The sequence below is a fragment of the Vulpes lagopus genome, chromosome X (assembly GCF_018345385.1).
Source record: "Vulpes lagopus strain Blue_001 chromosome X, ASM1834538v1, whole genome shotgun sequence".
In the NCBI taxonomy this organism is placed as follows: Eukaryota; Metazoa; Chordata; class Mammalia; order Carnivora; family Canidae; genus Vulpes; species Vulpes lagopus.
The window spans coordinates 118,887,353-119,030,339 of NC_054848.1; the positions used below are offsets into that span (position 1 = coordinate 118,887,353).

The 142,987-nt window shown below is 47.3% G+C and overlaps 3 protein-coding genes and 1 pseudogene across 10 annotated transcripts; 3 read left to right on the forward strand and 1 right to left on the reverse strand.

Annotated features, from left to right (window-relative positions):
• Window positions 1-20,185: 20,185 nt before the first annotated feature.
• Window positions 20,186-31,130, forward strand: PRRG3 (proline rich and Gla domain 3). Of its 8 annotated transcripts, none has more exons than XM_041742077.1 (5): window positions 21,187-21,242; window positions 23,041-23,202; window positions 24,138-24,176; window positions 25,109-25,269; window positions 25,594-31,130. In XM_041742077.1, exons 3-5 carry the CDS (start codon window positions 24,170-24,172, stop codon window positions 26,119-26,121), a joined length of 696 nt encoding a protein of 231 aa, XP_041598011.1. In that variant the 5' UTR covers window positions 21,187-21,242; window positions 23,041-23,202; window positions 24,138-24,169; the 3' UTR covers window positions 26,122-31,130. The 8 variants fall into 8 exon arrangements, with proteins under 8 accessions (XP_041598017.1, XP_041598012.1, XP_041598016.1 ...); XM_041742079.1 differs by lacking the exon at window positions 21,187-21,242 and adding an exon at window positions 21,458-21,516; XM_041742083.1 differs by lacking the exons at window positions 21,187-21,242; window positions 23,041-23,202 and adding an exon at window positions 20,186-20,204.
• Window positions 20,614-71,364, forward strand: CNGA2 (cyclic nucleotide gated channel subunit alpha 2). The gene is made up of 8 exons (XM_041742075.1): window positions 20,614-20,713; window positions 50,132-50,210; window positions 65,253-65,387; window positions 65,605-65,697; window positions 66,325-66,495; window positions 67,612-67,719; window positions 69,492-69,598; window positions 69,947-71,364. Exons 3-8 carry the CDS (start codon window positions 65,278-65,280, stop codon window positions 71,350-71,352), a joined length of 1,995 nt encoding a protein of 664 aa, XP_041598009.1. The 5' UTR covers window positions 20,614-20,713; window positions 50,132-50,210; window positions 65,253-65,277; the 3' UTR covers window positions 71,353-71,364.
• Window positions 44,729-51,266, forward strand: FATE1 (fetal and adult testis expressed 1). The gene is made up of 5 exons (XM_041742085.1): window positions 44,729-44,834; window positions 45,939-46,066; window positions 49,619-49,725; window positions 50,132-50,210; window positions 50,915-51,266. Exons 1-5 carry the CDS (start codon window positions 44,729-44,731, stop codon window positions 51,044-51,046), a joined length of 552 nt encoding a protein of 183 aa, XP_041598019.1. The 3' UTR covers window positions 51,047-51,266.
• Window positions 71,365-116,152: 44,788 nt separating the features above from the next.
• Window positions 116,153-116,714, reverse strand: LOC121482317 (annotated as a pseudogene).
• Window positions 116,715-142,987: the final 26,273 nt, after the last annotated feature.

Here is a 142,987-nt window from a genome sequence, read left to right on the forward strand (position 1 = left end):
CTTTAACGTCCATCATAAGAGTGAGTCATTGCTGGAATCAGGCAAAGGAACCCCCCCCCCCGAGTCTCCAATGACAAGTGAAAGGGGGCACATGAGGCCCCAGGCCCACGGGAAGATTTTGGCACTCCTCGGGAAACCTGATCTCTATCAGGGTGGTATGGACTGAATGTGTCCCTCTTGCATTCCGATATTGTAGCCCGACCCCACAATGTGATGGTATTCGAAGGTGGGGCCCTTGGCAGGTGCTTGAGTGTAGGTGAGGTCATGAGGGTGGGACTCTCACAATAGAATCAGTGGCCTCGTAAGAGGAGCCACAGAGAGCTTGCTCCCCCTCTTGCCTTGTGTGCACCTAGAGGTGCTATCAGCCCAAAGTAAGATGGTGGCCACCTACAAGCCAAGAGAAGACGTATCAGAATAAAACTTTGATTGCTGGAATCTTCATTTGGGACTTCCATCCTCCAGAGCTGTGAGAAACAAAGAAAGGCCTTTGGTTGGAGCCCCCCATCTGTGGCACTTTGTGATGGCAGCCTGAGCTGACCAAGACACAGGGGCTGTTGGCTTCTTGGCATGTGCCTTGGTAGCCATCGGGAAGGAGCAGCTGAAGGCTCACTTGCAAGAGTCCCTCCTGGGCCCGCGGTGTTGAGCAGGGGCACAACGTTTGCAAGAACCAGCTTTCTTGGGCTGCCCCACAGAGACGGAAACAGGCCAGGGCCAGTCTTGACACCCACCTTGACTCTGGAGAATCAAGAATCAGAATTGGAAGTGGAGACGGGCATCCTGGGGGTGTTGGCGGGAACCCCGTGGCCTCCTGCACTGGCAGCTGCCTCTCTTGTTCAGGAGGCCGCCTTCCCCCTCCTGCCAGATAGTGCAGGAAGGACCCCACATGTCCACACCACGCTGGGGTGGAGAGGCTGCGAGGGAGCGAGAGGCTGCGCTGGCGTGCAGATTGGCCCGGGCTCAGAGGCCGGGAGCTGTCTGGTGGAGCGTGAATGGGTAGCGGGTGGCACTTGGCGCTGCAGGCCCCCTCGGGCTACCGAGTCAGCTGAGCACCGGGCAGGCTCGGGCTTACTGTGGAGCTCCCAGAGCTGCACCTGCTGTTTCCAACAGGAAAAGGATTTTGTCCTGCCTCGTTTCTGCCTGTACACGTCCAGGCAGGCCCTAAGAATGGCACACTCCCGCGAGACCCAGCTGACGCCCTGTTCTGCCCTGGACAAGTCACTTAAGCTCTCTGAGCCTCAGTTTCTCCATCTGAAAAATAGGGGCTGGAAGAGACTTTGGGAAAGGCACCATAAAAGCTGATGACGCTGGAGGCACTTGGTTGGGCTTACTGGTTGGATTCAGGTCTCGAGTGTGCCTGGCTGGGCCAGGACTGGTCTGAGCCCGCCCACCTTACTCAGCCTTCACCACCCCCTGGATTTCAGACAAGGACTGAACTGGGAAGGTCTGCGGTTACCTTACGCTGTGCTTCAGTCAACTCCTTAGCTCTTGGCTCAGCCCCAGGATGAGGTGGCCTGAGGGTCAGAGGGGCAGGCTCTTGCCCAGACACCCCCACAGGAAGAGCTCTAAGGACATCCCATTTTAGGGTGGAACGGGGGCCCCAAATCCCAGAACCAGCGCTCACATGTGTTCTGTGCATTACTGAAGGCAAACCGTGGTGACGGATTCCTCCGCAGCCACTCTGGCAGTTGCAGGCTGTCCCTGCTCCAAGGCGTTCCTGCTTCCCCTGGCCGAGGCCTTGGGCTTGGGCTCTAAGTGGGGCCGGCTGGTACTTACCTTTTGGCTCATTTTCCCGGGCATGAGAGCTAATTGCCCTAGCTCCAGAGGGTGTCCTGCTGGTCGCAGCCAGGGAGAAAGCTGTGTGCTCGCAGGCTTTGCAGGGGGCAGGGCTGGCCAGCGAGGAGGAGGGCAGGACAGCCCAAGGGCGAGGGGTGGCTGGTGTTCCTTCAGCAACAATGGAATCAGAAGCAGGCATGAACTGAGGGGTGAGGCCTCAGGCAGACAGAAGTTCGGGCAAGACTTGAGTCAAGAACACAGGTCCCAGAAGGAGCTTCTATGGCCAGGCCTCAAACTGGAAAGACCGACGGCCGTCCTCGTGCTGTGCTCAACGAAACTGGTCCAGGAGGCTCTGGGGAGTTTGAGCTGTTTCCCCAGCAGCCCAAGGGCCCGCAGATCCAGTGGAAGGTGGACTCCAAAGGCAAAGCAGGTCTTGCTCCCAGGATATCCCCCCACACTCCCACACCCCAGGCTCAGCTGCCTGGGTGGCCCCCAAGAGGCAGTGGCTCTGTGCCTCGGCCCCTGGCCACACTCTCCTCACTGGCTGGCCTACAAGGGCTGCCTGTTTCCAGATTTCCCGGCCTTGCCTGCACCTGTCCTGGGACAGCTGTGGCCTCCTCCCTCACCCCGGCTACCTGCACAGGAGATCCAGCGGCCCCAGGCCCCGGGGGTCCTTCCCACCACACAGCCACCAGCGGTCCCAAGATCCAAAGCGGGCCGCCCCAGCAAAGCTGTCAGGAAGGTGGGCCCTGGCTGAGACCATCGTCACCTTACCACGACCCCGCAAGACTCAATGGGGGCTCAGTGGGGATTTGTTGACCTTTCTAACATCAAGCCATGTTTGCTTGTGTTTCTCTGTGGGTTGGTGGCGGGGGTGGGGGGTTCCGGGGGCTGGAAAAACATGACTGAGGGGCCTCAGGGGCCCACGGATGGCCGAGCTTCTGGACACAGCTGCCACGACCGCCACACCAACTCCTTCCCCGGTGGGCAGCACAGCCTCTCACTGAGCAACATGCAGTGTGGACAGTAACGCAATACTCCACTTACAGACTCAGCAGCTCACTATCATGTGTCTCCTGCAGGGTCACAGATCTGTAACCGTCCCTGCTCCTGAACGCCCCTGATGAAGAGGAAGAGCATTCCCACGGACAGCACGGCCCCGGCTGATGCCCTCCGCAGCATCCCCAGTGTCCCGAGGATTTTGAAGACGATGAGAGTGAAAGAACGTTCTGGGGTATGACTATTGCTCGGCTCTGCCAAAATCACTGGGAAGGGAAGGGTGAGAGAGAAAGACCGTGCAGAGGGGACGAGGGCAGGGTGGGCATGGGAGCTTCGCCCTGCAGCTTCTCTCACCAGGGTGAGGCCCAAACTTGTCTCCAGCTTCAGGACAGAGCCCACCAAATCCCAGCCCCAGCTGTCCACTGGGCGACCACAGCTCCAGTGAAAACCCTCTGCTTTGTAGCTGGGACCCAATTTCATGTTTCACAGGGGATAGTAAATAATTGCGATGCGTAGCTTTCCTGGGTAAGCCAGACGCTGGTGAGTGGTTCTCCATTGCCCATCAAATCAAATCCAAGTTCTCAGCTTGGCAGGGTATGGACCCACTCCTCCTCCACAGCTGCGTGTCCCTCCTCCCGTGCTAAGCCATTGGGTTTGTCACAAGCCCCGGTCTCTGTCGCTATTCCATACACCTGGCACGTCCGTCCCTCCCATCTCTGCGTTTCCAACCCTTGCCCATGATGCAGAGCTCAGCCGGGAAGCTCCGGTGTGTTCCATGCCCCCCTCCGGCCCTGCCTGTGCCTCACTCAGAGCATCTGTGTCTCTGTTCAGCTCCTGCTGCACGTGTGGCATTGCCCCTTGGAGACTGAGCTACAGGGCAGGTCCTGGACGCCCCCATGTCTTGCACACCGAGCCTTTCCTCTACAAATGTCCCAATGAACATCTTTGTACCTGAAGTCCTTAGCAGTCACCTGAAAAGTTGCATTAAAACACCCCAGCTCCTTGCGGAAGGCCATCGGGCGGGAAGTCATCAGGTGGGAAGTCACCTCTCCTTGGTCGCCTTCCCAGAGCTGGGAGGGGCCAGGCGGTCCCCAGGGCCAAAAGTGGCCCATTCCCCCGGCCCCGGGGCCCTAGCAGAGCCTTCCTTCTCTGTTCACCCAACATTTAGCTCAGGTGAATATGCCTGTAAGCTTCTCAGTGTGAACCAGTAAACTTGTAGCCCTTCCTCCGGCTTCTTCCTCAGGGCGGGGCTCAGATGAGGCTGCGCAGAACCTGCCAAGTGCCCTGCAGAGGAGGTACAGTCCTGCGCCCTGACTTGCCACTTTCCCATTGAACCGAAGTGAGGGGAAAGGAGGGTGCTTAGTGTAGGTTGACTTGGCAAGTGTCCCCGGTGGTGGCCCCAATGAACCTCCTGCCAGTGGCTTTGTGGCACGCAAAAGGCAGGGGCCCTGCAGGGCGATGGGGGTGGGAGGAGAGCCGGGGGAGTTGGCAGGAACGACTAAATGCCAAGAGGCCCGAAACTTCCAGAGCCATGGATGTTTCCTGCCCAGATGGAGGCCTTGACCCTGGAGGTCAAAGGGTAATTAACCACACGGTCACCTTGTGGATGAAACAAAACCCACAACCCTGCGGAATCAAAACATGTCAAAGGCACGGAGGCAAAGGTCAACAGACAGGACAGACAAATTGCAGTATTTAGAACCGTGCATTCAAGTGTTTGTGTAATCTATTTAGGGTTCTAGCCCAGCAGCTTGTGGGGAAGGTCGGTGGGAGAGGGGCTGCTGAAAGTTGGGCTGAGATGGCGTGTGACTTCAGCTGAGCACCGGGAGGAGGGGGACCCAGGCAGGAGTGGGGGGCCACCCACTTCAGTGCTGCTCCTGTGTTCTTTCCCCTCAGGGGGCTGCGGTCCATGCCCACCAGTTTCCTTGTGGGATGTGGTGCTGAGGACAGCAAGACATGGAACTCTCAGTTGACATTTCTACCTGCTGTCTGCCACCTGTTCTGGAACTTTGGGCAAATCACTCGAACCCCCTGCGCGTGTGCTGACTCTGGAACATCCGGGGCAAAGATGACAGGCCTGCTCCAGAGCAGAGACTAGAGCCAGGGAACGAATGAATGAAGGAGCGAACAAATGCCAGTCTGGCTCCCCCAACACACCCGGCCTGGTCGTCAGTGCTAATGAAGACACAGAGGCGTGCCTGGTCCCTGAGAGGATCCACATACTGCGGATGCTTCCTACACTCACAGCCCCGCTCCTCTTGGTCCACTCGGGTCCTGGTCCTTTCTGCTCCACTCACAAGCATGCCCAGGACAGTGTCCCCTCTGGGCCCCCTTCAGCCCCACTTCCTCCTTTAATGGCTTTACTTTCCCCCTCCTCAGCCCCCTCGCCCCCACTGCACACTGGACATCTCCCCATGGGTGTCCTTCAGGCACCTCAAGTCTACACAGCAAAAAACAGGCTCTTCACTGACCCCTCTCAGGGACTGGCACCTACCTGCATCCCCTCGGTCACCCAAGCTAGTGGTCAGACATTGGCCTTGACTACTGCCTTTCCCCAGTCTCTCCTCTTGGGCATAATTGTTCCCTCCACTGACACACAGTAAGGGCAGAGGAACTGTGAGTGAATGAGGGAGTGAATGAATAAGCAGATGGCTAGATGGTCTACATGGCACACACCCCCCTCCAGGCTTGGGACACTTAGCTCTGGGGGCCCTCTAGGTTGGGGCCAGCCTGTGAGGTCTATGTCATGGTACCAGCCTCAAGAAAGAGTTTTGATGGCTCTTCAGGGCCAGGACATAGGCTTAGGGTGCCCAAGAACACTTAGAGTGCGTTCTTCTGGTTTCTCAAGGCTGAGGCATTGGACAGAGCCCGGGCATGGACCAGGAGCACAGGACTCGCACAAATGAAGGACGTTTCCCTTATCTGTGTCTTGGGGCTCATGGTTTCATCTGCTCCTGCCTTACGCACCCCCACCAGCCATCTGGTGGTACCAACAGTAGGCTTCAGCTTGATAGGCAGCACCACTCACGCCCATGCCTTAGGGAAGCCTAGAGCCGGCCAAAGGGTCCCTGGAGCTCTGGCCACAGGCCCCCAAACTTTAGGCGGGGCTCCGTCGGACTCATTTCTTGTCGTCTCTTGCCCCCTTGCGTACGGTCGCAGTATTGCAGCCGTCCCGTGGCCTCCCTTGTGGCCTAATCAACTAACATTTCTTGAGCACCTACTCCAGGCCAGACCCTGAGCCCGGCAAAATCCTATTCTCAAGACCTTGGTCCAGTCCTTGGTCAGCTCCCTGGTATCTCTCACTTCTCTCTTCTCCACATGCCTTCAGAGTCACCATCCATCATGTTGTTACTCTTGGCCCTTCTTCCCTTGGCCATAATAGTTGGCAAATCCCCAGCTTTGTGTGAACCCAGCTATTTGTCCTCTGTGTGCCTGCACTTAAGTGTCTCTGTGCTGCTAGGGAGAGTCACCAAGCTGGCAGATCGTGCACTACTATAGATTTATGATCTCTGGCTTCATCCAGGCACACCGCAGGGCTCAGAAGGACTTTCATGTTTTGTGTTTGCCAGTCCCATTCTCAGAACGGTGACTTGCTCTCTCTCAAAGTCCTCATGTCTTCCCGCTTTGCTCCTACTTGCCTCATCTGTATTTGATTTAGAAATTGGAAGAGATGGAATGGAAATTCCCTCATCATCCCATCACCAAGCCTCTTAGCCTCTCTTCCTCTATACTCAACTGTCCTCCTTTCATCAAGCTGAAATGGTGGAAGCATCTCTTCTCCTTTCTATGGCCGATGCCTTCTCTGCATTCTGAATGCCATTCCCTCCCACAGGCCCCTCTCCCTAGCATCACCGGGTTCCCCCTCTCTACTTGACCAGTTTCATCACCTTGCAGACATGCTGTAATATTTCCTGTCTTGAACAAAACTCATTCCCGGACTCCCCACATCCCTCCCCAGCAAGTACCACATTTCCTTCCTCCTTTTCCAAGCACTTGTCTGAAGGTACTGTCTCCACTTCCTCTCTCTCCCTCATGTAGTCATCAGCATGCTCAGATCCAGCATCAGCTCCTGCCCCTGAAATAGCTCTTACCAGGGTTGCTATGAGCTCCGTGTTGTCAAGGTCACTCTGTACTTCTCTGCCCTTGGCAGTACTGATCCCTGGACAACCCCTTCTGTCTGGTAACACTCCCTTCTCTACGATGCTATGGCACCTCTCTTCCATGGCCCCCATCTCCTACCCCACTGGTAGCTCCTTCTCACTCTCCTTTGCTGGCTCTTCCTCCTGACTTCTAAACTCCGGATGGCACAGAATTTGGATCTTGGATTTTACTCTATCTCCTTCCATGCCCTAGGTGATCACATCCAGCCCATAGCTTTAAGTCACACACACACACACACACACACACACACACACACACCACCTTCCTTTACTGAACCAGACTCATAAGCAACTGCCCACTTTATACCTCAAAACTTAGATACCTTATTGGCATTTGAAATTCAATATGCCCCAAACAAAACCTTTGAGATCCCAAAGCCTGCCTCATAGTCTTTCCTCTTTCAGTCCATGGGACCCTCATTCTTCTAACTCTTCAAGCCAGAAATATGGAGTATGGACTGAACTGCATCCCCCAAAGATTTGTATGGTGAAACCCTAACCCCCAGTACTTCAGAATGTAAACTTATTTGGATATAGGGTCATTGCCCATGTTATTAGCCATGATGAGGCCATACTGGAATAGGGAAAGCCCCTGACCCAGGAAAACTGGTATCCTTGGAAAAATGGAAATTTGAACACAGGTCTACACACGAGGATAGTCCCGTGTGAACATAAAGGCAGGGGTTGGGGTGATGCTTCTATACTTCAAGGCATGCCAAATATTTTTCAGCAAACTACTATAGAAGATGGGGGAGAAAATTCTCTCTCACAGCCTCAGAAGAAAACAATCATGTCAACATCTTGATCTCATACTTCGAGCTTCCAGAATTGAGACAATACATTTCTCTTGTATAAGCCACTGTTGTGGACTGAATTATATCCCCCCAAAATTCGTGTGTTGGAGACCTAAACCCCAATGTGACTGTATTTGCTTTTGAGGAAGCAGTTAGGATTAAATGAAGCCAGAAGGGTGGGGACTTAGTCCAATAGGACTGGTGTCTTTATTAGAAGAGGAACACCAGAGACTCCTCTCTTGCTGTGCACACACAGAGGAACGGCCACGTGAGGACACAGTGAAAAGGCAGCCATCTGCAAGTCAGGAGGAAGGCCCTCGCCAAGAAGCACATCTGAAGCACTTGAGCTGGGACTGGTAGCTTCTAGGGCTGCAAGAAAATGGATGTCTGTTGTTGAAGCCCGGCTCCACTCTGCACTCTTTTGTTAGGGCAGCCCCAGTGGACTGATACAGCCTCCCGGTTTGTGACAACAATGGGGCCAACCAATGCACTCGGGCTCACTCTGGACTACTTCTTTCTCCTAAACCGTTTGCATCCACCCAACATGCCTATCTCGTTGGCTCTACGTCCAAAACTGATCTGGAATCCATCCACTGCTCTTGGCCCCGGAAGTTCCCACCAGCATCTCCCACACTATGTAACACTTTTGCTTTCTAAGCAGCCAGTTACAGAATTTGCAAATAATGATACATTTTTCAGTGTTTTCCAATATGTATGCCCCTTATTTCTTGTCCTAATCTTAGTATGTTGTTTTACCTAAAATCCCCTCCCTTGTTATAAACTCTCATAACAATACAAATCATCTCAACTTCTCATATCCAATTTTGTTGAAGAAATAAGTAAGTAAATAGACTTACCCATATGGAACGCCAACAATATAGGTTCTGCTCACCTCTGAACTCTATTGCAAAGTGGAGGCAGAGATTGATTCCCCACTCTCTCCGGAGTCCAGGGCAGAGGGTGGGCAATTGTTAGATGCATGTTGAGAGCAAGAAGAAAGAAATGGAGGTGCTGTAAGGGAAGCAAGCAGTGGTTTGTTGAGGAATGTCAGCCCAGGCTTCTACTGGCTCTCAGCTCCCAATGGATGTCACCAGTTGCAGAAGGTTGAGAATAGGGCTAGGGTGGACATTACGTGAAAGCGGCATAACCCCACCTCATTCCATGAGCTTCCACCCCTTTGAGGCTTCTAGATTTATGTTTTGCTCTAACTACGAAGCCATTAAAAAAAAAGTAAAAAAGAAATGTATGAGATATCTTTGTGATCCATGAGTGGATGGAGATTTCTATGTTAAAAAACGTGGAAAGAATTGCAAAGGAGAAACAAAATAACAGATTTATCTACACTAAAATAATAGATGTTTGTTTGCCAAGAAGATGAGAGACAGTAAAAGGCAAGCAAGAGCTTAAATATGTGCTATACATCAGTGTACCTAGTGTGCGCAGAACATATGTGAATCAATAAGAAATCCCCTAAGATTGCAGCAGAAAAATAAGAGCATAGACAATTCACAGAAAAGGAAAATAGTGACTGAGTGTGTGAAAAAATAAATATGATAAAATATAATCCAAAAGGACGAAATATATGAATAATTTCTACCAAAAAATTTGCTTGTAATGCTTCTTGCTGCGAAGGGCAAGCTGAAATGAACACCTTTGTGCACTGCAATTTGTGACAATTTTGTACACCTCAGGTCTTCAGAGTCAACCCCTTTCAAGGTTCATATTCTTTAACAAGGAATTTTATTGCTAGGGAACCACAATTCTACTTTTTTTATTTTTTATTTATTATTTTTTTTCACAATTCTACTTTTAAGAAGTTCTCATGCACATGAGGACATGGTGAAAGCAGAGGCTGAGTAGAATCTATCTGTAATCCATATCGCCCTTGATTTACAGGAAGAATAAGTGGTTATTTATTGAATTGAATTAAGCTGAAAAATGAATAGACGTCTAAAAGGACAAGATTACCCCATATTAGCTGCTTCCTACTCACTCAAAGCTTCACCCAAACGTAGCTACTAGAGATGCCTCCCCCAACTAATTCAAGCACAGGTGAACCAGAAACCCCAGCCCCAATCCCAAACACATAACTGCTGCTCGGTAATCTTGGTCACTTGCTGGCCTTCCTGCTTATGTTGAGAAGAAGAGGAAGTAGAAGAAGCACAATTATTAATTATTTTTTCATTCACAGCGTCATTTACAAAGGCGAAAAATAGCAATGACCTAAGCCTCCCATTACCTGAGCAATTGTCGGGTATATTTTGAAACCTCCATGCAATGAAACTATATGCGTTAAAAAAAAATACTGCAAATAAACAAAAATTGTTTGATCACACTCAAACTCTATTCCTGATTAAAATAACAAAAAGAGGGATCCCTGGGTGGCTCAGCGGTTTAGCGCCTGCCTTTGGCCCAGGGCGTGATCCTGGAGTCCTGGGATCAAGCCCCACATCCGGCTCCCTGCATGGAGCCTGCTTCTCCCTCTGCCTGTGTCTCTGCCTCTCTCTCTCTCTCTCTCTGTCTCTCATGAATGAATAAATAAAATATTTTTTAAAAAATAAAAAGTAGTGAACTAGGAACAAAGAAGTTCTTCCTCAACAAGTACATTAACTGTATCTGAGACAATGGTAGACGAAGCATTGGTATGCATCCTGAGTGGCTGGAGGCATTGCCATGCAAGCCAAGGACAGGACATTGCAGTAGTAGCAGAACGAGGAACAAATGGCATGCATATTAGAAAAAGAGAAGACACATTTATCATTATTTGCAAATTCTATGATCGCCTCGTTTTAAAACTAAGAAACTCAGAAACATTTTTAGCAAGGCAGATGAATGCAAGATGATTTTACAAAACTCAGCACCTTTCTCATAAGCCAACAATAGCCCAACAGAAAAAATGATTCCACTCACAACTGCAAGGAATATATGTATGTTATGTAATATATGTTAATATATGATATATGCCAAGTATAGTAGAATACTTATAATATATAACATATAACATTATGTATTATATATGTTATATATATATTTTATACATAAAATGTTTAAAAATATGCAGAACCTAAAAAAAAAGTAGACCTTTCTGAGGAACGTCACGCAAGATTTAGGTAAATAAAGAGAAATATCAAGACCTTGGGGTTTTTTATTTGTCTGTCTGTTTTTCAGTAAGCTCTCCACCCAGAGGCTTGAGCTCCTGACCCTGAGACCAAGAGTCACAGGATCTACCGACTGAGCCAGCCAGGGGCCCTGACAAATCAAGAAAGAGCGTGACTGAAAAATTCTTTGTACTGTAAAGAAATCAGTTTTCCCCCAAATTCAATCCATAAATGTAAGGCAATTACAAGCAAGATGGTGATGGCATTATTTCTCATTTGTAACTTTATGCGATGATTCTACAGTTTAGAGAGCGGAGTAAATAAGCAAGAATGGAATTGAGGGGGAAAAGAAATAGAAATGATGGGGGGCGGGCAAGGGAGGAGAGGGTGCCTGACCCGCCACATGTTGCCAGAACATTCGAGCTACCCTGGCTTAAGACGTTGAATGGACTAGACTGGAAACAGAGCCAAGGATACAGAAGACAGACATGGTTGGATTGGTGTTGTCTTCGGCTCCGGACTTGCTTTAAGACATGAATGTTTGGCGAGGTGGGGGGAGGAGCACTGGGGGGAGGACTCTCAAAGGCTCTGGAAATAGTTCGTATGAAACAAGTGCAGGATGGGGGACAGTTAATGGATCCCATAGAGACCCTACCCTCTGAGTCCGGCCTTCTCTCCCACGCTGCTGCAGAAATGACGGTGTCCCGCAGATATTAAACCAAAAAATACAGCTAATCCTTAGTTTAAGTCTTAAGCCAAATTCCATTGTGGACAGATTATACATGTACCTGCTGGCTCGCCTGAGGGCCTCAGGCGCTAAAGGGTCTGCCTTCAGCTCAGGTCATGACCCCCGGGGTCCCGGGATCGAATCCCCGCATCGGGCTCCTCGGGGAGTCTGCTTCTCCCTCTCCCCATGCTCATGCACTCTCTCTCAAATAAATCAATAAAATCCTTAAAAACATTTCTATGTTAACTAACAAAAACATCAAAACGCACAGTGAAAACCATAAATGTTTTAAATGCTGGGGATGGAGAAAATGGTGCAATGGCACAAGGGTGGGCACCGGCGAGGCCGGGACAGCATGGTGTACAGTGGGAAACAGGAAGCAGGAGAGAATTCGGAAATGAGGAGGTGTTGGTTCACACGTCTGTGTGTTGCTGTGACAGGGACACCAGCTGGAGAAATCACAGACCTCATGGGCGGGGGGGAGCTCAAAATTCCTTTGTGTGTGCGTGAGACAAAATATCAGAGGGCTAGGCCCCAAATACTAATGTGATTCTCACCAGGTAGTGGGATCAGGGGTGATTTTAACTTTCCTTTTTATGTATGTGTGTTTTGTCTTGACATTTTAATAATGCGCAGAGAAAAAGGGAATAAAAAAGTCTTTACATCGTCTGAAGTAAATGATGTGAAATCGGATTTGTGGAGTGAGAAACAGGAAGGCAATATATACAGATTGTAATCGTGACTTTCCTGGCTGGTGGGATGTCTAAAATTGCCACCACAACGGGAGCATATTACTCTTTTATGAACAGAATCGGGAGGAAAAAAAAAAAAGTACAATTCCTGACCTGTGTGGTGGGAAAGGAGATTAGAAAAGGAGGAAGGAGTCCAGAGTGCAATCAGGTGGAGGAGGCGGGCAGGCTGCAAGGGAACCTGAATGAATCAGAAAGATGGGGAGAAGGTGCTCTGAAGGAAAGCACCCCGCGGCTGGGAAGTGACTGGAAGTGGGGAGCAGGGCGGACTGGTCTCTTCTGATCTCTTCTGCAGCTCCTCCACCCCGGGCTCCCCTCCTCAGGTGCCAAGTTACACAAGGGTCAGGGGCCAGGCAACACATGACCATGGTGCTCTTCAGCAAGGCACTGGTATAGTTGACACTGTCCCCAAAAGGTGGGTGGAAAGTTCCCTCCGTCCCTGGAACCAGGGAAGTGGCTGAGAAACTGCCTCCTTGTTGGCACCAGACATAAAGGCAGATGAGGAAGGGTCTTGTGACGGCTCCTCACGGGACTAACCATCTTTCAATGGTCCTGGGAGGATCACAGGGCATTCGACCGAGACTTGAGTCAGGCTGCCGTTGAGCCTTGCCTACCTGGCCTATGTGGAGATGTGCGCGGTCACCGGAATGCCCTGGCTGAGTCCTTCCCTGGCACTCCCTGTCCCTCGGAGGGGCCAAACACACGCCTGCCTCAGGGCCTTTGCTTGTGCTGTTCCTGGTTTCCAGAATACCCTCCTACCTGGTCAGCTATCTCTATTACCTGCCGCAAGTGCTGCTCAAATCTTAATTCTTAGTGAGTTCTCTCTTAACCAGCCAATTGAAAACTGCAATCCCCCATCCCCTAGCCCTTCCCCTCATCCCACCTTCTGCTTTATTTTTCTCCCTAGGCTTGTCATCTGACACGCTAAGAGGAGCCTTTTGGTTTCCATTTGGTTCACATTTCAGCCTCCGAAATCAAGATGACTCTCATTTACAGTGCAGGCCAGGCCAGCACCAATCCAAAGTGTCAACATCAAAACTTGCAGCGGGAGTGTCAGCATTCGAGAAGAAATCCCGGAGATGATAGGGAATCACTTCTTGAACTTCTAGGAACCAACGGCCACGGACGCAGGGTGGAGGGTGGCGCCGAGGTGGTAAATCCAATGTGATCAGCTACATTCCCTAAGCGGGAGTGTGAAGTGGGCAAGCCTCCGGGAATTCCAAACCCTGATTTAGGACCTGCAGGCTTAAAGAAAATTCTTTAAAGAAAGGCGTCCTCCCCAACACTCCTGGTGGCACAGACGATGCTGCTGCCATCTACAAAGCTTGGTCAAAAAATGATTCGGGAGGACTGGCCTCATTTACTTCCACCGATTTACTTAGCTTTGTGGTTTCCTTTTTAGGCAAGCACCAGTGAGATCTAGGATAAAAATCAATGTCCAAGGAAGTCTAAAAGAGCTCTTTCAATAAGGACAAAATAAAAATTATATGTGATAGGGAAGTGTTGTATCATGGCTTAATTGGAAGCATGGCTTAATTGCGAGGTCATGCAATTGATGCCATCTTAGAGTTGATGAAACGTGATTTACATCAGGCTTAGTTATTAATGTGTTGTCTGTCTTCCCTCGCTGCACCGTCCCGGCCGACCAGGCCTTCGGCTGACTCGGTTCGCTGCTGGGACCCCCGGCCTCTAGAACATACCCGTGCAGAGTGAGTGCTCAATGAGTATTTGTGATGCACTTTGAACAGACAGGATCCCAGGCAGAGTGAACAACAAGTGCAAACATCCCGAGGTGGGGGACGTGTGTGTGGTGCTCCCGGAGTAGCAAGGGGGGCACTGTGGCTGGAGCGGGCTGATAGAAGAAGCTCGGTGCCTCTGCCCAGCACAGCTGTCATCGGATCTCTCACGGCTCTCACCAGCATCCTCTCTCCCTTAAGTGTCTGCTCCCAGAGACCAGAGGCTGGTGGCTGGTACCTCTCTGCCGCTTGGTGAACATTCCCATCAGGGGGTGGCTCCAGTAGGCTCAGTTCTCTTCTGAAAACTGGCATGGTTCCAGCTCCCCACCCCCCAAACATTAGGGCCAGGGAGAAGGGATGTATTTGGACTTCAGTGAGGAGCCCTCAAGCATGGTTGATGGTGTAATAGTGGGATCTGGAGAGACCTGGCACAGGAAAGGAATGCACCTGGTGGGTGGGGGGCATGGGGTCAGGGTGGTGGCTACAGTGTCCACTGTGTCCAGGAGGTGGCAGTAGGAAAAATGAAATGCACCGGGGCTGAGGTTGCTTGTCTGCTTAAGCATCTTTTTCCAGAGTAGGGGAGTAGGGTGTGCGTGTGTGTCCATTGGGACAGAAGGGATGTGGGGCTGTGATGGGACACCTCATGGCCGCTCAGACCCGTCTTTGGATTCACAGTTCTGTACAGCAAAATCTTTGAGAAATTCCGGTCTAGAGGCAGATGGCCAAAGAGACGATGACTGCCCAGGGAAAAGGAGAGGATCCCACTGCCAGGGCAGAGGTGCCAGGGACCTTTAAGCCACTGAGGGAACTTTTTCTTCCTCTTTAGGGAAAGACTAGCCTCCAATCTTGGGCGTTTCCTCAGCTGTCCTCAAACTCCTGGGATCCTGAACCCTCAGACCCTGTGTCCCCAAGGAACATGCTGAGCCGCAAGAAGGGGGATGCTGAAAGGCCGTCCGACACCAGCCAGGAAGGCAGAAGCTGCTCAGACATAGTCAGAGCCAGAGCAGGAGCTGGGAGGGAAGTAAGAGAGGAGGAATCCAGGAACAGATGGAGTCGGGGTCCGGGTAGGGATGAAGTGGGGAGAGATTCTGTGTTAGGAGAGACGGGCAGGGCTGGGAGAGCTTTACGGAGGAAGGAAGCCTCTGGGCAACATGAAGCTTAGGGAGCAGATGAAGTTTGATGATACAGCTCAGTTGAGGGCTGAGGAACACATGAGGATCAGGAACGTCGCTGGGGGCTGATCCGGAGGCCAAGCCCAAGGAGGCGGGGAGGGGAGGGTTGGCATAGGGAGACTGCAAGGGCATGGATGAAGCTACACATTGTCACCATGAGCTGGCCTAGGCTGAGCAGCCCACAGACTGGGAGGCTCCAGGCATGGGTCAGAATAAGGATGACCTGGTCCCCCCAGCCCCCTTCGCAGCTTTGGTTTCCTCCATTGTACCTCTACCAACTGCCTTCCTAGGTATCCTCTGTGTTTTCTAGCTTATTGTCTCTCTTCACCAACCAGAAGGGAAGCAGGGTAGACATTGGTCTGTTTGATTCACCTTTATGTCATGAGCACCAGGCATAGCGCCCGACATATAGTAGGTGCTCAATTAAATGTTCAGGAGCAAGGCTCAGGGGAGATATGGGGGATGGGGACAGAGGGTGTGGCACTTGCTAGGGTGCCAGCTCAGTGGTGGGGTGGCCTGCCACCGGGACCCTTCAACCAACAATCCTACCATTTTTTCCCACCGCCCTACACCAAATTCTGACTCTATCCTTACTTATCTCCTTACCCATTACTCCATGACCAGTCATCATCACTGCTTCCTAGAACCACGCAAAGCTCCTGTGTCCCTCCGCCATTTCTTTGTACTCATGTAGGGAGACTCAACCGTGATATAATCCAACCTTCCACCGACTTGGGGTCTGCACCCCTGAGATTGAATGTGCCTGGTGAAAACCTTGGAGGCATGTAAGTATTTTCACTTTAAATTGACGGCTGCTCAACCTCAAGTGGGCCCTCAATACAGCCTAGCGGTCCTGCTGCATTTCCACAGAGAGTCCAGCCTTTGCATCTCCCAGAAACTCTTAAGCCTTTTCCCCTGAAAGCACTTCTCTCCCACCCTCATTCCCAGCTAGTGGCCTGGCTTCTTGTTTCGCTGAGAAAAGACAAAGCACCGGAAGACAAGTGCTCCAAGCTCCGCCGTGACCTCTCCTATCTCCCTGCACCTGTGCATCTGTCTCCTGCATCGTCCACTTTTTCCTTCCTAACTGGCTTATTGGCGCACAAACATGTTGTTCCTGTGCTGTAATTTCTCCCACATTAAAACAATACTTTTATCTTGTTCCCTCGTGTTCCTACTAACCAGCACTTTCCAATTTCTCTTTTCTGACTCTTGACGGGAAGCACTCTGATCCACCTGTAGGCCCCCGCGTCTCCGTGGAAACTGCTCAGGAAGGCTACCAGTGAGCCCTCCATTGCTAAACACAGTGGTCACTTCTTTGTCCTCTTAGTCATCCAGTTGGTAGGATTTGAAGAAGCGGCCAATCCCTCCTTCTTGATCCACTTTCCTTGCACCCCGCTGCTCATTCTGTCCTGGACTTGTGTCTTTCTGCTGTAGCTCGATACGAATCTGTCATCAGAACCTACCCAGAATCTGCCTACCTCTCACTGCCTTTGCCACATCACCTGGTGTGAACCACCAGTGTCTCTCACCTGGATTATTTCAAGAACCCCAAAATAGTATCCCTGCTTCCAGTCTTTTCTCTGTTTAATATGTTCTCGGGGGCAGCCCAATTGATCGCTTGGATGAGAATAGATGTCAGATCACAGTACCCCTCAATGTCTCTCCACATCACTTTCATAGCCAAAGTCCTCGCAATTGGGCTGCAAGGCCTCGCATGATCTCTCACCACCCTCTGTTGTGGCCTCTCTGGCCTCATCCCCACCGTCCTCCTCTCTCAGTCCCTCCACTGCAACACACCAGCCTGCTGGGTGCTCCCAGGGTGTGTCAGGCGTGCACCTGATTCCAGGGCTCTGGCATGTGTGGATCCCACAGCATGGAACAGTATGGCCCCTCAGATCCTTTGGATCTTGGCTCAAATGCCATCTCCTCAGTGAAGTCTTCCCTGACTACTGTATCTAAAGACTCCACACTCAAAGTCGCTTCTCTGTTTCATTCTTCTCCACAGCAGTAGTCATCACCCAACATCCTGTATCTTTGACTTCTTTGTCTTTTTCGTCTGAACTTCATGAGGGTAGGAGCTTTTGTTTGTTTTATTGGCTTCTGTAATCCCAGGTCCTAGAATACTACCCGGCACACAATAGCACTGAGTAAATACTTGGTGTCTTAGTTTGCTCAGCCTGCCCTGACAAAGTACCACAGCCCGGCTTAAGCAACAGAAATCTATTTTCTCAGGATTCTGGAGGCCTGAAGTGTGGGATCAAAGTGTCATCAGAATTGGTTTATTCAGAGATCTCTCTCCTTCTACCTGTGTCGTCACATGCTTTTTCCTGTGTGCTTGTGCCCCGATCTCCTCTTCTCATATGAGCAGCAGACAGATTGGAGTGGGTCCCACCTTAATAACCTCATTTTAACTTAATGACCACTGTAAAGACCCTGTCTCCAAATATAGTCACATTCTGAAGTAAGGGGATTAGGACTTCAACATGTAGATTGTGTGGGGAGGCACAGTTCAGCCCATGATACTTGATTAATTGGTTAATCCATGTGCAAAGATGAGTTGAGGCTCTTATGGGGTAAGGATCAGTGTTTAAGCTCAGGGACAGGATGAGTCTTGGTGAGGCTATAAAGGGAAGGGAGGCAGTAGAGTTCATAGAAGGATTCAATTCTGGGATGGATGACAGTCGGATAGGGATTGAGGTGCCAAGAGTGAATGAGGCCAGAAGAGGGTACTTGTCTCAGCCAAAGGATGAGACACAAGGATGGTGTTAGGGAGAGGCCATGTGACAGAAGATAATGGAATCAGTGCAGTTGAGAGGTGAGGAAAGGAGAGACTGGCCAAGGCTTGCAGAGGGGAAGAGGGGAGGAATCAGAGGAGCAGTGGGGTGGTTGAGAAGCTGGAGTAGGTTTGAGGATGTTGAGAATGTCACCAGTGGGTGAGATTGCCCGCATACTTTCTGGGGCCTGGGGCAAAATGCAAATACAGGTCTCTTGTTCAAAAAGTATTAAGAACTGAGAATTTCAAGACGGAGACAGCAGAGTCTTAAACCAAGTGTAGGGTACACAGCCATAAAGCTGGTCCTGCCCAATAGGATATGGATCAGGAATGGAGATAGGTTAGAAGTTAGGACAAGGTTGGGTAAAAACAGTCTTTTCTCTTCAATGTGCTGGAAATTTTTATTGAAACATGGTCTGCCTTTTGCCATCTTTTATTATTATTAGCAACTGTACTGTACCCTTTTTGGAGGTAGTTCCTCCCACAATCCTTAGTGCCCTACCTATGTGATTTTGATGTGTGCTGAGGTGTGGTTGTTGTCACCAGCACCGCTTGGTAGCAAGTAGAAGGGTGCATGTTGGGTGGGATGGAAATGGAGGAGAGTGAAGACTTGCAGGGAGACTGGAGCATCTCTCTAGGATTTCGATACTGAGGGTCTGGACTGCACTGTTAGTCTGTGGGAGGAGCAATTTGCTTGGAAAATAAAGTCCCTTGAGTGCACCAATCTGCTGGGTGCCCAGCCCCGGCGTAAGCCAAGAGGCCAAACCTTTCCCACCCTGGTGCACAGCAGGGGCTGTTCAGGCCATATCTCAAAGCAACTCCTGGTCCCTGGGAGTGCTTGGGGCCCTCCTGAGGGGACTTAGGAAGTCTTCTTTGGAGAAAGCCAAAGTCTGGAGGAAGCCCAGACTCAGGATCCCCATGGGGAGGAAGCAGGGCCCAGAGCTTCTGGTGGTGTTGGGGACACCTTGGTGGTAAGTTGAAGATGGACCGTGGCTCCAGCTCCTCACTTCAACTGGGCCTCTCCTACCTCGGCTCTGCAAGCATCCGGCGGGCGCTGTGGATGAGGCCCTGTGTGGGATGTGAGGGACATATGAAGAGGTCCCTGGCCCCCGAGATAGAGGAGGCGGGTGCACGGCTCAAGTGAGCGACCAAAGGGACAGAATGCAGCTGGATGGGGGCACACTCGATGTGACTTTGATGTGACCCTGCCGTTTGCTCTCTTCACTGGCTTTGAGGGAGCTATTATCGTCATCATTTTCCTTTGACAGATGAGGAAACTGAGATGCAGAGAGGTTAAGTCACTTGCTCAGGATCGCAGGTGATGCGTGGTTTTGTCAGGAGTTGGAGCTCCTGCGCTGCTGCTGCCGAGGGGCCGCTGCTCACCATTCCCACCCTGGGCATCTGCAGAGAGTGCTAAGAACCCAGCCGTCAGCGTGGGCAGGGGCGGAGACTCCCGAGACCTGAGGACAGATGTCATCTGAGCTATGCGGGAAGAATGAATGTGAGTGAGCCGAGGCTGCTGGTGGGAGGAAAGGCATTCTGGGCAGGGAGGGAGCTAGTAGCTTAGGTGGGGGTGCTGGGAGGCGTGTGAAAGCCACCGACCCTGGCCTCACACGCAGAGAGTTGTGTGAAGTCGCCTGTGGACATGGTTAAGATCAGGAAGGGAAGCTGGGGGTGGGACTAGGAGACCCAGGAAGTAAGTTTCAGGAGAGGTCCAAAGCGCTTCTCCCAGCAGCCCGGCCCACACCCTCTCCCCCAGAACGGAGGGGGCCTCTAAAGCCTACACAGCCCTTTTGGGTCTCAAAGGACCCCCGTTCTTATCCCCGGGGTGATCTTGATTCCCTTCTGTGCAAGCCTTCTCCGCAGGCGGGGGGATGTGGGCCTCTTGCCTTCATGAAGGAGGGCAGAGGGCTGTCCTGGGCAAAGGGGGCTCTGAGTACAGGTGCAAAGCGCCCTTGGGAGCCGGGTTGGGAGAGGAGAGAAGGGCAGGGACAGGGTCAGGCAGGGGGGCTGCTCAGCCTTCCCCCTATTTTCCGATCGTGGAGGCAGGACGTTGGAATCTCTCTGCCTGGGATGGGGGTGGGGATAGTTCCGGGTGTACCTTCTCTGGATCATCCTGCCGGAAACCCCAAAATAGGGAAAGGGGTGGGAAAGGCGCCCACTTCAGTTGCCAGGAGGGCTCCAGAGGTGCAGAGAACAAACGGAACCCTGAAAACTCAGCAGGTGCCCTGGACCTCCCCGGGGAAGCTTGGGCAGACCCAGATCCCGAGCTCCCCCCGCAAAGGGTCCCCCCTTAGCAGTCCGCCGCGTCGCGTGCTTCTCCTGGGACCAGTGTCCTCTACCAGCGCCTGGTCCTGTCATGCCGAACCTCCCCCAGCGCGGCCTCCTGTGCCCCCTCCCCGCCCCCCCCCCCCCGCGCTCCCCTTCCTCTCCCCTTTCTGCGCCTTCAGACTTTCCCAAGCCCATTTCCTCCTTTATTTCGTTGCAGCCCCGCGAGGGAGGCAGGCTTCTCCCCATTTACCAGATTTGACCGGTGGGGAGCCTGCCGTCCCGGGGCGGGGAGGGGGGGGCGGTAAGTGAAGGAGCCAAGGTCACCCAGTCATTGGCGGAACGCAGCCTCCACCCAGCCCTTCCGCGGGCCCGCTGGAGCCCTGCGAGGTGGGCCCGGGGTGCTGGCCCGAGCCCCTTCTTTCCTCGGCCGGCTCTCGGGGGCGGGCTGGCCACAATGACAGGTGAGCCTGGGTCGGGGACAGGTGGGGGAGGGTGCGCTGCGCGGGGCCCGGGCGCGTGGGCCTTGGGCGCGGCCGCCCCAGCTCGCCTTGGCGCCCGGGCTTCCGAGGGCCGGGGCCCGGGGGCACCACGGGGCCCGCGCCTTCGGCTGGGGGGTCCCCGGCGCGCCCCGCGCCCGCCGCCCAGGCCCCGCCCCCCGGCAGCACGGGCGGGGGCAGGGGCGGCGCCGGCGGAGCGGGGCGCGGGCGCGCGGTGCTGGGTGCGCGCCGCCGCCCCTCCGGCCCAGCTCGCCGGCCGCCCGCCCTCCCCCTCGGCCCGCTCTCCTCGCCCCCTGCCCTCTGGCGTCCTCGGCCCGGCGGCCCGGCGCGCGGTGCGGCGCGACGATCGCGGCCTGGCGAGCGGGGCCCGGGGGTCGTGGCGCTCGAGGGTGGCGCGCGAGGCGCGGGGCGCGAGGCCAGACTTGGCGCAGCGGGGCGTGGGGGGCGGGCAGCGGCGGAGTCCCCAGAGGACAGCAGGGCAGGGGGGTCCGAGGTAACGGGCAGGGCCCGGGCGCCCGGCTGCGAGGGGCGGGAGCTCCAGGCGCACCTCGGCCCCGGCCTCGGCCGGGCGGGCTTCGGGGGGGCCCCGGGGCGGCGGGCGGGCGGCGGGCGGGGAGGGCGGGCGGGCGGAGACGGCTGGGCCGGGCCGGGGGCTTGGCCGACGGGGAGCAGGTGGGCGGGGACAGGGCCCTGCTGGCAGAGGCGCCGCAGCGAGGTGGCGGGCTGCGTGCGCAAGCAGGGCGGCCGCCTCCTGGGCCCAGAGAACGGTGAGGCCGTTGGGGTTGGGCGCCCCGGCCCCGAGGGCATGGTTCGGAGTACAGGGCCCCTGAGCTGGGCGCGGGGCACTGCTGGGCGGGGGTCCGGAGGCCCGGCCGGGCCAAGGCGTTGGGGGTCCCGAGCAGCCCCAGGAGAAGAGTGTGCCCGGGGCCAGAGGCTGGCGCTCCTGGGCAGGGCGCAGCTGGCGGGCGACGGTGGGCAAGGACGGGCACGTTAAGGGCTGGCATGAGTGGAAGGGGACCAGGAGGGCCCAGAGTTGGAGTTGGAGCATAATTTGGGAGTTTCATGTCACTGGGTGGGTTGATGAGTCATGAGCTTTGGCGATCACAGAAGCCTTTCCTGGCGACAGCTAGTTCTGAGTGAGGGGAATGAAAAGGGCTACAATTGGGAGAAGTGGTTTGCAGGCCACATCTTGGGACACCTGGTGCTCTGATGGCCTCCCGTCTCCATGCGAGGGATTTGGGGAGCGACGTTTCAGCCTGCTGTGATTTGGCTGCCTCAGCCCAGGCTGGGGTTAAGGAAGGTCTTTGTGGCGGCCAGTCCCTGCCTTCCTTCCTCTCCAGGCCCTCAGGATTCAGCTGTGTTCCTGGGGGGAGTGGGTTAAAAATTCCTTGGGCCTACAATCAGCCTTACAGTATCCACCAGGGGTAGGAGGGACATCATGTATATGCGTGACTGCAGCAGCATTCTCTGTCTGGAGCCCTCACGCTTCCTCACTGTTGCCATAGCAACGCCCTATTGATGGTGTATTTATAGGGGAAGAAGCAGGCGCTAAATTTTGGGGAAGGAGGGGGAGGCGGCCTCTTAGCAGCAGCAGCAGCAGCAGCAGCAGCAGTAATGGTGGCTGCAGAATGGTTAATGGAGTGGGCCATTCCCTGTGAGCTGGGTTTGTTTTTTTGGGGGGAGGACTTCCTGCCTTTTTTGAACCTTAAAAATAAACTAATAACTTCGGCAAGTGTCAGGAGAGCACCCATTCGTGGCTATGATAGGTGTGGGTGTGCATGCACCCAAGTCAGGTGTGTTTGGGACAAGAGGTGGCTGTGTGTAAGCTGTTATGTAATTTTAACACGTAAAAATGAACAGAACCGACCCGGCAGTTCTCTTCGATAAGCAACGCAATGTGTGGCTTTGCATCTTCACTCGCTAGGGCAGCCTTTACTCAATCTTTGCAAACCGTGACACAACAGCTCCATTTTTAATTCAGTCAAACCCTTGCTGTTAGGCGTGCCACACCCACACCCTCACCACGTGACTGGCATTGGCCCTCAGGGAACCCCAGAGACCAGTCAGAGGCAGAATCTTGAGATAAAGAGTCCGTCTTCACTCCTTCCACACCGAGGGCCAACTCTTCTTACCATGGTAGACCAATCTGGGGGACGGAGTCACTCCCCGAGTTTTGGGTGGGATCGTCCTGGGGTTCAAGAGACAAAGTCCCCCTTGACGTGGGGTTTCTTGTGGACAGGGGATAGATTTGCTGTTTTTCCTTTAGCTTTGATTTTATTTACCACTTATAGCCTACGTGTTTGCCGATCGGATTGGAAGGTATATTTGAAATACACACAAGGCCCTGCACCTGTGAATAGAAAAGCGTGTGCCGCGCTGCCAAGGAGGAGCATAGGTGCTTCACCAGCTGGGCTTCACGGTCAGCGTTAACACTGAGCTTCCTGGCAGCCCAGGTGAAAAGGGTAGCGCGACGGGTTGCACGTTCCCGTGTCTTGCGTCCAGGTAGTCATAAACCCCCAGCTTCTGCTTGGGGAGGGAGCAGTGGGGTGATGGCTCCCAGGTGCGGACAGCTCGGGCAGTGCTCTGGAATCCGTGCGCGTGCGCATGCGCGGGAGCACTGGCCCTGGTTTATATAGTGGCTGGAGAATTCCTGAGCAGGAGCGGGGCTTTGGGACATTGCAGGCAACCCTTGCGTTGAGTTAAGCCTCTCAGTTCCGATCACGCCGGTCACTATCTTCATGCCCCACTGCAGTGGTCTTTGATGCCATGAGAGGAGAGGGAGCTAGTTGCAGGAGACCCTCGGTACCCTGTCCAGTGCAGACAGACACAGTGGGTCACCCGGGGTTGGGCCATGACTTCTGAGATGCTTGTCGCCCTGTTCAGCGCTGCCAGCACCTGCTTCTTCAACACGGGCCACCTGTTTTCAAGGAACATACTTGTCATTAGAGGTTTCTGGGACTCGCCATTGTGAGCAAAATGAGTCCCTAAGAGTGGGTCCTGTCTCTGTCACTGTTGGCGTGCTTGACCTCACCTAATTCTCCATCCCTTGGAGGTCCTTTCTGACTCAAAAGTGCAAAGACTTGTTGAGGGAAGTGAGGAAGGAGGAAACTTGGCCTGTAGGAGGGATTCCCCCCTCTTTCTTTTAAAGGTCATCTACACTCTCAGACTCTGGTCATGGGGGGAAGAGTCAGAAGGAACGTTAGCTTTGGGTCTGCTGGGCCTCAGGGAGCTTGGGGGAGGACAGGAGGCTGTGAGTGGCACAGGGGTGACATGAGCTTTGACCTTTGACCAGGCCAGCGGGGGTGGGAGTCACATCCCAGGGCCGAGGGGGTGCCCTGTAGGCTTTGAGGAGTGACCTCACTGTAACTCTGCTTTTCTCCTCGGCCAGGCAAGTGAAACGCTGGAGCTGAGGGAGCAGCCATGGCAGGTGAGTTTGCCAGGGCCCGGGCCAAGGGGTGAGTGGCCGTGCCCAGGGACTCACAGGAAAGGTGCATGCTCACCTCTCAAGTCCTGTCCAGCCTGCCCGTCCCCAGGGTGTCCCTGATGCCCCTGTCTCATTGGTGGGTCGCAGCTTTCCCCTCTCAGCTCTGGATCCGTCCTCGAGTGTGTGCCCACTTGTAGATGTGCGCCTGCCCAGGCCTGTATGAGAGAAACTAATACGACAGGCCTACTTTTTGGTAATGGGTGCCTGCTTTTTGGGAAAGCCCTGCCTGCCTGGGCAGTGCAAGGGGCTGGTGGACAGGATACTAGCTCAGGTTTACAGAGCATGTAGCTGAGACCATGCGGGGCAGCTTGACTAGGCCTGGGTCCCTCCCTTGGGAATAAGTAGATATGGCCAGCACTCAGTGACACTTTTGGAGGACGCATCTGTGCCCAGTCTCCTGGGGCTTCCTTTCTCCTCATAGATCCCTGTGACCCTCTTCCCCGGGGCGCTCTCAGATTTGTATGTGCCCAGTACCCTGATCTAGCCCAGACTGGACTGGTAGTAGGTTGTCTGGGTCTGGGCAATTGGTGACGTCGCAGATGGCCATTCGGGCAGAGGGATGAGGCGCCGCCCTGGTAGAGTCCTATGGGGTGATTTGCGGTTGGTCCCATTTTCCTCTGTACTACCCGGGGCCCCACACTCCTGCGTCTGCTCGGGTCCGTGGTGTTCTAAGCAGGTGCATCGTGGCATCGTAGAAGGTCAGCCAGCCCTTCGATCCCGGGTGCAGAGGCGCAGCCGTATCCGGGGTGGCGCGGCGCCTGCCGGCTTTGTCCTGCTTCCCTTCCTCCCTGTGCTTCCCTGTCCGGGCTGAGTCGGGGCTGAAGGAGCCCCAGGGCCCTTGCCCATGCCAGGCCTCAGTACGGCTCTCTCCTCAGTGTTCCTGGAGGCCAAGAATGCCCATTCGGTCCTGAAACGGTTCCCCCGCGCCAATGAGTTCCTGGAGGAGCTGCGCCAGGGCACCATCGAGCGAGAGTGCATGGAGGAGGTCTGCAGCTACGAGGAGGTCAAGGAGGTGTTCGAGGACAAAGAGAAAACGGCATGTGCTGCCCCAGGGCGGCTTTGTGGGAGCAGGGGAGCCTGGGACCCGTCACAAGGCGTGCAGGCAAGGCCGCCCAGTCTGTGGCAGGGGCACCAGGGCCATCGAAGGACGTGGCCTTAGCGCCCCAGCCGCCCGATTCTGGGGGCCTCGTCACTTGGGAGCACCCTCCTTTGTCCTGGCAGCTGTCGGTGGTAGGCCAGCTGGGGGGCGGGGGGCGGCCACAGGCCCCGCCGAACGTGCCAGGCCTGCCGGAGGTCTCGGGGCCCCAGCTGGGCCGTGAGGTCGTGCGTGCAGGTGCAAGCGGCCCCCTTTCTTTTGTAGATGGAGTTCTGGAAGGGGTACCCGAACGCCGTCTACTCGGTCCGAGATCCGGCCCAAAGCTCAGATGCCATGTACGTGGTGGTGCCCCTTCTGGGGGTGGCGCTCCTGATCGTCATCGCCCTGTTCATCATCTGGAGGTGCCAGCTGCAGAAAGCCACCCGTCACCACCCGTCGTACGCGCAGAACCGGTACCTCGCCAGTCGCGCCGGGCACAGCCTGCCCCGGGTCATGGTGTACCGGGGCACTGTGCATAGCCAGGGGGAGTCCTCTGGGCATCGTGAGGCGGGGGGCAACCCGCAGGTGGTGCTGGGGCCCAGTCGCGGGGGCAGAGCCACGGTCCGCCTCGAGAGCACCCTCTACCTCCCTGAGCTCTCTCTCTCCAGGCTGTCCAGTGCCACTCCTCCCCCGTCCTACGAGGAGGTGACCGCGCCTCAGGAGAGCAGCAGTGAGGAGGCGAGTGTCTCTTACAGCGACCCACCCCCAAAGTATGAGGAGATAGTGGCCACCAACCCCGGCTCGGACAAGTAGTAGGACTTCTGTCCTGTCCGGAGTGAAAGCCTCTTTTCAGGGGTCTCCTATTTTCTTTTTAACTTTTTAAAGACTGTGCCACCACAAAACAGCCTTAGCCTCCTGTTGCCAAATAATTTCCTAACCGTGGATTTGTAGGAAGTCAGCTGTCAGAGACAGGTGGGAGGGGGGTAGGGAACACACATGCGTCAAAGCCCCTGGGGGGAGCCACAGGCCAGAGAGCCCAGCTCTCCCAGAAGCCCCCATGCTCCCGCCATCCTGTCCTCCCATCAGGAACTGGCTTCTCTTATGCCAAAGGTATTAGCCCATTGAGTGGATTGCGGCCCGAATGTGCGTAGGCTCAGGCCCCGGGGCCGTGCGGCGGGCTGGAGACCTGTGTGTGTCTGGGAGCCTAGGCCACAGGTTGAGGGAGAGAAGCTAGGCGATCAGCAGTCCCTTTTCCTCCCCGTCTTCTGCTTTCCGTCCTCGCTTAACATTTTGAGGACGGGGACAAGGACTGAACAACAACCACAATAAAGAGTAATAATGAGTAAATAAGCGACCAACACAATAAAGCAAAACAATACAACCTGGGCCATTCATAGGGGACCGAGGGACATCAGATCTGTGATACTCCCCTGCCCCGACACCCACCTCCACACACGCTCCTGACCAGATTAAAAGGAATATCTGGAGCCAGCTGGAAGGAGGATGGGGTGTGTGAAGGTTGAGGGGCACGGGGCTGGCTGGCAGATTGAGTGAGAGGCCTGTGCGAACTTTGCCATCCTGGAAGCTAGCTCTGGTTCTAGTGTGCTTGGCCTTCTGAAGACCTTGGCTTTCTAGATGTGTACCGGCTGTGCTAAAGCCACTACCCACTGGCCTGAGCCCAATCGTAGCTCTGGGAACACTAATGCTGGTGACCCTGCCTGGGGAGCCCCTGGCCTCTGAGTGCTCAGGGCTACAGCCTGGGCCAGAGCGCTGGAGTTCTGTCCTACTGAGGCTGATAGTACCCTGGGATGACAAAACCCATGAACTTGGCCTCCTCAGCTTTGAACTTTGAGGATACTTCCCTTTTCGTGAGCAGGTGCATTGAGTTGAACTTGAACTTCAGTTGGCTGATTTCTCCTTAATAATGGTGCTCACCTGGGGAAAAGATCCCAAAGTGTCCCTTTCTAGAACTTCCTTGGCAGGGGAGGTGGGGAAGCCCGTGACCTGGGGTTGAAGACCCCTTCGGGGTTTCCTGTGTTACGGCCAGGTGCTGGTCCATTTTTAGTGACCCCTCTCTGCGGCCCAGGAGCTGTCCACCTCTGCATTTCAGGGAGGTTTTGGACAGCAGCGGGGCAGGAGTGACCTGCCCTTGAACTGACCGTGACCACGTAAAAGACTCTCGACACCGCTTCCCCCTAGCCCTGCATGTCCGTCCTCCTGGCCTCGGAGCCAAATCACTTTTTCTCTGTGGTGCTTAAAATAATGTAGCAAATCTTTGTGGGGTCCATTAGAGTGCACAGCCAGGGTCTATTGGCAACCACAGCAGTTCAAAACCCACTGACAAGACAAGCTTCTCTCCGTCCAAACAGCTCTCCAAGGCAGGCATTGGGCCTCGTCCTTTGACCGCAGCCCTGCCTCGAGGCCGCGGGTGACTTCTGGAGGCCCCTCCCATCCTGAACACTTGCCCTGGGACACACTTCAAGTTTAGGAGACTTGTATTCTTATCCCACTGAGGCCACCGACTTTGACAGCTTGACCCGGTGGCTGGGTTTTTCCATCCTCCCCCCACCTCCCGGCCCCAAGGGAGGCTGACTGAGCTAATAATGCCTGTGCAGTTCCTGAAGCATCAGGGAGCTAGTGCAGTTTGCCCTTAGGAAGATGCTTCTGGAAATGTGTAGCTTACAGGAGACCCGTCTCCTGGGGGCCTTCACATGACTCTGATGTTGAGTCTCGACTTGGAGAGTCAGTGTCCTGCCGGGTGATGCTTTCTGTTCTCTCGTCTGTCCTTCCATGAGAGCTCCCTGATGCCACAGGTGCCAACCAGGTGCATCCCACCTTCCCTTCCTTCCTCTTCTCCCTCTGGACCTCTAACATGACACTCCTGCCCTTCTTCACAAAGGGATTTTTGGCCTAGAAGGGCCCTGCTCTTTCCATGACGGAGGCTGCGGTCTCTCCTATTTGGCCTGTGGTGGAGGACCCGGGGGCAGCCCGAGGCCTGTGAGCCACCTGGGAGCCCGGGAGAAGACCCTGACCCCCCCGCCCCCCCGCCCCGTGTGTCTCTTCCCCACTGAGAAGAGAGCCGGGCGCAGGCCCCGCTGACCAGAGCCAAAGGGAGCATGCCAAGGAAGGCCTGCTGCATTTGGCATCCGCGGAGCCCTGCCCTGCCAAGCCGGGTGGAGCCGGGAGGGAGCGGGAGGCAGGAGCCTGGCCTGCGGGAGGGCAGCACATGCTGCGTCCTTGGGCGCCAGGCCGGCGAGTGCGGGCCTGCAGGGAGAGCTCGAGAGCAGCTCCTGGGGCCCTGAGTGCTCCCGCTAAGGTGCTCCGCGGGATTCTAACAGGTGGGCTTGCCACCGTGGTCTCTGGGACGGTTTTTTGCAGTCTATTGTAGAAAACAAAGTCTATAGTACACAAGGGTCATAACTCCTCACGGTGCACACTCGGCTTTTACGAATGCTCTGTATATACCTTTTCAAACTGTGTCTTTGTATGGACGTTGGTTTGATACAACGCTAAATCTGTAGTAGCTACATTTTTGTTGTATTGGGACCTGTGTGCGTGTGTGCGCGCGCTCGCGTGCGCCTGTGCATGCGTGCCTGTACACGTGTGCACGTTGCCTTTTCTCATATGCTTATCTGAAACAATAGCCGGTGTGTGGCTATATTTGTACCAGGAGGGTTCCGGTCTGAAGGGAGGAATGTCACCTCCTGGGGCTGGACAGCCTTTTGACGGGACCCTGAGGGAGGAAAGCTGAGATTGGCTGTCCAAGCCCCGCAGAGTCACCACCTTCTGCCCCCACTTCACAAAAATTTTTAGGAGAAGACTAAGCAGCTCCACCCTGTGGGCCTCTGCCCTGTGGGGACCCCCCCCCACGCCCTTCTGGCACCGTGTCCCCCACCTCTGCCCGTGTTCTGCGGGTCTCAACAGCTGAAGGAGATCTGAGCACTCCTGGGCCTTTTTCTTTTTCCTTTTCCTTTTGCGGTGGAACCAATGTGTGACTCTTGCCTTTGGAAATGGTGGGGCTAGTTGTTCAGATATTTTTCATGAAGACAAAAAAAAAACAAAGAGAAAAGGCTTTAAAACACTTTTTAAGACTTTTTAAAACGAGAATCGCAAACCTGTCCCTCCACGCTGCTCCCCATCGCCTGGGGTTCTTCAAAATGAAAGCACAAGAGAAAGAGTGAAGCGCACAGGTGCCCAGCAACACCAAGCAGGCTGACCTGGAGGCCCGGAGCCTCCTCTTCCGCTTGTGAATCCCACTGCCATTAGTACGAATTCCTTAGGGTGCTTGGAAAAACAGGAATCTGCCCGGTGGGTTGGATGTTGCCTTTCTGGTGGCCTGAATATGAGGAATTCAGGACAGGAAAGTGTCTTTTTTTGTTAAGGAGTTTGAACCAGATGGTTCCTCTCTGGCTGCGGGTTGATCTTTTGACAACCGAATGGCATCCCTTGAGAAGAAGGAAAAAACAACACTGCCTCTAGATTGTTCTTTTGTCTGGGGAAAGGGGTGGGGAGGGGGGCTCTTTTTCACCTACGCCCTGTGTTTCTTGGAGTGTGCCTGTGTGCTGTGTCTTGCACGTGCCCTCACGTTCAAGGCTGAGCTGGAGAGCCGGGCAGCAAAGCTTTCCAGCTTGACGAGTAACGAAGCTCCATTTCAGGATTGTGCCGATTCAGAGACAAGCACATCCTCCCCACCGAACTCTGCTCCTACTAATCAGTATAATTAGCTAATTTCAAAGTACTGTAATCAGACTGCCTGCAACCATGGTAAAAGCCTATTAATTTGAAGCCCACTAATTCAGAACTTATAGACAAATCACAACTTATCTTATTAAATTATCTTAATTCACGGTATCTGCGATTCTTGCTCCGTAGAAAGGTTTGACATAGTCTTCGCGATGTTAGTCGATGTTCAGGGTCCTATGTGTAAGAGGGATCTAGTTAAAATGAGCACTTTTTTTTTTTCAAATAAAAGGCTCAAGATATCAGGGATCCCTTCACCGTGCCTTCAGCTTTGGGGTTCAGCAATTCTCGTGTGTGAGGCTCTTTGTGCGTAGGATGGTCTCTTGGTCTCTCTCCATCGCGGGAAGGGTGGGTGCTGTAGCTTTTCGTTCTCGTAGCCTGCAATTTAAAGTAACGTAGCTGTGTATCTTGCTAAATATTCTGTGAAGCTGATGTTTTGCTATCAGACTGGCCACTCCCATCATTCGCCCCCAAATATTGAACGTAGGGAGCTTTTCCTTTCACAGGCTGTGGGCGGCGAGTCTCTCTCTAGCAAGAATTTCTCTGACAAGGATATCCAAACAGCACACCCCCTCGGGCTCATTGCCTCAACAGTTGTTCTACTGTACTGAGACATCTGACCGTTGCACAGTGCCTGCCCCTCCCCCGCCCCCAGCCTGAGCATTAACACAGATATTCAAGATTGAAACAAATCCCACAGCTGCTTTTGCCTCCCTATCTGTCTCCCCTTCCGGATGCCACTTTCCCAGGCCTGAACACACCTGCTATTTCACTCTGTGATTGTGAATTTGTGACAGTGGAAACCCTGATATGTGCAACTGAGCTTCTAGACATGATTACTGTGAAATGGATTCATTTTGGTACCACTTTAAACTGTGCTTGTATTCATGTGTTGACCCATGTCAGCTGGGAAATCTGTACATTCAGTAGTATGTCAGGATTTCACTGGAGCCTGGGAGCAACCAACCCTCTTGCTTCTGATTCTTTCTCTCTCTATCTTTTTATAATTGTTGAGTTTAGCTGTTCGACTTTGTCTCTTTCTGTACAAGAAGATAATTAATAATAATAAAGAGCACATGGCATTCACTTGTGTCCTGTCCTCATCACTCTCGGATCCCTGCTGACTCCAGAACTTTCACTGGGGCATGGATGGTTGTGGGCCAAACGTGTGGGGTTTTTCCCCCCAAAGTCAGGCTGTAGATAAGGAAACAGCCCAAACCAGTTTAGAAGCAGGAAGCAGAGATGTCCTGGGTCCTAAAAGATTGTCCTTATGTGTAAGATGATCTCCTGACCCATCCTCCTGGGACGGGTTAGTAAAGTCTGTCACAAATCAAGTTAGCAACTTCCCTGTCACCTGATCCCTGGCTACTAACAGGGTTGTCTCTCTTGCTAAAAGGATACCTTGCTTGGTTTCAGGGCTGGGGGAGGGGTGGGAGGGAGAAAGTTTTCTGTGTCCCATGAAGGTAGGACTTAATACTCAGGCTTTGCCCTGGCTCTGCTTGCCCAATTCAGAGAATGGCAAGACTCAGAGACTGTTCAGAGGGCAAGGATGCCCTCGCTTCCCCTTGATGGAAGCATAGTCTCAGCCCCCAGTACTCCCAGCTGTTGGTGTGGGGTGAGATATGGCCATGGGACATTGCTGGTGCAAGTTGGACCAATCCCCAGTAACGAAAATAATCCACCCTCAAATAGGAAAAGCCATGGCAGTGAAGAGAAAATGACCATGAAATGTAGGGCCTCCTTCGAGGATTGAATGTGGAGGCCAAATGCCAGAATGACAGAGAGGGGCCTTGGGTTCCATTCCTATCCCGGACTGGCTTGTCGAGTGATGCCAACCTTCTGGGGATGTGGAGAAGTCAAATGAATACTTTTCAAGCGGACTCCAGGGCACAGATGGGGTCACATTCTGAACATAGCCAGCACTTTAGGCTCTTTTTGTCAGGAACAAGCATTCTAGGCAGTGACGTAGAGTCCCAGGCTAGCCCATGTGAGGAAGCTAACACATGAGGGAGTTCCCGGGCTTCCAAAGTCCCTGTTCAGGCCCCATCCAAGGGACTGGGCCTCCCTTTCTTGTTTGCCTGCTGTACCACAGCACTACACGTTCTGGGCCAAGGCACTGGGATTGCTTATGGATGGTGAGGGCAAGTCAAGGCAGGGACTTAAAGGAGTGATGGTAGGGAAGGGGCCAGAGATTGCTTCCTGGGTGTGACTTGGGACCCCTTTTGTCATCCTTTCCCCAAGCCTCCATCCCATACTACCGCCAAACCCTTCGAGCAGCTGGTCCGAGACTGCACCTAGCAAAGGGATGGAGGGATCGTCGGAAGGATCCGTGAGTTGTGCTTGGAAATGATCATAGCCAGCATTTATTGAGCACTTGGAGTATGCCAGGCCTTATGGACACGATAACTGAGACAGTCCTCCCGAGAGACCTGTGAGAGCTGAGGGAAGGAAGGCCAGGGAGGTATGCCATTTGGCCAAGGTCTCACGAGCAGGAAGTGCTGCCCTCATCACGGGAACTCACATTTGCCCTGATTGCCCCACCCCGGCCACTCAGATGACACTGTTGGTCTTTTTGGGAGATCACTTTGCTTTTGGTTTCCTGTGGCCTGTCCAACCTGCCAGAGTCCCCACACCTCCTCCTGCCCAACTGGTAATTCCATAAGGGCAGGGACCGTGTAAAACATTTTTCTCCTCACTTCTTCCTCAGAACTCAGCACAGTGGCTCACAGTCAGTGTTCAATGAAATAAGACGTGTCGATTGATTCTTTTGTCCAATTAAGACCCAGGGGTCACATGTCCGTTAGCTCGGGTGGCCATAACAAAGTACCACAGCCTGGATGGCTTAAATGATGGAAATGTATTCTCTTAGGATCCTAGAGGTTGGGGCTCTGAGAGCCAGACGTTGGCAGGATCGGTTTCTTCTGAGGCCTTTCCCTTTGGCTTGTAGACCACTCTTTTCTGCCTGTGACCTCACATGGTCTCCCCTATGTGTGTGTCGGTGTCCTAATCTCCTCTTGATCTCATTTAACCTCAGTTACCTCTTTAAAGATCCTATCTCCCAATACCGTCATATGCTGAGGTTTTGGAGGTCAGGACTTCAACATAAGAATTTGGGGGTGAGAGTTGGGCAGGAAACACAATTCAGGCTATAACATTCTATTTGTAGCAGGGAGAGTCTTTGCTGCTCCTTATCCCAACCCTGGGCACGTCACACATGTGCTGGAAAAGCTTGGGGGTGGACATCAGGACTTCTCTGAGAGGCCAGTAAAGACAGGGGCACCTTGTCAGCCTCAAACCAGGCCTCCTAGAGCAGTTTCTTCCTTGCCACAAACGGACAGGTCTGGGACAATTGCCAAAGGTCCCGACAGGCCAGGTGGGATTGGGAGAGAAGTGGGCTTCAGAATAGTTTTCCCAGGGTCCCTCTGGGGAGAGTGATGTGAGAACCCAAAGCCTGAAGAATAGACAAAATGTTTGTGACCACTCACATTTTGTTTATAGGAAAAATATGTTGTTTTTAGGAATCACAAGACTAGCAGCTCCAATAACAGTGACGTTCAGCAATTTCTCCGAGGAACTTACACTGCGTGATGGATTCAGTGTCACCAGGCTTTATGTGCTACAAAATAGAGGCCGGCTATCGTTTCATATCAGATTGGATACACTAAATCGCAGCAGTGCACTGAGTAGACCAGTCACTCCCAGAACTCCTGAATCCTGGGGCTGATAAGGGCGTAGGGGGGTAGGTGCTGACAGAGCATGGTGTTCTACAAGCTTCAGGCCAGGCCATGGAGGTCTGGAAGGGAGTATAGCAACATCCTAGGTCCTATCTTTCTGGAACTCTGGGACTAGTTTTGTGGGGAAAGCATTAGATAAGCCACAGCAATGACGTGTGTTGCAGTTTCTGCCAGGGAAAGTCTGGGGGGCTGGGGCTGCGGGCTGCCAGAGAAAGCCTTCCTAAGGAAGCCATGCCCAACCTAAGGATTGAAGGATGAGTAGGAATCAGTCAGGCAAAGGGCATGGAAGACAATTATCAGACAGAGGAATGCCACGTGAAGGGGTCTGGAGTCCAACAAGGCTGTCAAGTTTTTAAGGAAACAGAAGACGCCAGGGTAGCATAAGGGGAAATTTTTGAGGGAGATGAGCCTGGAGAGGCTGAGGGAAGGCTCCCATGCAGGGCCCCGAGGCTACACTCAGGGCTATAGTCTTTACTCTGCAGTGAGAATGGGAAGGCACTGAGGAGTGCTTTGAGGAGCAAGAGGACATGGCCAGGCCTGTTATATTTATTTATTTATTTATTTATTTATTTATTTATTTAAATTTATTTTTTATTGGTGTTCAATTTGCCAACATATAGCATAACACCCAGTGATCCTCCCATCAAGTGCCCCTCTCAGTGCCCGTCACCCAGTCACCCCCACCCCCCGCCCTCCTCCCCTTCCACCACCCCTAGTTCGTTTCCCAGAGTTAGGAGTCTTTCATGTTCTGTCTCCCTTTCTGATATTTCCCACTCATTTTTTCTCCTTTCCTGCTTTATTCCCTTTCACTATTTTTTATAGTCCCCAAATGAATGAGACCATATAATGTTTGTCCTTCTCCAATTGACTTATTTCACTCAGCATAAAGATGAATGGATAAAGAAGCTGTGGTCTATGTATACAATGGAATATTCCTCAGCCATTAGAAACGACAAATACCCACCATTTGCTTCGACGTGGATGGAACTGGAGGGTATTGTGCTGAGTGTTATATTTAAAACAGTCTGCCTGCTTTGTGGGTAATGGGCTGAAGGGGTCACAACAAGATCCAAGAGATAAGGTACGAGGCTATGCCGTCATCCAAGCAAGAGGTGGTGATGGCACTGGCTAGGGTAGTGACAGAGGAGACAGAGAGAAGTAGACTACTGAGAAGCTTTTTGCTCAAACACTGAATAATATATTGAGGATATTGTATCAGGGTTCTCCAGAGACACAGAACCAGTAGGAGTCGTATATGCCACTTGGGTTTTATGAAAGACCTGCATTAGCACCTGTTTTCGCTAACTGAAAGAAGCCAGCAGAAGATTTTTGCTTTTATAAAAATAGGCCAAAAGCAACAGTAGCATCCATCGCCCAACATTTGTCTTGGAGTGACCTGGTCCATGGGCTGTGTGCACCCGGAGCAGCAGGAGCCACACCACCAGGCTCTTTCCTCACCAGCTGCACTTGGTGCCTCAGTATCCAGCTGCCACAGCTTTGAACTGTGTCTGTGAGCATCTGTGCTTTATCTGTTTTAAAAAGTTTTTACTGAAATTCCATGGTTAACATACAGTGTCATATTAGTTTCAGGTGGACAATGCAGTGAGTCAACACTTCTATATGTCACCCCATGCTCATCACAACATGTGAGCTCCTTTTGCTCTATTTGAGCCCTTAATGGATTGGGTGATGTTCATTCACACTGGGGAGGGCCATCTGCTCACTGAGTCCATTGATTCAAATGTTGATATCATACAGAAATGTCCTCACAGACACACCCAGAAACAAGGCTTAATCTGGGCACCCCATGGTCCAGTCAAGGTGACACGTAAAATTTACTATCACAGGTGGGATGGGACTATGCATAGTGACTGATTGGTTGGGATGGGTAGGGAGGAGTCCCAGATGACTCTGAGGCTTAGAGGCTCAGATTGAGGCATAGGACCATTCAATGGGAAGGGTCATAGCAGAAGAAGAGTAGGTCGGGGGAGCATGCGAAGTGTGTGGTGTGGAGTGTGTCTGAGGGGACTAAGGCGGGAGGACTAGGGTCAAGTTACCATAAAGATGATAAACACACCCAAAGCTATTTGTACAATTACACTGAATGAAATTCTTTGCTAATGAGGAAAGAATCCAACATAAGCAATTGAAAAAAAAATGCTGCATAGTTAAGTCTTTCTCACATCCCATCACCCTGACATTTTTGTATTTGTCACTCTTCCATGTTTATAGACCCTTGTGATTATATTGGACACATCGGTAATCCAAGACAAACTTCCTATTTTTACCAGCAGATTAGCAAACTGGATCCCATCTTCAACCTTTGCCATGAAAACTGATATATTCCCAGTATCTGGAGATTAAGACATTGACATCTTTCGGGGGGGGGGGGTATTATTCTGCTTACCGGAATTCTATTCACTTTATCATCTAAAAAAGATTATACAAAAAGGATGATAAATGAAGTCTTGGGTGTGAACCCATGAGCCAGAAAAGAGGCCAGAGGCAGGGGGAAAAACCATGGGGGTGCAGAGTCCTGGAAACCAAGAGGAGAGAATGTTTCCAGAAGGAGAAAGGACAATGATGTGAAATGCTTCCAAGAAGTCAAGTAAGATGAAGAGTGGAGTGGGCTCATTGGATGGAGCCGGGAGGTCAGTGGTGGCTTTGGCCTGGTGCAGTTTCAATTGAGTTGCGGATGAGAAAGGCAGACTAGAATGAGGAGATGAATGTCTGGGAGGTAAAGGAGCAGAGACAGTGTGCATGCACAGTGGGGGTGACACTTTCAAGGAGTTGAGAAAGGACAGTAGCATAAGTAAGTAGGACAAGATACTAAGGGAAGACAGTTTTTTTTTTCCCCTTTTTAAAATTTTCAGGTCATCTCATTTATTTATTTATTTTTAAAGAAATATTAATTTACCTATTCATGAGAGAACAGAGAGAGGCAGAGACACAGGCAGAGGGAGAAGCAGGCTCTGTGCAGGGAGCCCGACGTGGGACTCTAGCCCCGGACTCCAGGATCACGCCCTCAGCTGAAGGCTCAACCACTGAGCCACCCAGGGATCCCAGGTCATCTTAACTCAACAACTATCTAATGAGCTCCTACCATGAGTCAGGTCTTGTGCCAAGTGCATGGGAGACAGAGTGGTGAGTGAGGCTGACAAGGTCTCTGCCCTAATGGAACCAAAATCCCCATGCTGGGAAAGAAGTGATGATATTTCCTTGTTGAAGAGAATTATCTTCAAGGGGGAGAAATTGAAGGCCTTGGAGAGCGCAGAGCTGGGTTACTGATAGAGCCGGAGATGAGCCCAAGTACAGGGGGCCACCAACCTTGCTAGCAGCACTGCAGCTCATCTATTGTAACGAGCAAGGAGGAGGCTTTGTGGCCTCTGAGAGAATCCCAGCAGCTGGGCTTCAAGCACTAACTCTAGTAGGAGCTCAGTGTTTCACATGCCATGCCTCCTGACCCGCCTTTTCCCAACAGAACCACCAGGGCACGTTGCTACTAAGTGAGGAGCTAGGCCTCCAACCCTAAGGGCTTGTGGGGAGGGGACAGCTGGACTTCAGAGACTGGGCTCTGATCCACCGCTGTCTTGGGAGAGTGAAGGGCAGGGCAAGGGGGGACGGGGCTGGAGGAGGCTTGCTGGGGCTCTCCTGAGCCAGTCCCCCCCTGGGTCCTTCTCCTCTTCTCCGAGGACCCCAGGTCACCTGTCTGAAGCCACTGGTTTGCGTCTAAGCCCTGCCACCGAATTGCTAAGTGAACTGGGCCCAGGTTGTGCATCTAAAATGGGGGATAGGGGATCCCTGGGTGGCTCAGTGGTTTGGCTCCTGCCTTCGGCCCAGGGCGCGGATCCTGGTGACCCGGGATCGAGTCCCACGTCGGGCTCCCGGCATGGAGCCTGCTTCTCCCTCCCCACCCCCACCCGTCTATCATAAATAAATAAATAAATAAATAAATAAATAAATAAATAAATAAATCTTTAAAAAATAAAATAAAATGGGGGATAAACAGGAAAAGTATCTACTTGTCTACAACTTCTCAGGCCTGTCTTTCTCACCTTGGGTTTTTCCTCTCTTCCACCTTGTTCTCTGGCTTATAAGAGCTGCCGTTGCTTGTGCTTTTGAGCTGGTTGGTCAGTGTCTGAGACTTTGCACCACTTTTTTCCACCTCTTCATTATTGTTGGCCATTTTCCTTTGGCTTCTGATTCTCCTGAATTGTACATACACGTCACGTCTCAGTCATTGGACATGGAAACAATTGAGAGCAGATGCATCTCAATCTGGGGAGTCACCCCGCAAGCAAGAAGGCTGCGGGTTCTGTGAGGTCACCTTACTGACACCGTTGCCTCTAGCTAGGATCAGGAAGGAAGGCCTTTCCCACCCACTCCAAGGATTCCTTGCACATGGGGCAAAAAGTGAGTGGCAAGCAGACAACTAAATCCCTCTCGGTTTCCAAATCTGCTGCCAGCTTTTGGGGCAAGGGATTCTCAGGCCAGTGGAGAGAAGACATGAACAACAGAGACAGCAGCCGGCTCCCCCAGGAGGCAGAAGGCAAACTTCCCAGTGTTTGCTCTTCAGGGCTGCTCTGTCCCACGTCCACGTGCACACAGGGCAGTCCTGAGTTCCCCACCAGGCGCCTAGCTAGCAACACTTCCCTTTAGTTCTCCTGTGGGGGCTGCCCCAGGGGCTGCAGGGAGAGCCATGGCTGCTGAGACATAAGCTTGTCAGTCTGGGCTGCGGCTGTGTCAGTGTCTTTACCCCACTTCTGCTGGGGCTGCTCCCTCCAGGGTGGACCAGTTTGGGAGGTGGGGTGTGTGACCAGCATTTCCAGCCAGTCCAAGCCACCTCAGGAAGCAGTGAGCTGTCCTGGAGGTGTGTAGGCAGAGGCTGTCGGTCTTGGGGACAAGAGTCAGTCTCTTGCCCTTAGGTTGACAAAGCTCAAGAGAGTACCCACGACCCTTCCAGGAAGGCAGAGTGTAGCTGGATTCAGGGCAGGACTGCCAAAAAAATGAGCCCCTGTTACCGTCCCTCAGACCCATGGGCTTTCTGCCTGCCTGTCTACTTGTTCTTGTCTGCCCTCTAAGCATGAGTTCCACGAAGACAGGAAACTTGTCCCTGGTCTCAGGGCTTGGCACCGAGTCAGTCAGGCTCTCCCTGCAGTCATACTGAATGAGAGGAGCCCACATTTGGAAACTGAGGAGCTCCCTATAACCTCCTGCTGGTAGCCCTGTCTCTGCGGGGGGAGGGGATGAGTCTGAAGGGTTGCCCCCACATGCTCCTGCCACTTATTTCCCTCTCTCTGCTTATGAAGTGGCTCAAGTTTAAGCATCTGTCCTTCCTGTCTCTTTAAGGAACGGAGGGACAGCTGCAAGGCTGCACTAGTTCCCCTTCCCCTTCCCTTCTGGTTGGGGAGGCCCTGGGGCTCCAGGGATGACATCAGTGCCAGCTGCTTCCAGGAGCAGGAAGGAGAATTGTTTATAGGTTCATAAGTTTCATTAACAAGTGGAGAGGAAACTCCCAGATGCCTGGGATCTGAGTTTGCAGCCCCAATCAGGTTACTCACTTGGCCTGAAACTGGGCTCTGAGCAGAGCTGGGATGTCATGGACCATTGCGCCCATTGGCTTCGAATGGTCTCTTCCCTAGAACCCGGATATGAGAAAGAGGATAAAAGCAGAGCTGCTCTGTGTGAAGAGAGGCTGGAGCCTGCCCTGAAGCCCAAGTAGCCTCAACATACCTCCCTGCAACAGTAAAACATAGTTTAAAACTGGGTTTTGCTCAATCTTCCATGTGAAGATGGGAAACAGATGCTCAGAGCTTGGGAAACAACTTGCCTAAGTTGCCCCGGTGTCACTCCCAGGTGTGCTGATCCTGGGCCTGGGTTCCTGTCACCCTCTACTGCTACTTGCCAGGGAGGTGGGAGCAGGCAGTGCACAGCACTGCCGGGCCCCATGCTTGTCAGGAATCTGAGTCCAGCATATGGCTGGCTGAACAGCTGGAAAAGGCCAGTGGTTGGAAGGCATTGGCGGAGGCCTGCGCTCCAGCAGGCAGAGGGACAGACAGACATAAGACAAAGGCAGGCAGACAGGCAGGCAGCAGCCCGAGTTAGACACCTGCTCTGTGGGGGGGCTGGATGCCCTCTAGATTTCAGCACAAAGGAGGATGCAATTAACTGGATTTGTTTGGCCCCCAGTGGAGGCTCTGTGCTCATGATCACCTTTAGGGAAAAAGATGATATGTTTTCTTTGGAGACGTTTAGCTTGAAGGGAGGGGGAGCTTTCATCCCCATGTTTTTCTGTTAATAAAACCACTCTTATTTTAATAAGGATCCAAGCCCTCCAGCAGACAGTTCACGGGAAAGAAATACAGAAAATCAATAAACATATTAAAAATTGCTCAGGTTTATTCATAATTAAAGCAATAAAGTTAAGGCAACAATAAGATAGATAGCATTTTCTACCCATCATACCGATGCCTTTTAGAAAGTCTCATAATATCTCCTGCTGATAAGGCTCTGAAGAAAACAGAACTTTCTTCCACTTGGTGGGGTCCCACCTGCTGCAGTCTCTTAGGAGGGGCATGGAGATTATCGGTCAATATTAGCAAAAATCGTCAACATGCACACCCTAGAACCCCACAATTCCACTTCTAGGCACCCGCCCTACAAAAATATTTACATGTGTGTGCAAAGAGGCATGTCCAGGAACGCTCACTGCATCTTGTTTATAAAAGTGAAAAACTTTAGACACCTAAAATGTCCACAAGCAGGTCAATAAACAGGGGCACAGCTGTGCAGCAAAAGCTGTGTTTCAAAGACGTGAGGGAGATTTGTTCTGACATGCAAGATCCCCAAGGCACGCTGTGCACTTAAAAAAGCAACTTGCGTATTTCTCAATAAAACTGGGGGGAAATTCCACAAAACCCTTTTAAGAAAAGTGATAGACAAGAACCCCCTGTCCTTCCCTTCATGTAAATGTGTACATGTAAGGTCACACACTTCTATGCATTTTTCTTTTTACCTTTTATAAGGGTTTCCCTAATATGTGTCAGGTACTTGGAAAAAAAAAAGAAAAGAAAAAAACAACCAACCAAAACCAACAGTCAACTGCGGAACGGCACGTACCTCAAATGTATGATCTCATTTGTGTAGAGCACTGCAAACGTATACACACGTCTCGGCCAGATGTTCTCTGGGCCCCTCCTTCCTCTTTCCAGAGGCATCTGTCTAATCTCCAGGGTGAAAAGAGCTTTGTGTTTTTTGGCCCTCTTCTTTGGGAGCCTTCCACTGGGGTCTAGGTCTCTGTAGCCCCCCACCTTCACTGAGCATGAGCCATTTTCTTGGGCGCCAGAAGGCTCAGCCCTGTCCCCTGTGCTCTAGGGATTTTCCAGGCCTCGGGCCCCCAAGGTTGTCACACTAGGCAGTGGAGGCTTCCCAGCCAAGCTGTAAGGTGGGGATTGTTAGCTCCATCGTCCAGTGCAGAGACAGAGGCCCAAAAAAAGGAAAGACTTGATCAAGGCCAAATCGTGAGATCGTGATTAGAATGGGCAGAGCACAGGGGCTGCCAGAGATAAAATAAAGGATACACAGTCAATTGTGAATATCAGATAAACCGTGAGAATACATCTTCAGTGTAAATTTGTCTCAAACGTTGCACAGAGTGTACTCACACTAGGAACTTACTTGTCCTGGGACCCGTGGGTGGCTCAGTGGTTGAGCACCTGCCTTTGGCCCAGGGCGTGATCCTGGGGTCCTGGGATTGAGTCCCGCATCGGGGCCCTTCTGCAGGGAGCCTGCTTCACCCTCTGCCTGTGTCTCTGCCTCTCTGTCTCTGTGTCTCTCATGAATAAATAAATACAACCTTAAAAAAAAAAGAAACTTACTTGTCCTTTATCTGAAATTCAAATTTAGTTGGCGGTTTGTATTTGTATTTGCTCAGTCTGGCAGCCCTAGCCAGCAGAAGCCTATGGTTCCTGCTTCCCAGGCTCCTGGGTCCCCCAAAAGCACACTTCTCTGCTCTTAAGATGGCCTTCCAGAAAGCTCGGATTTCATTGCAGCTGCTCCACTGGATCTGGGAAGGGCTTCCTCAGGGCCTTCAGGAATGCAGGCAGGTCCTGGGTCTGCTGGGCTCCAGATTAGTCCCAGTGCTGGACAGGTGGGGCCAGGGAGGGGGCCAGGCAGTCCAGACCATGTCACCCTCTCTAGGCAAGTTGCAGCCCTTCCCTTTCTCTCTCACACTTTCCTTCCTCCCTCCTCTTTCCCTGCTTCCTCCTCTTCCTCCCTCCTCTTCCTGGCCCCAGCTGAGCTTGGTTCCTTTTGCAAATCACCTCCTCTTCCCCCAGGGACTCTGGAGCTATTCCCTAGAGCCCAGGGTTCACCTCTGGTGATTGTATCAGTCAGGGTTCTCTAGAGAAAAGAAACCGGCAGGACTTATGTCTGTACATGTATGTATGTGCAAATGCCTATGTGTGTGTATACAGAGATTTATTTTGAGGAATTGGCTCCTGCCATTATGGGGCTTGCAAGGGCAAAATCTGCAGGGCAGGCCTGCACATTGGAATCTGAGGCAGGGAGAGATGCTGCAGTCTTTAAAAAAAATTGTTTTTTTTTTTTTTAAAGTTTGAGCATAGTCCACAGACAATGTTACATTAGTTTCAGGTGTACAATATAGTGATTCAACAAGTTTGTACATTATGCTGTGCTCAGTACAATTGTAGCTGACACCTGTCACCATACAATGTTATTTTAATATCACTGACTCCGTGTTCCTGCCGTGCTTTTTACTCCCATGATTTATTCCTTCCATATCTCCCACTCCCCTGGACCTATTTTGCCCATCCCCTACCCCCCTTGTCTCTGGAAATCAGCAGTTTGTTCTTTGTATTTATAGGTCTGAATGTGCTTTTTGTTTGTTGTTTTCGACTCCACATATGAGTGGAATCATATGGTATTTGTCTTTCTCTGTCTGACTTATTTCACTTGGCATAATACCCACTAGGTCCATCTACATTGTCACAAACAGCGTGATTTCATCTTTTTTAATGTTTGCACAATATTCCACTGTATGTGTATATGTCATGTCTTCCTCATTCGATATCCAATATTCCTATTGATGGACACTTAGGTCACTCTGTATCGGGGCTGTTGTAAATAATGCTGCCATAAAAATAGGGGTGCATATATCTTTTCACATTAGTGTTTTCATTTTCTTTTTTTTATTGTTGTTTTGTTTCATTTTCTTTTTTTAAGATTCTTTAAAATGTATTTATTTACTCATGAGAGGCACAGAGAGAGAGAGAGGCAGAGACACAGGCAGAGGGAGAAGCAGGCTCCATGCAGGGAGCCCGACGTGGGACTCCATCCCGGGTCTCCAGGATCACACTTTGGGCTGAAGGTGGCGCTAAACCGTTGAGCCACCGGGGCTGCCCTTTGTTTCATTTTCTTTGGGTAAATACCCAGTAGTGGGATTATTGTTTTATACAGTATTTCTATTTTTAATTTTTTGAGGAAACTCAATTCTATTTTCCATAGTGGCTGCACCAATTTGCATTCCCACCAACCGTGCGTGAGGGTTCCTTTTTGTTCCCACCTCCTCACCAACACTTGTTTCTTGTATTGTTGGTTTTAGCCATTCTCACAGGGGTGAGGTGATACCTCATGGTGGTTTTGATTTGCATTTCCCCGATGATGAGTGATGCTGAGCATCTTTTCACATGTCTGTTGGCCATCTGTATGTCTTCTTTGGAAATATGTCTATTCAGGTCCTCTGCCCCTTCTTAAATTGGATTTTTTGTTTTTCTAGTGCTGAGAGTTGTATCAGTTCTTTATATATTTTGCATTTTAACCCCTTCTCAGATACATCATTTGCCCATATCTTTTCCCATTCACTAGGTTGCCTTTCTGTTTTGTTGACGGGTTCCTTTACTGTGCCAAAGCTTTGTATTCTGATTTAGTCCCAGGAGTTTTTGTTTGCTTTTGTTTCCCGATGTTGCATTCTTGAGCAAAATTTCTTCTTCGCTGGGAAACCTCAGTCTTTGCTCTTCAGGCCTTTCAACTCATTAAATGAGGCCTATCCGCATTATCAAGGATTAGTAATGTCTTTTACTTAAAGTCCACAGAGTGCAAATGTCAACCAAAGCTCCAAAATAACTTCATAGCAACACCTAGACTAGTGTTTGATGGAATAACTGGGAACTATAGGCTACCCAACGAACAGATAAACTTGACCCTCGCGGTGGTCTAATCATTAGGGAAGCTGAGGGAGAATTTGGACTTAGACCAGGGACTGCAGGGCCTGCCTGGGGACAGTGGGCCCTCCAGTGGCTACAAGTAGATCCCTTCTTTCCTGTGCTTTCCTCCTTTGATTCTCATGGTTCCTGCTCAGACTGACCCAAGGCATTAAAAGGCCATCTCCCCTGGGAACTCTACATTGGGGGGAAACAGGATGTGCTCTGTAGAGGATGCCTCCTGAGGGGAGCTGTGGCCTGAAATACTTGCCAGAGCTGTGCTTGCAGAAGCCACAACAAGTTTGGGATCTAACCCTGTTCTGGCTACTGACTGGCTTTGGGGTCCTGTGCCAGTATCTACTTCTCTTTAGAAATGATGGAGAGTGGATCCCACTGGCCCCTCAATGGGGCCAAATCATGTGACCCGAGAGCCAGGGTAGTTCTCACAGGCAAAGTTTCTGAGATAAGTATCAGAAACTCCTCCTCCTAAGTTGCTTACAGAGTACCAGGGGAGAAGACTGTGAACCAAGTCAATAAGATACAACAGGAACACAAGGTGCTGGGTCCAAGGCCTGAGTCTTGTGGAAGAGTGTGGCTCCACCCCCATGGCCAGATATATCTTCCTCTAGCTCCTGCCCCTGGAAGAGCAGACTTTCCAAGAGTCTGTTCTGTGCCCAGCTTCCTGTGTATCCTTGGCTATAGCTTAATAGTTAAGCGCTAGCTGTGATGGCAGGAGGCCCTCCTACTATCAAGGAGGAGATGGGAACATCCATCGCTGAAGAGCTGGTTCCTGGAAGCTATGGGAAAAGCCAGGAGCACCTGGTGATAGCAGGTGAGGAGCCCCTGTAATGTCCCTTTCCTTTGGGTGTCTGCACCCAGTCACATGTGTTGGAGAAGGTGTGTTCATGGCTGGGAAGAGTCATATATATGCAAGTATGTGTGGCTTTGTGTGTGTCTGTGCCTTGGTGTGCGTATACCTGTATTTGTGCCTTGATGAACAGGAAGCTGGGGGGAAAGGTATTGATGATGTGAGCATTTTGAAGCCTGTGAGAGAGTAGGATGGGATCCACATGTGTGGTCCTTATCTCCCCCAGTCCAAGCTACCACTGTGTTTATGGCAAAGTATCCAGAGCACTCAATTTATAAGATCAATCAGACTAATTCTCTCTCCTTTTTTTTTTTTTTCTCTCTTTTCTTTTTTTTTTCTCTCTTTTTTTTCTTTTTTTTTCTTTTTTTTTTCTTTTTTTTCTCTCTCCTTTTTAATGCCTTTTCCTCCTTTAGAGTAAAATCCAAACTCCTTTCCTTGATCTACAAGAGCCAGCCAACGCCACCTCCTCAATATATTTCATGCTGTGGTATGATGACCCACAGCACACTGCATTTATACTTGTCCTCATAATACCCGAAGGCTGATTCTTCCTGATAGCCTTTGTGTTGACTGTTACCTCTGCCTGGGATGCTGTTTTCCTAGATTTTCCATGGCTGCCATAATTTTTGTCTTGCAGGTCTCTGCCTCACAGGTGTTTCTGGCTTTTCTAGAAGTAGCCCTTCCTTCCACCATGTTGCCCTGTTCTTATCATTTTGGGATAGTGTATCTCTTGATCTGAGTTAACACTGATAGATTATACCCATTTTGCCCCCTCACTTCAGCTAAGCACACATAGACAGTTGATTACTAGATTGCTGAGATCTTGTGTCTTGGTCATTGCTCTCCCTCCAGTAACCTAGCCGAGTTTGGCCCTCAAGAAATACTTACTAAACTTTTAAACAAATGAACAGACTGAGGCTTGGGATCTGCCAGGGGACAACAGTGAATGAATATTGAATGACTCCTAAGAAGTTTGGGTACCTTATCCTCTTTCTGGTGTGTCCTGTGTCCAGGAAGCCTTGGTATAGCCTCTATGGGTGTTTCTGGGGCCTCTCTTCTTTTGCCTAGAAATGATGGAGCATGGATCCCAGTCTGTGGGTGCTTCTCAGCGGCGACAGAAGGCGGATCCAAAGGCTGCTGGCTCTGCTGCAGGTCAATCGGGTTGGAATATGACTGGCAACCGGAGCAAGAAAGCGGTACTGTATGGAGTCCTTGGCATGCAGTGGCTAGGCTGGGGTTGGGACAACAGACTATAGGGGCTCCAGCCTCATGACGGTAGGTTGAGCAGAGCCAGATGTTGACTTGGGGGCAAAGGAAAAAGCTTTTGTGTACCAGTGAGGCAATGAAGGCAGGGATGTCCTTTGAGAGGTCACGGCCATCCTTTGGTAGGCTGGGAGCTCAACCTTGGGTTTCCAGAACACTGGATTCACATATTCCTTGGGGACTACATATACACTTTATTCTGCAAAACTTTATTGTGTGTGAAATGACACTTTCTTTTATGAATAAATAATTCTATATGTATATTTCCTTCCTATATTTATATTATATATATTATCTATATAAATTATAACTATATAAATTATTTAATTATCAACTAAATAATCAGCCTGGAATCATGAGAATCATTGATGAATAAAAGGAAGGAGGATAGGAAAGAAAGGATCTGTCTGCAGCCATTGGAGGCTCCACTGTCCCCATGCAGGTCCTACAGTCCCTGGTCTAAGTCCAAATTCTCCCTCAGCTTCTCTAATGATTAGACCACTATGAGGGTCAAGTTTACCTGTTTGTTGGGTAGCCTGTAGTTCCCAGTTATTCCATCAAACACTAGTCTAGGTGTTGCCATGAAGGCATTTTGGAATTTTATTTTATTTTATTTTTTAAAAGATTTATTTATTTATTTATTTATTTATTTATTTATTTATTTATGATAGAGAAAGAGAGAGGCAGAGATACAGGAGGAGGGAGAAGCAGCTCCATGCTGGGAGCCCGACGCGGGACTTGATCCTGGGACTCCAGGATCGCGCCCTGGGCCAAAGGCAGGCGCTAAACTGCTGAGCCACCCAGGGATCCCCATCATTTTGGAATTTTAGTTAGCATCTACACTCTGTGGACTTTAAGTGAAAGACATTAGTAATCCTTGATACTGTAGATGGACCTCATCTACTCTGTTAAATAGAAATATACATACATAAAACAATATGATTCTCAGGTCTGGGAAAAGATTAAGACAAGTTAGGTTCCTATGTTCCCTGGCTGTTAGGAAATCCAATCAATTGAATCTGACCATTATGTAGCCAATCCTTTAAAGTACATTTAATGTGGGTTAAGGAAAGCTCTGGAAAACTGGCAGGTACACTGTAACAAAGGATACTGGGAAAAGGCGGTCATTTTGGAGAGGAGGGAGACCTGAGTGTTCTAGGGAATCCCGCGAGATCTCTCACTGTGTAGCCAATCCTTTAGGTTACATTCACTGCTAAGTGAGGAGAAGCTTTGGAAACATGGTTGCTATACTGTTGCAAAAGTTGCTGGAAAAAGAGAACCCAGTTGGAGAGGAGAGGGACCTGACTGTTGAAGGGAATCATCTGAGTTTCAAGTTCTGTATCCAATGTGTTCCACACTTTCACTGTGAGGGAGGGAAAGCTTTAGAAAAATGGTTGTTATACTGTTGCAAATGTTACTGGGAAAAGGCACCTCGGTTGCACAGGAAGGGAGACGCAGTGTTCTTGGAAATCATCTGAGTCTCATTGTTCTGTAGCTAATCCTTTAAGCTACATTCACTCTGGGTGAGGGAATGTTCTAGAAAAAAAATGGCAGCCATATTGTTGCAAAGAGTACTGGGAAAAGGTAGCCATGTTGGAGGAAGGATGACTCGACTATTCTAGGGAATCAGTTGAGTCAGGTAGTTCTGTAGCAGATTCTGTTAGCCAGAGTCACCATGGTTGTTACACTGTTGCAGAAGCTAGTGGGGAAAGTCAACAAGATTGGAGATTCCGGAGGCTTGGCTGTTCCAGGGAATGAGATATGATAAACGCCTAAGTGATTCCACTGCCAATGAATAAAGAGAAAAAGAGCTCCCAGAGAGCTCTTGGGAATGGAAATAAGCCAGAAATACTGAATTGGTTTCCCGTCTCCAATGGCAGAAGTGAAATCAGGTTGCTCCAGCAGGTCAGGCTCCAGCAAGCCACCCATGCCCATGAGATTGAGGCAGAATGGGATGAGGGGGGGCAGTGGGGAGATATAATATCTGGATTAATTACAGTTACCTTTTAGGACCACAGGAATACTTTAAAAAGAAACAGCCGATATATTGATATGTATTATATATTAAATATATTATATATGTAAATATATTGAATTTAGAAATTAGACATTTAGAAATAAGAAATTTACCAATTCTATTTATTATTGACTTTTGAGCACCCCCCTCCCAAATGGAACTATCACCACCTTTGACAGAATCACAGCATGAAAGGCCAAAAATTCATGATAGTGTTTTGCTGATTTGGGTGTTGAGGAAGTAGTGTGACTTGAAAAGTAAATGAAAATAAAAATAACACTATTTGAAGGAGTAAGCAGAAGCTAGGAGTTAATGAAGTTCATCGATTTTCTTAATCTCCATCAAAGTGCTAGTTATAAAATTCTTATATATTATTATGCATATAATTCTAAATTCACAACCATTCCTGGCTTTATTTATTTTATTTTATTTTATTTTATTTTTAAAAGATTTTATTTTTCTATTCATGAGAGACACAGAGAGAGAGCGAGGCAGAGATACAGGCAGAAGCCGCCTCCATGCAGAGAGCCTGACATGGGACTCGATCCCATGTCTCCAGGATCCCAGGTCTCCAGGATCACACCCTGGGCTGATGGCAGTGGCACTAAACCTCTGAGCCACCCTGGCTGCCCCCATTCCTGGCTTTAAATGACTGCTCTGCGACTTACCTGTTGTGTGACTTGGACAAGTAACACGACCTCTCTGTGTCTCAGTTTTCCAATCTTTCAAAATGAGATGATAGTGATACCTATTTTGAGGGGTTGTGATGAGGATTTAATGGTTTGATGTGGGTTAGGGCTTAGAGAATGGCATGTGGCATGAGTGAAACCAAATAGCTTGTGACATTTTTCTTCTTGCATTGGAAGCCCAGAGCTGAGATTTGAACCCAGGTGGGTCTGGCACGTTCTGTTCCTCTAGCCCACACTAGTTCCTCAAGGCATGAGATACCCTAGCCCCAGAGCTGTGGGCCAGACCCATCCACTCCAGATACGGATAAAAATGATAGCTGCTGAGACGGCTGTGCTCACTTAGAGACTCAGAGACTCAGAGAGTCTCCCAGTGGCCAGAGTTCTATCCTGAGCTCCAACACTTACTGTGTGTCCTTGGAAAGTCCAGTCGTTTGCCAAGCCTCAATTTACTCAGCTCTAAAACTGAGTTTTTCTATTCTCCTCTCTGACTCAGCTGATGTCTGCATGTGACAGCATTGGCAGAGAACAGGGATCCTTCCTTCCCCATCGTTTGGATGCCTAGAAGCTACTGAGGACGATGGTGTGGGTGGAGTGGTGACAGTTGGACAACTTGTGGGATTCCCAGGCTCTTCTAGTGGTCTGAAGCTGCCAGTCCCTGATTCCAGAGGATCAGTTACCCCATGACTCCTGATAGGGTACATCATTGGTCCTGGCCAGTGTGAGGCAGCTGCTCAGCTGAGACCGAGTAGGCTACTTTTACTGACCATTCCTTTCTTTAGGGGCCCCAGCTACCATTACCCAGAATGTTGAGAGAACCAGGCCACGGTGATGCCCATTCCCAGGAGCATCCTCATGGCTTCCAAAACATGAGGTTCCATTATGAGCGGTAAGAAAGATCCCAGGGCCCCTGCAGGAGGAAAGCTGGAGCTCTTTGGGCAGAAACCAGAGTGGATCAGATGGGCTAGCAAGCAGACTGACCGGGAAGGTGTTGTGAACAGCTGGCCGTGCTTGGAATTCTGGGGCTCTGTTGCCCCCTCTCCATCACTCATGAAACTCCTGGCCTCTTACCCATTTGCGGACTCTGAGTACCCTGAGCCTGGGCTAGGATGGCTTCCAGCCCTCAGCTCCCAGGGCCTACTTACCTGGGAAGTGAAGGACTCAGGAAGACAGAGTCATTGTCTACAAAAGCCCCTGACTTTACCTGCTTGCCCTCATGGCCTTCCTATGCTCCCTGCCATGCCTGGCCAGGGACCACCAGCACCTCTGACCCTCCGTCTTTTCTTCTTTCCCAGCAACCCAGAGACTGATATGATGACAGAGATTGGCCTAGAAGAGCTCAATGGACTGGAGATGGAAGTCATGAAAAGGCAGGTAAGTATCTCCCATGCCATGGACCCACTGTGAGGGTGGAAGGGGCAGGTGGGCCTCAGCAGCAACCAGACCACCCCCTTTGAAGTCATCTTAGCCTCTGGCAGTAGAGGTGAAGTCAAGCTCCCCTCCTTTCCCTCCCTGTCCTCGGAGCTCTAGTGTCCTATCTTGATGGCAGCATCAGCTCTGTGTCTCTCCCTGAGATGTGTGAGGAGGGAATGGGAGAAGCCAAAAGGAGGATGAAGAGGCAACAGAAAAGGGTAGAAGTCTGTGCAGAGAGAATGTTGCTAAGAGGTCTGGGGGAGGTGTTGTCTTCCTAGGGACAGAGGACAGCAGGCCTGGAGGCACATCTGCCCTGGTGGCCCTGTTCAGCCTCTGGGTGTCACCCATCCTGGAGCCCTCACTCTGGAGGTGCTGGCTGCTCCCCAGGACTGCAATGCCCTCTCCCGACTCCCCAGGCACAGCTGGGACAAGCTGGCTTCCTCCACACAACTGGGGTTTGGAACCCCAACCAGGGGCCTAGGCCGCTGCACCTGCAAACACAGGCGACCCGGCCCTCGGGCCCACCCCAGGCCCTGGTTTCAGAGGCTCTGCTTGCTTCTCACCCAGAGGGCAGCAAAGCCCCTTCCTGTACTAAGTTCGTACTTTCCCCAGGGGTGAGCCATGGGCTCCCCCGTCACTCACTCACCAGCCCCTCGGCCCTACAGCTGCAGGTGATCACCAGCCGCCTGCGAGCCCTGGAGAACCAGGGCGCCACCTGGCGCCACAGGGAAGCTCTGTTCTTCACCGTGCTGGTGTCGGCCTGCATTGCCAACCTGTGGCTGTGGATGCGCCAGTGATGCCTCCAGCGCCGGAGCCCGTTTCTCCTTCCTCTTGCCTTTCCCCCCTGCCCCACTCTTGCTTGTGCTCCTTCCATCTCCCAGCAGCCCTTAGCAGCGTCAGAGCCATTGCCCACCTCTCCCCCGCTGGCCTGGGGAGGCCTGTGCTGCCGGGAGGTCAGAAAAGGGCGGCGTCCTGCTGGTCCATCAGTGCTCCATGATCACCATCTGAGAGCTGAACCCCGCCAATGTGCCCTCGGTGTCCCTTCGGCTCCATCGTCTGTGGCAGGGCCCTGGCTGCGCCTTCCCAGTTTTCTTCCACTTTGTGTACGGGGCTCTACACGCAGAACATGCTCAATAAACACTTACTGATAGCAGCAAACCCTGGTGGCTGAGCTTCTTTCATCTGGGATTAATGTAGGGACAGCCCCTGTGGATAGTCACTGTTGCAGGGACTGGACTGATGCCCCACCCCAGGGGTCCTGGTTCCCCCCCCCCCAAGATCCCCTGCCCAGGCAGGGAGCCTTCTGAGGGGCAGGGCTTGGCAAGGTCCTTCCTGTTGGGCTCACGCCCATGAGTGCTCGTGGGGAAGCTATTCTTCCGCAGTGTGTCCGGACCAGGCGCTGCAAGGACTCAATCAGAGGAAACTTGGAGTGCACCAGGAGCCTTTCCGTTTGCTCAGGACGAAACTGAATCCTTGAGAGGAAGAGCATGGCCCTGGGTCATCCAGCAAGCCTGGGGCAGGGCTAGGTCTGGAATGAGTTCTCCTGTGTTCCAGCCTAGGCCCTGCCTGTCTCATACAGACTGACTGAGGGCAACGCCCTGACTCAGCTCTAGAGGCAAATGGGAGGCCACATGGAGGGGCTTTGCCCCTCTCCCCCATGTCCACAGCCCCCATGAAGCTAACTTCACACAGGGCGGATTGCTGGTAGGGCGCTGGGACTTGGGCTGAACAAATGGGAGTGTCACTGTTTGGGGCCTGATCCCAGATGCGCTGGGCTGCAGGAGATCTTGGGAAGAGCTGTTGCCCCTTTGCCTGGCGCCAAGCAATAAATACATGTCTCTTGGGGGGGCAGGGACCCAGAAAATTCTCATTGGCTTTAGTGGCTAACTGGACCTTCCCCAATCCCCCAAATCTGTCCAGCTTCTTCATCTATAAATGTAACAGAGTATGTTAGTCATTAGATATAAAATCAACATGACTGTGTGTGTGAGAGAGAGAGATAGAGAGAGAGATATAGAGACAGAGGCAGAGAGACAGAGATAGAGACAATGGGAAGAGATGTGAGAGAGACAGTGGGAGAGGGATGGAAGGGAGGAGGGAAGGAGAGAGAGAGACTGGAGCTGTGGGCCTGCTTTGCTCCTGCCCCATCCTCTGATACTCAGTGGCCCCCACACAATGAGGGGGTTCTTCTACTCTTGACTCTGGGAGGCCGCCTGTCAGCCCTGTGGGATGCCATGTATGTGGCCACGGGGTCTGGGCCCTGGTGAAAGTGGAGACAAGAACACTTAATTAAGATAGCTGAGAGCTTCCCCCTCTGGTCCTAGAGTAGAGAAGGTAATGGAGTGCCAGAGGAAGGCCCCCTGGGGAATGGGGAGAGGGCGGCCTCCAGACACAAGTGCTTCTAGTTGGGAAAGGCCAAGAGGCCTGGAGATGCCCTGGAGCCTCCCTGTCCACTCCAAATGGACCCTGCTGCCCAGGAATCATCCAAGGGCTAAAAGGAAGGCTTGGTAACGTCCTTGTAGGCCACCCCATCCCTCCCCACAGCCTCAGGGCAGACCAGGGCCCAAGGTGCAGGGACTTATCAAGGGGAACAGCCACAAGTCCAAAGTCCCCGCTGCCTTTGAGGATGTGGAAGGAGGCCAGCCGAGCCGAGTAGAGAGGCCTGGATTTAAGGATGCCAGGAAGCCTGCCCTTGAGTGGCTCTCTGAAAGCTGCCCCTCTCTTCTGTTCCAGCTGGCTGTGCCAGAAGGCTCAAAGAGAAGTCTGTTGAGGGTCAGAGCAAGACCTGCCCTCTGGGACATGGGTGTGCATGTGTGTGAGAGCAGACACGGACATGTTTGCAGAAAAAGTCTGGCTGAATATATGTTGCGAAACAAAGGTTCACCCTTGGGAGCAATTTAGCCGAGATGCAAACAAACACCGCGGCAGCCCCCTGGAGAGATGTCTCCTGGGCTAGGTGAGCTAAGGTGGAGCACTTGCATAGACCCTGGCTCCCCTCCACACCTCACCGTGTGGTGTGACTACTGTTGCTAGCCTTGCCTGCTCCATCTACAGAGGCCTCCAGAAGGGAACTGGAGCTAGAGCTGCCCCATGCTGGACTCCAGGATGGCCTGGGAGGCAGGCAGTGGGCTCCTCCGCAGAGTTCTGGGAGGGGCCCTATTGTGGGGGCTGGCACCCCCTGCCAGGCCTTCTGGCGACAATCTGAACAATTGCACGAGTCCTGCTTGGTAATATCCTCCTGAGAAAGGCAAACCTTACAGGTGGACCTAACAAAGCCCCTTGTCCCACAGTGTTAAGCCTCACTATAGAACTAACTCCCACGATCAGCTTGCTATGCACCCCCGAGAACTCTCACGGTCACATATGTGACACAGCCAGCAGTGACCTCCTGCTGTTGTGCAGATGTGTCTACTTGTTTGAGTCCTGGGCTTCATGCATGAGATCTCACGTGAGCTGCCCCATACAACCCACTGAGAGATGGGCCAGTTTCCTAGCTGTGTGTGCGGGTGACTATAGCAGCTATAAGCCTCTGATCATGCCAGTCCCACTAGGCTGGCACTGAGACCCCCGCCAGCCCCGGCAATTGCTGAAACTCCATATCCTGGTTCTTCTGTCTCAGGTTGGCTTCCCAGCAGCTGGGGAAGCCTGGCAGAGGAAGGTGGGCATGTGGAGAGAGGGATGTGAGGTGCACAGAGGGGACTTGGTTGTACTTGGCCTCTTGAAAAGGAGCTAATGATCTGTCACCCGATGGTTCTTGTCGTCTTCCACTTCTCCAACCATGGCCCCTCTTAGATTTCTCCCTGGCTTGCATTCTGGGAGGTAGGCTGGCCAGGACTGTGGCCAAGGCGGGAGGCAGGTGCATGGGGGCAGTGAGCTCGCAGCTTTGAGTCCCCAGACACAAAGCCCTGAGTGATGCATGTTCCATGTAAGGGAGGGCTCCTCAGGGAGCTTGGGAGGGGCTGGCTCGTGGATCTGGGCAGACAAGCAGCTTACACAGCCAGGCAGCCCAGCATCCAGCCCTCACCTTCTTGCAGTCTGACCTGTACAGGGCCCATAGTGAGAGGGTCACGCATCCAGCCAGCAGGCACGGCAGCTTCTCCAGTGGGCAGATGTCCCCTGGGGCCAGGGTCCTGAGCTTGCTGCAGCCGTAGGCATGAGCTCCTCTGGGCCCCTGCCAGCTTCCCATGCTGGTGTCAGGTGGGGTGGGGCAGCTCTCTGACTGGGAGGCTGCCAGCTGTGTGGGGGAATCAGGGACCCTGCTGGCCTGGGAACAGGAATACCAGGAAGTCACTGCTGGCTTCAGGTGCTGATGAACCCCCAAGGGCTTATCTCTGGTTGGAAGCTTCACAGACGGACCAACGGATGCTAACTGTGGCCAGGGGACACCCTGCCTCTGAAGCCATCTGATTGGTGAGGAAAGGGGCTGGCATTGGGTTGAAGCAGCCGCTGATCAAGGGTTGGCACCTTCTTGTAACCAGGGCTGGTGGCCTCCATGGGGTAGGAGCCGGAGCCCATGAAAGTGTGCAGGTCCTAGAGTGTGTCGTGACAGGGCTTTCATGTGACTGGTCTTTCCCAGCTGAGGGAAAGTGACTGTGTGGGGAACCATTGTCCCTTGTCAAAGAAGCTGAATCAAATCCTGGGGCTCCAGAAGTATGGAGGCACTGAGTGCCATGCTAGGATTGGCCCAAGGCAGCTGTCTTTGTTCTCTTCTAGGAGAGTGGCAGGGAGAGTGGCTGAGGAAGACTTGGAATAGAGGGGCTGAAGGGCTGCTTGGCCGGACAGGCTTTGGTGGGAGGGAAGGAAAAGCCTGTGGGCCTTACCACCTGCCCCTGCCTCCTCCACTGCCTGCCTGACCCAGGGCATTTCTGGGCATCCCAGTCTCAGAGCATGGAATGTGCCATTCGGAGCTCCATGGCTCTCTGCATATGAGAAGTGATGGAGGTAGGGGTGGGGGTTATGTAATGCTTCTTCCAGAAACCCTACTGGGATTGCAGTCTTTGTTTTTGGCCCTTCAAATGCACCCTGGCTTCTTTTGAAGAGCCTTGAGGGAGAATGACCAGGGCAGGTCTCTCAGGTTTTGAGAACCAGCCCCTCTGCCACTTGGGCAAAAGCATCTGCGACGAAGTTTTGGACCTTTTGACTGAGGGAAGATTCCACATTCAGGCCTGGGGCAGGGATAGACTCTCCATTTTGGCCCTTCAGCTGATCTTGATGCCAGTCCAGAAAGTGTCACCTTCATCCGTGTTGGCCTGTGGCCGTAAGAAGCAGCTAATGTTGGGGTGGCCTGGTCTTTAGATTTCCTGCCAGTGTCCTGGTCCTGCAGTTGGCAGAGTGTGAGCAGCATCCTCAGAACTGCCAGGGCCAGACATAGCCACACTCCACCAGGCTCCAAAGTGAGATGGCCCCACAAGACATGAGGCTGCAAAGGTGGGTCTGGTGAGATCCAGAAGGGATTTGAATGCCCCAAAGCAGAGTTTGGTATTTCTCATGTAGATGGTTCCTCCATCCATTCAATAAGTACCTGACACTGTCCTTAATTCTGGCACTTAGCAGGGAATAAGGCCTACTCGGTCCTTGCTCACATGGATGTGACTGACCATTTTATGAGAGAGACACAGTAAACTAATGTAAGGACATGGTAAGTTTACAATACAAAGAAAGTGGGGAATAGTGAACCGAAATGAGGTGTAGATATGGGAAACTGCAAGTTCAGGAAATCCATTTGTTTACTAATTCGTTCATTCATTCACTTCCCAAATACATATGTGCTTATCACTGGGCTAGGGTCCTGGGGTTAATGACGAAACAAAACAGACAAATTCCTGCTCTGGTGAAGTTTATTTCTAACGTGAGGGCATTTGTCCATGTGTTTTAGAAGCGGGAGTGACAGACAGACCCAGGTATTGACTTACTAAACTCACCCTGATGGTGCGGAAGGTAGAGAAGAGGTAGGCTTGGGAGTCTGGAGGTGAATAAGTAAAGAGTCAGAGAGTTCTGGCAGGGTTGAGGCCAGACCCGGGGAAGCAGCAGTCAGGCTGGAGAAAGAAGAAGGTATTGGAGAAAGATTTCAGCAGTAGAACCAACAGGCTTTGCAGATGGGGTGGTGGGTACCAAGGATGATTCCTAGGTTTCTGGACTGAGCACGCGTGGGGAGAGGTGTGACTTTCTTAAGATAAGGCATTGTGGAGGTAAAAGCCAGGGCTAGGGTCAGAAGGTCATTTCAGATTGGGACATGTTGAGTCCAGGGCTCAGCATGTCTGCACCCAGAGATAGAGTTGGCCTGTGGGCACCTAGAAATGTAGAGCACAGGAGGGGCTTCTCAGTGAGGACAACAGGGTTTGGGGATATGGGATTGGCTACTGTCTCTAGGGTCCAGCCTATCCTAGGAGAGGCCTCCTTGGCCTGGAGTATGGACTCAGTGTGGCTGATGTCAGATATATTGCCCCACTCGCATAGTTCTCTGTAAAGAAATAAAGTCTATCTTGGTAAAAGAAGCCCAACCATGGCAAGCTTCCTTCTTTCTTTCTTTCTTTCTTTCTTTCTTTCTTTCTTTCTTTCTTTCTTTCTTTCTTTCTTTCTTTCTTTCTTTCTTCTTTCTTTCTTTTCTTCTTTCTTTCTTTACCATGGCAAGTTTCTGATGTCATGGTGTCCACACAAGAGGCTGCAGCCCATTGTCAAATGAACGGCCAGCTCTACTGACCTGCCAGACCTTTTGTACAAAGCCCTGCTTCCTGTGCATCCTTCTGGAGATTTTATTTATTCAACAAATAGTTCTTAAGCATCTGTTTCATTAAAGTGGCAGGCTAGAACCTCACCTCTGGATGGCTGGCCAGAACCAAAGGTGGATCACTTTTTGGAGCAAGACTGCTTAGGTGTGAATCCACGCTGTGGGAATAACAATAGCATCAGACTTGTCAGGTTGTTGTGAGGATTAAATGGATTAACCCAGGGCAAGTACTTAGCACATGGTAGCTGCTTAATGAATTAGAAACTGTCCCTGCACTCCCAGGTTCTGGCTTCTTCTTGGCTCTCCTTGTCACTGACTGCTTGCTCACCTTACCTCCCTGCTTTCCTGCTTGCTTGCCCCTACTGTCCTGCCACCTGTGATGTACATGATCCCCATTACCTGTTGGTACCATTCTCTGCCTGCAGCCCAGGACCTTCTCTGCTGTAATGGCTGGATTTGAATATCTGGGGCGCTAAGCGTCCGGCGGAGACTTGGAATCTGCCTCTCTAGGCTGTCAGTTATGGAAGATTTCCCTTCCCAAGTCATAGGAGAAAAAAATCTGGCTAGTCTTAACTTGAATCTGAGGCCAGGATGGCCTGGATGATAAAAGACATTGGGATACCCGGTGACCTGGAAGGATTCACTGGAGGAAATCTCTCTACTAGCAGTTCCCTCTTCTAAGCTCTGTCTTCTGAGATTTCTCAGAATCACCACAGTCTAGCCTTTATGTCTTCTCCTCCCTCCCTCCATCCCTTTTTTCCTTCCATCAGCATGTGTGGAGTGCTTTCCAGGAACCAGCTGTGGTGCGGCATGGGTATGCAGTGCATAACAATGCAGAACCTGATGTATGCCCTCAGGCAGTACAGGATCTAGTTGGGGGGGCCGCTGGCAAAAAGAGTGGCGTAGTCGGGACTCGGGCTTCACTGTAGGACTTTGGGAACTTGGCAGGAAGCTGGGCACAAGGACAATGAGCCTGGACATGCTCTTCAGGGAGAAGCTTGAGTGCCAAGGCACCTCAAAGGCCAGAAGCCGAAGGCTTGCAGTCTCAGTCAGTCACAAATGTCTGTCTAAGGGCTGATGGTGGTGGTGGATTCAGTGTGATTTGGGATGAGGTGAACTGCCCCTGTCCAAGGGTAGCCAGAAAGTAATGTTCAGTTGGAAGTTGGAAGGAAAGTCTGAAGCTCAGCAGAGGGATTTTCATTATTATTTCATTATCATTGGACATTTGATTTCATCCTTACCCTTGTGACTGTACATCATGTGTCTTGTCTTTCTGGCTACTTTTAGGGTTTTCCTATTATCAATATATTTGGGGAATTTAATTATAATATGCCCTGGTGTAGTTTTCTTTTTTTTTTCCTTAAAAGAAGTTTTTATTTAAATTCCAGTTAGTTAACGTAGTGTAATCTTAGTTTCAGATATACAATACAGTGTTCGACACATCCATATAACACCCAGGGCTCATCACAGCACATGTAGTCCTTTTTTTGGTATATATTTTTTTAATTGGAGTTCGATTAGCCAACATATAGAATAACTTGGTGTAGTTTTCTTCATGTTTCCTGTGCTTAGCTCATTGAGCTTCTTGTATCTGTGGCCTTATAATTTTTGTCAAACTTGGAAAAATTTTGGCTATTATTTTTTCAAATATTTTTTTATCTCCCCCCCCTCCTTTGGGAACTTCACCAACACCTATGTTAAGCCACTTGAAGTTGTTCCATAGCTCTTTGATGCTTTGCTCTTTCTTTTTCTGATTCTCTTTTCTCTTTGTAATATTAACTGTTTTAATACCCTTGTCTGGTAATTTGTGTCAGTTCTGGGTTTGTTTTGATTGATAGATCATTTGCTCTTCATTGCACAGACATTATTTATATGCTTGGTAATTTTGGAGTGGATGCCACACATCGTGAAGTTTACCTTGTTGGGTGCTAAATACTTATTTTTTATTCTTAAAAATATTTTTGGGTCTTGCCCTGGGATGAAGTTAACTTATTTGGAGAGAGTTTGATTTTTTTGAGTCTTGCTTTTCAGACTTTTTCAGCAGGACCAGAACAGTGTTCAGTCGAGGAACAAATTATTCCCCACTATAGTAACAGGATCCTCCTGGATACATCACCAGATAGTCCATGAATTACTAGGCTTTCCAGTGTAGTTGGTGGCATCAGACACTCTTCCATGCCCTGTGTTAGGGTTGGGAAGTGTAACCCTGGTTTTTTGGAATGGTTCTTTCCCCAGCCTTGGATAACTTCGTTCCTCATAGGTATGTGTTGATAAATGCTCAGCTGACAACTTGAAAGGGACTCCGCAGATCTCCAGAATTCTCTCTCTGTGCAGCTTTCTCTTCCCCCGTACTCTATTCTGCAAACTCTAGCTGCCTTGCTCTCCTTGGATTCTCATGTTTGTCTTCTCAATCCAGGTAATCTATCAGGCTCCACCTGGATTTCCTCTCTCTGTGCCATGGCCCGGCATCTCTCATAAAAGTAATCTGGGGCAATTGTAGAGATCACCTCATTTGTTTCCTGACTCTTAGGGGTCACTGCCATTGTTGCCTAATGTCTTTAAAGCTGCTGTTTCGTGTATTTTGCTGAACTTGGGTTGTTTCATTCTGGAGGGTATATCCAGTCCCTGATAATCCATCTTGTCCAGAAGCAGAAGTCTCATATAGTCCTTTAAAATGACCAATTTAGGAGCACCTGGGTAGCTCAGTTGTTAAGTGTCTGCCTTTGGCCCAGATCATGATCCTGGGGTCTTGGAATTGAGCCCCGTGTCAGGTTCCCAGCTCAGTGTAGAATCTGCTTCTCCCTCTCCTCCCTGTTTATGGTCTCCTCCACGCTTGTTCTCTCTCTCTCTCTCTCTCTCTCTCTCTCTCTCTCTTTCTCTCAAATAAACAGATAAAATCTTTAAAATGACCTATTCTATATAGTAGTGGCCTAAGCTAAGTAATGGATGTAGTGGGGATCCCTGGGTGGCTCAGCGGTTTAGCCCCTGCCTTCGGCCCAGGGCATGATCCTGGAGACCCGGGATGGAGTCCCACATTGGGCTCCCTGCATGGAGCCTGCTTCTCCCTCTGCCTGTGTCTCTGCCTCTCTCTCTCTCTCTCTCTCTCTCTCTCTCTCTCTGTGTCTCTCATGAATAAATAAATAATATCTTTTTTTTAAAAAAAGTAATGGATGTTGAAAGAGAGGGAGTAATGGACTGGAGAAAGTGCAAGTACCGTCCATTGACTATTCGTTCAAAACTTATTGAGCACGTATTATATGTCAGGCACTGAGATAAGATGGTAGTTCGGACTAAGATATTAATGGTACAAATAGTGAGAAATGACTGGATACAGGGTATGTTTTGAAGGTAGAGTCCTTGTGACTTGCACAGGTAGAATGTGCGGATATAATAGAAGACAGAAGTCAAGGATGATTCTGAGGTTTTTTGACTTGAATAACTGGGACAATAGCATTGTCTTTATTGAGATGCAGGTGAGTACCGGAGGATAAGGCTTGGAGAGGAAGATCAAGAGCTCAGTTTTGGACATATTCAGTCTGAGATGCCTATTCAACATTCAAGTGGTAATATCCGAGAGGCAAACTGGAGTTTTGGAGAGAGGCTGAGCTGTTGTTATAAATTTGCAAGTCATCATCATACAGATGTGTTTAAAGCCACAAGACTGGATGAGGAAATGATGAAGAGAACTATAAGGAATCCATCCAAAGACTGAGTTCAGGAAACTCCAAAGTTTGGAGTTAGGAAAGAGGAAGAAGCTTTTTCAGAAGACACTAAGAAGTGGCCAGTGAGAAAGGAGGAGAGGAGAGGGTAGACAAGCTGTGTCAAATGCTTCTGAGAAACAGAACAGGCATGAATCGAGAAGTGACTCTGAGGATGAATTGTGCTCCTATCGTCTCTTTTATTCTGGGAGCAACACTGAGGTCAAAGGTTTGGCCAGAAACATCTCTTTGACCTCAGCAGTTAGCACAGACCTGATGCACAGCGGGTGCTTTGGGAACGTGCATGGGCTAGATGAATGAATAAAGGAGTACCAGGCAACAATGAGCATTTGAATGAGACACAAACTGGAAGTTAGTAGTTCTGGCTTCTTCTCTTGGCTGTATGTCTAACTTGTCCCTTCTGTCCCTGGTCTTAGCATCTCTTAAATAATTGTCCTCAGAATGCGCTCAACCAGGGTCCAAGAGACTCCTTGGACCAGGGCTGGTTGTTCTATAAAAGTCTTGGGTCTGTTGTTCAACTTGTGGGTGAGAAGGAAAGAGATCCAGAAGTATATCGTGACTGATGTCAGGCTTTTTACAGAATCATTATGTCTTACTCTGTTTGAAAGCCTCCCTTCTTGAGGGTTCCACGTTCTATCTAGGACCTAGCCCATTTCTCTCGTCTTTGCCAATTACATGTTCTCCTGTCTTCTTTGCCTAGCCTAGTCCTGCCCTCACACGTGCTCAGTTTCCCCCATGCATCTCTGCAAGCAGCTATTTCAAACCTTTAGACCTCCTCCAAAGTCTGTGTCTACTGTTGCCTGGTGCCTCTGAAGGTGAAACTTGGTGTCATTTCACTGAGAATTCTGGGGTTTTATATGAGTGAGCCCCTTCAGCTGTTTCTCACTGTATCCCTATCCCCATCTAAACTGTCACCTCCTTCCCTCCTGGCCTATGTTCTTGATAAATCTCCTCTTACTCCTCTGGTGCCTAGGCCCACTCATTACATCCATCTTTCATGAGCTCCTGTCTTAACTGAAGTTGGATGGATGCGCAGATATTTTCATTATCTGTTGAATCCCTCCTCAGAATTTTTATACCTGCTTTATTATCTCCTTTCAGTAAAAGAATAACAGAAAAACACAACGAAACTCTTGCAACCCCACATTCTTCGGTTTCCATTCTATCTCTCTCCTTTCTCTCTCAGTCAAGCTCCTGGAAAGAGTTAGACATATTCATAGCTTTTTTTTCTTCACCTCCTACTACTCATTATGAAACCCTGTAAAACATGCTGTCTTTTACCATCACTCCTTGAGGATGCTCTTTTTTAAAAAAAAAAATTGGAAGTATAGTTGATATACAATGTTATATTAGTTTCAGGTGTGCATAATAGTGATTCAACTTCTCTGTATATTAGGCTGTGCTTACTGCGAGTGTAGCTACCGTCTGTCACCATGCAATGCCATTACAATAACATTGACTATATCCCCCACACTGTACTGTTTTCATCCTTTTTGCTTTGTTTTCATCCTTGTTACTTATTCATTCTGCAACTGAAAGCCTGTATCTCTCACCCTCTTTCACCCATTTTGCCTAACCCATTTTGCCTATTTTCCCACCAACAAACAAGCAGCAGAATCAAACCTGTAAATACAGAGAAAAAACTACTGGCTGCTAGATGGGAGGGGGGCAGGAGACTGCTTTTGATAAGGCCACCAATTTCCTTCACTTGTTCGGCTCCATGTGGCCTTTGCAGATCCTCAGGATGCTCCCCTCAGCCTCCTTTTCTGGTCATCCACTCTGAGAGCTTTAACCCCCAGCAAACCCTCTAGTCCAGAGTCTGCTGCAGCATGTATGGAGAGCAACAGTGAAGGCTTGAGAGCAGACCAGGGCCTTGGGAATAGAGGGCAGTACATGGACAGATCTTTGACACTTTTGGGGGGGGGACAACTGACTGAGGACAGAGGTTGTCTGGATATGATGATTGGAGGAAACCAAGAGTTATGGTTGACATCCAGGTTTCTGATTTGGACGACGGGTATAGGGTAGTCCCCCTTTAAGAGATGGGTAACTTGGAGAGGTCAATTTGTAGGTAAAGGTGTCAAGTTTAGTTTTAGCTATGTTGCATTTGAGGTACCTCAAAGGAGATGTCTACCAGGCTGCTGGAGATACGGGTGAGTGGCTTGGGAGAGATGCCTGGTTGGGGACCTTAATTTGGGACATGATGGTACTAGAAGCCTTAGGACTAGATGCAGATGAGAACCACTGGCATAGCTCCCTGCACTGCCAGGAGATAGCTGCCTGCCTTTGCTCCCTGGCAAGCAGCATGAGGGGGTGGGTCTTATGAACTGGAATGTGTGTGGCAGGGCAGTTGCTGGGCAACCAGACTGAAGGAAGGTCCTGTTCCTAGCAGAGAAGGAGTAGGAATAATAGGAGACAAATCTTTCTTGGTGCTAGAAACTTAGAGAGGACACAAATGTTGCCATGTGCCCCCAAAGCTATCCGTCTGTGGGCTGAGAGCCACTGCCATTAGGGATGATTAGAAAAGAAGGAAGAGATCCAAGTGGTGGCACACAGGGCCTGCATTGGATCTCTATCAGTGAGGCTGTCCCAAGTCCTCTGTCTGGTATTTGCATGCTTCCTGGGTTGCCTCGGCCTCCTGTGCTCACACCCCACTCTGGGTCCACTCTCCTCACACCAGTGTCCCTTCCATCCCTGCAATGGACTTAACCTTTATTGCTCTACCTGTACTCCTGCTATCCATTCACTGAACAGTGCTCCATTGAGGCCAACTCTGATCAGTGTGAGTGGTACCAGCTTTGTTTGCATTGCCTGGAACTTTCTGTCTCCATGGTCTGCTGTCTCTAGGGTCCAAGCAGAGACTGAGAGATGCTGGTTCCTATCCCTCAGGTGTCCTCATTAGCATCCCAGTGCCATAGTCCCACAGAGAGCACCGGGCGAGCAGCTCTGAGGTTGCTTGTTATTACCACTCACCGCAGAGCTTGGTGTGCCTGCCATCACCATGGTGACAGCTTTGGAATCTGGAATTAGTGGATGGAGAGGGGATGAGGTAGTGGGGACTGGGGCAGGATTTCAGCAGTAGGGGTTATAGGCAACCTGAAGGGGTGTGCTTACCACTTCTGATTGAATCTGGTGGGTCATGCTGACCAGACCGAGCAGGGAAGAGCTGCTCTGAATCTCTCTTGCTCCAGCCTCTCTGAACCCATGGCAAGAAACAATGCAGAATGAATGTAATCTCCTGTCTTTCTTCAGGATTTTTCCCTCTCAGACTGCTCCTTCGTAGTCTATTTTGTGGACACATCCTCCTATGCTCATATTTAAACTTTGGGGTTCTCCAGAGCTCTGACCTGGTCCCTTAGTCTGTATTTTCTTTTTGTGCAATTCCACCCATTTGCTCTCCAGTGCTCCCCATCCATCTCTGAGTCCCGTCCTTTCTCCTCCTGGATAGTTCTCCACTCTGCCCATTTGTCTCCGGCTCCTTTGGCACCATCTTCTTCAGTCTTCTCCCTACCACTTTGCCTCTTACCTTGCTTTAATCCAGTCTCTACATAGCAGCCAGAGGATCTTTTTAGAATATAACACTGTTCTAGCCATGCTCCTTCTCAGCTTTTCCAAGGCTTGCTGTAGCCAAAGGAGAGAGTCCTGACTGGTACCACTGCCTTTGGAGCCCATGGGAGTGTTCCCTTCTCTACCTCTCACTCCCTGTCCCAGCCATGGGCTCATTTTTGTTCCTCAGCTTGTGCAACATTACTTAGGGGGTACTGGAGAGAATGTGACTGGAGCTGAAAGGAAGGAGCCCCAGAGACATTACCCCTGGTTGAAGAAGACAATGAGAGATGAACTCTCACCTAAGAGCATGAGTTCTGAGGTGATCTCAGGTCAGGAGAACCAGAACCAGAGAGCTGGGAGTGAGGGGTGGGGTAGCAGCTGCTTTGGGCCAAGGAGATACATCTCCTTCCATAAGGCAAGATTTTGGGGGCAGTTGTTGGTTTGGAGGTGCTCAGCAGCCTAAGTATGTTCCAGACATTTGCAAAGACAGGGCACCAGAAGATGTCTTAGACATTAAAAAAAAAAAGATTATTTATTTATTTATTTATTTATTTATTTATTTATTTATTTAAGAGGGAGGCAGGGAAAGAGAGAGCATACACAAGCAGAAGGGGCAGGGAGAGGGAGAAGGAATCTCAAGCAGACTCTGTGCTGAGCATGGAGCCCAACATGGCGCTCTGTCTCAAGACCTTGAGGTCACAACCTGAGCCAAAACTAGGAGTTGGATGCTCAACTAACTGCCCACCCAGGCACCCCATCTCAGACAGTTTTTTTTACCTGTTCTGTTTTGTTTTAGCTTTGATAGTTTATATGTCAAAAATACACTGGGGTAAAAGAAAAATAAACACATTTTGCAATTTAGTGCTATTTGTGCCATCGCAGTACCCAGGAATGCTGGGGTTTCCCAGGTGAGCCCTGGTTCTGTTCTCACTGCTCATCTGTACCTCCTCTGCCTTATCTGGTGTCCAAGATCCTCTGTGACTTTTTTCTTCACCATCTCCCTGGCAGGTGAGGAACCGGTTGTACATGGAGGATGACAGAAAAATCCAATGGTGTGAAGAGTTCCCCAGCCAATAACCACAACCACCATGCACCTCCTGCCATCAAGGCCAATGGCAAAGATGACCCCAGGACCAGCAGCAGGTGAGTCTGTTGAGGCTGGGTCTTTTCAGGGATGGCCTGGAGGCTTCTAATTTTTTCCAGCTCTGCCTCATTGTCAGAGTAAACAATCCTTTGGCTTAAGGAAATCCTCTAAAGAGGGAGTATTGGATTTCTAGGCACCTCCCAGCAGAGAAAAGTGCTGATAGGAGACAAGGTATGTCCAGAGTAACCCTTGTCAGCTCTGTTCCTTCCTCTACAGGCCACAGTCTGCCGCTGATGATGACACCTCCTCAGAACTTCAGAGGCTGGCGGAGATGGATGCCCCCCAGCGGGGAAGGGGTGGCTTCCACAGGTAGGTTCCACCATTGCTCTCATGCTACCTGCTTCTGCCTATGGGACCTGTCAGAATGGCTACCATAATTCCCCTTCTGTCAGTCCCATTGAGCCTTTCTGCTAAGACCCATGGGAAATACTTTTCTCCTGAGGTGGCTCCTGTGAGCTGGGAGTGGTCAGTGGAGCATTCCCTTCAGACTTGTCTGTCTCAGCATTGGGAGAGGGAGGAGGAATCCTCCCCAGCAAATGGGTCTAAGAAGAGGGTCCTGAGGTGCGCAGCCCAGAGTCATAGGCTCCATAGGGAAATCAGGAAGCCTGGGCCAATCTTCCTCTTGACTTGTCCTCCATTATCTTGCCCTGGAGACTACCTATTTGTTCTTCACCATCAACTGAGATGGCACCTCATACAAGAAGTCTTCCCAGAACAACTCCTTGCCTCTCAGGCTGCATTTAGTCATACCCAAACCCCAGCCTCCTGTCCTTAGTGCTGGTCCACATCCCAACTCTTAGCATGGGAAGCATCATGGACTGGCCTGTTTCCAAGGTCCCTTCTCCATCTCCCTCACTAAGTGGTGAGCTTTTGGGCCCACATCCTTTCTGAATAGCATGATTCTTCTCTCTGGCCCATGCTCTCTCTCATTTCTAGGATTGTCCGCCTGGTGGCGGTCATCAGGGAGTGGGCCAACAAGAATTTCCGTGAGGAGGAAGCTCGACCTGACTCGTTCCTGGAGCGTTTCCGTGGGCCCGAGCTCCAGACTGTGACAACGCAGCAAGGGGATGGCAAAGGCGACAAGGACGGCGAGGGCAAGGGCACCAAGTATAGTTGTCCAGCTTGTAGGACTAGAAGGGCTTTCATGCATGCGACTGTAGGGCTTCGTGGGGTTTCTTATGCCACTGCCAGGGGAAGACTGAAATCTATAGCAAGTCCTGCCATGGCAAGGAAAAGGGTTGACAGGGGAGACCTGCTATGGTTTTAATTCTAGTATGTTTCCACTGTCCCTGTTCACAGACTTTCCAACTTCCAGGAACCAATTGCCATGGGAGCTCTTGGTGGCTTTTCTTCCTTTAGCTGTCCCTTGCCAGATGTCCTCTTACTGCTTATGAAGGAAACAGCAAGGGCACACAAATGTTTGCCAGCCTCAGTCTCAATTCCAACAGGCAATAAATGCAGAGGAGGGTGCAATTAGGGAGTGCTGCTGAGAGTATGCCCACACCAGTGCCAATGTGGGTACAGAGGTGGGCCTTTAAAGAGGCCATATGGGGGGCTGGCTGGCTGGGGAAGGCCTGGGAACAACTGAGCAGGAGGGAGTGGGGGAGGGCCAAGAAGGTAGAGCTGGAAGCTCTGTTCTTTGAGGAATGAGTTGGCGACTGGGGATGTCTGGCCAAGCCGACATTCCCCACTTCTGGCCGGTGGAGGAAAAGAGCTTTTGCCAAGACAGGATGCAGCATCTGGGAAAGCAATTTGGGAGCTGGAGGCCAGGGACCAAACAGGGAGGGTGGGGTGGGCAGGAAGCACGTGGCACTCACTTTTCTGGAGTTCCTCTCTCTTCCCAGGAGGGATATGGGAACAGGCCCTGAGTGCTCATTACCATCCTGTGGAAGTACCTCCCCAGGCCCTGAAGCCTACTTCAGTGAAAAGACTGCCCCTTGCCATGTCCTGCCCTCTGAGCGAGGGGTCTCAGGAAGGCATGGGGACCAATGGGCTTGTGTGGGGTTAAAGTAGGAAGATGGGTGACCCTGGCCCATCTGAGCTCTACTCAGATGCCCAGTACCAAGTTGTGTCTCCCTGAAAATGGGGCCCTGAGCAAACCTGGTCCTTACCCTGCACATCCTCTTAAGCATTAATTTTTAAAGGACTCCTGGCCTCTGGGAACTGGGGTGCTGCCACAGTGAGGACCTAATCCTCAAGCCTGCCCTCTGTCTGTCTCCTCAGAAAGAAATTTGAACTATTTGTCTTGGATCCAGCTGGGGACTGGTACTACCGCTGGCTATTTGTCATTGCCATGCTTGTTCTCTACAACTGGTGCCTGCTGGTGGCCAGGTGAGCAGAGAGGGATCTGGGAAGGGGTGGCCAAAGCAGCACACAGGCTTTGGGGTTAAGAGTGTACCAGTCCCAGCTGTGGACACAGAGCTCATCTCAACCCAGTTTTCTTTCTGGATCCCCTGCTTGCCAATGGCACCTCCCTCTGCCCTGCTAACCCCCAATGCCCCCTCCCAATTTAATATGCTACCAAAGCTTCATGTATGTCCTTCCTGGTATCTGTTCCTACTTCTCCATCCATACCAATACTGGCCTGGGTAAGGCCACCCTCCTCTCTCCCTGGGACAACTACAATAGTCTTGCACCCATTTCTTGCAGGCACTCTTGCCCCCTCCAATGCATCCTTCACACTTGCAACTAGTACAGTTAGTAGAAACTGGGATTTGATTACGTCAGTTTCTCCTAATAAATCCTTCAATGCCTCCCCCCCACCCCCATTGCTCACAGGATGAAATTGAAGCCCTCAGAGTAACTGTTAAGGCCGTTTGGACCTGGCCTTCTCTCTAGTTCCACCTTTTGGACATACCCTCAGCTCCAGCAATCACTACTCTTGAATCATAACATTCTATTTCCTCAAGAGAAGATTTTCTTTCCCCATTTTTAGCCTATGGAGGTTCTTCTTACAGTTTCAGTTCCAAAGCCACTCTCACAGGTAGCTTTCTTTGACATCATTTCCCACCCCACCCTATCCCCCACTTTATTTATTTAGCAAGGGTTTGACTGAGCATCCATTGGGTGCCAGGCTCTGTGCTATGTGCTGGCGATGATGTGGTGAACAAGACACACATGGCCTCTGCTCTCTTGGAGCTCTCAGGCTAGTGAGAGTCACTGATAGTAAACATGAACAAAAAAAATGCCCAAGGGACTTGAAGCAGGGAGCTACTAGAGGAAGTCAGTCAGTGTAGTCCTCTCTAAGGAGGTGACATCCTAGCTGAGACCTGAATGGTGAGAGGGAATCAGTTATTTAGATGCCTGAACCTGGTGAAAAGAACATTCTGGGAAGGAGGAACATATGCCAAGACCCTGTCTCAGGATGGCTTAGTTGGCTGGAGGACTTGAAGTGAACATCAGGCAGGCATAGTACTGTTCTGTAGGCTTGGTGCACCAGGGGCTTGGCTCTTACTTGAAATGTGACCAAGTAGTAAGAATAAACCGCTCTTCCCTTTGACTCGTACACTCACTGGGTCATCATTGTGCATTCTATCTCCTATTCTGCTCCCTCTCTGGGTCTGTACCCATTCAGTCATCAAGTCTTGTCAATTCTTCCTAAAACTCCTGCAGCCTCTAACCTCTCCATTCCTACTGCCTCTAGGCTAAGCCCAGCTACTGTCTTCTCTCTCACCTGGATTGGCCAGTGCTCTGTGTTGAATTCTCAATAGGTGTGTGTTGAAGAGATGGGCATGGAGGCTATTCAGCTGTATATTATAGTTCATACTTCCAGTGACTAATTTTTGGCTCAACTCACCCCTGTCAAAAATCCTGGTGCTCTGGGGCAGGGCATGGGACATATACAGTAATGACTAAGAGGTGGTCTCCATCTTCTTGGTACTCATAGTCCAGTGGATAAGAGACAAGTAATGGTCAGTGTGGATGTCTATTTAAGGAGGTATATGTTGCTTGTTAATAAGTTTCTTCATGACACCAGACTGACTGTGACTTGTCAGTGTCCCTAGTAGCTATCTCAAGCCCTGTGCTCAGTGGGCACTCAGTTTGAGGCCTCCAGAGGGCCTTGGCTGGCTTTGAGAGAGAAGCCCAGTCCTGTCTTCCTGCAGAGCCTGCTTCAGTGACCTACAGAAAGGCTACTACCTAGTGTGGCTGGTGCTGGACTACTTCTCAGATGTGGTGTATATCATGGACCTCTTCATTCGATTGCGCACAGGTAAGTGAGCAAGTGGGATGCATAGACAGGAGCATGACCCATCAGTCCAAACTCCTGAATCCACATTTTTAGGAAGATTTCTTGACACAGCGTTAAACTCAACTGCCTGGCTGGGACTTGGGTTGGTGTTTGCTCTTCTTTGAACCTCACAGTCCCTGTGTGCTTAGTGAGGTTCAAGCCTAGGGGTCATGTGTTAGGGTCCTTCAGGCCAGCTCTGCCTTGTGAGTTTCCTATAACTCTCCTTGGGTAGGAGGGCTGAGTGTGCAGTTTGTCCCTTGCTGAGCATTAGCTTATTTAGAGGGACAGGCCTGAGGGCAGTACTGATATACTGGTTTGCATCTCTACTAGGTTTTCTGGAGCAGGGGCTGCTGGTCAAAGATTCTAAGAAGTTGCGGGACAACTATATCCACACACTGCAGTTCAAGCTGGACGTGGCTTCTATCATTCCCACAGACTTGATCTATTTTGCTGTGGGCATCCACAGACCTGAGCTGCGCTTCAACCGCCTGCTACACTTTGCCCGCATGTTTGAATTCTTTGATCGCACTGAGACACGCACCAGCTACCCTAACATATTCCGAATCAGCAACCTGGTCCTCTACATCTTGGTCATCATCCACTGGAATGCCTGCATCTACTATGCCATCTCCAAGTCCATTGGCTTTGGCGTTGACACCTGGGTTTATCCCAACATCACTGACCCTGAGTATGGCTACCTGGCTAGAGAATACATCTACTGCCTTTACTGGTCTACCCTGACACTCACCACCATTGGAGAGACACCACCCCCTGTAAAGGATGAGGAGTACTTATTTGTCATCTTTGACTTCCTGATTGGTGTCCTCATCTTTGCCACCATTGTGGGAAACGTGGGCTCCATGATCTCCAACATGAATGCCACTCGGGCTGAATTCCAGGCCAAGATTGATGCTGTCAAACATTACATGCAGTTCCGAAAGGTCAGTAAAGAGATGGAAGCCAAGGTAATTAAGTGGTTTGACTACTTGTGGACCAATAAGAAGAGTGTGGATGAGCGGGAAGTTCTCAAGAACTTGCCAGCCAAGCTGAGGGCTGAGATAGCCATCAATGTCCATCTGTCCACACTCAAAAAAGTGCGCATCTTCCAGGATTGTGAGGCTGGCCTGCTGGTGGAGCTGGTATTGAAGCTTCGTCCTCAGGTCTTCAGTCCTGGTGATTACATTTGCCGCAAGGGGGATATTGGCAAGGAGATGTACATAATCAAGGAGGGCAAATTGGCAGTGGTGGCTGATGATGGTGTTACTCAATATGCCCTGCTTTCGGCTGGGAGTTGCTTTGGAGAGATCAGTATCCTTAACATTAAGGGCAGCAAAATGGGCAATCGACGCACAGCCAACATCCGTAGCCTTGGTTACTCAGATCTCTTTTGCTTGTCCAAGGATGATCTTATGGAAGCCGTGACTGAGTACCCTGATGCCAAGAAGGTCTTGGAGGAGAGGGGCCGGGAGATCCTGATGAAGGAGGGGTTGCTGGATGAGACTGAGGTGGCAGCCAGCATGGACATAGATGTGCAAGAGAAGCTAGAGCAGCTGGAGACCAACATGGAGACCTTGTACACTCGCTTTGGCCGCCTGCTGGCTGAATACACGGGAGCCCAGCAAAAGCTCAAGCAGCGCATTACGGTTCTGGAAACCAAGATGAAGCAGAACAATGAGGATGATTACCTGTCAGATGGGATTACCAGCCCCGAGCCAGCTGTTGCTGATAAGCCATGAAGGTTTGGGTTCAACTGCCCTCCCAGCCTTGGGAACTAGAAGAGCTGTGCAGGTGTCCATATTACCTCTTGAATTCTCCCTGAAGCCTCTCTGTCTTAGGTTTTTGGCTCAATCATCTAGGAGCCCTCCTCCAAGTCCAGCTAACAGCCAAGCTTATGCACAGTGCAGACCATGTTGGCTCAGCTTCCAGGAGCTTTAGCCTGTCCAAGTCTGAGGAAGGAAGAGAAGAGCAGCTGAGTTATCTTCAAGGGGTCTTTCTTGGGGCTGGGAGCCTGGGAAATGATCTACTCTGAAGAAGCCCATCTGCAGGACACTGTGCACCCTACTGTGGATCTGCCCTTTCTCCAGGCTCTTTCACACATAGCTGCTTCCCACTCGGTTCTGGCCCCTGCTTTTTGGATATGTGATCTGAATATCCCTATTTCCCTGCACATGTATGTAGTTCAATAAATGGCTGCAGACAGTTAGCATAGGTACCGAGTGTCTGTCTCCCAAGGCAGGAAAAGGAGGGTGGCAAGTAGGACGGTGATCACTCACGGCTGCCTCTCCATCAGGTACTCCAAGTCTTGCTTTGTTCATCCATCTGAATGTTGCCAGCCAGAAGTGAGGTCTCTGCAGGCTTCTCTGGACTAGGGAGAGATTATTCTCTTGGTTCCTTGTCCATTCCAGTGCAGGGAGTGAGGAACAAGGAAATGCTACCTGGAGAAGGAGGTGGGTGGGAGCTCTGGCCATCACTCCTCTATACAGAGCATTACTGAAGAAGCCCTGAGGCTGGCAGTGGGTGGGAGACTCTTTAAGTTCACATCTGCAGTAGAGGCACCTACAAGTTAATAAATTCATTTGAACTAGTTGTGATTATTGTTCCACTACGCTATTCCCATTCTTTCCCTTTCTCTCCTCTTTTATCCTCTTATCCAGGACTCACTCTGCCTGGAACACCTCTGCTATCTTCTGCTGCCTGCCATAGCCCCACTGGTCCTTTAGGACTCATCTCAAAAACTACCTTCTTGGATAAGGCTCTCGTTAGGCAGTCAATCACCCCCCCACCCCCAGACTCCCACAGCACTTGCAAGTCTATGTTCTGGCTCATATCATGCTGTGTGGTTGGTTTTGACAGAACTGGTTTCCCCCTCCATACTGTGGGCTCTTGGAGGGCAGGCCCAACATACCTTCCCTCACTGCTTTGTCTGCTGTCTTGGGGACATGCGTGGCCCAGAGGAGGCTTTCAAAAAAATGCTGGGGCAATAAGCAGACACATCAAGATGCCTATGTTTCTATTTGCCAAGAGCTGGGTCTTTAAAGAAACACTGGCTACATCTGGGGATTTGCAGGAGATCTTCTGGAAGAGCAGATATTTGAGTAGGTACCATCAGATGATTAGGAACCCAAAGGACAAGTGCTAATTAGTAGTCGAGAAGTTCTAGGTGCAGACTCAGATGCTTTTGTGCACACCACTTATTACTATCTGCCTATTTATCATCCATCTCTCTAGGTCTCTATTAATCACAGTACAATATACATCAAATTTACTATCTTAACTATTTTTTAAGATTTTATTTATTTATTCATGAGAGACACACAGAGAGAGGCAGAGACATAGGCAGAGAGAGAGCAGGCTCCCTGTGGGGAGCCTGATGTGGGACTCCATCCCAGGACCATGGGATCACACCCTGAGCCAGCCAGGAATCCCTCATCCTCTTTTAAGCGTACAGTTTTGTAGGGTCAGGTACATTCACATTGTTGTGAAACAAATTTCCAGCATTTTTTAATCTTCCCAAACTGAAACTCTACTCCCATTAAACAACACCTCCTCATTTTCCCTCCCTGCTAGCACCTGGCAACCACCACTCTAATTTCTGTTTCTATGACTTGACTATTTTAGATACCTCATATAGGCGGAATTCTACCCTATTTATTCTTTTGTGATAAGCTTATTTCACTCATGCCCTTAAAGTTCATCTATGTGTCAGAATACCCTTCCTTTCTAAGGCTGAATAATGCTCCATTGTATGGATAGACCACATTTTGTTTATCCATTCATCCACCGATGGACACTTGGGTTATTTTCATCTTCTGGCTACTGTGAATCATGCCACTATGCACATGAATACACAAATATCTGCTCAAGTTCTTGCTTTTGCTTCTTTTGAGGATATACCCAGAAGTGGAATTGCTGCATCATATAGTAAATCTATTTTTAATTTTTTGAGCATCCATCATAATATCCCTTATAGCAACTGCACGATTTTACATTCCCACTAACAGTGCACTAGGAGTATAACTTCTATACATCTTCACCAAAACTTGTTTCCTGGTTTTTTGTTTTGTTTTGTTTTGTTTTGTTTTTGTTTTTGTTTTTTGTTTTTTTTACAGTTTCCATCCTAATGGGTGTGGGTGGAACCTTATCGTAGTCTTAATATTTATTTCCCTGGTAAACGGTCATGTGCTTGTTGGCCATTTATTTATTTATTTTTTTGAGAAATGGCTATTTAGTCCTTTGCACTGTTTAAATCATATTGTTTGTTTTTTTCATACCGAGTTGTAGGAGTTCTTTACATATTCTGGGTATTAGCCCATATCAGATATTTCAGATATATGATTTGTAATTCCTTCCCCCTTTCCATAGGTTTCTTTTTCACTGTTCATTGTGTCCTTTGAAACACAGAAGTTTTTAATTTTGATGTAGTCCAATTTTCCTGGATGTAGGTGTTACCGCTGATCTTCTTTGGAACTCATTCTAGCCAGACGTCTTTTACAATTGATGTAATTTCTTGGCCTCTTCTCTACCTTACAGTAACAAGTCCTAACCAGGGACAGACTCACTTGGAGGGATCTGTAACATTACCCATGCTTAGACCTGATCCCTGAGAATGGCAGCAGTAGGGAGGCAGGATTCATGATGGAACAGTATTCTGTGTATGCTCTCCCTTTGAATTCTGGGCTGGAAGAAAAGGCTCTAAGTCCCTTCACTTCATTAGAAGCTGAGCCACCAGGAGGTGGGGTCCTTGAGGACACAACCATTTGCTTGCCCAGATGCTCATTGCGAAGGCTACACCAAGGAGCTCAGCTTTGTTCTGTGCTGGAACCCAGAATAGATATTAATTTTGTTGCCCTGGAATGGCACTGGGCCCAGAAGCAGCAGATCACTGCATTGAAAAATATTTCATTGGTTTTAGCAAGAAATCTGTAGCCTTTTCTCCTGGAGCCTGGTTCACCCTTGGTCCAAGCCTCCGTGGGTACCTGATTTCCAGCTCACATCAACCTAGCAGACATCGAATCTTGGACCTAGTTTTCCCCAGTGCAAGCAGGTGACTCATCTGGGTCATGTGGGGAGCTCCCTGGAATGAGATGCAGGATTCAGGGCTCTGTTATGTACCCACCCTCTCCCCAGACATCTTCGAGTCTAATCACTCATGACCTTTTGTGGTGCCTTGAGTGTCTATGTTCTCTTAGGCTTCTAGGACTTCTCATGCTGTCCCTTTTGCCTGGATCACTCTTTTCTGCTTTTTTTTTTCCCTCTGAGACTCAGTTCAGGGGCCCCCTTCTCTGAGGCCTTGCCACAGCCTTCTTCTACATGAGACTGTCTTGCACACTGGACTGTGAGTGTGTTTAGCAATTGGTCTCTTCTCATCTAAACACAGTTTGTTCTTTGAGAAAAAGATGAAAGGGTTACCAAAAGAATATCCATGCAGCCTGGGGTGTGTGAGTATGTGAATGTGTGTGTGCGCGCGCACACACACACACACACACACACACACACACGCCTGTGTGGACACTTGTGTCGATGTGGTGTGGATGCCTCTGTGAGCACCTGGATATCAGCCTAGGCAGACAGTGTCTCTTTGCCCCTCCCAGTCCCCTCCTTGATTGCTTTCTGCAAGAGCATGACTCTCTCCTGCCTGTTGCTGGTCACCGCCCCCGCTTCTCTCCCGTAACTGGCTGTAATATAAGAACTGAAATACATTTTCCATTATGTGTTGTATTTATTCAGCATAGTCTGATGTTCCCTGCTCTTAATTTTGAAATATTAGAATTGGAGTGTTTTGTATTTTCCTCTGAAAATACCCACCTAAGGTAAATTGCCCCATTTGTATATGGCTACCAGTGTGCTTTTCTTTGCATTGGGGACCTTCTATGGAAAACAAAAGCCCCTACTCCTACCCACCACTCTCCTTCCCCTTTTGGTCTGACTCTTGGTGGTTTCAGCCTGGCTTGCAAACTGCTGCCCCCACTTAAGCCCATCCTGTCCCTTAGTTTTGAGCCTAAAGCTAATCTGACCCTTTCCCCTTCCCTTGAAAGGAGGCCAAGGTAGAGGGCCCCCCACTTCTGCATAGCCTGGAAGGGAGCTCAGAAGCCCCCCCAGTGCAAAGAGTCAGAGAACCTAACCACCAGAGGGCGCATGGACCTAAGAAAAGGGTGGTGGGCTCTGCTCTGTGAAACCCCCTACCAAGCTGAGGGCTCAGTAGGGTTCCCTACCGCAATCGGGAGGCTGCCCTCAGGCCCTCTCTGAGCTTCAGGACCAGGTCTTCTTCTCTGAATGCCCCACTGCAATTCCTTCAAATACCCTTGAAGGATCCTAGGCATCAAAGCCAATGGCTGAATTAAAATCTGTATATGCCAGGTGCCCAGACTTTGCTAAGGGTTGGGTAAGGAGGAAATGTCAGGATTGAACTTCAATAAGACCTAGTAACTATGTTTGTCATATGAATTTTAATGTGTATCAAGGAAAAAAATACTAGTAGTCTATGAAACCCTTGATGTCATGAATATTATTGCTTAGCATGGAGTTAAAGAAAAAAATGAACTTATTTAAGGTTGATTTAAAGAAAATGATTATATGAATAATTGTTCCAATGGCTCATGAAGGGAGTGGCCAGATAATGGTGGATATCCAAATGCCTACCTGACAACACTAAGGCATTTCAAAATCAACACTATCATAACTCACCTTTTGATTGCTTTTCTTCCAAATCAGGTCCTTACCATCTTCTCCATATGAGTAATGGCTTAACCTACCCTTCCAGTTGCTTAGGCCAAACCATCGGAGTCATCCTAGACTCACCTCTTTCCTTCATCCAGTATATCCAACCAGCCAGGAAATACTCTCTGCTTAATTCTCAAAGTAAAGTCAGGATCCATGAACCTCTCCCACTTCTGCTGGTCCCACCCTGGTCCAGGCCCCCATAAGCTTTCTTCTAGGTGCCTACAGTTGCCTTCAGATTAGTGTCTTTGTTTCTACCTTATCTCCCTGAAATCCTTTCCATTTCCCTACTTAAAACCTCCCAGTGCTTTCCCAATATTCCTATAATAAGATCCTAACTCATGACTGGTATCCAGGTCTTGTCTGCTATAGGCCCAGGCTATGTCTCTGACCTTGCCTGCTCTTTCACTTCTGCTTTTCTCTTCCAGAAGCCCTCCAGTCTTCTTTTAATTCCTCCTACACTCCCACCAAGCTTATTCTTGTCTTGGTGGCCTTGCACTTACTGTCCTCTGCCTTGATCCCTCTTCCTCTAGACCTTGTCATGACTTGTTCTTTGTCATCAGGGCTCTGAAGGGGCCCTCACAGAAATCCACCTCAAAACAACAACCACCTCTTCTGTGTGGTATTCACAGTGCCTTCCCCATAGCTGAGGCTACTTGGGGTTGGAAGTGTGGATAGGGACTAGGTCCCTATACGGCCCTACTGAAGGCAGAGCTCTACAAGCTCAACAGGGAGCTGGGGTAGGCTGGTATGGGATGCCATCTGGTTCTAGCATGAGGAATGACTTGCCACACTGACTATGGGTTCTGTTGCAGGTCACCTTCCCCTGGCATGGAATGAGCTGCCAAATACTAAGTAATTTTGCTTTTCTCCAAGGCAGACATTTCCCTGGAAGGACAATCCAGCTTTGATTTAAGACCTGACACCAAGCCAGCTACAGCTGGCACCATTTGGGAGGGTGATGAAGATGCATTTCTAGCTAAAAGGCTTGCTAAACATAGGTCCAAAGGGGCTTGGTGTTGTGTCTTGGACCAAGGCCATATCTGTGTAGGATTTGATAGGGTTCTACAGATCCTACCAATCCCCTACAGTGTAGGATATGATAGGCCCTTATTTGCTAGAGATTTGGAAATTTCTTCCCTTGGAAACCTGGGGCATAGCACAATGGGAGAGTTGGGGAAGAAGGCATTAAATCCTTATTTCTAATCAAGCCATTCTTTCTTGGCTCCCCCAGACTTGGTGACACCCTGCTTTTTCCCACAACTTTTTACCTACTAGTACTTATAGGACTCAAACTGGGCAATACTCTAAGAGGGTCTGAGCAAGCTGCTATTTTGTTCTCTATATACAGATTTGTCCCTGAGAACCTGATATTTGCTTAGGAGTTTGGAGGATGCAGAAGAGCTGTCTGGGCAAGCAGGATGGCATGCCAGGTCCAAGGATCCAATTGGTCACAGATGCTGAAGACCAAGGCCAAGGGCCCCAGTCTGTGGCTAGAGTGAAGCACGAACCTGCTGCTCTCTTGAGCTCCACAGACCCTGAAAATTAACTTGGCTTAGCTGGCTGGACTTGGATGGGTTTCTTTTCCTTTTGGGCTCAATTTCCCACTTATTTTAAAGGAAGAGTTTTTCAGGACCCTTTGAAGCCTTTCTGTGGAAGGGGGGGGATGAGTTTTGTCTTATAACTCATATCCTTGTGTCACTCAAGTTTGTGTAACTGCTAACTTCCAGGCAGACCTTCAGAGTTGCCAGTTCCTATGGATCAATGTCTTTAATTAGAATACGTTTTCTTGTTTCTTCTTTATTGGATTGAGTAAGAAAATTAAATTGGGCAATTTGTTGTTAGGTTATTTAAATGCCAACTCAGTTACATAATCTGGGCTTGTGCCACATCTAAGTCCTTCCAACTTCTTCCCGGAGTAGTGGAATCAGAGGCCAGCTGGAGGAATGGGTATCCCTGGAATTTGTAGGTTAATCCTCTGGATCTTGAGGGTCTGAGTTCCTGAGGCATAGCCTCACTCTCTTTGCCAGTCTAAGAGGAAAAGGTAGGTGGTTTAGAGAGGCTTCAGGACTAGTGTCGAGTGGGAGCATGGTAAGATGATAGTGATCAGAAGTTCCTAGCACTGTCCATGAACAAAGATCTGCCTTGAATTTGCAGCCTGTTTTCTTATCTATATAATGAGTAAGGTCTCTGGATACCCTTCTGTTCCGGCTTTTTGAAGAACTCTGGCTCTAGGAGGTGGGGCCTGTCCAGTGCTGAAGTGTGGAGAAGCCTTTGGGACCCAGGTCTTGGAGGCCAGGTGAAGATGAGTGAGTAGGCTGCTGGTGGAGATGAGCAGCAGCCTGGGCCAGGGTCTGGAAGGGGCTGGCTGGCCAGGCTGTCTCAGGTTCAAGAACGCTCGCTCAGTTGCTGTTCCACCTCTGGCCGCAGAGCATGGTGGGGGCGCTCTCGCGCCACGAGTGGAGCTTAACCTGTACTTTCCAAGCCCTTGCCCATCCTACACGCAGGGCCCCTTTTGCAGGACCTGGACCCCAGGGAACTGCCCCCCCCAAGACTCCCAGGCTAGAGTGGGTTTGGGCCAGGTGAGAAGTGCAGCCGCGGGCACAGAGCATGGCAGGAGGAAGTTCTTCAGGGGCCTCCCTAGGCCTCCCCATCCCCTCCACATAGGATCCCCTCCCACCCCATTCCACCCCCACCCCCCGCCCCCGCGTCTCACTGACACTGACCACGACTGCCAGCAGGACAGTGTCACGTGCAGGACTACTGTTGGCAACCCCTTCTCTTTCTTGCCCAATGAAAGGCAGGGGAGGTGTAGCTGGGGGGCATTTCCTTCTGGGACCTGCTAGGATCGCTGATGGGGCTGCAGCCACTAGGGCACTTTCTTGGATCCTGAGGCCCCAGGAGTGAACAGGCAAGTCTGTAGACAGGCTGCCCAAACCTGTTGAATTCAAGAAGGCATTGACAAGATGTGACAGGCGTACAGGGACAATGGCTGGAGGGCTCTATCAGGGGCTGGGGACAGGCGCTGGGGGCACTGGGCTTGGTAAATAACATTAAAAAGGCGACAACCTGAGCAGGCAAATTGGGAATGCAGACAGGGATCCGTGACTGCGCTGGCTGTCTGCCTGTGAGTCACCTCTGCAGATCGATTTCATCGCTGAGCACTTGGATATGCAATGTGCTTGGAAAGACAGGCTGAGCTGGAGTCTTCCTTTTAAACACTGAAACAATTTGGGAGAGTGCCACGCTGGCCCAGGAATGCTTCCTCAGGTGGGGCCCAGAAGCCATGGCCCTAGTCTCTTCCCCTCCTTGGCCCCTCTTCTACAAAGGCTGAGACTAGTTCCCTAGGCTTCAAGTTGAAATTGGCCTTTCTCAAAGGCCGATTTGGCGGTCTCCAGAGATCCCCTGGGCCCTGCTTGATCAAGTTAACCTTTCGTAGCTCAATCTCTTTGTTGTCATTCAGTACCTGGCACAGAGAAGATGCCAAAAAATGTTTCTTGAAAGAATGAGGGAACCAGTGTGTCTATATTTTAACATGTATGGATTTGTCTGTGTTTCCTAATACACCTATAGAAGAAAAGAGTAGCCCTTTAGGAAACAAGTGTGTACCCAGTGTGTCCGTAGTACGGCAGTGGTTTCTGGAAATAAACCAATGTGGGCCAGGGGGTAGGTGGGGAAACAGAGTCTAGGAAAGAGGAAATCTGCCTGCAAAGAGTGCCAGGAATGCCACTCATTTTGCAGGCATGGTCATGCTCTTCCCTTTCTATTCTGATCTTATAGAACAGGAAATAGTTTTCCTTGGCCCAAAGACAATGCAGAGCGAGCTAGTGACTGTGTCCAAATGTGCTGAAAGCTAGTTGTGTCTGCTGTGGGACAGCTTCAGAAAGATCCCATGGTGTGAGGGATTCAAAGACGGGTTACTATGGGCAAGTGACCTGGAAGCTGCCCCTGAGGCCCACCCAAAGTCCAAGTGAGCAGCCCCCAACTGAGTAATTATGGGCCCAAATCTTAAGTTTCTGGTGGGTTGTTTATCCAAGTGCAGAGATAACATCACAGACAGATGGAGTAAGCACTGAAACACTGACAGGTGACATTTGAGGATTTTGAGTTGGAGCTTGCTGAAACTTGATTTTTGTCTATTTTCCAATCTTGCTTTCTATTGAATCATTTGTGAATGGCACAGAAATCCTATCCATTAGTTCATGTTTGCCTGTTATTTTAAGAGTATATTTTTCACAGCCGATGACTGTTACTAGATCTGTACCATGCCACCTTAAATTTGGGAAGACCTAGTACTTTGGAATAGTGGCCCTGCAAATCCACAAATTTGAGCTGGAGGTAGCTTTTACCCTGCTACACAAAGGAGTGGAGGTGCTAGCTAGCAGCCTTCTGGGCTGTGAGGCATTGCTACACAAGCAGCTGGGTGCTGCCTGGCTTCCATCGTGAGCTTGGACCTGGACCTGGAGCTGGGTCCGGACCTCCACCTGTCTCACTGGGGTGAGGTAAGGCTGTGACTAGTTCTGAGCAGAGGAAGAAGGTTGGAAGGAAGGAAGAAAGGAAGGAAGGAAGGAAGGAAGGAAGGAAGGAAGGAAGGAAGGAGAGAGGGAAGGAAGGAGAGAGGGAAGGAAGGAGACTTCTGGGCCCCTATCATGGTGAGTCATGGCCAGGGAGTGATGACAGCTGGAAAAGCTTAGCTACCTCTTAAATGAGGCCAGCACCCAAAATTCAGAGCTTAGTGGTCAGCTCTGCAGGGTGGCAGGGCTCACCGAGGGGAGGCTGGCACACGTGTCTCTCATGGAGTGGAAAGAATCAGCGGGTCATGCAGGTATGCTGGCTTGACCCTGTTGGGGAAATGCCTCAGTGTCTTCTGGGAGCCTGGCCAGCAGCCCACTGTCACATTCCCTTTGAAATGAGTCTTCACGTGCGTTGCTGGTCTTTTCTCTCATCCAGGTCACAAGTGCCATCTGAAATGGTCCTCTCCTGCCTTTAAGCCTTTTTTTGGTTGCCTTTCTCTGGCTCTTTACTGTTTCCATCTTCCCTCACCCTCCTTCCTTCCCCGGCTGCCCTCCCAGCCCCCTTGTTCTCTTTCTCCTTCCTCCTCTCCTGTTTCTTCCTCAATAGCTCCCTTCCTTTGCCTTTCCTCCCCTCCTGTCTCCTTCTCCTCCTCTTTTCCCACCTCCTGCCTCTTCCTCTCCCTCCTTCACCCCTCAGAATCATTTCCCTCATCTGCTGTCCTTTCAGTCCATCTCTGCCCTCCTCTCCTACCCCACCCTGCCCTCTGTTTCCTCTGTCTTCTCTAGATGGCATTTTTCCCACTACCATCCAGCCCTCACTTCTCACAGCTCTTCCCTGTAACCAACCCTCTTCATCTCCCTCTCTCCCTCAACCTGCCTCCCCAGCCCCTTCTAATTACCCCTTTCCTTTTCAGCCTCCCTCTGCCCATTTCTTTGAGCCCTAGCCTGTCCGGTCCCTCCACCTCTCCCTGTATCTGAGGCTCTGGAACTGGTGAAGATTGTGCCTCAGTGGACTTTGTGCTGAGCCTAAGGACCTGGACCCCAACCCCTAACCCCAGTGCCATTCCTCCAGCCATCCTAAACCGTGCCTCATGCAGCAAGGACTCAGAAAAAGAGCAAGGCAGGGGAAACAGGCATGCTGGGGCAGAGTCCCAGCTCTGAGTCAACATGCCAAATGGGACTGCTGATGGCTGCCTGGACAACAATGAAGGGTGGGGGTCTGTGAAGCCTCCTGGACTTTAGTGAGCTCCTGGTCAGTGTGCCATCACTGGGAGTTGTTTCTGATGGGTACCCCTAGCAATGAGCTACCTGTGAGGGAGTAAAGTCATGGGCAGATCTCCCGTAGAATGATCCTTTTGTCTTCTTGGTACTCCCTTGGCTGGATGGCTCTCCATCTCAGCCTTTGTCCAGAGGGTTTGGCCATCCTTGCCCATCACCTGCCCATTCAGCTGCTCGTTGCCCCTGCCTGTGACTCTCCACCCCAAGGCTCAAGTCCTGGCTTGTCGTATTCTCTGCCTCTGCCCAATTTACTGCCCTGTCCCTCTGCTCCCAGCCTGCTGTGGAGTAGCCATCGAAAGGTCCTTGGGAAGCCACTGGGGCTGCTCATCATAAAGGAGGCAGTATAGGGCGAGGAGAGTTCCTGACAGTGACACCACCAACAGCACAACCTGATCATCGGCTCTGCATCAGGGCAGGAAAAGCCATCAGTCCTCTCCAGTCACATTCCCAGCCAAATGAGGATTTTGCCCTTCACAGAGACAGCCCACCATGCCCAGGGGGGCTCCTGGAGATGCCATATATATATATCAGCTATCTGTGCAATTCTGTTCTAGTAACAAGCCCTGCCAGAGAATAGCAGCAATGGCATCCTGGGGACTTAGAGAGTACCCCAGGGAGCAGGGGTGTGGATGCCTGCACAAACACTGTCTCAGGAGACACCAAGGGCCAACTAGGGCACTACATTCATACAGCCCAAAAACTGGGGCCAGAAGCAATGCTAGGGTGACATCAGGCCTCAGGGTCCCTAGATTAAACAAAGGAATAGACTAAATGGCTGTTCAACTGTGGTGATATTGGCCTATCAAGGCCCATTTTGCTCCAAGCACATGTGGTTCCATTTAAGCCTCTCATTTACTTGACAAGCTGGGTTTACCCATTTTGCACATACAAGAACCACAGCATAAGAAATTTAAGTGATTGGCTACAGATGTGCAGTGAGTAAGTGGAAGAGTCAGGTCTTTTGACTCCATGTGCTTTGATTCCTTCTTGACATTCAGTCCTTGGCCTAAATGTCACCATGTTTGGCCACCCAGTCTAAAGTGGCCATTCAGCTACTCTTTTGTCATACCACCTCATATTTTTCATTTTCTGGCTTGTACTGCTCACTCATATTGCCCTTCTTGATCTCTTTCTTTGTTAAATCTCTCTCTCTCTCTCTCTCTCCCTTCCCACCCCCATCTCTTTTCACTTACTAGGCTGCCAACTTTGTGAGTGTAAGATTACGTATGACTTGATTCCCTTTGTACCCCCTAAGGCTGGGCACTGTGCTTGGCACCCAGCAGCAGCTTAATGAATATTTACTGTAAAGCCCAGGGGAAGCAGTGACTCATCCTGTCTGGGAGAAATGAGGAAGATATTGAAGGATGAGTAGGAGTTTTCAAGGCAGAAGTATAGGACAGGAAATTCCTAGTAAGGGAGACAGCATGTGCAAAGTCTAGGATAGGAAAAAGGCCTGATGTGTTCATAAGAACAGGGAAACGCTTTAGCTAAAGGGTGAGGTGTAGGAGAAGACAATAGATAAAGCAGGGAAAACTGCTAGGGGCCTAATCATGGAGACCCTTGAAAGCCAGGTGGAAGCATTTGTATTTGCAATGTTTGAAAGCAGGGGAGACACATATTCAAATCTTTCTTTAAAAATTTTAAAAAATTTTGATTCAATTTGCCAACATATAGCATCCCATCAATCGCCCTCCTTAGTGCCCGTCACACATTCATCTTTTCTTTAAGATTTTATTTATTTATTCATGAGAGACACACAGAGAGGGGCAGAGACACAGGCTGAGGGAGAAGCAGGCTCCACGCAGGGAGCCCGATGTGGGACTCGATTCAGGGTCTCCAGGATCAGGCCCTGGGCTGAAGGCAGTGCTAAACTGCTGAGTTACCCAGGCTGCCCTCATCTTTGTTTAAATGCTGTTTCTCTGCTGGACAACAGTAACATTGATGGAGAGGCAGAGAGGAGGCAGCAATCTCCCTATTGAAAGAGGAGTCTAAGTCAAGGGCTTCCTCAGACAGAAAGGTACGTGTGGGCTGCTCAGGGTGATCTGGCTTGTAATGGAACAAAAGGCACAAGCATTGGAATTTTAGCATTACCAGCTCTAGCATTGACCTTTCCTGACCAAAGGTGCTGAGTTTGAACACCAAGACTCAGGGGAGGGCTGCTTTCCTAAGCATCTGGAGACCCAGTGGAGACCCATCGGGAGTACCAGTCAGGTAACTACATGGGCCTCCAAGCAGAGAAATAGCTGCCCAAAGCCCCTCTAAAGAGGAAATGTCCTGATGCCTCCCATCAGCTTGTCTTGCAGCATGGAAGTGTCCTACCCCTGCCAGAGTTGGCTACTCTGAAGACATTTCCATGTAGGGTGAAGATTAAGGCCCCTGGGCATACAGTGTGATGCATAAATGAGAACCTGCACACATACATGGTATAGGCCTGGGGCTGTGGGACAAAGCAACCTTTGCTTGAGAAGCCATCCTGTGTCTGAGTGATGGACTCTAAACTCTGGCCCCAACCCACCTCCCTGCACTGCACAACTCTCAGTTGTTTTAATTTGACATCAGGAGGGATGACCAAATTTTTGGCAAGCCCTGGGAAAGAGGGGAAGGATTGTGATATTGCTTCCTCAAAGTCCCAAGTCTCTAAAATGGAAATTGGCTGCCATGTCAGGAAGGAATAAGGGAGAGAAAATTGCCTTGTGAGCAATTTGGCTTGGTCATAAATATCCCCAACAATCCCTCACACTAGCATAGCGCTTTGTCAGGCGCTGAGCTCTTTCCCATACATCAACCCACTAGATCCTCACCATGCATCTGTGAGGTAGCTAGGTCCAGGATTAGGTACCCGGGGAGGCATAGGCCAGGGCACTGCTATCTATGCCATTTTTGCACAGGGCCAGACCCAGGCGCAAGACATCCTTGTGCTGTAGTAGGGAACCTGGCCTCAAGGGCCTGTGGGCAAGGAGACAGGGTTGTGATGAGAAAAGGCTGCAGCACAGGCTGCATTCCAAGGAGCCCTGAGTGGTCAGCTCCTCTTTCCTTCTCGTCTTTTTCTTTTTGGTTGTATTGAGATAAAAATTACATAACATAAAATTCATAATTTTAACCATTTTAAAGGGTACAATTCAACAGCATTTAGTATATTCACAATGTTGTGCAACCATTACCCCTTTCTAATTCCAGAACTTTTTTTTTTATCACCCCAAGAGGGAAGTTCTTACCCAGTGAGCAGCTACTCCTATTCCCCTTCTCCTCATTTTTCCCTTTAAAAGACTAAAACTTACTTGTGGACCTCAGGTGCTTAGTTGAATTAAATCCACCCCTCATTTCAGGGCTGGCTATGAAAATCACTGACAAGGTATACAAGGCCCCTTTCTTGTTTTGTTTTCCCTCCTTTATTCCAGATCCCCACATCCTTTCCCCCTTCCATGGGCACCCACTCTAATGCATTTGAGATGAGTCTCTGAATATGTATGTGTTCTTGTAAAATATAGTGTTGTTTTGTGTATGTGTTCTTAATTTGCATAAATGTTATTGTGCTATAAATCTTATTCTGTTTCTTATTTTAAAATAAAATCAGTGCTATAATTTTGAGATCAGTCCATGCTGCACATACATCTAGTTACTTCAAACTGCTTCTTAGTTTTCTATTTAAACTATCCACTTTCCTGGAGATGGAAAATGTCTCATCCCCAGTTCCATGCAGTGCCACAGTGGCTATCCTTGTACATGTCCTGATGGGACTTGCTTTGGGATAGGCACCCAGATGTGGGCTCAGTGGTTCATAAAGTACAGGTGTACAGAGTGTTACTAAGCCCTGCTGGTTTGCTCTCCAAAACAGCAGAGGAGTTTACACTCTACCAGGAGGGGCATGAAAGCTCCAGTTTCACTTAGTCCTTGCTGACAGTTGGTGTTTTTTAACTTTCTAATATTTGCCAAACTGATAGAGGCCAAGTTTCGTACTGTTTTGATTTGCATATCCTTGATTATTAGTGAGCTTGGGCATTTTTTCACATGTTTATTGGCCATTATGTAAATTGCCTACTCAAATTTTTTATCTGTTTGTTATTGTTGTTCCTGTCTTCTTGCTGAACAATGCCTTCTTCTTGGTTTGGTTTTACACATCACAAATATATTTACCACTCAGTTATTTATCTTTTTCCCCAATGTGATCATCTCATGAGCAGAAATCCTTGGTTTTGATTAGTTGAATTTATCAACTCATATGGGTTGAAGGTTGTATTTTAGGTCTGATCCTTGCCTTCTCAAAGGCTAAAGGGATTTCTCTTACATTTTCTTCCAATAGCTTTATGCTTTAATCTTTCCTTTTTTTTTGCTTTAATCTTTCATATGTGGGTTTTTAATCCATCAGAAATCAATTTTCATATGTTGTGTGAGGTGGATATCTAGCCAGTTTTGTGGTTTCCTATAGCAGTATGTATTGTTGTTTTTAAAACTGCCATGACTTTGTACTACATCTTACTATCTAATAGGACAAGTCTTCCTCTTTGCTCTTCTCCTATGCAAATTGACTTGCCTATTTTAAGGCCTCTATTCTTTCATTGTTAAAGCCGGTGAGGAAGGCAGCCCAATTTTGTGGATGAGGATGCTCAGGCTCAGAGAAAGGTAGGGATTCCCAGACATGTACAGTGAGTTATTTGGGGTGGTGGGACTTAAATTCATGCTTCCTGAGCACCTGTTCTTGGCTCTTGTCACCATACTATGCTAACACACAGCATTCAAAGAAAATAGCCAACTCCAAAGCACAAATACTTGGGAGCACCACTCTCCATCCAGATGAACAAGTTAAAGGGACAGCATGGCCATAATTGCTTTGAAGAGGCAAAAGCTGAAGAGGCATTTCAACAGAGGTCATCAAGCATAGTTGGGAGGCTATAGTCAATGCAAAGGAGGGTTTGGGGAAACAATAGAAGTAGTTTTGGAGTCAGATGAAGGGGACATTGTTGGGGTGGATATGGAAGCAGTTAGATGTGTCAACGAATCAAGTCCTCTCACACTCTAGCAGGCAAGCAGGGAGCATTGGTCAGGAGAAAGGAGAGAAAACATGGTGGCACCGGTAACTGCAGTACAGAAGCCAGCAGTAGTCCTTGCAGACAGAGATGGTGTACACAGCAGGGATTCCTGAGACATCCTGAAAATGGGCTAGGAGTCTAAATAAGGACTCAACCTGAGCAGCAGATCAGCAGAAAGACTTGATACAGGCACCTTATGACCATAAACACTGCTTCAGTTGAGTCTTGCAGGGATCCAGCTGCCAATCAGCACTCTGAGTAGACAATTTTTCAAGATCAGAGCCAATATCTCAGAATAGGTGCCTTCCTTAGCCTTGAAGTGAGCAAGGAGTGATTGTATGGCCATAGGAAGGTAGAGATTGTGCATGTGTTTAGAGAATAGATCATTCTACACCATTGGTTCACTGGTTCCTCCTGACTTAGGAGTCACCTTGGGAATGAGTTAAAAGCACAAATGTCAGTCCCTTCCCTGTTGACTTATCCTCAGGTGGGGAACCAGAAGAGTAAAGTGTTTTTCACACTACCTGGGATAGAAGGACTAGTTTTTCAATCTCCATTTTGCTACAATTGATTCTTTTATAAAATTCAAAATCACACACTTCTGTGTTGAAGATTACACAGTTCTCTTTCAGTACCCAAAGACCAATGTAGCTAAGGTGCTTGTCCAGTCTTTTTCATTGAGGGGGCCCAGGCCTTCCCATTCTTCACTATATGTGATAAATAAAGCATACATTGATTTGGAAAAGACCTTCCCTGGCTCCAAGGGGACTCTTGTGGTCTCCAAAGTGGAGTTCCCAAACCAGAAGCCTACCTTCTTTGGCAACACACCAGGAATTGTCCAGCGGGTGGAAGGGCCTTCAGGTGGGTCTGACTGTAGAGTAACAGCTATAAAAGGCCCCCTATGGCAGACCAAGAGAAAACCACTGGGAAGCTGAGGGCAAAGGTGTCATGGTGACCTTTCCCTTAGGCCAGCTCATCCACCTTCTACAACTTCAGTGATAACCTCTGTACGTGTGACTGCTCAAACTCCAGCTCCAGCCCAGAACTATCCTCTGAGCGCCTGAGCCATAGTTCCAATCACCTATAATATGAACAGCAGCTAACCTAGTACTTAGGAGTCCAGACTCATGGGCCCAACTGCCTGGTTTAAATCTTTGGTTCCTCAGTGACCAGCTGTGAAATTATTTAATCTCTGGGACTCAGTTACTTCATTTAAAAATGAAAATCATCATCATCTACTTTATTGGGTTTGGGGAAGAGTGAGGTAATACATGTAAAATATAGGGGAAGGAGCCTGGAACACAGAATTACCTCTACTACACTGAAGACCTGTTAGTTAATATTACCATGTTCCATTCTAATTGGTATAAAGCAAAATTTAAGACCTTCTCCAAGCTTTTTCTCCTTTCCTGTATTTCCACTCAATAAATGTCTCTACTGTCCATACCCCTTTCACTTTCCAATGTATGTTATGTTACATCAACTCTAACTTTTAAATATCTCTTTTCCCCATATTTGCTGTACCATCTTGGTCCCAGTTACCACCATATCTTGCCTGGATGACTTCAATGGTCTCCTAAATCATCTCCATGCCTTTGTTCTTATCTACTTTCTCGAAGTCTACTCTCCACGCAGCAGCCAGGAGAATGCTTACAAATCTTGTGACTACTGTTCAGAACTTTCCAGTAACTTTCCATTTCATGAAGAATAAAATCCAAACTCATTCCTCTGCCCTGCAAGCCCTGCCTAAACTGGTTCTGCTCACATCCCTGACCTTATATTCTGCCATTCTAGATACACTGATTTCTTGGCTCTTCCTGAAACACAGATGAACATCCTACCTCAAGGCCCTTGCACATATTTATCTCTTTAGCTCTAACCTACTTGATTCACCTCCCCCATATTACACCTCTCCATGGCTCCCTATTGCCCTCCAAACAAAAATGAAACTCTTCAGCCTGGAGGACAAGGTCAGGTGTGCTATATCCGGGCTATCATCTCCATCTTCACCATTCAACATGTCTTGCATATATCTTCTATTTATGCTTCAGCTCATATACTGCTTCTATAAAGAAGACATCTCCGACTTCCTATGCTAGATCAAGTACTCCATTACATGTTCTCATTGCATCCTGGATCCCTCCTTCATAGCTGTTAGCCCAGATATCATCATACCTTCATTGGTGTGCTTATCTTATTAATATTTGTCTCTTTCACCAAAGCCAAAAGCTTCAGAAGGGCAGAGACTTTATCTGACTTGTTCAAAATTGTGCTTCTAGTAGCTAGAAGAGTATCTAGTACATTGTAGATGCTCAATAAAGAGTTGTTAAATTGCTGAACCATTGAGGCAACTTTTGGGCTTAGAAGATGAATAGGCTTTTTTTTTTTTTTTAAATTTACAGGAGATTGTCAGTTGAGAGGTATAGAAGGAGGAAAAGGAATTCTAGGTAAGAAAACATCATGGGCAAAGGCATAAAGCCATGGAAATGGAGGGTGGATTGAGAGAAAAGTAGAAGTCTTGGGGTGGTTGAATAAGAAGATATATGCAAGACATGTTGAATGGTGAAGATGGAGATGATAGCCCGGATATAGCACACCTGACCTTGTCCTCCAGGCTGAAGAGTTTCATTTTTGTTTGGAGGGCAATAGGGAGCCATGGAGAGGTGTAATATGGGGGAGGATATCCCCAAATGAAGGTTCTGCCTCCTTCAAGTGGTTCCAAGCATCTCTCACTATAAGCCACCTCCAAAGGCCCAGGGTGCATTTTTGCAAGCCAGATTTGGCCCAAGGAGTCCCAGCAGTTACCCTTCTTTCTTACCTTACATTTTCCCAAGCCTAGGAGCACTTTTATTTTTTGGTATTGAGAATAGTGTGTGCTAAATCCTCAATATCAGATATTCTATTAACAACCATTGTTCAAAGTTAGACAACCGGGGGCAAGGGACACAGCTACAAGTTTGAAGGGAAAATGCTCTTGTTCCTGGGAGGGATTACTATAACCTCCAGATTTTAGGGCCTGGGAGATGGATCTAAGGCCAGAGAGAAGAGAGACAGAATGAGAAAGAGACAGAAAAAAGAGAAATAAAGAGACACAATCTGAGAACAAGTGAAAGAGAGAGAGAGAGAGAGAGAGAGAGAGAGAGAGAGAGAGAGAGAAGACAGAAACAGAGAGCTAGAGAGACACAATCAATAGCCATGATGGGCTAGGCCTAGGAGTCAGAGAGAGATGATACCAATGAGAAAGGGCCAGAGGCCCAGCAGGATGCACAAATATATATAACTGGTGAGCTGGTTTGCTCAGCTTCTGAGAAATAACTTATTTCTTCCAGTGAAAGAGATGTGTATAAATTTTAGAGTTAGAAGTCAAAAAAAAAAAAAAAAAAGAACTACTCCAAATATCAAATGGGACAGATGAAAAACTTATTGGTTGGTTAAGATGTGTACTGGCAAAATATTTATATTCAATGCTTTTTTCTTCCTTTCAATCCCAATCTGTGAAAAGTATTCATGAAAATATGTACACAGGCTTCTCACCCTCAGACAAGAGCTCAAAATAACTAATGGATGTCTAGGCACTCTGCTAAGGGTTTTATCCCCAACTTGCCTCGTGGTCTAGCCCCAGTCTTAGTGTCTGAGGGGCTCCTTATGGATTCCACTTAACGTTAGTCATTGTGTAAGCCATCGCAGCCTGTGTCTTTAGGGGAGGGGAGAAGGGCCACTGCTGTGGCATCCAGGGATTTCTCTTGACATTGGTTATGTGAGAGCTGGGTGGCATTCAGTGACAAATGGAAAAAAAAGAATGATGCTTTCTGAATTTCCACTGCTGTACTAGAGAAGGGACTGTGGGGTGTCATGTCTCTGCTTTTATTTTCAGTGTCAATTAGAAGGAAACGTCAAGTATTCTCATGAAGGAAAAAAAAATGATACTGTCCATTGTCCCCTTCAGCAAAGAGAAGCTGAAGCCTCGTATGGAGGACAAGGTCTGGACTGCATGGGGGCAGAGCTTCATTCTGTTCTGCTACACTGGTAGCTTTAGGCAAACCCTTCCCCTCTCTGGGCTTTTGTCTTGCCTCTCCAATGAAAAAAAGGGGCAAGTGATCACTTCCATTTGTGACATTCTAGGAATCTCAGTATTTTAAGCCACTTAACCAGGATTCTCATGACCTTCTCAGAAATATGAGTTGAACGTTCATAGCACTGGGGTGACTCACAACCACCTGAACAATTACATTGTTCATTGAGAGCTGGGGTTCAACATTGAAGAGAGATCAAATGTGACATGTCCCAGAACTCTGTTCTTAATCTTCTCCAGTCCCAAATTTAAAGACATAGAAGGTACATTTGCCAAATTAATCAAATTTATATAAGGCTTGGAGATGAAAATGTAGTTATTGCTCATTGTAGCATCTTGGCCCAATTCAACAAGATGACTCTTTAAAGGATCACATAGAAAGCCATCATTTTTAAAAAGATTTATTTAAGAGAGAGAGAGAGAGAGAGAGAGAGAGAGAGAGAGAGAGAGAATGAGCAGGAAGGGCAGAGGTAGAGGGAGAGAGAGGAAGAATCTCAAGCAGACTCTGTGCCAAATGTAGAGCCCCGTGTGGGGCTTGATCTCTTGACCCTGAGATCAGTATCTGAGCTGCACCCAAGAATCAGACGCTTAAACTGATGAAGCCACCCAGATGCCCTAAAAGTCATCATGTTTTAAAAACAAATTTTGTGTGCCTGATAAATATCTCTGGCTCTGAAGGAACCCAGAAGAAAAATACCTAGTTTCATTGACCACAAAACTCAGCAGGGCCCAGAGTGTCATGTGGCTAGAGAACAAGCTGCTATGGTAGTTGGTTGCACTGTCCAGGAAAGGGGAAGTGGTAACTCCTCATTGAGCAGACCATGTCTAGACTCTTGAGCTTAGTTCGGGGCCTGCAGCTGAATAGATTTGGGGACAACCTGCTGTGTGAAAAAGAAAACTACCAGTATGGGTAAAGGGGAAAAATAAGTGGAAGGACTATTCAGCATGGAAAGAAGCAGATTCCTGGGAGAACACAGTCACCCTCTTGCAGTCCTAAAAGTTTGTCCTGGGGAGGAGACAGCAAGCTTGCCACCTCTAAGCCCTAGAAGGAAATCCTAACACGAGCCATTAGGCTGCAAATTAGAGGAAGTAGTTGGATGTCAAAGGACTCACAGCCTGAAAAGTCTTATTCTTATAGTCCTGGTCACTCATTTGTTCATCATTCATTCATTCAACAATACTCTCCTGACAAAAGAACCAAAAAAGATTCAGATCCTGTTAACAAAGAGCATCTAGACCAGCAAGAAGACCCCTGAGTCACATATTAGTGAGAACTGTGCTGAAGATAGAGAAGCCTTCATACTGTCCTTTGTGGAGATGGACGCCACATGTTGGCAGGAGAGCAAGCCCAACCTGAGATGGGGCAGAAAGCTCCATAGGAGCCATGCTCAACGCTGTGCCTGGGACTGAGGCATGACCTTAGCATCATTGGTATCGATGTTTGCAGCATTTCCCTCTTGCTAATGGCCAGAACCTCAGTGGCATTCCGTGGCACCATAGGCAGTAGAGACACCAGAGAACTCCGCCTTAAGGATGTGTGACTCACCAAGGGTGAGAATAGCCAGATAGCAATGATGCAAAAAACTTGGAGATAAACTTGCCCATTAGTATGGAAAAGAACGAGGCCCCAAGGGGCTCCAGAATTCTGAATCTATCCCTTCTCTTTCAGAGCAGCAAGAATTTTAGAGACAGCCTGGAGCACCTTATGAAGCAGGAAAGTCATGGTGGGCCCCTAGGGACAGAACTGTCAAGCCACAGCATGAGCTTCTGCACTCTTTGGAAATTCACTGGCAAATTCATCTACTGTGGTGAGGAGGTGGATTTGGTTACCAGGGGTGCTGTAGGAATGCACAAGTGTGGAGTCTGTTTGTCAGTTTCCTTCCCCACAGGGCTCCCAGCTGCTTCCTTCCACTGGTCTTGGGTAGAGCCAGCCAAAGCGCCTTACCTCATATTTTGCAACCATAACACTGCCTAGCAAGCCAAGGCTGCAAGCCCTGTCTTGTGTCTCTTTGGGCCAAAGACTCCAATTTTGCCTAGGAATAACAAAAGAATTATGGGTGTTTGCTATTCTAGAGCCACTAGCTAGCCAGGGCATCAACAAGCTTCCCTGGCATCCTTCCATCTGAGCTGACCTGTGGGACTGATGAACCACAGGTGAGCTTGGGCACAATGCCACAGATGTAAAACTGATCACTCGATTCTGGGCTTCCTGTACAAGGTTGCCCTGGTTAGATTGTCTGCCACTGGCTGCTGTAAGGTGACTTGGCATTTCTACCCCTGCTACAGAAGCTATTTATCAGCATGATAGATATTTAATCTGCAGCCAGAGGTGCAAGCACAGTGACAGTTGTAGATAAAGGCAGGGGGAGACTTGCAGTCCACATTGACAAGGCTGGCTTTATCATGGCCAGATAGATAATGAAGGGAGGTGATAAAGAATGTGCCTTTATGATCACCATGGAAGGCTCATGCTACTCCACAGTTATGCAGCATGCTGTGAGCATTTAAAAAGAAGGTAAGTAGCAAACAGCAAAGGGACTGGGCAGCGCGTCAAGCTGGGGACAGGGCTCAGTACCTTCTAGAACTGACAGAAGTTCCCCACCTCCCCCATTGAACATAGTAAGCAGGGCCACATGCAGCCCTTCATTCTTACTACTGCTATTATTATCACCACCACCACCATGACCAGGGCATTCTCTGGGCTCCTTATGTCCACCAGTTCATGCTGGGGTTTGCAGGGTCTTCTTAAAAGATTCCAAATCTCCTATTGAAAGAGGAAGAGAGACTGACAAGTGAAGGTTCGAAGGTTGTAACTCATATTTCTTTCATTTTTAAAGAATTATTTATTTATTCATGAGAGACACACAGATTGAGAGGCAGAAAAGTAGGCAGAGGGAGAAGCAGGCTCCTTGCAGGGAGCCTGATTTGGGACTTGATCCTGGATCCTAAGATCACTCCCTGAGCTGTAGACAGATGCTCAACCCCTGAGCCACCCAGGCGTGCCAATAACTGGTATTTCTTGGGGTTAATTGGGCCAAAATAAACTGTGCAGTGGATGGGACATAGGGCCAATCAGGTTCTGTCTCTCACAACAGGCATGGGAAATAGACACAGCTGCTTCTGGAAGGTCAGAGTTCTAATATAGGACACATGTTTAAAGTTTCAGAAGATAGCTGAGAGGGGCAACAGCCTTTAGATGATGAACTCAAATGTTTCTTCTTAGACAAAAGGAAAGGCAAAGGAGCAACGAACCATGGCAAATACCTACTAGCTGAAAAGGGCTCTCAAGGTTGTGAAAGCCATCCCCCAAGTTATTCAACGAGCCACCAAATGTCTGTCCATCTGAACTGAGACCATGTATTGGCAGGTTGCTTAGGAATATAAGTTGATGAAAAATTTCTGGAAGGCCTCTAGCCTACCAGAGGCAATCCTGTGGGACGTTCTCTTCAAGCCTGTCTATACCATTTGCTTAGTGGATAACAGCGAGAAGTTGGTGAATGGGGACCTAGCTTTCTTTACCCATTTGCATTTAGAAATCTGTCTCTTTTTAGAAACATCAAGTCTGATAAATATTTATATTTGCCTGTTTAAGTCAGTAATAATGCTTCTGGACTAAGTGACTTCCAATTCCAGTCCAGCCCTGAAGTTCTCTTATATTTTGTGATAATAAAGTATTATAGGTAAATGAAAACGCAGGCTCCATTTTTTTATATCTAGTTAATGATGTTTGGGCAAAGCCAAGGTGTTTGGACCATGAGGCATTCCATAAGCACAGCTATGGCCTCAAAGTATGTTTAAATTGGGACAAAGTCCTGGGCAATGCCCGGATGTTTCTGATATGCCCATTGTGTACATTTAAGTCTTGACAGGGAGAGTTAAGAGCTTGACTGGCACCTCTCTCAAGGGCTGACCACTCAGCAGGCTTGGGGAGGTGCTTGTTAAATAGGTGAATGAATGTCCAGATTCTTATCCCCAAACATCTTTCCTAGGAAGTTTGACTTTCTCTCAACGTCTGCACTCCCATCTGCCAGCTTATCCCACATTACTGTGCAACTTGGGAGAATAAGGCTGGTGGAGATGGCAGGATAACCTCAACTCTGTCTAGGTCATAATTTCACTCTTTTTATGGTTTTTCCTTTTGTTTTTGAGTTGTTTTCTTGTTGGGGCTTCTGCTCTTTCTTTCTCATTCTGGCTTCTTTGAATCCTTTACCCTCAAATATGTGCCATGCTTGCAGTTGGTGGAGTCCTTAGGTTCATGGCTCTAGCCCTCCTTTATTCCATTGACCTCCCTCTCAGCTTGGCTCATAAGGCCAGACCTTCTCTGAGATCTTACACCTGGATTTGCAACAGCTGGCTCCATCCCCTGCTCATCTCCCAATATCCATCGTCTACTATCCAGACTTGTGGACACCTTGTGCTTGGAACCCATCTTGGACCCAGCTTTCAACTGAAGGAATTCCAGGAATCTAAGTGTCTGGCCCCAGTTGCATCTCCCACTACACTTCTCACAATCTCAACTCTCCAGAGTCTGTCTCTCAAGTGCAGCTCGTGTCCTCCAGACTTTCTGTCTTTTTGACTGCCTTTCCTTCCACATCGCCTGCCATCTTCCAAATATGCTAACAGAATTTCCACTTTTAAATCTCAGCTTACATAACAATCTCTCCCTGAAGATTTCCTTACTCTTTAATGGATTCAAAGAATCCTTAAGTTGGAAGAAATTTCTGAACTCACCTCATCCAATACCCCATTATACAAATGGGAAAACCAAAGCTCAGGGAAGGTCAAGCCATGCCCAATACCACAGAGCATGTCAGTAGCTTAGCGAGGGCTCAAATGCCACTCTTGTAACATTTACATTGCTTCATTCTGCTCCCTCCTCCTCACCTGGCTGTCAGTTGTCACTAAGAAGTAGAAATAAAGCAAACACACAGAAACTTTCACTGCTCAGAAAGATTAGAGGAAATATTGGAAGAAAACATTTCAAAATCTTAACTGTGGCTATCTTTGGGTGGGTGGAATGTGGATGACATTTTCTACTTATTTCTCTTATTGGGAATGTTTCACATATTCTTTTGTGAACATAACCTGCTGGTAAAATCAAGAGAGTCAAAACATGCAAAGATGGAGGAGGGGGGTGTGGAGGAGGAGGAAAAGAAAGGTCTTGCAAAGCCAGTGTGGAGTGTGGGAGCATTTTGGAGAGTCCAGTGTTTCCTTAGCAGGCTCTGCACATCCCTCATGGGTGGAGAAGGCAAGCCAGCTCTCCTTTAGATTAAGAAGCATACAGCTTCCACATCAACTGCAGCCCCAGCCCTGGCCCCAGCCCGAGCTGTGTCCCAGGGGGGAGGCTTCCCGTCCAAGAATTACTGATCTCCTGACCCATATCTGCAGCTGTGACTTCACACTTCATAGGTTTCCTGAGTTACTGGGCTCCCTTGCAAACACTCCCTTGCAAATAGGGCCATGATCTATTTCAGTGCCAGGTTCTAGGGTGTGGGCAGTGGGGTGAGTGTGATAGACAGGAATCAGAGGCCATTGCTGGCCCAGAAGGGCTCTCAGTTAAGTGAAGGAGACAGATGTGCATACAAATAAGGCAAAGGCAGGATGGAAGGAGCTTTGCCAGCCCACCCCAGATGCCTGGGGGATGACATCAAGCACCCCTATGAAACACAGCTGTCTGCATGGGACAGTATCATAGCAGCTGCTTTTATGTCTACTAGAAATGGCTCAGCTCCTGCCTGCTGAGCCTGGTGTGGCCAGGGTGGGTCAATACAGAAATATTTAGCCCTTTGCTAGAAAATGCAGGCACTCTGAAACTGCGACATCATCTCTTGAGCCTTCTATCTGCATCAACAGGGGTGAAGAGGACTCATGTCTGGAACAGGCAGGAGTTCTATGAACAGCCTCTGCATAAAAAGCCCAAGTAAACAAGCCGAGTGGCCTTCAGCAGTGTGATGAGTCCTGACACAGTGGGCCATTGTCCTGTTTTAACTCTTGTGATCATTTCCTTCTTTTCCAGTGTGCCCATTTCTCCTCCAGCTCTCTGCTTAGATGGATGTGGCTGTCACGAAGCTGTATTCACATATCTTTCCTCCCTTCTTCTCTCTTCTTGCTTCCACAGAGGCCCTTATAGCCCTGTCACCTCCCTCCTCACACCCCAGGGATGAAGCCCATTAGCAGCCTGGTGGCTGAGTGGGGGAAGGTACACACATATGCTTTCCAGTACAGGATATTTGGAAAGTAGGACTACCAGGACAGCAGCTCTGGGCAACCAGGAAGTGAAGCTGAAGGACTGACGAGTGGCTGCAGTCTGATTTCCTGAGTTGTTAGAACTCTCCAGCCCAGGGGGCCACTTATCAGAACAAATGGATTTTCCCAGTGTGATTGAACTCTACACTGAGTGATCAAAGGGAGTGGGGGAAAACCAGGAATCTCTACAGCAGGTGCAGGGAATTCAAAGGAGATGGCATTGGATTTTGCCCAAAGCTTTACAGGGGAGCAAGGATTGGAGCTGATCCGTGGAAAATGCCCAGGTTTTCCAGAATGTGAAAGGGCTGTGTGAGCAAATGTCTCTGGGGACAAGATCTCCCATTTGCATCAAATGCCAAATGTGGTGTAGGAGGAGCATCACAGGGCCCAGAATAGCTCGGGTTCCATTGGGTTGAGATTTATAGCCTCTGCGCTGGGCCTTATGGGAAAGCTGGGGTGCTCCACATGGCACCACCCTTACAGTAGCTGTGGTTCAAGGATGTGCAGTGTGGAAGAAGAGGGTCTGTACTTAGGCCCCCCTAGACATTGTCTTCATTCTCTGATATCTTTGGCTAGCATGCTTGATGGTGTAAGTGATGATGAGTTCTGATTTTTTCATGTGAGTTACATGAGCTTGTCAGCTACAGGGCATGAAAGACAATATTTATTGTGTTGGTGCTGAGCCAGAGTGATGGGTGTGTTTTCTGCTGCTGGAAATATGCCTTCCACTTCATTTTGGGCTAATTACAGGCCTCAGAAACATGCAGACTGAGCCAACTTGCACACCTCAGGGTAGAAGTCTTTCTTCATAAGGCACTATGCCACATTCCACACATCACCCATTTGCACACCCACTATCAAAGAAGGATGAGAGGACCCCAGCTTCCTGAGGGTTCTCAAAGGCCTCGATTGAGCTGGGAGATATGGGAACATGAAGCAGGGATTTCTGAAGTCATTCTTGTTTTTAGAGTTGTGGGAAGTGGGAAGAAGGGGGAGAGAAAGAGAAATGACTTGTTTTTCACTAGGGATGAAGCATAGGAATCATATTTTAGATCAATGCTTCTGTTATAGGCTAAATTATGTACCTCTAATATTCATATGTTGAGGTCCTTACATCTAGTACCTCGGAATGTGACTATATTTAGAGATACAATCTTGAAAGAGGTGATTAGATTAAAATGGGGTTGTTAGGGTGGGCCTTAATCCAATCTTATTTGTGTCATTATAGGAAGAAGCAATTAGGACACAAATACACACAGAAGGAAGACCATGTGAAGACTCAGGGCCATCTATAAGCCAAGGAGATAGGCCTGGAACAGATCCTTCCCTTATGGCCCTCAGAAGGGACCATCCCTACTGACACCTTGATCTTGGACTTCTAGCCTCCAGAACTGAGAGACAATACATTCCTTTTTAAAAGACCATCCAGCCTGTGGTACTTCGTTACAGCAGTCTGAACAAAGTGATACATCTTTTCTAGTGTTAGGAAGCATAAAAATTACACCACAGATGACAAAGCTGAAGATTCATGAGCTCACCCCCAGATGCTGTGACTTGGTGAACCTGGGTTGGGGCCTACCAATTATGCTTGCTTAAGCATAGCAAATGCTATGGTATGAAACATGTGGTCCCTGGGTCACACTTTGAGACCTGGGACCAAGATATTGGACTTAGACTCAAAAGTACTGGACTTGAATCACAGCTCCAAAGCCTAGTCACTCTGTGGTCTTGGCCCAGTGAAGTTGCTTTCTGGGCCTTAGTTTCCTCCCCTGTAGAATGCAGTTAACACTTCCTTTCATGCCTAACCCACAGGGATTCCAATAAGTATGTATGTGAAGGGCAAATTTCTGGTTTCCTATCAGAGGTGATGTTTTAGCCCAGGCTGCCATAATAAAATACCATAGACTGGGCAGCTTAAACAATAGACATTTATTTTCTCACTTCTGGAGACTGGAAGTCTGAGATCAAGGTGCCAGCATTGGTTGGGTTCTGGTGAGAGCTCTCTTTTCAATATGTAGATGGCCACCTTATCTTTGTGTCCTCACATAGGAGACAAAGAGGGAGGAGGAGGGAAAGAGGGAGAGGGGGAGAGAGGGAAAGGGGGAGAAGGGAGGAGGGAGAAAGGGAGAGAGAGAGGGAGAGAGAGAGAGAAAGAGAAAGAACTCTTTGGTGTTTCTTCTTATAAGAGTACTAATCCCATTACAGCAGCTCTACCCTTGTGACCTCTCCTGATCCTAAGTATCTCCCTAAGGCCCCGCCTCCAAATGCCATCACATTGAGGGGTTAAGACTTCAACATAGGAATTTTTTGGAGGATACAATTCAGTCCATTGTAGGTGGCAGTGGTATTGATGAGCTTGCAAGTCCAATTCGGACACTATATATGACTCCCCAGATCTCTGAGACTCAGGGCCTGCATTACAAGTGACTGCACTGTGAAATCAATCTTGAGGCTTTGCTCCCTCTTTGACTCTTCATTGAGATTGTTCAACGTTTTTGAGCAGAGGGGCTTTTGTGGCCTGGTAGCCTCAGGATAGGGGATATGGAGATAAGAGTAGGTAAGTAGCCAGGGGACCATTAGATCTTCCTCCTATGGACAGGCCAAACTACTAAAACTCTTCTATATGTAACTCAAAGGTGTGGGGTCTCCTTGGACCACCCCTGCTCTGGCACTATGTGTCAGTAGAAAACAATCTCAGCAAATTGATCAGATCTTAAAAAGGAGAAATCCAACTGCAAATGTGTTGACAATTAATGTGGCATTTCACTGAAGCCTTCATGATAGGCAGGAGAGAGACCATGTGTCACAAAACAACATTAATTAAATAGTCTCTAAACATCCTAGCTTTTTTTCCCCTGAAAAATCTATTTTCTGTAGTGGCTGCCTCATTCCTCCTGTCTTTTTCCCAACCCTATTCTCCTCAACCCTTCTAGACGCTCAAGCCAGAGTCCATCTCAAGTCTAGGCACAGAGTAAGTTCTCAGCCACAGACTACTGCATGTCTGGGAAAATCTAGGGTCTCTGCCTGCCAGTCTTGCTTCATGGGCTATATTCCCATCTCCTACTCACAAGCTCAACTGGCCATGGGAGTGGTATGTAAATACAGAGCTCTTCATTGTGGTCTTTTTCATAGTGGAAGCTATTTCTATGCCTCAAGATTCAATATATTAGCTCCTGTCTGAAGCCAGCTCATTTCTATCTCCTACTTTTGCTATACTTTGAGCATTCACCCACCCAGTATACCTCTATCTCAGAATTCATGGGGTGGCCTGGGTCAGGGGAAATTTAGCCAATTTTTCATTTTACAGATAGGAGAGTTTTGGCCCCAGAATAGGAGGGAACTTACCCAAGGCTCCACAACAAGGTAAGCAGATAATTACTGTGAAGATGGTGGCTGGTATAATCCAGAGTTTCATAGTCACTTTAGAGGTCCAAAGGTGGGGGGAGGGGCAAGATGGCGGCAGAGTAGGGTCTCCAGGTCACCTGGTCCTCAACAAATTACCTAGAAAACCATCCAAACATCCTGAAAATCTACGAATTCGGCCTGAGATTTAAAGAGAGACCAGCTGGAATGCTACAGGGAGAAGAGTTCGCGCCTCTATCAAGGTAGGAAGACGGGGAAAAAGAAATAAAGGAACAAAAGGCCTCCAAGGGGGAGGGGCCCCGAGGAGCCGGGCTGAGGCCGGGGCGAGTGTCCCCAGGACAGGAGAGCCCCGTCCCGGAGGAGCAGGAGCTGCACCAACCTTCCCCGCGGAAAGGCCTCCCGGGGACTTGGAGCAGGATCCCCAGAAAGGCGGGGATGCCCTCGGGCTCCCTGGGACAGTAACAGAGGAACTGCGCCCCGGAGAGTGCCCCGAGCTCCCTAAGGGCTGCAGCGCTCGGCGGGACCCGGAGCAGCTCGGAGGGGCTCGGGCGGCGGCTCCGCGGAGGGGGCTGCGGGGCTCCGGGAACAGCTCAGCGGCGGCGGCTCGGGCGGAGGAAGAAGCTCCGCGGAGGGGGCTGCGCGGCTCCGGGAACAGCTCAGCGGCGGCGGCTCGCGCAGAGGAAGAAGCTCCGCGCGGAGGGGGCTGCGCGGCTCCGGGAACAGCTCAGAGAGGCTCGGGCGGCGGCTCCGCGGAGGGGGCTGCACCACCGGGAGCGCGAATCCAACAGCGCAGGCCCCGGAGCACAGGGCGCCGGAACACAGCCCAGGATCCGGCCTCCCCCGGGACAGGCAGAGGCCGGGAGGGCCCAGGACAGCAAGGACGCTCCTGCCTGGAACTGAGCAGATCAGCGGCCCCGCCCCGGAGCCCCCAGGCCCTGCAGAAGGAGAGCCCCGGAGCTACTGCGGGGGCTGACTCCAGGGTCCCAGAGCTGCCCCCGCCACTGTGGCTTCCTCCCGGGGCCTCACGGGGTAAACACCCCCACTGAGCCCTGCACCAGGCAGGGGCAGAGCAGCTCCCCCAAGTGCTAACACCTGAGAATCAGCACAGCAGGCCCCTCCCCCAGAAGACCAGCGACACGGACCAGTTCCAAGGGAAGTCAAGGGACTTAAAGTATACAGAATCGGAAGATACTCCCCCGTGTTTTTGTTTGTTTTGTTTTGTTTTTTTTGTTTTTGTTTTTGTTTTGTTTTGTTTTGTGCTTTTTTTTCTGTCTCTTTCTTCTTGATTTCTGATTGCTTCCCCCACCCCACCCCTTTTTTTCTTTTTTCTCCTTTCTTTCTTTTTCTTTCTTTTTCTTCTCTTTTTCCCCTATTTTTTTCTTCTTTCTCTTTTTTCTTTTTCTCTTTTCTTTCCTTCTCTCTCTTTTTCTCCTTTTCCCAATACAACTTGTTTTTGGCCACTCTGCACTGAGCAAAATGACTAGAAGGAAAACCTCACCTCAAAAAAAAGAATCAGAAACAGCCCACTCTCCCACAGAGTTACAAAATATGGATTACAATTCAATGTCAGAAAGCCAATTCAGAAGCACTATTTTACAGCTACTGGTGGCTCTAGAAAAAAACCATAAAGGACTCAAGAGACTTCATGACTGCAGAATTTAGATCCAATCAGGCAGAAATTAAAAATCAATTAAATGAGATGCAATCCAAGCTAGAAGTCCTAACGACGAGGGTTAACGAGGTGGAAGAACGAGTGAGTGACATAGAAGACAAGTTGATGGCAAAGAGGGAAACTGAGGAAAAAAGAGACAAGCAATTAAAAGATCATGAGGATAGATTAAGGGAAATAAATGACAGCCTGAGGAAGAAAAACCTACGTTTAATTGGGGTTCCTGAGGGCGCGGAAAGGGACAGAGGGCCAGAATATGTATTTGAACAAATCCTAGCTGAAAACTTTCCTAACCTGGGAAGGGAAACAGGCATTCAGATCCAGGAAATAGAGAGATCCCCCCCTAAAATCAACAAAAACCGTTCAACACCTCGACATTTAATAGTGAAGCTTGCAAATTCCAAAGATAAGGAGAAGATCCTTAAATCAGCAAGAGAAAAAAAGTCCCTGACTTTTATGGGGAGGAATATTAGGGTAACAGCAGACCTCTCCACAGAGACCTGGCAGGCCAGAAAGGGCTGGCAGGATATATTCAGGGTCCTAAATGAGAAGAACATGCAACCAAGAATACTTTACCCAGCAAGGCTTTCATTCAAAATGGAAGGAGAGATAAAGAGCTTCCAAGACAGGCAGGAACTGAAAGAATATGTAACCTCCAAACCAGCTCTGCAAGAAATTTTAAGGGGGACTCTTAAAATTCCCCTTTAAGAAGAAGTTCAGTGGAACAATCCATAAAAACAAGGACTGAATAGATATGATGACACTAAACTCATATCTATCAATAGTAACTCTGAACGTGAATGGGCTTAATGACCCCATCAAAAGGCGCAGGGTTTCAGACTGGATAAAAAAGCAGGACCCATCTATTTGCTGTCTACAAGAGACTCATTTTAGACAGAAGGACACCTACAACCTGAAAATAAAAGGTTGGAGAACCATTTACCATTCAAATGGTCCTCAAAAGAAAGCAGGGGTTGCCATCTTTATATCAGATAAATTAAAATTTACCCCAAAGACTATAGTGAGAGATGAAGAGGGACACTATCTCATACTCAAAGGATCTATCCAACAAGAGGACTTAACAATCCTCAATATATATGCCCCAAATGTGGGAGCCGCCAAATATTTAAACCAATTAATAACCAAACTCAAGAAATACCTTGATAATAATACACTTATACTTGGTGACTTCAATCTAGCTCTTTCTACCCTGGATAGGTCTTCTAAGCACAACATCTCAAAAGAAACGAGAGCTTTAAATGATAAACTGGACCAGATGGATTTCACAGATACCTACAGAACTTTACATCCAAACTCAACTGAATACACATTCTTCTCAAGTGCACATGGAACTTTCTCCAGAATAGACCACATACTGGGTCACAAATCGGGTCTGAACCGATACCAAAAGGTCGGGATAGTCCCCTGTATATTCTCAGACCATAATGCCTTGAAATTAGAACTTAATCACAACAAGAAGTATGGAAGGACCACAAACACGTGGAGGTTAAGGACCATCCTCCTAAAAGATGAAAAGGTCAACCAGGAAATTAAGGAAGAATTAAAAAGATTCATGGAAACTAATGAGAATGAAGATACAACCGTTCAAAATCTTTGGGATGCAGCAAAAGCAGTCCTGAGGGGGAAATACATCGCAATACAAGCATCCATTCAAAAACTGGAAAGATCTCAAATTCAAAAGCTCACCTTACACATAAAGGAACTAGAGAAAAAGCAACAAATAGACCCCACCCCCAGCAGAAGAAGACAGTTAATTAAAATTCGAGCAGAACTCAATGATATCGAGACCAAAAGAACTGTGGAACAGATCAACAGAACCAGGAGTTGGTTCTTTGAAAGAATTAATAAGATAGATAAACCATTAGCCAACCTTATTAAAAAGAAGAGAGAGAAGAATCAAATTAATAAAATCATGAATGAGAAAGGAGAGATCACTACCAACACCAAGGAAATACAAACGATTTTAAAAACATATTATGAACAGCTGTACGCCAATAAATTAGGAAATCTAGAAGAAATGGATGCATTCCTGGAAAGCCACAAACTACCAAAACTGGAGCAGGAAGAAATAGAAAACCTGAACAGGCCAATAACCAGGGAGGAAATTGAAGCAGTCATCAAAAACCTCCCAAGACACAAGAGTCCAGGGCCAGATGGCTTCCCAGGGGAATTCTATCAAACGTTTAAAGAAGAAATCATACCTATTCTACTAAAGCTGTTTGGAAAGATAGAAAGAGATGGAGTACTTCCAAATTCGTTCTACGAGGCCAGCATCACCTTAATTCCGAAACCAGACAAAGACCCCACCAAAAAGGAGAATTACAGACCAATATCCCTGATGAACATGGATGCAAAAATTCTCAACAAGATACTAGCCAATAGGATCCAACAACACATTAAGAAAATTATTCACCATGACCAAGTAGGATTTATCCCTGGGACACAAGGCTGGTTCAACACTCGTAAAACCATCAATGTGATTCATCATATCAGCAAGAGAAAAACCAAGAACCATATGATACTCTCATTAGATGCAGAGAAAGCATTTGACAAAATACAGCATCCATTCCTGATCAAAACCCTTCAGAGTGTTGGGATAGAGGGAACTTTCCTCGACATCTTAAAAGCCATCTACGAAAAGCCCACAGCAAATATCATTCTCAATGGGGAAGCACTGGGAGCCTTTCCCCTAAGATCAGGAACAAGACAGGGATGTCCACTCTCACCACTGCTGTTCAACATAGTTCTGGAAGTCCTCGCCTCAGCAATCAGACAACAAAAAGACATTAAAGGCATTCAAATTGGCAAAGAAGAAGTCAAACTCTCCCTCTTCGCCGATGACATGATACTCTACATAGAAAACCCAAAAGCCTCCACCCCCAGATTGCTAGAACTCATACAGCAATTTGGTAGCGTGGCAGGATACAAAATCAATGCCCAGAAATCAATGGCATTTCTATACACTAACAATGAGACTGAAGAAAGAGAAATTAAGGAGTCAATCCCATTTACAATTGCACCCAAAAGCATAAGATACCTAGGAATAAACCTAACCAAAGAGGTAAAAGATCTATACCCTAAAAACTATAGAACACTTCTGAAAGAAATTGAGGAAGACACAAAGAGATGGAAAAATATTCCATGCTCATGGATTGGCAGAATTAATATTGTAAAAATGTCAATGTTACCCAGGGCAATTTATACGTTTAATGCAATCCCTATCAAAATACCATGGACTTTCTTCAGAGAGTTAGAACAAATTATTTTAAGATTTGTGTGGAATCAGAAAAGACCCCGAATAGCCAGGGGAATTTTAAAAAAGAAAACCATAGCTGGGGGCATCACAATGCCAGATTTCAGGTTGTACTACAAAGCTGTGGTCATCAAGACAGTGTGGTACTGGCACAAAAACAGACACACAGATCAATGGAACAGAATAGAGAACCCGGAAGTGGACCCTGAAATGTACGGTCATCTAATATTCGATAAAGGAGGAAAGACTATCCATTGGAAGAAAGACAGTCTCTTCAATAAATGGTGCTGGGAAAATTGGACATCCACATGTAGAAGAATGAAACTGGACCACTCTCTTTCACCATACACAAAGATAAACTCAAAATGGATGAGAGATCTAAATGTGAGACAAGAGTCCATCAAAATCTTAGAGGAGAACACAGGCAACACCCTTTTTGAACTCGGCCACAGTAACTTCTTGCAAGATACATCCACAAAGGCAAAAGAAGCAAAAGCAAAAATGAACTATTGGGACTTCATCAAGATAAGAAGCTTTTGCACAGCAAAGGATACAGTCAATAAAACTAAAAGACAACCTACAGAATGGGAGAAGATATTTGCAAATGACATATCAGATAAAGGGCTAGTTTCCAAAATCTATAAAGAACTTATTAAACTCAACACCAAAGAAACAAACAATCCAATCATGAAATGGGCAGAAGACATGAAGAGAAATCTCACAGAGGATGACATGGACATGGCCAACAAGCACATGAGAAAATGCTCTGCATCACTTGCCAACAGGGAAATACAAATCAAAACCACAATGAGATACCACCTCACACCAGTGAGAATGGGGAAAATTAACAAGGCAGGAAACAACAAATGTTGGAGAGGATGCGGAGAAAAGGGAACCCTCTTACACTGTTGGTGGGAATGTGAACTGGTGCAGCCACTCTGGAAAACTGTGTGGAGGTTCCTCAAAGAGTTAAAAATAGACCTGCCCTACGACCCAGCAATTGCACTGTTGGGGATTTACCCCAAAGATTCAGATGCAATGAAACGTCGGGACACCTGCACCCCGATGTTTCTATCAGCAATGTCCACAATAGCCAAACTGTGGAAGGAGCCTCGGTGTCCATCGAAAGTTGAATGGATAAAGAAGATGTGGTTTATGTATACAATGGAATATTACTCAGCAATTAGAAACGACAAATACCCACCATTTGCTTCAACGTGGATGGAACTGGAGGGTATTATGCTGAGTGAAATAAGTCAATCGGAGAAGGACAAACAGTGTATGTTCTCATTCATTTGGGGAATATGAATAATAGTGAAAGGGAATATAAAGGAAGGGAAAAGAAATGTTGGGAAATATCAGGAAGGGAGACAGAACATAAAGACTCCTAACTCTGGGAAACGAACTAGGGGTGGTGGAAGGGGAGGAGGGCGGGTGCTGGAGGGGAATGGGTGACGGGCACTGAGGTGGACACTTGATGGGATGAGCACTGGGTGTTTTTCTGTATGTTGGTAAATTGAACACCAATAAAAATTAATTAAAAAAAAAAAAGAGGTCCAAAGGTGTTAGGCAGGAGCAGTTAATCTCCCTGCAGACCCACCTTCTAACCTGGGGGACTAGGAACTGGTATGTCTGGAGCACCCTCTGGAAACAACTGAATTTTCCAATGTGTAAGTAGATCAGGCCCCTTCTGATCCATCAGGTTTCCAGTGGGTCTGGATGACTAGCATTCATTCCAGCCTTCCTAACAAATCCCACCTCCCCTTTCCCCCTTTGCTATGTCCCCCCTTATACCATTTCTGGTATTTGCCTAATTTGGCCTGGCTCCTTCCCTGTTCCTACCTCTGGTTATTTTTCCATCAAATGTTGTGAGGCAAAGCGAAATCTGGGAAGAAAGAGATGGACATGGCAGGGACGTTTCCATTGCTGAGGTAGCAGGAGAATGAAAGGGGTTTGTTTTGCTGCGGATGTGGGCTTGGTAAGGGAGTTCTGGTTTCCTTAACTGAAGCCATTTTCAAACTCTTAGTTTCCCTCTAATGAACGTCTGGCAGTGCTGTGGAATGGAAAAAAGCATGGGTTTAGGAGTCTGGAAAGATGGATTAAGGTTCTGGATTGGCTTCTAGCTCTGAAAGTGGCCTTGGGTATGACCCAGTCCCTGTATGGGTCTCTTTCTTATCTTCCTGGTGGAGAGAGTCAGACAGAGCTCCTGCACAAACTAGGATTGGCAAGCAATAAGAGATAAGAGAGGTAGCATCCAGCCCTGTGCCTTACACACAAAAGTCATACCTGTTTGGGGACCAGTTGCCAATCTGCCAGGCCAGGCTCTTCTAGACTGTGATCAGGAGACAAGAAGAAGGGAACCTCAGGCATTTCTTCCTGGAGGAATCTTAGGAAGAAGTTGCCCAGTTGGTACATTTCTAGTACAATGACATTGAGGTGGCATTGGTATGGTAAAAATAGGCAGAAATCCTGGGGCTTTTTAGGGACACCAGGTGCCAAGGCTAGAGTGACTATGGGAAGAGAGACCCTGCCTCTTGGCTCCCCATTCCATGTATCTTCTTGCTTGCAGATGGACCTCTTTAGCTTAGTGGGAAGGGGAGGGATTGTCACAGCAAGTATCTCACTCTCTACTTCTATAGCGATGTAGCAGCAGGTCTGCCAGGAGGCCTCTGAGGAAGTCCATAGCCCTTCACTGAGCTTTCAGAGAACATTCTTGTTAAAGCCACTGTTACCTTTCCCTCCGTAACTGGTCTCTCTGTGTTATGGACTGCATGTTTTGTCCTTCCAAAATTCCTCTGTTAAAACCCTAACCCTCAATGTGATCACTCCTTTGGGGAGTGATTAGGGGATAAAGGTGGAGACCTCATGATAGGGTCAGTGCCCTTACAAGAAGAGACAAGAGAGAACTTGCCTCCTCTTTCTCTGCTCTCAACCATATGTGGACACAGCAAGATGTGGCTAAATGTAAACCAGAAAGAGGGCCTTCACCAAAAACTTAACTGTGCTGGCACCATGATCTAGGACTTTCCAGCCTCCAGAACTGTGAGAAATAAATGTCTGTTGTTTGAGCACTCAGTCTATGTTATTTTGTGACAGCAGATAAGCAGACTAAGACACTCTTGCCTTGCCTCTCAATCTTTTCTTTGCTCAGCAACTAGAGTATCTTTTTTCCCACCTTTATTTTTTTTATGTTTATTTTTTTTATTGGAGTTCAATTTGCCAGCATATAGTATAACACCCAGTGCTCATCCCGCCAAGTGCCCCCCTCAGTGCCCATCACCCAGTCACCCCATCCCCCTGCCCACCTCCCCTTCCACTACCCCTTGTTCATTTCCCAGAGTTAGGAGTCTCTTTATTGAGGTATTATTGACATATAAAAATGTCCATATTTTATGTATATAACTTTAGTGGCTTTGGAGCTGACACTGAAACTCTCACTACAGTCTGTACCATAAACACATCCATTACTACCAAAAGTTTCCTACTGCATTATTTGTTTATGTATGGTGATAAGAATGCTTAATATAAAATTTGCCCTCTTAGAAAATTAAGTATACAATACAGTATTGTTAGTTATAGGCACTATGCTGAATAATAGATCTCTAGGTCTTATTCATCTTGTATAACTGAAACTACCTTTTGATAAATAACGCTGCTGCCCCCAGCCCCTGGAAATCACCATTCTACTCTGTAATCCTACGAATTTGACTATTTTATTCCCCAAATAAGTGGCATCATGTAGTATTTGCTCTTCTGCGTCTAGTTTATTTCATGTAGTACAATATCCTCCAGGGTCATCCATGTTGCAAATGGCAGAATTTTCTTCTTGTTAAAGGCTGAATAATATCCATAATATATACGTATACACCACATTTTCTTTATCCATTCATCTGTCAGTGGACATTGAAGGTTGCTTTTCTGTTTTGCTATTTGAACAATGCTACAGTGAATTTGAGAGTGCAGCTAACTCTTTGAGATCCTGATTTCAATTCCTTTGATATACCTAGAAGTGGAATTGTTGTATCACGTGGTAGTTCTATTTTTATTTTTTTGAGGGGCCTCCATGCTGTTTTCCATGGCGGCTGCATCAATTTATATTTCCATCAAAGTGTGCATCCTCACCAACAATTGTTTCTCTATATCCTCACCAATAGTTGTCTTCTATTATTTTTTTTGATAATAGACATCCAGATAGATATGAGGTGATATCTCACTGCAGTTTTGATTTGCATTTCTCTGATGATTAGTGGCGTTAAGTACTTTTTCATGTGTCTGTTGATCATTTGTATATATTTTTTGGAGAATAAACAAATTCAGTAAAGTTGTAGGATATAAAATCAAAGTGCAAAAATCTGTTGTTTCTATACACTAACAATGAACCATCTGAAAAGGAAATCAAGAAAACATTCCCATTTATATTAACATCAAAAACAGTAAAATACGTGGGAATAAACTTGAAAGGAAGTGAAAGACTTGTATGCCTTAAACTACAAAACATTGATGAAAGAATTTAAAAAACACATAAATAAATGGAAAGACACTAATCCATGTTTATGGATTGAAAGAATTAATTTTGCTAAAATATTCATACTACCCAGAATGATATCCAGATTCAATATAATTTCTATCAAAATCCCAATGGCATTTTTTTAAAGAAATAGAAAAAATCCTAAAACTCATATAGAACCACAAGAGATCATGAATAGTCAAAGCAATTTTATTTTATTTTATTTTTTTAAAAAGATTTATTTATTTATTCATGAGAGACACAGAGAGAGAGAGGCAGAGACACAGGCAGAGGGAGAAGCAGGCTCCATGCAGGGAGCCCGATGTGGGACTTGATCCTGGATCCCGGGATCATGGCCGGAGCCGAAGGCAGGTGCCCAACCACTGAGTTACCCAGGCAACCCAGTCAAAGCAATTTTAAATAAGAACAACAGAGCTGGAGGCATCACACTTCCTGAATTCAAATGTTGCAAAGCTATAGTAATCAAAACAGCGAGGTTCTGGAATAAAGACAGACATATAGACTAATATAATAGAAAAGAAAAGAAAAGCCCAGAAATAAACCCTTGTATACATGGTCAAGTGACTTTCCTTTATTGAAGTATAACTAACATGCAGTGTTATATTAGTTTCAGGTGTACAGTATAATGATCACAGTTCTATATATTTTTAGTGCTCATCAAGACAAGTGCACTCTTAATCCCCTTCACCTAATCATTCCTCCCTCTACCCAATCCCCTCTGGCAACCACCGGTTTGTTCTGTATAGTTAAGAGTCTGGTTTTTTTGTTTGTTTGTCTTTTTTTTCTTAGTTTGTTCATTTGTTTTGTTTCTTAAATATGACATATGAGTGAGATCATATGGTATTTGTGTTTATCTGGATAACTGATTTCACTTTACATGTTACTTTCTAGCTCTAACTATGTAATTGAAAATGGCAAGGTTTCATCCTTTTTTATGGCTGAGTAATATTCTGGTGAGTGTGTGCGTAGTCAGGTGATTTTTGACAAGGGTGTCAAGAATACACAATGGGGAAAAGATAGTCTAATAATAAATGCTATTGGGGAAACTGGAGAACTATGTGCAAAAGAATAAGACTGGACTCTGACATCATACATAAAAATCAACTCACAATGGATTAAAGACTTGAAACTGTAAAACTCTTAGAAGAAAGCATAGGGAAAAAGCTTATTGACATTGGCCTTGGCAATGGTTATTGACTATAACACCAAAGCATGGGCAATAAAAGCAAAAATAGACAAGTAGGATCACATCAAACTAAATGCTGTATCACAAAGGAGACAATCAAAATGAAAAGGTAACCTACCGAGTGGGAGAAAATATTTGCAAATCATATATCTGATATAGAGTGATTTAAAAATGCAAATCACTTTACTATCCTGCTTTTAATACCTTCTATGGTTGCTTCCTGCAGACAGAATAAAATTCACCCTTTTTATTCTGACCTCCAGGGCCCTGAGTTACCTAGCCTCATCTACTACTCCAACCTCATTTCGTGCCACTCTCTTGTCATTACCCATATGCCAACCCCATGGGCCTTTCCCCTTTTTTTTTTCCCTTAAACAGATCAAACTCAGTATAATAGTATAGGGCTTTGGGGCTTACTTTTCTACTTGCTCGAAAAGCTCTACCTCTCAGGTCACTATGTGACTGACTCCTTGTTAATTACTCTCAACTCAAATGTTATTTCTTCAGAGAGACCTTCTCTGAACTAGCCAACCTAAAGTAGCTACTCATTGCCTTGAGCTTTCTTCCTTATGGCTCATCAGTCTGAGTTATCTCTGTATGTATATTCGTTTACTTGATTATTGTGCATCTTTTTTTACTTAAATGTAAGCTCCACAGGGCCAAAACATTGTCTACCTTGACCTTCACTGTATTTCCAGTGCCTGACACTCAGCAGGCACTCAGGAAATGCTTGGAAAGTGAATGAATGAATGATGCATAGAAATTATCCAGGTAATGGTAAGAAAGGCAAACTTATCCAATCCCCCAGGCAGAATTAGGCGCTCTGGTCTCTTAGCCCTCATGCTATGATCACATGTTAATGATGTACCTGCTACATGGCCACCTCTCTCAACAGATGCTAAACCCCATGAGGGCCAGGATCATTCCTGTCTTATCACTGTATGCTTTGTATCTCAGTAAGCCCAGCACACAGGAGGTCCTCAATAATTTTTTGTTGGTTAACTGAATGACTAACTCTATCCTCCTCAATTGATGGAACATAGATGGAGTGAAACCCAACACATCTATCTTTTACAAATGGAAAAGCTGAGACCCAGGGATATTTATCCACCATCACGCTGAAGTCAGGCCATAATGCAGGTCTTAGCAGCAGAACTATTTTCCTGTAAATGATTCAAAAGTTGGCTCAACTGAGATGGCTTTTCAAAGGTGAGCCACGAAGCAAACAGAAGGCCGATCCATCATTTCTGCTTGGAGATGAAGGGAATCTTGTTACAGAGGCAAAGGGCATATTCAATGAAATGCCACATCTTCTAGGACAGGATTAACCTGGACAAGATAGAGGAATAGAGCAGCTTTGTTGAGGCCTGGTATGTATCTGCCAACACTAATAGGATTCAGGCTATATTTCTACTCTTCTAGTGCATCCTCTTCCCAGAAACCTCAGCCACATGCCCCCATCCTGTAGCAGGTGTTGCTACCAGTTTTTGATGGTCGGAATTACTGGCAAGGTTGATGTTTTTTAAGACAGCCTTGCAGAGTTCTTAAGAAGATATTAAGAAGACACAATTTAGAGTCAAACAGATCTAGATTTGAATCCTGTATTTTCTACTTACAAAACTTGACCATGGCCAAGAGATTCATCTCTCTGAATGAACCTCAGTTGCCTTCTCTGTAATTTGGGCATAATAAGAATAGGATTTATTATGCAGGGCTTTGTGAGAATTAGGTAAGATGATGTGAGTACTTGGTAAGCTCTGCAGGTCTGTGTTCATGCTCTTCTTGTATCTTTACATGTCTGCTCTGTTTGTATTTAAATGATTGCTCATGCTCTTTGAGGATAAAACTTTTTATTTCATCCCTGGGGATCACATTTGTGCACAGAACAGAGCAGGGCAAAGAGTGTGTACCAGTGCAGGCTGTGACCCTGTCTGGGATCTAACAGTGAACAAGGATAGGAAGAGCTTTTGCCAACAGGCTGGCACACTTGAGTGTGTAGTTGAAATAGTGGGTACTATGCCTAACTCTAAGGGGACAGGCAAAATAAGCTTCTGTGCAGACAGGATGGTTTGTGATAATGCAGTTTGTCCTCTGGTAGTTACAGTACATGAAGGCAACACTAATGCTAGACCCACAGCACTTCCCAGAATACATTCAGAGGTGGCCACATGCAGCTATTTACCATTACCCCTGTCCCAGCCTAAGTCAATTCTAAGAGCCTAGCCTACTAGCCGCAAACTTAATAGGAAGAGTTGGGCCAGGGAGTCATAGCTCCCTTCTTTTTAGCTGCTGGAAGGAAGTCCTTGGCTTGGTGATCTGAAGTGCAGGCAAGGAAATAGATAAGACTAGAGCAGAGCAGGTTGTGGAGAAAGGGTTGCTTTAGATTGCTGTTGGATTAAAGATCTTGCTTGGGGCGGGGGGAGCCATAAGCAAAGCCTGCTCCTTGGCTGCACCATGAACTACGAGTTACCACCCAACCAACTGGAGTCACTCAAAAAACAAGACTACAATGGATTCAAAAGCTGCTTATTTTTTTGCTTGAGGTAGAGGCAGGACTGACTTTGGAGAAGATACTTATCTCATTGGAAGCATCACTCGGAGCGGCTGTATTGATTATGTCCATAGTAATTATTGATACAAGGTAAATGCCAAACCAGCACTCAGATTTTTACAGCCTCCCCATCTATCACAAGCCCTAGCCACTCTACGGCCATGTCTATGATGAAGTGCAGAGTAAGCTATTCACAGGCACCATTAAGTTGGTGAGAATATAGTCATCAAATATGGTAATGCCTAATGATTGAATTTAAATTTGGTGCCTGGCAAGACTTTATTCTATTGCTTATCCCTTTTCTCTATCTCTGTCTCCCTTGAATTTTCATTCTTGCCAATCTGCCAATGACTGTCCCAAACTTCTCTTTTTTAGCACCAAATTTTTGAAAGAAGTAGTCTGTTCTCATTCCTTCCTGAAGTCAGAACAACAAAGTTACCATCATCCCCCAACCCTTACCACTCTACTTGGATATCCCACAGGCACCTTAAATCCCACATCTAAAATTGATCTCCTGCCTAATTCCAGTGTTCCAGCCTCAGAAATTCTGTATTAGGTCCTCAGTTGGCCAAATTAAAATGTGAGTGTCAACCTTTCCCTTTCCCTTTGCCTTGTGCCATCTCTCATCCCCTGCTACTTAACATCATTGCTCTCAAGATAAAGACAAAAATGCTTCGTATGGCCTATAAACCTTTGCACATTCTGGCCCCTATCTATCAGTTCCATTGTAGCTTGCACCATATTCACCTCTGATCATGCTACTTAAATCACAATAATTTTATTTTTCTTTCTTGAACACACCATTGCTTCCTTCTCTGTCCTCAAGTCTCCCTCAGACCATACACTTCTTCTTTAGAGACCTTTTAGAAAAATCAATAAACTTAATTTATTAGAACAGTTTTAAGATTTTATTTATTTATTTATGAGAGACACAGAGAAAGGCAGAGACACAGGCAGAGGGAGAAGTAGGTTCCCTGGGGGGAACCCCATCAGGGCTTGATCCCAGGACCCCAGGATCACACCCTGAGCCAAAGGCAGATGCTCAACCACTGAGCGACCCAGGTGTCCCTCTTAGAACAATTTTAGATTTCTAGAAAAGTTGAACAGATAGTACAGAAAGTTCCCACATAACTCCATCCTGCACACAGTTTTCCATATTATTAACATCTTACATTTGAGTGGAATTTTAGTTATAATAATGAATAAATATGGACACATAATTAACTAAAATATGTAATTTATTCAGATTTCTTTACTTTTTACTCAACATCCTTGTGTTCCAAAATACCACACTATATTTAGGTGTCTAAATATATGCTTCCATAGGATTTTCCTGTTGGATAGCTTCTCAGACTTCCCTTGTTTTTGGTGACTTTGACGGTTTTGAGGACTTGTCCAGTATTTTGTAGAATGCCCCTCTATTGGGATTTTTCTGATGTTTTTCTCATGATTAGACTGGAGTCACGATTTTTTGGAGTAAAAACACAGAAGTAAAATGCCATTTTCATCACATCATACCAAGGCAGCACACTACATGAGCCTTGATCACCTGGCTCAAGTAGTACTTGTTAGGTTTTTACATGGTAAAATGATTCTCCCCCCACCCTGCTTTCCATACTGTCCTCTTTGTAAAGAAATCAGTATGTGTAGCCCTCACTTAAGGAGTAGGAGTTATGCTTACCTTCCTTTAGTGTGTAATATCTATATAATTTATTTGTAATTCTTGTATATGAGAGGCTGTCTCTTCTCCTTCATCTATTAACTTATTCAATCATTTATTTGTATCACTGTGGACTCATGAATATTTACTGTATACTTTGGGTTATATTCTAATATTACTTTATTTTGTTGCTTAAGTTATTCCACTTTGGCCATTGGGAAGTCTTTCAGTTGACTCCTGTGTCATTTTGACAGGCTCCATCATAGTAGGATTTCGTTTTGTTTCATTTTTTAGCACTTTTTTTTAAAGAGTAAAATTAATATTTTATGGTCACTTATAATCAGATGGTAGCTGGGTATACATTCTTCATACTTGATCTGTCCTTTTTGTAGATAAACAAAATTATAAGTTTTAAATAGCCAGTGGCTGGTTATGTTTTCAGAGAACATAATTAGATTAATTCATTAATGGTGGCTTCAAGTTTTTCCTTATTAGCTCCAGAAAATTCACCCACCTCTTGTCTCCCTTTTTAAAAATTTGAATTCAATTAGCCCTTTTTTAAAAATTGGAAGGATGGGGCCACTGGATGGCTCAGTTGGTTAAGCATCCAACTCTTGATTTTGGCTCAGGTCATGATCTCAGAATTGTGAGATCAAACCCTGTGATGGGCTCTGTGCTTGGTATCGAGCCTGCTTAATACTCTCTCTCTCTCTCTCTCTCTCTCTCTGCCCTTCCCCCACCCACTTCTCTCTCCTTCTTTAAAACAAAAAACAAAAAACTGGAAGGTTGGCATGCATTTGACCTCACATTCTGAAGCAACATCCTGACAGTCATCTACACCTACTTCAATGGATACCACAATTGGAATACTTCCCAGAGAGAGAATGAAAGAAAGACTTGATTATTTTGCAAGGCCCACACCACATGCCTGAGAAGTCAACTACAACCAGTTTATCTCCTGCACTGTTCAAGGCTCCCTAAAAAGCATACTTGCTCTCTATCTACGCCACCATTTTGGCAGCTGGGGACTGACAAGTGATGGTAAGGACTGATGAGAGGGGATCCAAAAATGCCTACTAGCTTACAGAGCATGCAGCCTGCCTTCCCTTTATAGCAACTAGCACTTATTTTTTAAATTTATGTATTTAATTTTTTATTTGGATATAGTTGACACACAAACTAATGGTTGCCAGAGGAAAGGGGGCCTAGGGAATGGACGAAATGGGTAAAGAGAAGTGGGAGGTATCCACTTCTAGTTATGAAATGAATAAGCCACAGGAATAAAACACACAGCATAGAGAATATAGTCAATGACATTGTAATAGTGTGTGATGACAGATGGTGGCTACACCTGTGCTGATCACAGCATAATATATAAACTTGCTGAATCACTATGTTGTACACCGGAAGCTAATGCTTTTGGCACTTTACTTTCTGGTGCTACAAGATACTTGGCTTATCTTATATATTTCCTACCCCAATCCTAGAAGCAACTGTTTCACCAAGGATCTCTTGGTTCTTTTTTTTTTTTTTTTTTTTGATCTCTTGGTTCTTTTTATTGGAGAAAGGTATTAGAAACCAAGACCTAGGTACTAGATGTGCTTACTGTAGAGCACTTTCATTAGTTGCAAATTTACATCTGTTTGATTATTTAATGAATGTCTTTCTCATCCACAAGATGTTCCAGTACAGTATGGACCGTGTATGTTTTTGCTTCTGTTATGTTCCCAGTGCCAAGCACAGGCTCTGTTACATAATATGCATTTAATAAATACTTCCTAGACAAAAGAGGGTTTACATTTCATGGAAATGTCATCCTTTTGGCCACCCAGGAGAGAAATATCAGAGTAATCTAAGTCTCTTCACTCTTCATATACAATCATTAAGTCCCAATAATTTCTAGAATACATTTCCTAATTTCCACTTTACCACTGCACTGATGCAAGTGAATATTTCCTATCTGTGGACAACCACAATAGCATCCCAAGTGGTATCCATGCTTCTAGTTCAAGCTACACTACATATTGGTAGAAATTAACCAGCTAGTTCTAGAATTTATGTGGGAATGTGAAGAATCTGGAAAACCTGAAGCAATATTGAAAAATATAAGCAAGGTTGGAGGATTAACCTTTACCTAACTTCAAGCCTTTATGTAAAGCTGTATTAATCAAGATAGTGTGTTACTGGCATAAGTATTGACCAATATATCACTGTGACAGAATAAAGATCTCAGAATAGATCCACATTTATATAGTCATTTTATTTTTGACAAAAGTGCCAAAGCAACCTAATGAAAAAGGAAAAATATTTTTCAACAAATGGCATTAAACTAACTGCCCATCCATATGAATAAGTGAACTTTGAACCTAGCCTCACATCACACTCAAAAATTAATTTGGCATGGATCAGGGACCTACACATAAAGTGAAATACCATAAATCTTTTAAGGGAAATTGTAGAAGAATATTCTTGCTGCTTGGAGGTAGGCAATTTCTTAGCCAGGATACAGAAAACAGAAGCAATGAGAGAAATTGATAAATTAGACTTCATAAAATTTTAAAACTTCTGCTTATCAAATGACACTGCTAGCAATATTAATGGGTAAAATATATACTGGGGGAAATTATTTTTAAAGACTTATGTTTGATAAGGTACTGGCATCCAGGATATGTAAAGAAATTCTACAACTCAATAATAAAAAGACAGACAACCGAAAATAGGCAAAAAAAGATATACAAATGGCCAATAAGCACATGAAAAATTGCCTATATCATTAGTCATCTTGGAAATGAAAATGAAAAGCATAATGAGATACTACTATACACTCACCGGAATAGTTAAAAATGAAAAGACTGATAATACTAGATATTGATGAGGATGTGGAGAAAGTGAAACCATCACACATTGTTGATAAGAATGTAAAATTTTATAATCACTTTGGGAAAGAGTCTGGTAGTGTATTATAAAACTCAGCATCCCTTACCTTATAACCTAAACATTCAACTGCTAGGTATTTACCAAAGAGCCATGAAAATATATGCCTATAAAAAGACTCATACAAGAATATTCATAGCTGATTTATAAATAGAATAAAACTGGAAGCAACCAAGGTGTCCATCAACAGGACAATAATAAACTGTGTAGACTTATATGTACAAACTGGATACACAAAAGGGATAAACAAGCTGTGGTATATTTATCCAATAGAGCACTGCTTAGCAATAAAAAAGAATTACTGACGCATGCAATAGCATGGATGAATCCCAAAAGCATCATGCTGAGTGAAATAATCTAGACACAAAAGAGTACATTGTTGCTCAGATTCAAATTTCTGCTTTCTCCAGATGGCACTGTAAAAAAGATTACTATTAAACAGTTTAATGCATTTTTCTTTTCTTTTTTTTCATTTTTTTTCTTCTTTTTTCTTTTTTTTGTCTTCTACATGACAAGATCTAAGTTAATTTCCATACCTATCCATTTATCTCAACATATTTTTATGCTGATTTGAGATTCTTTCTTTATTATATTACTAAATATTCATATATTTGAGCCTGCTTTTAGATCTGTTATGTACACTAATCTTTTATGTCACATCTCATAATTATTGTGACTTCAAAATATATTTTAATATTTGTTAGAGCAAGTATCCTCTTATTTGTTTATTAAATATGTTTTTAGCTATATCAATTGTTTATATCCCATATCAGCTTTGGAGTCCTCCTGTCTAGGTTCCTAAAATTCCACTTAGGATTATACTAAATCTGTAGACTGATTTTGGAGAGTTGACATCTCTTTGATAACAAGGATAATGAGGCTTCACATATAGGAATAGGTTCTCTTTCTTCATTTGTTTAAATCTCCCTAAATGACAATAGAATTTTATAGTGTTTTTTGTATAGGTAAAAATTGAAATGGCCAATGAGGCAGAGATTAGTAAGGCAAGGTAGGACCACCAGTCCCAACCTCCTCACTGAGCAGAGAGCTAGCCTGGGAAAAACAAAATACAAGGATCCCTCTCTGTCTCTCTCCATGTGACACCAACCCCTCCCTTCTGGTCGAGCTCCATTGTCTGGTGAGCTGTTCACTAGTCATCATTCTTTCTTCATCTTTATTCCAGAAATTCCTTTGGGGAAAAGGGAAATGTTTTATATCTGCATTATCCAGTACGGTAGCCACTATTGGACATTGCTGATTTGGAACATTGATTTCTAGGTAAGCTTGGGATTTAGGAGGTGTTATGAAGGTTTTGATTAATCATGAGTGCTTGGGCCACCAGACATACAGCACCAGGATATTCTTAGTTGTCTTTAGTCCTAATCCCCATATCTAGTAATTCCATTTATGGACAGGTTCCTCTTGCCCTCTCTTGCTGGCTATAACCTCTGGCTATCTGAGTACTCCTAGGGCAATCCCAGCTCAGTCAGGGAATTCTGATGGCTCTTTAGACAAAGGTCTCTATGCCCCTTAGTTTCGCTTATCTCTTATTAAACCTCGGTGCAGTAAGCCAAGGACTTGGATACTTTCCTTTGCTGAAACCCTCTAACCCGCACATGAAGGGGGAAGCACAGGCTTATCTAGGCCTCTCCGCTGTCATTGCCACATAGGCTGACTAGAAAATGGGAAGAACATCCAAAGCTGATGTAGAAGTCTGCACACTAACATCTGGGTTAAGGCCTGGATTGGGGAATATATACAGCTGCAAGTAATCAAAGCCAGAGCCAAACCACAGGCCAGGAATGACACACGCAGGTTCTGGGATCAGGAAGCCATTGCATAGACTTGGCCAGGAGGGTGGTAGGGGAGGCTAGAAACACAAAACAGTAAGGAAAGAAGGGATTCTGGTACATGCCAATCCACTGGTCATCCATAGTCACTCCAAACAGTGTTGGCCATTTGTTCTAGGAAAGTGCTCACTTGCAAGTCTCCTCAGAAGAGATCAGCTGAGGCCAAAAACCAGATCAGTGGCTGAGGTAGGAGAGGAACCATAAGAACAGCAAAGTTAAGAGGAGATAGGCCACTGATGTGAGATAGAGGCTTCTCGTCACACTCTTTAAAATTTTTGGTGTTTCTCCATTCCTTGGTTCTGCAGGCTCCTGCCTCCAAAGACTTCTTTCCAGTGTTTGATCCAAACAAAAAATAGATGCCTATATCCTAGTCAGACTTAAGTGAGTCTTTCCCATTTCAGAGTTGCTGATCAAGCAACTGCCAAGCCCCAGAGTCCCTATTCCTACTCCATAGGGAAAAAAACCTCACAATTGGGCATTTCCTACAAGGAGCCTAGGGCAGAGTTGTGGTGGAGGACTGATGTTGGGTCTGATTTCACAGCTCATATGGAAAAAAACATTTACATCTGCTTGTTTAGAAATCTGCTTATGTTCTTGGAATATTCTCTTAAAAATGTTCCATTCTGGTGTAATTAAATTAAATCAAGTCCAAATAGTAACAAAAAACAGTTTGAGGAGTAGTGATTGCTAAGGGATCATCATATATTATGGTGATCCCATATATATAAGGGACCAACGTATATTATGAATACCATATACTCTGGTGAGGGCAAGGATCTCAGGTTTGGAGAAGGAACACTTAATCCCTCCTGTTTGGGAAAAAGGCAATCACAGGGTATCATATTGGGAAGTAGTCCATACATGGCCATCTTTCTTTCCCCTTTGGATTCTCTCAGATTCTTTAGAAACAATTGCAGAAATACTATGATGAGAAGAAAATGGCATCTCTGATTAATGATTTCAGTAGAGGGTTGTTAGGGAAGAGCCACAAGAATGATTTCTTCAATAACACAGTTTATGATTGGGGAGGGTGGTGTCAAAGGAGAGATGACCAAGTCATTCTTTTTCCTTAGATTCTTGGTTGAGATAGCAGGAAGTCAAAAATTTGAAGTAAGTTCAGTATAAAGTTGACATTGAAACCAGCAGATGATTAAAGCAAGGGAAAGAGAAGGCAAGTATATGTTGATAATTTTAGACTTAGCAAGGAAGTCTCCTTAAAGAAACTTCTTAGGGACTTGTATTTCTCTAAACCTTGCTCTAAAAAAACAAAACAAAACAAAACAAAACAAAACAAAACAAAACAAAAAAAACCCCCTTGCTCTAATTGTGTATCCCATTTAGTCATTCTAGTTTATGTTGATACTCAGCTGTGTTAATGAAGTGATCTCCTTGTTAGGTTAAAATTGAGGAGTAAATCTTTTTAAGTCTCTTTACTTAGCCATTCTCAAAAAGAGTCTAGCTGTTTTTACTGGAAGGACATGACCAAGGCTCTGATGCTAACTACCTGGTGACTCTGTTCTAATTGTAGGATAATTATAGAGAGGAAAGTCCTCTTAAGATTTGGCTATACAATTTCACATGTAAAATACTGGTGATTCCCAGTGTGCTTGATGAACCTGGAGCCTACTTTAACTTCTTTGTGATGGGGATCTGTGGGGAACACATCCCAGCGAGACTTCTAACCCAGGGAATGTCAGTTGATTTGCCCCATTTCTACCTTTTGGGGGGATTACTGGCTTGCTTGGTTTTGCCTTGGAGATTGGCCCCTTACTGATAAAACACATATGGTCTTGGAGGTCACAGAAGGAAGAGAGACAATAAATTTTCTCTAATTAACTAAAATAAACAAATCTGACCTTTTCTGAATGAAGCTATGAATCTTTAGACAATGATAGCCATTTGGCAGATTAGTCATTGTCAGGTTTGTAAGGGGCCCATCTACCCAGACAGAATAGCTCCTCAATACTAACAAGATGGAGGAATTTGTGCTCAAAGACACTTCCAAGCCCACCTATGCACATTAGCAAGGATTTGATTCCTTGTGTATATTTTCGGGAGAAGGGGGAGAGTAGCAGACAGGGTGGCCATGGCTGGAAAGTTGTCAAAACTCAAAGGCTGCTAGGTCTATAGACATCAAAATTAACCTAACAGTACTAGAGTTCAGAAATGACCAGGAGGCGGGCTGGGGGAAAAATGGGAATAGAAACCACAAATGATGGGTATTTGTCATTTCTAATGGCTGAGTAATATTCCATTGTATACATAAATCACATCTTCTTTATCCACTCATCTTTCGACGGACACCGAGGCTCCTTCCACAGTTGGGCTATTGTGGACATTGCTGCTATGAACATCGGGGTGCAGTTGACAAATACCCACCATCTGCTTCAACGTGGATGGAACTGGAGGGTATTATGCTGAGTGAAGTAAGTCAATCGGAGAAGGACAAACATTATATGTTCTCATTCATTTGGGGAATATAAATAATAGTGAAAGGGAATATAAGGGAAGGGAGAAGAAATGTGTGGGAAATATCAGAAAGGGAGACAGAACATAAAGACTCCTAACTGTGGGAAATGAACTAGGGATAGTGGAAAGGGTGGAGGGCGGGGGGTGGGGGTGAATGTTTGACGGGCACTGAGGGGGGCACTTGACGGGATGAGCACTGGGTGTTATTCTGTATGTTGGCAAATTGAACACCAATAAAAAATAAATTTATTATAAAAAAAAGAAACCACAAATGAGGAGAAAAACATTTAAGGGAGGGTGAGAAGCATAAAAATCAGTAGGATCTTCCCAGAGTGTTCATGGCCTCCCACTCTCCCACTGTCTAGGAGAGAGCTGTCTGGCTGAGGCAGAATTTGGTCTTCCCGGGACCCTGGGGAGACCTACCTAGAGAGCTGCTTTTCTGAGCTGCAGAGGACACGGCCAACCACTCCTTTTGGCTGTAGCCAATTCTGCTTAGGTGGGAAGAAGCCACACTGAAGTTCCATGGAGTATGTCTCCTCAAAGAAATTTCTCCTAACACTTTACATTGCTCAGAAGACTGTGTGAGGCCAGGTCAAGCCAGGGAAATTGGAATGTACTGGTTACCAGTTCTTCCCCATTTCCTGAAGAACAAAGTCCAAGATCCTCAAGTATCCTGAGGCACTCCATGAGCTGTTTCCAAACTATATCTCTAGGTTCATCTGTCACCTCTCCCCTCACTCACAAACCCTTCTCTTCAGTCACATGGATTGACTTGCTGTTTCCCAAACTCATGCTATTGTGCTTTCATTCAAGCTTTCTTTTTTTAAAATCCCTCTGAAAACTACACCTACCCCTCACACATCACTTACCTACTCACCCTTCAAAGCCCAGTCCAAATGTTCGTCCCCCTAACAGGTCTTGTCCAAATCCTGGTCTGGTGCATGTTCCAAATCCAAGTAAAAGGTCTTTTTTCCCTCCTTCCAAACTCTCAATTTTGATTTATGGAGTTCATTTACTTATTTTCCTCTCTTCTTATCCTTTGTACCTTATTCTCTAGAAGGCTGATCTTTTGCTTCCAAGGTAGAATTAAATAACTAACCTTTGTGGGGCACTTTGTAGTTTTCAAAGCACTTTACTATCTGCTACCTAATTGATCTTCATGGTCACCCGTGAATTATCCCCAGTTTAGAGCTGAGGAAACTGGCTCCTATGTGTAGCAACTTGTCCAGGTCAGAGCAATTAAATGGTCAACCAAGGACTAGAGCCCAGACTGTCTGCCTCTAAATCATGTTCTCCCCACTAACAGCAACTGCCACAACAGAAACAACTGCCATGAACATTTATTGACCACTCACTCAGTGCCAGGCACAATGCTATGCACTTCACATAGGTTATCATGTTTTATATTGGCAACAATCTTGTGATGTGGGTAATATTATTATTTCTGGTTTACAGAGGATTTGGAGGTTTGGAGAGCTTGGGCAACTGACTGAAGTTCACATGGCCAATAAGTGGTGGCATTGGCACTTAAGTCCAGGTCTGACAGAAACCATGGAGTCTGGTTGCTTGGAACAACAGTTTCCAAGTTATGCTATCCCTGTGTGCTGGGAAGGGCTGGTGCCTTGGCATTCCCAGCCATGTGTGTGCATCCATCTATTAAACTAGAAGAGCCAGCACTGTCATGTGAGTCAGAAGCTTTGTGCACCAGTCCTGGCCCAGCTATCTCTTCTGGGGAAATCACTGACTGCTCCTGGACTTCAGTTTTTCATTGGTAAAAGGGAAATAATATCTATGTATTTGGGCATTGAAGAAGGGCTGGAGACTCTAGGGCAACTGAATGACTCTTGGCAAGGCTGCTGGTCACATCTTGTTTGTTGGTCAAATTCTATTTAACCTGAACTTCATTCTGTTTCTAAATTGATTTTCCTGAGGCCTTTCCATACTTGTCTGACTCCTATTCACACCCTTATACCCCTTGCCTGCAGGAAGCTTACCTCCTATTTTGAGTTGTATGAGGCCATGCAACATAAATGAGCAAGAACTTGGAACTTGTTGTTCACATACCTGGGCTGGGCCCTGCCTTTCTCCCTTACCAGCCTAGGGATATTTGATTTGTATGAGTTTTATTTCCTTCTTCTATAGAATATGGACGGTAGTTGTACCTTCCTCATGGGCTATTGTTAGAATGACATCAAATAATGCCCGAGGAGCACTCAGCCTGATGCTTGGCATTGAGTATATGCCTAAGAAGTGGTGGTTGCTGATGGTATCATTTCTTCTTTCAATCCTAAAATGTTAGCATTTTCTCCACCTCAATATTTCTTCTCTTCTTTAGTCCTGAGGCCCACCTCTCTCTCTCATTGGCACTTTCACTCCCCTTCCTATACAGTTTCCTGAGGTCCCATCTTTATGAATCATTACCAATCATGCTCCCTTCTCAGCCTCTTTTATTCTATTGACTCTTGCCCTGCAGCCTAGAAAATGCCTGTCCTAGGTTAAGCATATCCTAGTCTCCTGGTACTACTTTGATTTTTCCTTTGCCTTCACCTCAAGTAGAGATTGCCTTCAAAGTCATCACCTCTTTACCCTGGCTTCCTCCTTATCTCCCAGCCATCTGTCTGTCTCCCAGTACTCTCCAGAACTTTATCCCACAATGGACATTCAAGACCTCCTAACTGCCAAATGCTATGTCTCCTTCTTGCTTGCTACTTCTTCAAGCCCTCCATACACAGCTGCTGGCCCCATTATGCTGAGATGAAACTCTGCTTCCTAGCTGCCATCTCTGATATTGTAGGCTTAGTTTTTTCTCTCACCAGACACATCTTGCATTTGGGTTTCCCAGAATGTTTCTGGAAACTACCACGAACAAAGCACTAAGACAGGAATGTTTGCCTCTTCCCAACTCTTTCGACTCCCCTAGCTCCTCTCCTTCCTTCCATCTCCTAACATAAACACTAAGTTCCTGTCCTTGGCCTAGTTCTTCAACACTTTCTCCCCTGGAGATCTCCATAGTCCCACAGGTTGTGTTCATTTCTGTGTGGGTGACTCCCAGGTCCCTATCTTCAGTCCTGTTCATATATGAGCCCTAGATTCCCATCTTCAACTGTTGGATACACTACCAGCTACAAAATTTGTGTCCATCTGATGCAACACTGTCTCCCCCATCAAACCTGCTCTGCCTGCTTAGCCTATATCTGATCATGGTGCCAACAATTTCTCATTGTCAAAGCTTGAGACCTATGAGTCATCTAGGAGAGCTTCCTTTGTGTTTTCCCCTACTAGAAACCAAGTCCTAGGAAATCTGCTCCTGCACTGGAAATTCTCTTCACCCCATTCCTCAAAGCCCACTAACCTTGCCTCATTCAAGCTCTTTCTATTCTCACCTGGATGACAATAGTGGCTCCTACCTGGTCTCATCCAACTTTCTTTCCTCCAAATCCTTCCCCTATTGCAGCAGCCAGAGGGATCTTCTTACAACCTAGACCCAATTAACTTTTTCCCTTGAGGTGTCACCTCTTCTTTAAGAGAAGACACCTTCTCCTAAATTGAAGGGAAATTAAATTTTATATTTTTGTTTAAGATAGAACTTATACAAGGATACCACTGAAAATTGTTCCCCTCTCTCTCTCTCTGTCTCTCTGTCTCTACACTCATCCTCATTTCTAAGCATGAACATAAAGGCAAGGTTAGAATGAGATTTGTCCTAACAATAATTACTGTGTAAGTCCAAACTCCTTAACCTGTGTTAAGAGGCTCTCCATGATTGACTTTTGCCCACCTCTCTCTCCTCACTAAAGGCCACTCTCCCTTCCCTCTGCTGTATTGAGCTCCAGACTCTGACACTCTTGAAGACTCACCATTCTTAGGACATACCTTGCCTTTCCTCTTCCCTCTTCTTTGCTACCTTTTGAAAACATGCCTATCCTGTCAGACAAAAGAGACAATGGGAAAAAAATGAGATTTCTCTGTGGACTGATAGGTCTTTTTTAAAGATTTTATTTATTTATTCATGAGAAACACAGAGAGAGGCAGAGACAGAGGCGGAGGGAGAAGCAGGCTCCCTGCGAGGAACTCGATGTGGGACTCCATCCTGGGACCGCGGGATCATGACCTGAACCGAAGGCAGATGCTCAACTGCTGAGCCACCCAGGTATCCCAATAGGTCTTTTTGTTCCTCAAGCATAACTGTGGCTCCAGAATCAGTGATTGGCAGCCAGAAAGTCAACCATCCCCTCAAGTGCAGCCAGCCTTCTGAGGGATGGGCAGGACCGGGAACACAGACCTGGCACAGGTGGACGGGGCCCTCACTGTGAGTAGGTGACAGAAAGAGTGGCTAAGGAAAGGAGTTGGGAGACCAGGAGGCTAAGGTGGACTTTGCCACCCTTTGCTCCTCTGATGTGTATGTGAACTTGGTGGTTCACCTTCTTCCCTAGACAAGTTACAAGATGCAGAAGGAGGATATGCCTTAAGGTACTAAAGGAGCCTCAACCGTTCAGATCCCAGGTATCCAAGCGATCCTCACCTCAAATATGGGTCTGCTATGGAACCACAAAATCCTTCAACCAGAGGGATTTGCCTCATATAGCCTTTACCTACCTTTTCTCGTCCCTGCTAACCCCCACTAGTCTTACGCTACTGAGAAGGTGGAGGGCAAGGTGCCCTACACAGGCCACCATTACCATCCCTCCTAAGCCCAGCTGTATCTCTACAGGGGGCTCTTTGCAGAGATTATTTATTCCTCTGAGACCTCAAGCAGAGTATCTCCAAAACAGAACCCACCCTGCTTTCCCTCTTCTGCTGCCACTACTGCAAAGTTTTCTGCCTACTGTGTCCCAGGTAGCAATACTTGTGCTACCATCCATCTCATCCCTGGCTCCACACTTGCATCATGCTGTTTCTTACCTCACTGCCTTCACATATGCTGTGCACCTGCTTGCAGTATCTGGACCCTTATCCCTTCAACCAGTCCCCATCAGGACTCAGCTCAGTGGTTAACTCCAGTGAGAATTTTCCCTTTAGCCTTCCCATCTTCTCGAGGCTAGACGTGGAACCCCTCCTCTGTGCTCCATAACAACTAGGCATATCCTATTGTCATTGTCACCTTCCTGTTTGGTTTTTCCACCAGACCTGGAGCTACTCTAGTGCAGACACCGTGTATTATGTAACTCTGGGTCCTTATTACCAAACATGGAGCTCTGTATACATTTGATGCTCACTAAAAGCTAATTAGTATATTTTATGGATTCATAAATCCTAAATGTATTATATAGATTCGTAAATCATCAACTTTTTCCTGGCTCTTATTTTTTTAAGATTTTATTTATTTATTCGAGAGAGAGAGAGAGAGAGAGAGAGAGAGAGAGAGAGAGAGAGAGGCAGAGACACAGGCAGAGGGAGAAGCAGGCTCCATGCAGGGAGCCCGACGTGGGACTCGATCCCGGGACTCCAGGATCACGCCCTGGGCTGAAGGCAGGTGCTTAACTGCTGAGCCACCTGGGCTGCCCTTTCCTGGCTCTTATGTCCCAAATTCAGTCAGTCACTATGTCCTGTCCCTTCATCTTCTTAATGATCTCTTGACTATTTCTTTTCAACCTAGGACATTATTCTTACACCAGGCCACCACCATCTCAATACCCAACCGCCCCAAGCCTCCTTAGTGGTCTTCTAAATACAACACAATAGCCAGATGGAGCCTTTCAAAGCATAAGTTCTCTTGTGCCATGATTCTGTTAAAAATAGTCCAGAGGCTTGGCACCACCTACTGCACAAAGTCCAAGCCCTTGATGGCAGCTCATGTCAGAGACCTTGGGGAATTCAGCTCCTACAGCCCTCCTCAGCCTTGTCTCCTATACTCCTTTTCTAGAATCCTGGAGTCCAAATAAACAAAATAATTTGCTAGTACTTTTAGTCACTGGTTTGTCCATCTTCATTCCTGTGCTCATGCTCTTAGCGGAACCTGGTACCCCCCTCCTCAACATGGAGTTCCCTCTCTTGTTTGCCTTCTTTCCAAAGATGCACCCTGTTTCAAGACACCCCTTCAGTATTATCCTTCAGGAGGATCTGAGAAACCTGGCTACCACCAGATAAATGGTTCATACCAAGGGTATAAATTCCTTGGGCCATCTGATAAAGGACAGACACCATCTAGGTGAGACCTTGACTGGAGCATAAGACTGCTGAGTTTCCTAATCTCAGCAGATACTTCTTTAGCCCAAAGAAACTCATTCTCAGTTTGGGGGCTAGGAGGAGGCCCCTGACCCCTTCAGATGCCTTGAGGCTATCACTCTGCTCTTCAGCTGAGCCTTTGCTATAGCTGCTGCAAGGCTGTGAGTTGCTGTCTCCATATATAGAAAGCCTTGGGGACACTTTTATGGGTGACTAATACTCTGCACTGGGGCTTCTCCAAAACACAGCCTTCCCATCAGCTAAGTCAAACTTGAGACCTGACTTAGGAGATGAGGTTGAGGAAGCCAAATGGAAATTAACTTGATCTTATTATGTACTTGTGTGGGAGCTATGGTTTTCCTGAGATCAGGAAAAACATGAGCCCATAGTTTTTCTTGCAGGCAGATGGGTAACTTGGCTGAAGTGGCCAAAGAATTTTGACAAAATAACTCTTTGATAGGTCAGAAAGAATGACAAGGCAGAATCCAAATATAATAAATAATGTGGCAATTGAAGAGCCTTCTTTGCCCAGAACTATGCCAGGAAAGGTAGAATTTAGTGTAGGTCACATCTGTGAGCAGAATTCAGGGACTGCTAAGTTAAGGCTGAGGGATTCCTAGGAAAGTGGCTATCTTTTTCCTGGATTCAGGTAAGTAGTCAACAAAAGTAATATTAACAGAGTGCCTACTTAGTGTCAGGCACTGGGGACACAGAAATGACACAGAGGTAACTCTTATCCTGTCTCTCCTTTCAAAGAACTTCTGGTCGAGGCGGGAGGGTGTTACATCTTCGGTGGACCTGTGTGCCTAGAGCTGGGAGCAAGGGAGGAGTAGAAATCGACAAGAGTCAGTGAGGTTTCCAGGCCTGTCCCATGGAGATGTGGAGATCTCACCTCCCTTTCTTTACCAACATGTAGTGGTCCTTTGAATCCATCCAGTTTGGGATGGATTAGTGCCAGTAATGCTTTGTCCTGTGGAAGGGTGAGGAGAGGTGGGAGATAGGGGCTCTCTGTTAGGTTGCTTCCAGTTTCTTCATACTTGAGAGATGTATATACTTTTGAAATAAAGCTCATGTAGAATTTCTTGGTCTATGCTCTTCTTTTTTCTCATCTCTGCTGGAATGACTTAAACGTCAACCCTCAGCCCTGCCTTCCTGACTTGATAAATGTGTCTAGGGGGCCATTCAGGGTAGGAGGTAAAAAATGAAACACAGCTGGCCCTAATTGCTTGCTTTGTCAGGACCAAAGTGCTTTATTGACCAGCATAGCTATGGCCTTACTCCTCGGCTTATCTCTGAATCACTGTGGCTCTGTCAATAACAAAGCCACTCATGCATTGTCTTAATGGCTGAGACCCATTGACGGTTTGCTGATCTGATTGATTACTTGACTCTCAACTTGAATCTGTCTCAAAATTGTACCTTCAGTGGAGCATGTGAATTCACTGTATGTGGTATTAATGCAATCACTTCAACTTTCTGTGCTTTGGCTTCCCTGTCAATAGGTTTGTTGTAAGTGGGTGTACTCATTTTTTGAGAATATCTAAAGAGTTTAATGGAGGCTGAGGACAAATGTGCCAGAGTGAGTAAGCTTTGCTGGCCCCAAGATATTCCTGGAGGCCTGCTTTCTGTCTTGGCTAAGTCTCTTAGGACTTCCAAAGATAGAAGAGTGGGTGCAAATCATGTGGATATACATGCCCCATGTGTGAATATGAAGTTCTCTCCCTTGAGTGCTCTATGTCTCATCACCCAACCACCACAGGTACCTAGTTAACTCAAATCTCAGCTTCCCCTTCAGTTTCTTGGGGAAGCCTCTCCTGACCCCTTGGGCTAGATCAGGACTTCCTGACCCTAACTCTCAGAGCAGCTTGCAATTTTCCTTCTTGACACTTACCTAGTTGGCAATGGTATTTCTGTGACTATTTGGTTAATGTATGTTTCTCTCACTAACAAGTTCCACAAGGAAGGGACCACAAATCCTTTACCTCTTGAATCCAGCACGGAGTCCAGTATGTAATATGATTCCCTTTCTTTCTACCTCTGTAGGTACCACTGAAGTATATACACCTCCTCCTTTCTCTCCTACCTCCTCTGACCAGTAGTTAAAGTTCAGTCACTAATTACCAGATTTTTCCCTTGCCCATTCTGTTCTCTCTCCATGGGAAATTGAAGTCCATTCAGATGCATAGATACCAGATTCATCTTCCCAAAACATCTGGCTTTAATAATCCTCGGGAGGGGGGGGTTCCTAGAGCCACTAGACAGATATGTCCTTTCTGCTGTTGCTTCCACCCTCACTTCTTTAGCCTTATCTCTTCTATTCTCCATTCCAATTTTCCTGTTTTAGTCAAGCCAATATTCTTAGATACTGTATTCCTTGCAATAATTCTACATTTTATTGGCAGTGTAGGCCCACCATCCCTTTCTTATCTAGTATAAAATTAATTTCCTTCCAGGAATTTTCTCTGATTAAACACACTTACCTCAGACATTTTCTGGCTCAGTGCATCAAACATAGTGCTCCCTATCAGATTCAGTGCAGTCACAATCAGGTGCCTATCATCATTTAGATTTTATTTAACAGTATTACTGAGCACTTACTGAGCATCAGGCATTGTGTCAAGCCCTGGGAATATGAGTATGACCATGACTGACATAGTTCCTTCTCCATAAACCTGACAGCCAATTAAGAGATTCAGACATGAAACAATGAAATACAGGTGAAGAATACTTCAAAAGAGCAAGTGCGGGGAGGTTGGGGAGCTGACCCAGACTGGGGTCAGGCAAGGCCTCCCTGAAGAAGAGCCATTTCAGCTGGGACCTAAAGATAAGTAAGGGTTAAGTTGGTCTAGGGTTAAGAGAGGGGCAGAAAGGGATAGAATAGTGAAAGGGTTCTAGGTATAGCTGGTGAGAAATCCTGCATGAAAACAGAAGCAAAGAATAGTGGAAGAGAGAAGGGCCAGAGCATCAGGATCTTTAGGCCATGGGAAGAAGTTTGAATTTTATGCCAAAGAAAAGTAAAACAAGAAGATAAAGTTTCAATTTCAAAAAAATTACTCTGATTGTTATAGGGCAAATGGATTTCAGATGGGCAAGAATGGAAGCAGATATATTAGTGAGATGCTCTGCTGGTTACTGATTTATTGCTCCTCAGCTCCAAATTTGCCCTTTTTGCCTGTTCTATGAAATTGGATCTGGTCCCTCCAAATACTTTTTCCTTGCCAGTTGTTATGGAAACTTTGTCAGTAGAAGACACTGGAGAGATATTACAGGAGGAAAAGAGTTTTTCTTTCTAGTTCTGGTGTGTTTCATCAGCAGGCTCTTAGAGCCTATATGGATGGCTTCTTCAGGTCTCACTTCTGTAGCACATATCACTTCTCCAGTGCCTGGCCCCTGTAGTACTTAGAGCTTTTCCAGATCTTAGATCCTGAAGTGGTCAGCAGCACCCAGTGACCAACAGTTTCCTCTGGCAGTTTTGTATGAGGCACCTCTCAGTGAAAGATTTCCTAGAGGACATATTTATGACAAGTTCCTGAGGGTGGATTTTTAGGACATCTGCCAGTGCAGCATCACAATGACTTCTCTGCCACTCGGTGAACCATGGTGGTGCCCTCTTCAATAGGGTATGCATCCCCAAGGTCAACAATGGCTGGGAGATTTGATGGAGACTTCCAGTGGCTGCTCCTAATATCTGTTATTCCTATGTTCTCTAGAGTTCTCTCCTGTTGTTTGCTAATCCTTCATTAATTCAACCCCCAGTCATAGTTAATAATTTTTAAAATAGTTTTATTGAGGTATAGTTTATAAACCACAGAATCTACTGATTTTAAGTGTACAATTCAGTGGTTTTTAATAAATTCACAAAGGTGTAAAACCATCATCACAATATAAAAATGAAAAAAAAAACAATATAAAAATGATTGTGCCCACTTGCAATCACTCTGTCTGCATTCCCAGCCCTACTTTCTGTCTCTGTAGATTCACATTCTCTGGAATTTCCAGAATATGTGTTCTTCCGTGTCTCACTTCTTTTGATGACCTTCCCCCACCCCTGCCTTAAATTGTGGTTAAAAATACACAGCATAAAATTTACCATCTTAACCACCTCAAGTGTACTGTTTCGTAGTTTTAAGTGTATCACATTATTCTGAAACAGATTTGTAGAACTTTTTTTTCATTTTGTAAAACTACTCATTAATAATTCTTTATATTAAACTTTCCCTGTTGAAATCATTGTGTAGTTTTCCTGTCATGATTAGACTCAGACTGATACAGAAGTGAATACACTGTCCCAGGAAAGAAATACTGGAGCTTAGATCAGGAGTAGTAGTGGAGTTGGAAAGAAAGGAGCATGATATTTTTTATGCTGGAGTGAATAAGGCTGGCTGATGAATTGAATTGAAGGGTAAAATAAAAAAAAAGAATCAAGGATGACTCCTGGTATTCTTGCTTGGACACTGGGGGACAGTAGTACCCTTCACTGAGGGTAAAACACTTGGAAATAGAACACTTAAATGAAAAGATGCATCATCTCAAATTTGTCTTTGCTTCTGGTATGTACTTGGCATAGTTTGGAACAATGGCTTTCAACACTGGCTGTGCATTAGAATCACTTGGGAGCTTTTAACATCTATGGATGTCCTGGCTCCATCCCAGAGTAATTCAATTAAAATATTTGGAGATGGAGTCTAGGCACTGATAATTCTGAGGAGCTCTCCGTGTGATTGTAATATGTATCCAGGTTTAAGATCCATCAGAAATATTCAGTTAGGGCTTGTCATCAAAATAAAGAGATTTAAGGCAAGACCCCATGGCTGGTGTAGAGATTAGAAAAGGTAGACTAGTTATGACAACATCAAATGCTGTCAAATGAAAGGGTAAATATGGTGAGAAGTGTGGATGCATGTTAGTCGGTAGACTCGTTACCATGTCTTGAGTACAACCTATGTGCCTGACCATGTCAGGTGCTTTATATCTGTTATATATTGTATTAATCAGGGTTCTTCAGAGAAACAGATCCAACAATTTGTTTGCTTGTTTATATATACTATTAGCTCTGTATCTCTGGTAAACCCTGACTGTATATGTATATATTTGAAGAAGTTGGCTCTTCATGTGATTGTGAGGGCTGGCATATCCAAATTCCTCAGGGCAGGCCAGTAAGCTTGGAAACTCAGACAGGTTTTCTATATTGCACCCACAAAAGCACAATTCCTTTTCTTTGCTCAGTCTTTGCTCTTAGAGCCCTCAACTGATTGGATGAGGTCCACTCACACCACAAAGGGTCATCTGCTTTACTCAAAGTATACTGATTATAAAAATTTATCACATCTGAAGGGGGAGGGGCAAGATGGCGGAGGAGTAGGGTCTCCAGGTCACCTGTCCTCAGCAAATTACCTAGAAAACCATCCAATCATCCTGAAAACCTACGAATTCGGCCTGAGATGTAAAGAGAGACCAGCTGGAACGCTACAGTGAGAAGAGTTCGCGCTTCTATCAAGGTAGGAAGACGGGGAAAAAGAAATAAAGAAACAAAAGGCCTCCAAGGGGGAGGGGCCCCGCGAGGAGCCGGGCTGAGGCCGGGGCGAGTGTCCCCAGGACAGGAGAGCCCCGTCCCGGAGGAGCAGGAGCTGCACCGACCTTCCCGGGGGAAAGGCCTCCCGGGGAATTGGAGCAGGATCCCCAGAAAGGCGGGGACGCCCTCGGGCTCCCTGGGACAGTAACAGAGGAACTGCGCCCCGGAGATGCGCCGAGCTCCCTAAGGGCTGCAGCGCTCGGCGGGACCCGGAGCAGCTCGGAGGGGCTCGGGCGGCGGCTCCGCGGAGGGGGCTGCGGGGCGCCGGGAACAGCTCGGCGGCGGCGGCTCGGGCAGAGGAAGAAGCTCCGCGGAGGGGGCTGCGCGGCTCCGGGAACAGCTCGGAGGGGCTCGGGCGGCGGCTCCGCGGAGGGGGCTGCGCGGCTCCGGGAACAGCTCAGCGGCGGCGGCTCGGGCGGAGGAAGAAGCTCCGCGCGGAGGGGGCTGCGCGGCTCCGGGAACAGCTCGGAGGGGCTCGGGCGGCGGCTCCGTGGAGGGGGCTGCGCGGCTCCGGGAACAGCTCAGCGGCGGCGGCTCGCGCAGAGGAAGAAGCTCCGCGCGGAGGGGGCTGCGCGGCTCCGGGAACAGCTCGGAGAGGCTCGGGCGGCGGCTCCGCGGAGGGGGCTGCACCGCCGGGAGCGCGAATCCAACAGCGCAGGCCCCGGAGCACAGGGCGCCGGGACACAGCCCAGGATCCGGCCTCCCCCGGGACAGGCAGAGGCCGGGAGGGCCCAGGACAGCAAGGACGCTCCTGCCTGGAACTGAGCAGATCAGCGGCCCCGCCCCGGAGCCCCCAGGCCCTGCAGAAGGAGAGCCCCGGAGCTACTGCGGGGGCTGACTCCAGGGTCCCAGAGCTGCCCCCGCCACTGTGGCTTCCTCCCGGGGCCTCACGGGGTCAACAACCCCCACCGAGCCCTGCACCAGGCAGGGGCAGAGCAGCTCCCCCAAGTGCTAACACCTGAGAATCAGCACAGCAGGCCCCTCCCCCAGAAGACCAGCGAGACGGACCAGTTCCAAGGGAAATCAAGGGACTTAAACTACACAGAATCGGAAGATACTCCCCCGTGGTTTTTTTTTGTTTTTTGTTTTTTTGTTTTTGTTTTGTTTTGTTTTTTTTTGTTTTGTTTTGTGCTTTTTTTTTCTCTCTTTCTTCTTGATTTCTGATTGCTTCCCCCACCCCCCCTTTTTTCTTTTTTCTCCTTTCTTTCTTTTTCTTTCTTTTTCTTCTCTTTTTCCCCTATTTTTTTCTTCTTTCTCTTTTTTCTTTTTCTCTTTTCTTTCCTTCTCTCTCTTTTTCTCCTTTTCCCAATACAACTTGTTTTTGGCCACTCTGCACTGAGCAAAATGACTAGAAGGAAAACCCCTCAAAAAAAAGAATCAGAAACAGCCCACTCTCCCACAGAGTTACAAAATATGGATTACAATTCAATGTCAGAAAGCCAATTCAGAAGCACTATTTTACAGCTACTGGTGGCTCTAGAAAAAACCATAAAGGACTCAAGAGACTTCATGACTGCAGAATTTAGATCTAATCAGGCAGAAATTAAAAATCAATTAAATGAGATGCAATCCAAGCTAGAAGTCCTAACGACGAGGCTTGACGAGGTGGAAGAACGAGTGAGTGACATAGAAGACAAGTTGATGGCAAAGAGGGAAACTGAGGAAAAAAGAGACAGGCAATTAAAAGACCATGAGGATAGATTAAGGGAAATAAATGATAGCCTGAGGAAGAAAAACCTACGTTTAATTGGGGTTCCCGAGGGCGCGGAAAGGGACAGAGGGCCAGAATATGTATTTGAACAAATCCTAGCTGAAAACTTTCCGAATCTGGGAAGGGAAACAGGCATTCAGATCCAGGAAATAGAGAGATCCCCCCCTAAAATCAACAAAAACCGTTCAACACCTCGACATTTAATAGTGAAGCTTGCAAATTCCAAAGATAAGGAGAAGATCCTTAAAGCAGCAAGAGAAAAAAAGTCCCTGACTTTTATGGGGAGGAATATTAGGGTAACAGCAGACCTCTCCACAGAGACCTGGCAGGCCAGAAAGGGCTGGCAGGATATATTCAGGGTCCTAAATGAAAAGAACATGCAACCAAGAATACTTTACCCCGCAAGGCTTTCATTCAAAATGGAAGGAGAGATAAAGAGCTTCCAAGACAGGCAGCAACTGAAAGAATATGTAACCTCCAAACCAGCTCTGCAAGAAATTTTAAGGGGGACTCTTAAAATTCCCCTTTAAGAAGAAGTTCAGTGGAACAATCCACAAAAACAAGGACTGAATAGATATGATGACACTAAACTCATATCTATCAATAGTAACTCTGAATGTGAACGGGCTTAATGACCCCATCAAAAGGCGCAGGGTTTCAGACTGGATAAAAAAGCAGGACCCATCTATTTGCTGTCTACAAGAGACTCATTTTAGACAGAAGGACACCTACAACCTGAAAATAAAAGGTTGGAGAACCATTTACCATTCAAATGGTCCTCAAAAGAAAGCAGGGGTTGCCATCCTTATATCAGATAAATTAAAATTTACCCCGAAGACTATAGTGAGAGATGAAGAGGGACACTATCTCATACTCAAAGGATCTATCCAACAAGAGGACTTAACAATCCTCAATATATATGCCCCGAATGTGGGAGCTGCCAAATATTTAAACCAATTAATAACCAAACTCAAGAAATACCTTGATAATAATACACTTATACTTGGTGACTTCAATCTAGCTCTTTCTACCCTGGATAGGTCTTCTAAGCACAATATCTCCAAAGAAACGAGAGCTTTAAATGATACACTGGACCAGATGGATTTCACAGATATCTACAGAACTTTACATCCAAACTCAACTGAATACACATTCTTCTCAAGTGCACATGGAACTTTCTCCAGAATAGACCACATACTGGGTCACAAATCGGGTCTGAACCGATACCAAAAGATCGGGATAGTCCCCTGTATATTCTCAGACCATAATGCCTTGAAATTAGAACTTAATCACAACAAGAAATATGGAAGGACCACAAACACGTGGAGGTTAAGGACCATCCTGCTAAAAGATGAAAAGGTCAACCAGGAAATTAAGGAAGAATTAAAAAGATTCATGGAAACTAATGAAAATGAAGATACAACCGTTCAAAATCTTTGGGATGCAGCAAAAGCAGTCCTGAGGGGGAAATACATCGCAATACAAGCATACATTCAAAAACTGGAAAGATCTCAAATTCAAAAGCTCACCTTACACATAAAGGAACTAGAGAAAAAGCAACAAATAGACCCCACCCCCAGCAGAAGAAGAGAGTTAATTAAAATTCGAGCAGAACTCAATGATATCGAGACCAAAAGAACTGTGGAACAGATCAACAGAACCAGGAGTTGGTTCTTTGAAAGAATTAATAAGATAGATAAACCATTAGCCAACCTTATTAAAAAGAAGAGAGAGAAGACTCAAATTAATAAAATCATGAATGAGAAAGGGGACATCACTACCAACACCAAGGAAATACAAACGATTTTAAAAACATATTATGAACAGCTGTATGCCAATAAATTAGGAAATCTAGAAGAAATGGACGCATTCCTGGAAAGCCACAAACTACCAAAACTGGAGCAGGAAGAAATAGAAAACCTGAACAGGCCAATAACCAGGGAGGAAATTGAAGCAGTCATCAAAAACCTCCCAAGACACAAGAGTCCAGGGCCAGATGGCTTCCCAGGGGAATTCTATCAAACGTTTAAAGAAGAAATCATACCTATTCTACTAAAGCTGTTTGGAAAGATAGAAAGAGATGGAGTACTTCCAAATTCGTTCTATGAGGCCAGCATCACCTTAATTCCGAAACCAGACAAAGACCCCACCAAAAAGGAGAATTACAGACCAATATCCCTGATGAACATGGATGCAAAAATTCTCAACAAGATACTAGCCAATAGGATCCAACAACACATTAAGAAAATTATTCACCATGACCAAGTAGGATTTATCCCTGGGACACAAGGCTGGTTCAACACTCGTAAAACCATCAATGTGATTCATCATATCAGCAAGAGAAAAACCAAGAACCATATGATACTCTCATTAGATGCAGAGAAAGCCTTTGACAAAATACAGCATCCATTCCTGATCAAAACCCTTCAGAGTATTGGGATAGAGGGAACTTTCCTCGACATCTTAAAAGCCATCTACGAAAAGCCCACAGCAAATATCATTCTCAATGGGGAAGCACTGGGAGCCTTTCCCCTAAGATCAGGAACAAGACAGGGATGTCCACTCTCACCACTGCTGTTCAACATAGTTCTGGAAGTCCTCGCCTCAGCAATCAGACAACAAAAAGACATTAAAGGCATTCAAATTGGCAAAGAAGAAGTCAAACTCTCCCTCTTCGCCGATGACATGATACTCTACATAGAAAACCCAAAAGCCTCCACCCCCAGATTGCTAGAACTCATACAGCAATTTGGTAGCGTGGCAGGATACAAAATCAATGCCCAGAAATCAATGGCATTTCTATACACTAATAATGAGACTGAAGAAAGAGAAATTAAGGAGTCAATCCCATTTACAATTGCACCCAAAAGCATAAGATACCTAGGAATAAACCTAACCAAAGAGGTAAAAGATCTATACCCTAAAAACTATAGAACACTTCTGAAAGAAATTGAGGAAGACACAAAGAGATGGAAAAATATTCCATGCTCATGGATTGGCAGAATTAATATTGTAAAAATGTCAATGTTACCCAGGGCAATTTATACGTTTAATGCAATCCCTATCAAAATACCATGGACTTTCTTCAGAGAGTTAGAACAAATTATTTTAAGATTTGTGTGGAATCAGAAAAGACCCCGAATAGCCAGGGGAATTTTAAAAAAGAAAACCTTAGCTGGGGGCATCACAATGCCAGATTTCAGGTTATATTACAAAGCTGTGGTCATCAAGACAGTGTGGTACTGGCACAAAAACAGACACATAGATCAATGGAACAGAATAGAGAACCCAGAAGTGGACCCTGAAATGTACGGCCATCTAATATTCGATAAAGGAGGAAAGACTATCCATTGGAAGAAAGACAGTCTCTTCAATAAATGGTGCTGGGAAAATTGGACATCCACATGCAGAAGAATGAAACTGGACCACTCTCTTTCACCATACACAAAGATAAACTCAAAATGGATGAGAGATCTAAATGTGAGACAAGATTCCATCAAAATCCTAGAGGAGAACACAGGCAACACCCTTTTTGAACTTGGCCACAGTAACTTCTTGCAAGATACATCCACGAAGGCAAAAGAAACAAAAGCAAAAATGAACTATTGGGACTTCATCAAGATAAGAAGCTTTTGCACAGCAAAGGATACAGTCAACAAAACTAAAAGACAACCTACAGAATGGGAGAAGATATTTGCAAATGACATATCAGATAAAGGGCTAGTTTCCAAAATCTATAAAGAACTTATTAAACTCAACACCAAAGAAACAAACAATCCAATCATGAAATGGGCAAAAGACATGAAGAGAAATCTCACAGAGGAAGACATGGACATGGCCAACATGCACATGAGAAAATGCTCTGCATCACTTGCCATCAGGGAAATACAAATCAAAACCACAATGAGATACCACCTCACACCAGTGAGAATGGGGAAAATTAACAAGGCAGGAAACAACAAATGTTGGAGAGGATGCGGAGAAAAGGGAACCCTCTTACACTGTTGGTGGGAATGTGAACTGGTGCAGCCACTCTGGAAAACTGTGTGGAGGTTCCTCAAAGAGTTAAAAATAGACCTGCCCTACGACCCAGCAATTGCACTGTTGGGGATTTACCCCAAAGAGTCAGATGCAATGAAACGTCGGGACACCTGCACCCCGATGTTTCTATCAGCAATGGCCACAATAGCCAAACTATGGAAGGAGCCTCGGTGTCCATCGAAAGATGAATGGATAAAGAAGATGTGGTTTATGTATACAATGGAATATTACTCAGCAATTAGAAACGACAAATACCCACCATTTGCTTCAACGTGGATGGAACTGGAGGGTATTATGCTGAGTGAAATAAGTCAATCGGAGAAGGACAAACAGTGTATGTTCTCATTCATTTGGGGAATATGAATAATAGTGAAAGGGAATATAAAGGAAGGGAAAAGAAATGTTGGGAAATATCAGGAAGGGAGACAGAACATAAAGACTCCTAACTCGGGGAAACGAACTAGGGGTGGTGGAAGGGGAGGAGGGCGGGTGTTGGAGGGGAATGGGTGACGGGCACTGAGGTGGACACTTGACGGGATGAGCACTGGGTGTTTTTCTGTATTTGGTAAATTAAACACCAATAAAAGTTAATTAAAAAAAAAAAATTTATCACATCTAAAAAGTACCTCCTCAGCAACATATTTTTTTTTATATTTTTTTATTGGAGTTCAATTTGCCAACATATAGTGTAACACCCAGGGCTCATCCCGTCAAGTGCTCCCCCTCAGTGCCTGTCACCCAGTCACCCCAACCCCCTGCCCTCAGCAACATCTTGACTGGTGTTTAACCAAGTAGCTGGGCACCACAGCTGAGCCAAGCTTACACATAATACTTTAATTTTCACTACTCTGAGGGAAGTTGTGCCTATAGTGTAGATGAGAACATTGAGGCAAAACAAAAAGAACTAATTTCCCCCCAATTCATTCAACTAGTGGATGGCTGTACAAGGATTAAAACCCAGGCCTTTGGGACTCCACAGTCTCTCTTGAAACCAGAGAGACCAAAGGTCTATTTCTCTGGTAGTCTCTGAGCTTTAGGTTGTATTGAGCTGAGGAATGGGAAGCTGAACAGGACATGCCTTTCCTCAATCACAGGGACAATAGGCTCTTTTTTTCTCTCTTCCTTCATATCTGCTCCTTTGCCATGGTTCTCTGGAGTCAGCCACCTTTTGCCCTTTGTGAGAGAGCAGAGGGTCTTCCCATGAACTTGCTTAGGAGATAACCTTCCTTCTTGACCCAGGAGCTAACCTTACCAGACTCTTCCACTCCCTTTCTTGGTTAGAAGTCAGGCTTTTTCTGACAGCTTGAGGAGAGAACTTTTGTTTGTAGCTCTGGGTTTTGGTCTGAGGAGCAGAAAATCAGGAATCATCACATATCTCATCATTATCCTCTGCTATAATGGTATCTTATTGGCATGATTTGATGTTCCTCTTTTTTTTTTTTTTTTGGCTGTACTGTTTTTTTTTTTGTACATTTTTTATTGGAGTTCGATTTGCCAACATATAGTATAACACCCACTGCTCATCCCGTCCAGTGCCCCCATCAGTGACCGTCACGCAGTCACCCCAACCCCCTGCCCACCTCCCCTTCTACTACCCCTTGTTCGTTTCCCAGAGTTAGGTGTCTCTCATGGTCTGTCACCCTCTCTGATATTTCCCACTCATTTTCTCTCCTTTCCCCTATAATCCCTTTCACTATTTTTTATATTCCCCAAAAGGATGAAATCATATAATGTTTGTCCTCCAATTGACTTATTTCACTCAGCATAATACCCTCCAGTCCCATGCATGTCGAAGCAAATGGTGGGTATTTGTCATTTCTAATGGCTGAGGAATATTCCACTGTATACATATACCACATCTTCTTTATCCATTCATCTTTTGATGGACACTGAGGCTCCTTCCACAGTTTGGCTAATGTGGGCATTGCTGCTGTAAACATTACAGGAAACAACAAATGTTGGAGAGGATGTGGAGAAAGGGGAATCCTCTTGCACTGTTGGTGGGAAGGTGAACTGGTACAGCCACTCTGGAAAATTATGTGGAGGTTCCTCAAAGAGTTAAAAATAGAGCTACCCTATGACCCAGCAGTTGCACTGCTGAGGATTTACCCCAAAGATACAGATGCAGTGAAAGACAGAGACATCTCTTCTCCTTTTAACCCTCCTTCTCCAGGGAAGCCTGAGATCTAAAGTTCTGTCTTTAGAATAATTCTAGATTGGTGTTCCAAGCACCAATTTGCTAGTGCAAATGATAAATGTTATCAGGGATTGTTGTAAAAAGAAAACAAATCTCCATTTGCAATCCAATGGGACACATTTCTATAACTCTTGCCTCTGGCATAAAGATTTTATCAACAGCTGTTTGCTCATGTATGTGGTGTGAATGATAATTTCTTCAACAGGAGAACTAATTCCCCTATAGCAACCTCTAGGCCATTCAGAGTGTCTGAGAAGCTGAGGAAAGTTTAAGGAAGCTGTTAGCCTGATATCCTCAGCAAGGAAGAGAATGGAGGAACATGTTAGAGCTGTTAATTTGGTAACTTT

Coding starts and splice junctions, on each gene's coding strand:
- PRRG3 (XM_041742083.1), top strand. Junction 25,270..25,593: donor TCGAGGACAAAGAGAAAACG/GCATGTGCTGCC, acceptor TTTCTTTTGTAG/ATGGAGTTCTGGAAGGGGTA.
- FATE1 (XM_041742085.1), top strand. CDS start 44,729: ATGGCAGGAGGCCCTCCTACTATCAAGGAGGAGATGGGAACATCCATC. Junction 46,067..49,618: donor GCAACCGGAGCAAGAAAGCG/GTACTGTATGGA, acceptor TCCTTTCTTTAG/GGGCCCCAGCTACCATTACC. Junction 49,726..50,131: donor ATGAGGTTCCATTATGAGCG/GTAAGAAAGATC, acceptor CTTCTTTCCCAG/CAACCCAGAGACTGATATGA.
- CNGA2 (XM_041742075.1), top strand. CDS start 65,278: ATGACAGAAAAATCCAATGGTGTGAAGAGTTCCCCAGCCAATAACCAC. Junction 65,698..66,324: donor GGAAGGGGTGGCTTCCACAG/GTAGGTTCCACC, acceptor TCTCATTTCTAG/GATTGTCCGCCTGGTGGCGG. Junction 69,599..69,946: donor CTTCATTCGATTGCGCACAG/GTAAGTGAGCAA, acceptor CATCTCTACTAG/GTTTTCTGGAGCAGGGGCTG.